Raw genomic sequence first — 124,076 nt, forward strand, 5'->3', positions numbered from 1 at the left:
AAATTCTAATATGAAGCAGCAATCCACCAATATCACCATAACATGTTCTTCCTCAGTAAGCTTGATGTTATCTGAGTAACAACCACGAACCGTTGGTTCGAGCTCTTGCACGCAACTAACAAAACTTTCCAAGTTGTTTGTCGTAGATCTTTCAATGAATTGTCTACAAAATATTCTTTTTGGCTCCTCCATGTTTAGCAAATATTGATCCCCATGGTGAAAAGGACCAATTGAAACAACCTTTGGAATGTATGCATCTTCATTTGATTTGCGAATCTCATGGGACACCCTGTAGATGCAGCATTTCTCTGTGAATCGAGGTTGTGCTGCCTCCAACATTGCTTTAATCTTGATTGCAACATGAGGATTCCGATTTGCCATCTTGCTGTATAAATAGTATACAAAGGAAACATGTTGATTATAATTAGGTGAAAACTCAGGTAAAGTCGACTTTAAGTAAAGTTGATATCAGTCAAATCATCTCACGGCTCTCCGGTATCAACTTACGTAAAGTCGACTGCAGCTGAGTTTCCACGTCATTATAATCAAGATGTTTCCTTATGATTATTTATTTAGTTACCTTTATAACTATTACTATATTATTAATTAATGCTAGTAAAAAAGACAAAAAGATATATTTTGGAAGATAATATAATATAGTACGACAAACTCACATTATATTGCAGCCTTTTAATATATACGAGTGTTGACTGGCTTTGACTCAGTGCCCTACAACAACACATCAACGGTTGAACTTTTTGTCAGAAATCATTATTTTATGCGGTTTGAATGAAAAACACTTCCAATCAAAACAAGACATTGCATGGCATGGGACTGTGGGAGGAATAGGAAAGACAACCTTACCAAAACAGAAGCAGTGTTATTATGTGATGACAACAATTCCAAATAAATGGCATGAGCATATTCAAGATGAGATAGATATAGTGATGAGGCTGGGAAAGAAGCTGATCTTTGCTGCATAACAAAGGCAAGTATATATCACTTTTTTTTTTCCTTTTGGATGCTGCTATATATTTATGTTTTCATGCTCAAAGGCAAGTATATATCACCCGAGATTATGAAGAAACACATGTATACAAGATTGACATTTTAATACCCAAAAAAATGAGTTTGCGTATTATTATTTACTAGTATTTTTTTCCATAATAAATTTTTTAAAATAAATTGTATTTTATTATTTAATTTTTATTATAAAATTTTAAAAATTAATAATATCTAATCTTTTATAATAAATATTAAAAATTTAATTAAATGAGAGAAAACGAAGAATAAGAGATTTTTATTTTGCTTTACTGTCTTTTATACAGTAAATATTTTATGGGTTAGTATTTTTTTTGGTTAGAAATACTTTTCGAATAGACACCTTCCAGTCAAGATATCAAAAAAATTTATATTTGTTATTTATTTATTTTTAAAACTTTGCCTATGTTACACTTGCGGTACATAGCCGGTTTCAAGCCTGGATAAAGGAGGAGGATTGTGTTAGGTATTCGGCAACCAACATAAAAATATAGCCGAACTCCCATGACATGAATCAAAGACATTATTACGCTAAAGCTAGGTCGTTGCCCGGAAGCAACGCGCCGTATGGCTTGAGTACGGTGTCAAAGCAAGAGTCGCTGCATCAGTGCCCGGATGTAGTGTTAAATGAGCAAGGGTTCTTGCATTTTCGTGAACAGACGAGGGTAAATAAGCTAGTTCACAAAGTAAAAGGTAAAGGTCGACGCGACAGAAAGTTGAGATTTGGGACATGGAACATAGGCACTCTAACAGGAAAGTCCATGGAGATGGTGGACACCATGACAAGGAGGAAGATTAACATTATGTGCCTACAAGAAACGAAATGGGTTGGTGCAAAGGCTAGGGAGTTGGATACTTCTGGTTTCAAACTTTGGTATACAGAAAAGGTGAAGAATAGGAATGAGGTTGGAATAATTGTGGATAAGCAGTGGAAGAATGACGTAGTGAATGTCAAGAGAGTGGGAGATCAGATCATCTCTATCAAACTTGTGGTGGAGGGAGGTGCTTTCCATGTGATTAGCGCCTATGCACCGCAAGTGAGTTCGGACGAACAACACAAGATAAGGTTTTGTGAGAATTTAGAGAGTTTGGTTCAAGGCATACCTTTGGGAGATAAGATTTTCTTAGAAGGATATTTAAATGGCCATGTTGGGAGAGAAGTGACTGGATATGGGAGTATTCACGGAGGCCATAGTTTCGGGGTGATCAATGCCGAGGGTAAAACTATTTTGGACTTTTCCTCAACCTTTGATCTTCTAATCGCAAATACATGTTTTAAAAAGAGAGACGAACATCTTATAACCTATAAGAGTGGCATGACAAGCTCTCAAATCGACTTCTTCTTGTTGAGGAGAGTCGACCAAAAATTTTGCATTAACTGTAAAATTATCCCGGAAGAGAGTTGACAACACAACATAGGGTGCTCGTCATGGATTTTTCGTTGAGCAAAAGTTGAGAAAAAGACATCATACGAAGAACTCAAGGACGATGTGGTAGCGGATGAAAGGTGAGGAACAAAGAAGCTTCATAAGACAGGTAGGAGAAGAGGCAAAGTGGGATGGAAATGGAAGCGCGGAAGAGATGTGGAGGGAGATGACAGAAGTTATTAGAAGAACAGCAAAAGAAAGTTTTGGTGAATCTAAAGGAATAGAACCAAGAGACAAGGAGTCCTGGTGGTGGAATGCGAGTATACAAGAAAAGATAAAGATAAAAAGGGAATGGTTTAAAGAGTGGTCTTTATGTCGCAATACAGATAACTGAAAAAAATATAAGGTGGCTAAGAAAGAGACAAAGTGGCTGTAAGTGAAGTAAGAATAAGAGCATATGAGGGTCTCTACCAGTCTTTGGGCACAAAAGAAGGAGAAAAAGGTATATATAGAATCGCAAAGAGTCGGGAAAGAAGAACGAGAGATTTGGATCAGGTTAAGTGCATAAAGGATAAGGATGGAGAGGTGTTGGCTTAAGAGGAGAAGATTAATGAAAGGTGGAAGAGCTACTTCTACGAGTTATTTAATGAGGGACAGAAGACTCTTCCGAGCCTTGGTCGATTATGCACAAGGGAAGAAGATCAAAACTTTGACTACTATCGAAGGATTCGAGACTTCGAGTTAAAAGAGGCTATAAAGCAGATGAAAAATGGCAGGGCAGTAGGACCTGATAATATCTCGATTGAGGTTTGGAAGGGTTTTGGAGAAAAAGGCATTAATTGGTTAACCAAGCTTTTTAATGAGATTTTAAGGTCAAAGAAGATGCCTGATGAGTAGAGAAAGAGCACCTTGGTACCTATATACAAGAATAAGGGGATATACAAAGTTGCGAAAATTATAGAGGGATTAAGCTTATGAGTCATACTATGAAGTTATGGGAAAGGGTGATAGAACGGAGGTTGAGAAAAGAGACACAAGTAACAGAGAACCAATTTGAATTTATGACAGGTAGATCTACCACTGAAGCGATATACCTATTAAGAAGGATGATGGAGAGGTATCGTAGTAATAAAAGGGATCTACATATGGTGTTTATTGATTTGGAAAAAGCGTATGATAGGGTACTAAGGGAGGTCTTATGGAAGGTTTTAAAAAAGAGGAGAGTAAGGATCACATATATTCGGGCAATTAAAGACATGTATGATGGGCCACAACTAGTGTGAAGACTCAAGGTGGTGTGACAGAAGAATTCCCTATTGGTATAGGATTGCACCAGGGATCATCCTTAAGTCCATACCTTTTCACATCAGTCTTGGAAGTACTCACAGAGCACATCCAAGAGCCTGTGTAATGGTGCATGCTTTTTGCCGATGATATCGTCCTTATGGGAGAGTCAAGGAAAGACCTAAATAAGAAGTTGGAGTTATGGAGAGAAGCTTTAGAAGTGTATGGTCTGCGCATAAGCCGTAGCAAGACGGAATATATGGAATGTAAATTCAGTCTGAGAAGGAAAAACCCCAATATAGAGGTGAAGATTGGAGAAAACATCCTACAAAAAGTTAAAAGTTTTAAGTATCTTGGGTGTATCATACAGGATAATGGAGAGGTTGAACAGGATGTAAATCATAGGATCCAAGCAGGTTGGTCAAAATGGCGGAGTGCATCTGGTTTTATATGCGACAAAAAAGTGCCTCTAAAACTTAAAGGTAAATTTTATCGCACCACTATAAGACCGGCTATGCTGTATGGTACAGAGTGTTGGGCGGCTAAAGGGGAGCATGAACATAAGCTGAGTGTGGCAGAGATGAAGATGTTGAGATGGATGAGTGGTCATACGCGATTGGATAAAATAAGGAATGAAGATATAAGGGAGAGAGTTGGAGTAGCACCCATTGTGGAAAAGATGGTTGAATCGCGTCTCAGGTGGTTTGGACATGTGAGAAGAAGACCGATAGAATATCCAGTCAGGAGGGTGGATGAGATGGAAGATGGATAAAGGGCGAAAGGCAGAGGAAGACCTAAGAAGACCATCCATGAGGTGGTCAAACGAGATCTACATGTAAGCAGTCTCTCTGTAGACATGATACATGACAGAGCACAATGACGTCGTTTGATTCATGTAGCCGACCCCACTTAGTGGGACAAGGCTTTGTTGTTGTATTTATTTATTTTTAAGTGTTTCAACATTTCAACTTGTATCTTTGTACCATATTCTTTATTCCTCAAACACACCATATTTTTAACTCCTCATTGGAGGAAAATTTTATTCAAGTAAAATTCTTACACTCAAGAAATTCAGCAACATAGTTGATAGTAAATAAAACAAATATAATTATCTTCTCTTAAAATTATTGGTATCTCTTCCAGATATGCTAATCTATTACTCTGTTTCAACTTTTATGTCATGTTGGTTAGTATTTCTTTTTAATCACTTTTGCTAGTTTGTATCATTTCTAGCTTTTGATTAGTACACTGAGGGGCATTTTGTGTCTTTGTCTGATGATGATGATCTTTATTGATTAGCCAACAATGTTAGTCTAGAAATGCATGTTGATCTTTATCTTAAAGTTGAAATTGAAAAGCCCTCGCTCTTTTTAAGATAGAACATGATCTTTGAATACTAATTTCAGAACAAAGATGTGTAAATAATGTATAGAAACCAGAAAGCAACAATAAAAAAATATCACATTCAAACTTGATACACAATTACAGAGAAGGGAGTTGCCTTATGCAGTGGTCTTCAATAATTACATAATAAAGTGGCCACATGTTCGTAATAAACACTTCAATTCTTCCATTTACAAAGAAATCAAACATTAATCTAGTACTAGTGTACTCCTTGAAGAATAGAAAATACTGTCTGAACAACAGTGAGAACAAGCAGAAAAATTCCAGCAATAGAGCTACCGTCTTCCATGGAGTGTTGCAATAATCACGCCTCAAAGTCGCAAGGCGTGCACAAAAAGCATTCAACCTTTGAAAAAGAAGGGAATATTGCACATTAAAATCTGGATACATAATGTTCGCTCCAAGACCATTGAACATTTTGGCCACTGCATTACTATCACCTAACCAATTCTCAATTATTCCATTCTTAATCAGCAAATCTACATCTTTTTCTGTGTTAATAAGAAAATCTAACACAGCAATATAGTCAGGGAGATAGGATTCATTGATACAGTGACATTGCTCGAAAGCTAACAAATTTCTCAAAACAACTTCAGTAGTGTCCTCCACTCTAAAGAATGGGATTCTCAAAGTATGACCAGAAAGTTGCAAGTCTAGTAAGCACTGACTATCTTTCTTGACCTCAAACTTCACTCCTGCTTCCTTCAACTCAGTTGCACTATAAATTTGCACTATCTGTGCTTCTCTTGAACATGTAGAGATTGATAAGTTACAGGACAATAATAGAAGCTTTCTAGAAAGATCTGGGAAATGAGCTATTCCACCAATATTGGATACTGATAACTCACCCTTAAAATCACCAGGAAAGATTATTCTACCAGGAACTATATGATAAAGAGCGAGATTTAACAACGAAGGATGCCTGTCGTGGCTCCGACCAATGAAGGTAGAAGGAAAAACTAGATTGTAAAGCTTGTCAAGAACAAAGAATGGGACTTGATTCTCAAGCAACAACAAATCATATCGTATATAGACCCTTAACTGTGTTGGCAAATAGAATAGCATCGTCGCCACGTGTAAGCATGAAATGGTACCTGAGTAGAAACTCTAATATGAAGCAGCAGTCCACTAAGATCAACATAACATGTTCTTCCTTACTAAGCTTGATGTCATCTGAGTAACAAGCACGAATCTTTGGCTCAAGCTCTTGCATGCAATTCACAAAACTTTCTAACTTGTTTGTCTCGGATCTTTCAATAAATTGTTTGCAATATAGTCTTTTATGGTCCTCCATCTTTAGCAATTTTTCATCTCCATGGTGAAAAGGACCAATTGAAGCAATCTCTGGAGTGTATGCATCTTCTTTAAGCTTGCGGATGTTGTGGGGAACCGTGTAGATGCAACATTCCTTTGTAAAGCGAGCTTGTCCCTTCTCCAACATTGCTTCAATCTTCTTTACAAAGTCATTAGGATTCGGAGTTGCCATCTATATGAATAGATTAATACTTTTCCTTTTTAGTTAGAATTTTATATACTTATTTGTTACAACACTATGGAAGAAATTATGAAATTGATTATTTGATTACATAGATGCTATTTACATAGATAGATTTTATATCAGTTAATAATAGCAGAAAGTTAAAAAAAACATTGGAGGATAATGCGATATAATAAGGCACACTCACCTTTCAGCCTTTGTGTATTTGAAAAGTGAAACGATATGAGAGTGTGGCCTTTGACTCAGTACAAGTTGAACCTTGTGTCAGTAATCATTGTTTTACAATCAAAAAGTTTGGAAGCATCACAAAAGATTGTATAGCATGGGTGGAAACAAGTTGAGTTCTGAGATTGGGAAAAAAATAAAGACAACTATAATGATCTTAGCTTGCAAAGTGAAAGTATATCACTTTTCTTTTCTTGGATGCTATAAGGCAAGTATCACTGAGATTATAAAATAAGAAACATATTTATACAAGGCTCAGCTTCAAGATATACTATGATGTAGAGTGATCGACCCATTAGTTAATACAACTTTATTACACAATAGAAAGATATTAGAAGAGGATGTATATTCACGTGTAATAACCAATTAGAGTTAGTTATATTCCAGCCAGCAAGTTAGTTAGAATAAAACTAGATTTGGTAGTTTTTGTTAGACCATTCAGCTAAGACCAACTATATAAAGCTGATAACCAAGACTATTAGTTTAAGCTTTACATTCCCCTGTTCATTACTTGTAACACAAGAATAGATTGTGAACCCTTTCTCTGATTGGTTTCGTCATTGAAGGTGGTTACTTGTATGAGAAGCTTCCAAATGATAGTCACGAAATGCATATTAATCTTTAACTTACAATTGAAAAAACTCTCTTTTTAAGATAAAACATAATGTTTGAATACTAATTTCAGAATAAAGATGTGTAAATAATGTATAGAAATTAGAAAGGAACAATAAAAAAAAGATCACACTCAAACTTGATACAGAATTACAGAGAAGGAATATGCCATATGCAGTGGTCTTCAATAATTACATAACAACGTGGCCACATGTTCATAATAAACACTTCAATTCTTACAAAATACAAAGATATTAAAACTACCACACCATATCGGGAATTAAACGTATAATCATCCAATCCACACTACACAACACAAACATTAATCTAGTACTAGTGTTTTCAATGGAGGATAGAAAATACTGTTTGAATAACAGTGAGAATAAGCAGAAAAATTCCAGCAATAGAAGCTACGGTCTTCCATGGAGTGTTGCAGTAATCGCGCCTCAAAGTCGCAACATTTTTGTTCCAAGGGCGTGCACAGAAAGCATTCAACTCATCAAAAATATGGGAATATTGCACATTAAAATCTGGATACAAAAGGTTCACTCCAAGACCATTGAACATTTTGGCCACTGCATTGCTATCACCTAACCAATTCACAATTATTTTTTTCTTAATAAGGAAATCTACATCTTTGTCTGCATTGATAAGAAAATCAAAGAAGATGATATAGTCTGTGAGGTAGGATTCATAGATACAGTGACATTGTTCGAAAGCTAACAAATTTCTCAAAATAACTTCAGTCCAGTCATCCACACTAATAAATGGGATTCTCAAAGTACAGCCTGAAATTTCCAAGTCTAGTAAGCATTTATCATTTTTGTTTACCTCAAACTTCACTCCAGCTTCATTCAACTTAGTTGCACTATAAATTTGGGTTATCTTTTTTCCTCTTGCGCTTCCAGAGGCTGATGGTTGGAAAAACTGAGAGGATCTTAATAGAAGCTTTCTTATTAGATCTGTGAAATGAGCTATTCTACCAACACTAGATAAAGTTAGCTCCTTTTTATAAGCTGGAGGAATAGTATCATTAGGAACCACAAGAAGAGTGAGACCTAATAATGAAGGATGGTTACTATTCAAGGTAGAAGGAAAAGCTAGATTGTAAAGCTTGTCAAGAACAAAGAAAGGGACTTGATTCTCAATCAATAACAAATCTATTTTTAGAAAGTTCCATAACCGTGGTGACAGAAAAATGATATCCTGCAACTGCATGAAATGGATCCTCAGTAAAAACTCTAATATGAAGCAGCAATCCACCAAGATCACCATAACATGCTTTTCCTTACTAAGCTTGATGTCATCTGAGTAACAACCACGAACCTCTGCCTCCACCTCTTGCACGCAACTCACAAAACTTTCCAAGTTCTTCGTCTCGGATCTTTCAATGAATTGTCTGCAATATAATCTTTTATGATACTCCATCTTTAGCAGCTTTTCATTTCCATGGTGAAAAGGACCAATTGAAACAACCTCTGGAGTGTATGCATCTTTATTAAACTTGCGGATGTTATGGGGCACCCTGTAGATGCAGCATTTCTCTGTAAAGTGAGGTTGTCCCTCCTCCAACATTGTTTTAATCTCCATTACAGCTTCATTAGGATTCTTACTTGCCATCTATATAAAATTATAAATAGTTGACTTTTTAGTTGACTCGTGGTCAAATTTCTTATAACTATGCACCAATTATTTTCGGAACACATTAAAATTCGCCACTAAATTAAATACGTATAAAATATATATTAAAATATTTGTTTATTACATATTTGATTATTTTACTTTTTGACATATTTGATTATTCTAATATTATTTTATTAGAAAAATATTAAATCAATATGTATAAATATATATAATAATAATTAATGTAGTAACCAATTTTTAATATACATATTTTTGTATTTAGATCTGCAATTTTGACTTTCATAAAATACTCTAATTTTATCCTTGATCTAAAATAAATTAATAACACAAAATTCAAGAAATATGACTGGATGTATATAGTTTTTAGTATTTAAGAATTAACTAGTACTTTTTATGTCTAAAATCAAGTAAATAACTAAATTATGTATTTATTTTTATGTTCATATGTGGAAATAACTTAATTTATGTCTTTATGATTATTTATTTCTTTTTTATAAAAATAATTCTATATTAGTTAATGTTAGCAGAAAGGTCAAAGAAACTTTTGAAGGATATTGCAATATGGAAAAGTATAGGTAGACAATGAAAATACTAAACAATATGAACAATAGATATATCAGATGTTTAATTCACTAGGTGTGCAGATGGTTATTCTAATATTAAGATTTAGGTAAATAATTTAGGAGTGTAGTGTGTTTTTACTTTATTAGACCAATTTTAAAGTCTATTGTTCATATTGTTCACAAAAGTCATTCTCTACCTAGCAAATCGCTTGCAATATAATAAGACACACTTACCTTGACGCCTTTGTGAATTTGAAAAGTGTTGCCTTTGACTTGGTACCCTACACAACACAACACAACAACAGTTGAACCTTTTTGTCAGAAATCATTATATAACAATCAAAAGTTTTGGAAGAATCAAAGAGTTTGAATAGCATGGGTGGAATAGGAAACATGCACAACCTTATAAAAAATACAAGTTGTGTTATGCGACGATAAAGATATAATATTATATATATAGCTGAGATTGGGAACAGATAGAGACAAGTATAATGATCTTAACTTGCAAAGTGAATACAAGTATATCACTTTTTTTTTTTTTTTCTTGGATGCTATAAGGCAAGTATCACTGAGATTATAAAATAAGAAACATATTTATACAAGGCTCAGCTTCAAGATATACTATGATGCAGAGTGATCGACCCATTAGTTAATACAAATTATTACTTCTAGCCTTTTTTTTTAGTATTCAAATACACAATAGGTATTCACGTGCAATAACCAATTAGAGTTAGTTATATTCCAGCCAGCAAGTTAGTTAGAATAAAACCAGATTTGGTAGTTTTTGTTACCATTCAACTAAAACCAAATATACAAAGCTTATAACCATAGTTAGAATAAAAACTAATTTTTTCTCTTTTCCTTTCGTACTCATCATTCATTCTTATATTTATTATATAAATCAACATTCAATTCATAATTTTTTTATCTTCTTTTACATAATCTCATACATCTTTCTTTTTCTTCTTCTTCCTCTTAATTCTTGCTAATTTTTTGCACAACTAGAATTTAGTTGATAACTATAATTTTTATTTTTATTTTTTTTAATTTGGTAAACGTATGTATTATTAGGTGATCGTGTGATTGTATTCATTAACTTTTTTATTCTTTTGTGTAATTGTATTCATAAGTTATATAGTATGTTTGTTGTCTATATATCACTTCTTTTTTCTTTCAACAATTTACAATTTTTTAATATCTTTTAGTTGTAACAATATTGTTAAAAGTGAGTAAATGGTCAAATTAATCCTTAAAAGATTACTCGTTCTTCAAATTGGTTATCGAAAGATTTTTTTAATCAAATTTGTCCTTCAAAAATTTTAAATTATTCATGTTAGTCCTTTCGTCACTTTCTTTGTTGATGGTATCAAAATTTGCTAATGTAACATGTTAAGTGACACTCCAACATACACCTAGAAGTCTTAATTGACTATAACATGATTAATTTATGAAATTAGATCAAATCAATCCTAAATTAAGGGATTCTAATGCCTCAAGTTCAATTCTCAATTAGGTTTTGATTTGATCTAATTTCATAAACTAATCACGTTAATAGTCAATTAAGATTCCTAGATGTATGTTGGGATGTTACTTAATGTGTTAGATTAGTAAATTTTAATACCATCAACAAACAAAGTGACCAAAGAACTAACGTGACTAATAGTTTTATCACTGTATCATAGTACTAGTGTTAAACCCGTGCGATGCACGGGCTTATATTTAAATTTGATAAGTTAAATTAAAAATAATATTTTATAATCATATTTTTTAAATTTAGTATAACACTATCATCATCGTTATATAATAAACGTGTTAAATATGTTGTTTTATCTTTATTCAAAGTAAAATATGAATAGAAGAGTTCGAAGTTTATAATATTCTTGGACCATAAGGAGGGAGATAAAAAAATTAGAACATATATAACTGTAATAATAGCATGTTAATTTTACCCTAAATTTTATATAAAAAAGCTAATAAAAATTTATCGACAACCTAGTATCTTACTAACTTCATTAGAAAATCATTGGATGTTGTGCTCATTGTTACACATTTCATTTCAAATTTGAAAAAAAGAGTTACAGATAAATTAGTTATATCTATAGTAAAGATTTGTACAAAAGTGTAAATCATAACATGCTATTAAAATGAAAATAATATTATTCTTACCTAAATATTATTAATTAAAAACCTCTTTGAACACGATATTTGTTGTTGATGACTTTGGATTGCCGTCTTCATTTAGAATTAAAACCCTGAGGCCACTGTGACTCTTAACTCTTGACAAAGCAACATAAAGTTGTTCATGGGTGAACACTGATTTTGGCAAATAAAGCCGTACATGTGATAATGATTGACCCTAACTCATGTTAATGGTCATTGCAAAGCATACTGTTAATGAAAATTGTCTCCGTTGAAACTTAAATGGCAATCCTGAATCTGAAGGGATCAAGTTCATTCTTGGAATGTACACTTTATCTCCAATATTTCTACCGGTCACTACCGTCGCTCCAATTATGTTGTTGCCAAGTTTGTTAACTATTAATCTTGTCTCGTTGCATAAACCTGAAGTCTGGTCTATGTTTCGCAGTAGCATTACAGCGACTCCTGGCTTTAAAGTCAACTTGTGATTGAGTAGTCCCGAACATTTGATGTCATTTAGAAACTCTGGTGTGAACCACTCTTATTTTACATCTTCATTCTCATCAGCTTGACATGTTGTGTCAGAGCTCAAATACTCCTTTTCCATCCCTGGAAAGATTGTCAAGACAAAATCGTTTACCTTCTCGACACTCTTAAGTGTGGGTGCAAGAATTGCTCTACTCTGAAAATACCTGTAATCTGACATGTTTTGCAACAAATTTGGATATGCAAAGTCTACCAAATGAGAGAGAGGATCACAGTAGTTGTAATCAATAGATCATCTGGAATTTCAACTTCTAATTCATCACCAACAACAGAGCCAATATTTCCATTTCCAACATCAAGTATCTAATTAGCAAATATCTTCATTTCACCTTCATTTTGATCCGAAGAAGACATTAGAAGCCTCATATTCGTATGCAGTTTCAGAACCTTACAAAATGACCACAGATGGGATGAGTTAATAGCGGATGCTAATATATCGTGTCTACTTCCTTTCGGAATCACCGGAAGTATCTGTCTGAAATCACCTCCTAGAACAACAATCTTACCACCAAATGGTTGATGTGTCTTATGTTGATCGGTGACATAAGATTCCTGAACGTCCGATTAAGTGCTTCAAAACGGCAGTTGTACCTTCCCTCGCATACAACATATTGAGAACTCAAAATTGGATCCTGTTTTGGACTTCTCTGATCTCTCCTCATACCACATCATGGCGTCGCAATGCCGACAAAAAATTCTGGGTCACCAATATCTATCACATCTAATAATCACCAACATAATAAATTGTTTTAGTTATATCTGCAACAAATCTTTTATATAAAAATATACCTTTCTTTCACCATGTTAAGTATAAAAATAATATTTATAAAAGATTATCGAAAAATGCAATTTATGGATTAAAAAGATGAGATCATATAATACAATTTCATTGTGCCAACCTCAAGATTTAAGTTTTACAATAAATCAATGTTCAAATACAAAAATTATAATATATAACCATATCTTAGTTTGAATTTTAAAACTTCAACACTAAACGATATTTTTTTGTTTATAAAAAGCATAACAATAGTAAATAATAAAGTGCTGATATTGCTACTTCTTAAATTACCTGTATTCTCAGCAACATCGAATATGGCTGGGTATTAAATTTGCACAGAATCATCTAAAATAGTCGTATTTTCAGTAATATCCTCAACTTCTTGAAAATTTTTTGAAAGATTTGTAGTCAATTCCTTCAAAAATGTTTCTCTTTGTATCAGGTGTCTTTTTTTTTCAGCTATGCACACTTCTTCTAATTCTTTAGTATCTAAATTTGAATTAAATGTACTTACTCCTGTAATCATTAGAGATAATACATCAAGTACTTTATATTATAAAAAAAGAAAAATAAATATATGTTAAATGTTTGAATCAGCTGAATTATGAATATATATTATAAAGGTAGTATTAAAGATAAAAGAAGTAAAATTTTAGCTTTGTGATAATTACAATCTATCATGTTTATCTTACCATGTCTCTTTTGAAATAGCATAGTCTTCCTATTCAGTCTTACATCCCTTTGCAATCTAATTCGATTTGTGTACTCCAATGAATCTATAATAATTATTTAGCATATACCAATGATTGTTTTTAATAGACCAATTAGAAAGTTAAATGTTTGGTCTTTAAGTAATAAAAACATATTAACATAGTAACTGGTAGATATTATTTTATGTTTGTTGAAGATGTTGTTGACTTGTCTGATGACATGGACTATCATATGCTTCATGTGTGATACTCGAATTACTAATATCACTAATATTGGAACATCATTTTTTTTCATCTACAGAGTGTAGATTAGTAGTTGGAGACCTTGATCAATATGGTGTTGGGTTATTACCTAATAAGATAACTCGAGATATTAGTTTTGAACATATTTTCTGTTAAAGTTTATAATTGAATAAATAATAGGAAAATCAAATAACATAAAGTGCATGTACATTCCCATAAGCAAGTTCCAAAAAAAATCATCCAAAAATAAATCTGTATTAATGCTATTTGTAATGTTTGACAACACCGATTGAAAATGCACACTATTGGAACTATCACTTGAATTTTCTGTAATTTTTTCATAAACAAATTTAGTAACATATTACGAAGACAAGGTAAATTAATAATTTATTACTTGTCAATAGTTAAATAATATATAGAAAATATTGTATTTTATGGACTTTCATTCGGCCAAAATACTCATGACATGTTAGTTATTTTGTATACCCAATAAAAACTAAATATATAGAACTGACATACTTAAAAATACCAAATAAAAAAATATATTATTCTAACCTAAAAACAAAAATGATAAAATAATTAATTTATTTTTTTATATAAAATCTACTTTAAATTGTGCTTTGCTTTGTATTTTCTTTGTCTTTTAATATCAATTTTCTCTTCAATATAATCTCACTTCTCTTTGGACTTCTTGCATCTTTCAATATATACCTAAAAATATCAAATAAAGAAATTTTTTAACCAATTAAAAATATATATACATTATACATAATACATTTTTATTATCAAATTTTTTATATTATTAAAAAAAAAGTAGTACACATATGACAGCATCTGTTTTAGGTATACATGTCCATCAAAATATAGACATAGGAGTATACAGGAGTACATGTATGGTGTTTGTTTACTGAGACAAAAATGATAAAAGACATAGTCGTACACAAACACCCATTAAAAACATGTATTTTGTGTCTCTCTAAAATGCTGAAACACTAATTTTTAACTTGAAACACTAATTTTTTTATAATTTTTTCTCATGTCTAACTTACCAAATAGAATATGAAATTAGTGTCTTCTAATGTCTATGTAAAATTGCACATATTTTATTTTCAATGGCTGCTTTAATTTTTTTATTCTCATTTATTTAGTTACATAAACATATTTTGCAGAAAATAATATATATTTTTTTACAAAAGTATCTTTTTTCAAATAAATATAAGTTTAATCTCACGATCAATAAATTCAACTTATAGTTAAAGAGATTGAAAGTGAACAACTTATAAATAAAAAGAGAGAAAAAGATAAAAGTACCTCTATTGTTATAATCTAAAAAATAACAATGTACACGAAGTAAATAGAAAAAAAATTATAAATGTGACAAATAAAAAAATTTAAATTTAAAAATTAAAACGGTTAAGAAGTCAGTAATTAGGAATTAATATTAGAGTTTTAAATTTTAAATTTTTAAATAGAATTTTCTAGTTAGCTAGTGCAAATTTAAAATTTTTATATAAGCTTTTTTAATTAAACATTTGTTATTTATTAAGAATATAGGAATTTGTTAATTTAAAAATAATTTTTATTAGTTTCGTCGTAAATAGTATCAATCCTATTATTTATCGATAAAAATAAATAAAATTAAATACAATCTAAAAATTAATAACCTTATAAATTACATAAATTTAGAAAAAATACTTAAAAAGAGATAAAAAGATAAAAGTATTTCTACTGTGGAGAGACAATCTAAAAGATAATAATAAAAATTTATAAATGTGGCAAGTAAAAAAATTTAAATTTAAAAATTGAAATGGTTAAAAACTTACTTAATTAGAAATTAGTATTAGAAATTCAAATTTAAAATTTTTAAAATATAATTTTCTAATTAGCTAGTATAAATTTTAAATTTTTAAATAAAATTTTCTAATCAAACGTCCGTTGTCCATTAGTAATATATAAATTTGTTAATTTAAAAATAATTTTTTTAGTTTCATCATAAAGAGTATTAATTTTATTATACTTTTTTTAAAATTTAAACAGTATTACATTTTTTTAAATAATATAAATAATTTCACATCTTAATAAGACTGATAATTCTATTTATTTTATTATAATCCTTTGTAATTAGTATAGTAACTTATAAATTATATAAATTTTTAAAAAATATTCTCAAACCCAATTGCTTACATAAAAATTAAAAAAAAAGTATATTTGAATTTAAATTTAAAATTATAAACATAATACTTTAACTAAAAATTATAATTAGATTTTTTTAAATAAGTACACATTAAAAATTAATAAATAACTTAATTGTATCAACAATAATTCAAAGAAAAAATTTATAACCTTATGACATTAAATATTAAATTAAAAATTATCAAAATATCAACAGTGAGAATCAAATTAAAAATAAAACCACAAGTAATAACCAAATAACTTTAATTTATATTTAAAAAAAATTCTAAATTTCAAACATAAAAATCGAAAAGAACCAAAAGAAAAATAACAACTCAAGAAAAGACAATGTTTTCACCAAAACAAACATATGCTTGGCATTATTCTATTAGATAGACTCTAAAAGAGATTCCAAAACATGTACATCCAAATTCTCAAGTTTCTTTCTCAATCTTGATCTTCTTGCAAGTTGAGGTATCTCCTTCCACCTTCGAATCTTCCGACTCCGAGGATAGTCACTTAGTTGGTGTAATAGCACTTTCCAACAATTCAGATTCATCATTGGCCGCAACTTCATTGGAGAATTCAAGCAACAAATTCTGTACAAAAAATCACGTTAAATTAAAGACTTCTTTCTAACCTTTGATTTTATCTCACTAATATTTTTTGAATAAAATTAAGATCTAATTTTGAGAGAACAAACAAAAAAAATATTTTTTGAACAAATACCTTAGTACCTTCTACTTTCTCCCCTTCAATGATTGTGGATGTTTTTGAAATTGGAAACAAACTACCGATATAGTCAACATCCTAAAATTATAATTAATTATTATTTATAAATTAGATACTACTAATGACCAAGAAAGCAAAAAATAAATTAATTTTTAATAGAAGTACACTTATATGTACTCACAATTTGAATAGGGTGAGCCTCTTTGAATTTATTTATGAGATCCACATTATTAGTCATCTTCTTAACTTTATAAGAAGGTGAAAAATATGAAATATCACATATTTGAACTTCAACGATGAAGAGAAAGATCTTATCAATTAGGTTGAGTAAAAGTGTAGGTGTATCTGATAGATCTCCTTTCTGTAGGATATTACATAATATATTAATAATAAATAATATAAAAAGTACCAATAAAAATATCTTCACTAATGCTTTTAGAAATAAATATTGGTTAGATATTACAAATAGGAGTGGATCAAGTATCTCTACACAACTCTCTTCCAAAACTTGTTTTGTCTCCTTGTCAAAGACTACATAACATGCACAGTCAGAATCATCAATGACACCAAGCTTTATACCTGCTTAAAAAAGAAAATAACATAAGAAAAAGTTAAATATAGACTTATTTAATATCTAATCCAACGTACATAGACTTTAATTTAAATAAATAAATAAATAACCTTGGAGTCATGGATAAAAGGATATTAGTAGAAAACTCGCGTCTTCATCGAGTCAAACCATCTCAATTGAGTATGGCAATGGAGAATTTCCGTAACTTGATAGTGTCCATAACCATATCACTCGTATACGTACACACAAATTGTCGATTGTAAGATTGATGTTAGCAATTTTGTGAATATCAGCCATTGGAATAAGTAGGGAGATTTTGGATATATGTAAAGAAAGGGATTGATGTACTTTAAATTGTGGTGCTTTACATCTCTCATAACTTATCCTTTTATATAGTTGCATCATAACTAAACTTTTTAAAATTTGGTTGACTTTAATTTAAAATTTAGAAATAACAAACTAAGTAAAACAACCCAAATTTAAAATTTAAAAATAACAACTTAAATAAATAATAATTTAAAAATTCTAAACTAACGTAAATATTTGTTTATTGTAATATTAGTATGTAACAACCGAAGAATAATTAACGTAAATTTTTTTAAAACTCTAAATTTCTTTAAAAGAATTTATGTAGCTGCAATTTAAAAAAAATCAACAAAATTTTAAAAAATTATGCTAAAAAGAATTAACAGATTTTTAAAAAATAGTGTTAAAATATAAAAAAGAACAATCTAAATAAAATCTAAATAAAATTTAAAAAATAACAACTTAAATAAAATAATTTGAAATTTAAAAAATAACAACTCGAGTAAAATAACCCAAACAAATAAAATAATTTAAAATTTAAAAAATAACAACTTAAGTAAAACAACCCAAACTTAAAATTTGAAAATAACAACCTGAGCAAATAATAATTTATAATTTATAAATATAAATCTAAAAATTTTTAGTGACGACACGTAAGCAAATAAACTCCCAGACTCAACATATGAGCGCCACGTCAGCAAATGAGCTTCCCATTTGTATTACTATAAAGATAAAGATAAAGATAAAGATAAAGATAAAGATTTAAATATAACCCTAAAAAGATAAACAAAAAACAAAAAGAACTATTTTAAAAAAATAATGATATAAAATCAGATGAATAAACTTTAATGGAATGTTTTTATTATTTATAGTCTAATTTATGTATAATTTTTTTATAATTATTAAATTTTGAATTAAATTTTTTATTTTAAATTATCATTTATTATCAACCATTATAAAATTTAAATTAATAGTTATATGCTATTAGACAAAATTTTAAATTTTTTAATTAATTAAATTTAATTCATATTATTATTCAATTAAATTACAAAGTAACAATTAAGCACATTTATTATCTATATGAAAATTGTATATTTTTTCTTTGTACATCTTTTTAGTTGAATAATAATATTATTAAATTATATATAAATTGTCAAATTAAATAAATATATTTTAGAATATTTTTTACAAATTAACTTCTAAATTTAATCAAAACACAATTAAAAATAGAAAGTCAAAACACAAATAGTTACTTTATTGATAATTAAAAATAGTCAAAACACAATTTAATCAAATAGAAAGTCAACTACACGTGAGTAGTTACTTTTAAGTAACATTATACTTAATATTACTTCGTATATTCTGTAACATATGATATTAAGTTATTAACAAATATCACAAAGTATCTCATAAAATAAGAAGTATTGACGTAAGTAATAACGCATAAACTAAAGAGAATGAAGTTAATATAATTTACTCAAATAATATAAATTAGAACATGGATGTTGGAGCTAACAAGTAGGAGAGGACCCATTGCAGCCCAATCTCTAGAGCTTCCAGTTCCACAGTCTGCTCCTGCCAAGATAATGGTGTCTTGCCCTGCAGCCTTGTATCTCTAAACAACAACATACTCAATATTCAACTTCATAAAGTGATTTATGAATTGATATTAGCAGTCTAAGAAAAAATTTATGAATTGATATTATAAAGAGATTTTATATATATTCAATATTAATAAAAATTTGGGTTTGGAGTCTATGTGGAACCATGTTCTGCTCCCGATTAAGTCCCTTAGTAGTCCCATACGATGGCAAATCGTGCATCTTTGGGGGTCACTATGGAATTGCAAAGTGGGTTGAGATCTATAGCCTAAAATCAGGTCTATCACTACCAGAAATACGGTAGTTTACCACGGAAAAATACTCACGAACAAGAAGTAGTGATAAATTTCTATGATTGTGGTAACCACTTGTATTGTATTCTTTTCATGATAATCATCAGTTGCTCTAGCCAAAGAAAGAAGTGTGTAGTTTAGTATAGGGGTGTGGTGGATATTAGGAATTAGAATTTGAGCATCAATGACAAGTAGCCAAAGAAAGAAGTGATGGATAGCTGTAGCCACCTTGAATCCAACTTTGTTGCCAAGACATGCATGCCAATCTGCCTTTCTACAAGTATACAAATATTTTGTAAGCTATGTATTTACCTCTTTGTCCCTGAAACACAGGACTCAACATCTCCCAAGTCTAAGTGCAATTCAGATGTATATACTCTTTTATCATGATCCAGGAAAGAAAGCAATGATTTTGCTAGATTTATTAACTAGACTTCATATCTTATTTAATATAAAATAACATAATAATTATGTTCAAATAAAATTATTTATCTATTTTTATTATATAAAAAAAGTTAATATTAAATTATTGTGAGATAAATTTATGTCATATAATTATTTTTTATAAAAAATATTAAGATATCATCAGAATTTATTATTTTTAATTATTAGATAGTCATCAATATTTAAAAATATGGGATAAAGTATATTATTAAATTACAAAACTAAAAAAATTAAATTAAAAGAATTGAGTTAATAGGGCAAAAATAATAAATTCTGATAATTTTTAGTATTTCTTTTTTTTCTATTGTGTTATGTCAACTATTTTAAATAGGTGGCAATTACTAAAAAAAGTTTTTTTACCATTGAATCATGTCACTCATTTTAAATAGGTAGCATTCATTAAAAAAATCTCTTGTATTATAGTTTTATTTTTTATGAAAAAATTTTGGTTTAATTATTCTATTGGTTCTTATAGTTTCGTAAAATTTTTAATTGGGTCCCTATACTTTTTTTCTTTTTAATTGGGTCTCTGCACCAAATTTTTTTTAATTAGATCTCTTTTAGCAGTAATTAGCTTAATTTTATAGGGACCCAACTAAAAAAAATAATGCAGGGACCCAAATAAAAGGAAAAAAAAGTGTAGGAACTCTATTAAAAAATATTTAATGCGAGGACTTAATTAAAAGGAAAAAAAGTACAAGGACCTAATTAAAAATTTCGCGAAACTATAGAGACCAATAAAGTAACTAAACCAAAAATATTTTATTAATCAATAACCTTAATTAATTGAATTTACTAGAAATCATTAAACATTTTAAATATGAAATAATGGTTGAATGTAATTAACATCTATATTAAAATAAGGGCAATTCACTTAAATAAAATGTTTAGAGATCAATTTTATCAGAATATAACTTTCTAAACAGTAAGACGCAAATGCAACTTTTCACAAATATATAGAAATCACTACTGGCAGTAGCATATTAGAGAAGTATGTAAATCGCTACAGGTAGCCGCAGTTTACGTAGAACATTGTGCAAGCAAAAACCGATATAGGCAACGGCGATTTCTAAATGATTGGGCTTGGTCATAAATAGCTACAAGCAGTAGCGGTTTATGTGTGCTGTATGCATATGATGCTTGTCTATATATACCCCTCCAAGACAAAGAGGTGGTAGTGGAGTGCCATTTTTCACAAATGGATGGTGAGGAGAGTTTTCTAGCTCTAGTGCATTACTCTGGTAAAATTTAGAAAAACAAAAGGTACGGTGTTAAATTTACGGATAGGAAACCGCTTAGTCTTTTTATCCGGTCATCGAGTACATTGGCCGATATAAAAAGTAGCATATTACTGAAGTTGGGGTGTGTGGGACAAAGTGGGTAAAAAAGTTGTTCTACAAAATTTCTATTGCGTGCTATTGTGTCAAGCGGTGTGAAGTATGAGACATTTGTGATAGAATCTGATGAAGATATGCAAGTCTTGTTTCATTGTCAATGAAGTTTTCCTAAAGTTAGAATACCCAAGTTGTTTGCCAAGTTAAAAGATGGCGTCGACAGCTCTGAGACATCAGCGCCTAATCCTCAGTCGATGACGATGGAGGGTGTGTCAACGTCGATGCCTGTGGTAGCACCTACTTGTCTGATCCCTGATCCTCCATGTGGGTAGTTGGTACTACTAGTGTGCCTCGAAGTATTCCTAATTTTGCAGTTGAGACTGGATCGGATCGAGTTGAAAATGAAATGCGAGACGATGAGTCGGTTGACATTGTTGGGGACAGTGATGATGATAATCCGAGCAATTCACATATACCCCATAGGTCATCGAGTTCAGGCACACAGCAACATCCTTCACACTTGTCAACCTTTAACTTGGAAGTCATAGGCCAACAGTAGAACATCAATGCAAATTTTGGGGGTCAGGGACTTTATGATGCAATCGCTTTAACGGAATTTCAGATTGACCAATCTTTCCAAAATAAGGAGGAAGCTATGCTAAGTGTGAAGGATTATAGCATCCGGCGTGGAGTTGAGTACAGGGTGATGGAATCAGACCATCTGAAATGCCATGGGAGATGCAAGGAGATTAGCAAAGGGTGCATGTGGATGATTCGCATCACGCTCCGGCAAAGAAAAAGCATTTGGGAAGTTAGGAGGTATAACGGTCTGCACACGTGCTTGGCCACATCAAAATCAAGCGATCACAGGCAGCTTGATTATCATGTCATATGTGCGAAGATCTTTCCGTTGGTTAGAGTCAATGCATCGGTAAAGGTGTTGCAGCAAGCTACTAAAGCAACCTATGGATTCAAGCATAGCTACAGAAAGGTTTGGATGGCGAAGTAGAAGGCAATAGCACAGATCTACAGCAGCTGGGAGGAGTCTTATGGCGAGTTACCCCATTGGATCCTTGGGGTGACCTTCACCATGAAGGGTACGATTGCTCTGTTGAAGACCTCTCCGATTAGAGTGGGTGATTAGGTTGATGAATCAACTATATATTTTCATCGTCTTTTCTAGACATTTCCTCCTTGTATTGATACTTTTCGACAATGCAACCTGTTAGTCCTCATCGACAGTACTCACTTGTACAGCAAGTATGGAGAAACTTTGTTGCTGGTTATTGCTCAAGACAATACTCTTGTCCCCAAATAACTGAGTGGATATATAACAACATCATAATATAGGAACGTGCGTATATGTGAACAGTATCCTCGGTCGTATCTGCTGGTAATACCCTAAACCTCTAATGGAATCATGTGAAGTAGATTGTCATCTGCTTGACCTTATTCGGCGGTGGCAGCTCACCGAATAACTCATGAAACCATTCCCAAGCTGGTCGGTCACTCTCTATAAATTTTTCAAACTCAGCCAGACACCCACTAATGGCTTTTCCATCGACAGACAACCCAAGCTAAAACGCCACATCTTGCAGCGTGACGGTGCACTCTCCAAAAGGTATATGAAAAGTGTACGTCTTGGGACGCCACCTCTCAATGAACGCACTGACCATAGGCTCATCCAACCAGAACCAGCGACTGTTTAACCTGGTCAAATAGTACAAAGCAGCCCTCTCCAAATAAGGTATGATTTGTTCATGCATAGGCATATTCTGTTGTCGCTGAATGCAGTAGATACACCAACTCAACTGCACCATGTAGTAAAGATAACCACAATGCATTTAAATTCCACTTGATACACTAAAAAATCCTAACTAATTACACCAAATAATTAAATAATTACCTAAATAAATAATCAAATAATTAAATAAAATTAATTTATTAAATAATTAAAAGGAACCCTAAACGTATTAACACTAAATAATTAAAAATTATTCTACTTCATACATGCATAAATAGTTAAACACGGAATAACATCAGCAGCCTCTCTAATTACAACATCATAACAAAGTCTAATATTCTATCTGTATTCAGTCTAACACCCTAAATTATAAATCTTAAGATATGCTATTATTCATGTCCTATACGCTACAACATACTACACTCTATATTCTAAAGTCTAATACTAAATTATAAATATTAATTTATGGATCATGCAATATATCCATGTAATTTTGTATCTAATTCTATTTAAGTTGGCCCAACACAAAAAAAATCTAATACCATTAAATGAAACGTGAAATACACGCGCCTAACACACACGAAACGACCGCTCTTTCCCAACGCTTCTTCTTCTCACACTCGTTTATGCACGGAGCGTCTTCTTCTTCTTTGCCTTCTTCTTTGCGTTCCTCCTTCTCCTCATTCTTCTCCTTCTTTTTCATGTTCCTTCTTCTTCACGTGTTTTCTCCTTATCATCATTCTTTTGTTGTTGTTGCTGCTGTATTTTTTTGTCTTTTCCTTCTTCTCTCTCTGGTGAAGAAGCAGTGAGGAGGAAGAGTTTTGAATTGTGCAGAACAGAAATAAACTGAACACGTCATTATGGTGAAACAATTATATAGTACTGAGTGAACAAAATATAATACATTATATAAAATCAAATCCAAACAGTTTTCTGCATAATGAATCGAACCACGTACTCATGGTAAAATAATTGTATAATATTGAGTGGACGAAACATAATACATTATATAAAATCAAATCCAGACAGCTTTCTGCATAATGAATCGAACACAGTACTCATGATGAAACAATTGTATAGTACTGAGTGAACGAAACATAATCCATTATATAAATTCAAATTCAAACAGCTTTCTGCATAATGAACCAAAAATGTCATTATGGTGAAGCATAAATTCATTATATAAATTCGAATTTGACATCAGGTCGCTCTGCCGCAGTGATTCCGCGAAATCACCGGTCTCGGCATTTGACTGCTTTAGTTGGCAGTATTTTTTTTCACTATTTCTTTAGTTGGCCAAAATTTCTATTATTCTGTTTCTCTTAATTAGCGATGAGATTTGCAAATTTTTAAGATTGTTTAGTTATCTGTGCATTTTTTCTCTACATTTCATTCATTTAGAATTTTATAAAGAAAATATTGAAAATAAAAGTTTCCAAAATTAAAAATATTTATGAATATCAAATAAAATAAACTCTAGGTTATATTTGACATTATATATAATTTTAGATAAAGTATATTTTTTTATTCTTTAAGTTTGTTAAAAATTTTAGAGTCCTTTTTAAGGAATTCGATTTCACTCTCTAAAATTATTTAGTTACTCTAAAAAAAATAAGTTAATTTATACCATTAATCATTTTTGGATTAAGATAATCAAACTCACAACTAATAAATATTATAAATTCAAAAGTGAATAAGGCATTACTTACTACTTTACTAAACTAGTCACTTTAAAAGATTTTTTTTTTCAAATTCTTACCCTAAAATTGACTTTGCCACCTTTTTTTTTTTTTCAGGATTAAAGTTTCCCGTAATGCACGGGTCATTAAACTAGTTCTTAGTCTGAAAATGACTTTGGCAGGGTCTTTACTCTTTAATAACCAGATTATCAAAGACGCGTTTCACTTTCACCTATCATAGTGGTGATTTCATTTTTCAAGTACTTGTAACTTTGTTCTTTATCAATCAATCAGTATTGCCATATTCTGTTTCTGGTGATCAACCACAAGAAGAGATCAACACAAGAGTCCTTGAAGACTTCTGAGTAACTTGGGAAAGCAAATTGAGGTATGGTTTCATGAATTCATATATACCTTGCAAAACTTTTTCTTAAGACCAGTAGCATATATATATGTAGGTGTAGTCAGCTATCTGAATCAAATGATTTGTTGTTATATATGATAAGAAACAATTGTTTAAACCTACAGAAAGGGAGAAAATTTGGAGTAATACAACATCACCTTGCACTTGCTGCCATATCTGTGCTTGTGAGCTTTATAATGGGTCATCAGGGACATGTTCTGACGACGAAACCAGAACATCTTAGGAGGAAACTGGAGACAAAAGTTGAGCAAGTACAAGAACAGGTAAAGAACACAGTTCAAGTTGATAGAATTGAAGGCGGGTTGTTTTATGCAGTTTGACTTTGAATCAAGAGAAAGCACTTTCAATGGAATCTTCGAAGCCTTACAAGATGATAGCATCTCCAGTGTGGCAGTGTACGGCATGGGTGGAGTAGGAAAGACAACCTTAGCAAGGCATGTAGGTAAAAGAGTAAAGGAGATGAACATGTTTGACCTTGTTCTACCTGTTCATGTGACAACAGCTGAAAATGTCAAGAGGATTCAAGGTGACATAGCTGCCGGGTTAGGACTTCGATTGGGAGAGGAATCCGATCTAGCTGAAAGACAGAGACAACTATCACTTAGATTAAGAAATGAAGAACATGTACTCATAATTTTGGATGACTTATGGGATAAGCTTGATCTGCAAAAGATTGGGATTTTAAACAATCACTGTAAAGTCCTCTTAACTACGAGAAGTCAACAAGTTGCATATTTGATGGGATGTCAACGCAGCTTTCATCTATTTCTTTTAACTTTGGAAGAAAATTGGGATTTGTTCAAGAGGTGCGCAGGCATCCATGATGATCGGTTCGAGCCGGACTTACTTGCTATAGCAAGGGAAGTTTCAGCACACTGTGAAGGATTACCACTTACCATTTCAATATTGGGGTCAGCTCTAAGAGCAAGAACTGTTGACCTGTGGAAACAAGTCTTAAAAGATTTAATGAGTTCAAGAAGGAAGAGTTTGAATTGGGAAGATGATAGTACTAATTTTATAATCCAGATAATAGTGGTGATCTATAATATTATACTTGCAAGCAAAGAAGCTAAAATCATATTCTTAATATGTGGTATGTATCCAGAAGATCATGAAATTCTCATTGAAGATCTGTTCCAACAAGTAATTAGACTAAGGTTGTGCAGCAAAACTGATGTGATTGCAACCATCACTAGCCTCAAGGACTCTAGCTTGTTGATGCCTTCCATTACAAGTAAAGACCATGTGCTAATGCATGATTTGGTCCGTTATGCTGCTAGGAAGATAATCTTTAAAGAGAAACCTACCAACAGGGACAATATCAGTGAGTATATGAATGCGCTTTATAATGAGGAACATTTTCAATGGCAAGAGGCATTACATCGACTTCTTTGTCGGTTGTTTGGTGCAACTGAGTATCCAGAATCTTCTTCTTCAACAAGTTCGGAGCTCCAAGTTGCACAGTCCTACTCCTCTACAATTCCTAGGCCATCAGGGAAGATGGTGGATTTTTATGGATTGTGTCAGGTTGACAAATCATTTCTGCCACTGCTCAAAGAAGCATGCACCAAGAATCCAAATCTGATAGAAAGCCAGAGAAAACACTCTGAAATGTTAAGGCAGAGTGCTTTTGATAGCTTAGGAAGGTTGTTGTTTCTGTTGCATAATGTTAGGATTAGAGATTGGATAAACCATAAACAAGAACTGCAGATGTATTGGGAGCAGGCAAAGCTCATGAAGTTCGATTTGGAATGGTCGAGTCCTGCTATGGAACGAGTCCTATCTTCGGCCGATCTTGCAAGGATCGAAGCATTGCGTGAGGAAGAGAAGTATTGGAACGAAGAAGCTTCTAAGCTAAGAGAGAAACTCAAGATTGTGGAGGATAAAGCTGCAGTCATTAGAACTGAGATTGTCCTCACAGAGTCTAAGTTGGATGGTTTTGCAATTGGTTATGGTTCAGAGGCTGGGGTTGTTTCCAAAGTCAGTCCTTGGAGGAAAATTTTTCTATTTAGATAATAAAATTCTTGAGATCTTAATGAATATAGCTAGTGTATTACTTATTATGCAAGTTATGGCATGTTGATTTGTACTTCTTGTTATTCACTTTTACTAGTTCTTCTTGATATTGTCACTGATATATAGAAAATTAGTTTAGAATCATTGTTCTGCCAGAGATCGATTTTATAGTTCAGTTAAATTTTTTTCTTAGCTTATAGAAAACATGAGATAGATATATAGCTGAGATTGGGAAAAGAAGCTCATCTTAGCTGCAAAACAAAGACAAGTATATGATCCCTTTAATTTTTCTTGGATGCTCAAAGGCAAGTATCACTGTGATTATGAAGTAAGAAACATATCTATACAAGGCTTAGCCTTAAAGTATACTACAGTATGACTAGTCATTGACACATTAGTAATTACAAATTTACTACTGCTAGCTTTTCTTTTTGGCATTACAAGAGTGTGGCTACTTTTCTCTGCCAAAGATGTTTACGGAAAGCATTCAAGTCTTATACAGATACAAAGATACTCAGCATTAGAAGTTTCATGGATAATGTTCTTTTCAAGACCATTGAACAATTTAGCCACTGCTTTCCTATCACCTTACCAATTGATTTTGGAGCATTATTGTTCCAAAGCTTCAAATGTTTCCGGAGCAGGTAAAGATCATGATGTTTCATGCTGAATGGTTGAGTCCTGTATAATTGTCTTCTCTTAAAATTATTGGTATGATGGCATCTCTTGCAGATATGCTAATCTTTTACTCTGTTTCATGTCATGCTGGTTAGTATTTCTTTTTAATCACTTTTGCTATTTTGTATCATTTCTAGCTTTTAATTGGTACATTGAGGAAAATCATGACTATATGGCATTTTGTCTTTGTTGGATGATTAATCTTTATCTTACAATTGAAATTAAAAAGCTCTCGCTCTTTTTAAGATAGAATATAATGTTTGAATACTAATTTCAGAATAAACATGTGAAAATTAACGTATAGAAACTAAAAAGCAACACATTCAAACTTGATACACAATTACAGAGAAGGGATATGCCATATGCAGTGGTCTTCAATAATTACATAATAAAGTCAATAATTACATAATAAAGTGGCCACATGTTTATGATAAACGCTTCAATTCTTCCAAAATACAAAGATATCAAAACTACTACACCATATTTGGAATTGAACATATAATCATCCAATCCAAGCTACACAACATAAACATTAATCTAGTACTAGTGTACTCCTTGGAGAATAGAAAACACTGTCTGAACAACAGTGAGAACAAGCAGAAAAATTCCAGCAATGGAAGCTACCGTCTTCCATGGAGTGTTGCAATAATCGCGCCTCAAAGTCGCAACTTTTTTGTTCCAAGGGCGTGCACAAAAAGCATTCAACCTTTGAAAAATATGGGAATATTTCTCATTAAAATCTGGAGTCAAAATGTTCACTGCAAGGCCATTGAACATTTTAGCCACTGCATTGCTATCACCTAACCATTCTCAATTATTCCTTTCTTAATCAGCAAATCCACATCTTTGTCTGTGTTGATAAGAAAATCCAAGACAACGATATAGTCAGCGAGATAGGATTCATTGATACAATGGCATTGCTCGAAAGCTAACAAATTTCTCAAAACAACTTCAGTAGTGTCCTCCACTCTAAAGAATGGAATTCTCAAAGTATGACCAAAAAGTTGCAAGTCTAGTAAGCATTGACTAGCTTTCTTTACCTCAAACTTCACTCCTGCTTCCTTCAACTCAGTTGCACTATAAATTTGCACTATCTGTGCTTCTCTTGAACATCTAGAGATTGATAAGTTACAGGACAGTAATAGAAGCTTTCTAGAAAGATCTGTGAAATGAGCTATTCCACCAACATTGGATACTGATAAGTCACCCTTAAAATCACCAGGAAAGATTATTCTACCAGGAACTATATGATAAAGAGCGAGACTTAACAACGAAGGATGCCTGTCGTGGCTCTGGCTCTCGCTTCCACCAATGAAGGTAGAAGGAAAAACCAGATTGTAAAGCTTGTCAAGAACAAAGAATGGGACTTGATTCTCAAGCAACAACAAATCATATTGTATATAAAGCCTTAGCCGTGGTGGCAAAAGAATAGCATTGTCGCCATGTGTAAGCATGAAATGATACCTGAGTAGAAACTCTAATATGAAGCAGCAGTCCACCAAGATCACCATAACATGTTCTTCCTTACTAAGCTTGATGTCATCTGAGTAACAACCACGAATCTTTGGCTCAAGCTCTTGCACGCAATTCACAAAACTTTCTAACTTGTTTGTCTCGGATCTTTCAATGAATTGTTTGCAATATAATCTTTTATGGTCCTCCATCTTTAGCAATTTTTCATTTCCATGGTGAAAAGGACCAATGGAAACAATCTCTGGAGTGTATGCATCTTCTTTAAGCTTGCGGATGTTATGGGGAACCCTGTAGATGCAACATTCCTTTGTAAAGCGACCTTGTCCCTTCTCCAACATTGCTTCAATCTTCATTACACCGTCATTAGGATTCGGAGTTGCCATCTATATGAATAGATTAATACTTTTCCTTTTTAGTTAGAATTTTATATACTTATTGGTTACAACACTATGGAAGAAATTATGGTATTGATTATTTGATTACATAGATGCTATTTACTGTGATATTTTACATGTAGTTATATAGATAGACTTTTTTTTCTATGTTGCTACAAACAAAGCTTAGTGTTAATATGGCAAATCCAGAGAAAATTTAAAATCTTAGGTGTTATTAGTTTGTTAAATATTATTTTGGTCTCTTTTTATATATTATAATAGATAGATTCTATATTAGTTAATAATAGCAGAAAGTTAAAAAAAACATTGGAGGATAATGCGATATAATAAGGCACACTCACCTTTCAGCCTTTGTGTATTTGAAAAGTGAAACGATATGAGAGTGTGGCCTTTGACTCAGTACCCTACACAACACAACAAAACACAAGTTGAACCTTGTGTCAGTAATCATTGTTTCACAATCAAACAAGAGATTGTATAGCATGGGTGGAATAGGACACACAACCTTATAAAAAAACTTGTGTTATGCAACCACAATTTCAAATTTCATGAGGATAGATATATATAGCTGAGATTGGGAAAAAAATAAAGACAAGTATAATGATCTTAGCTTGCAAAGATAAGACAAGTATATCATTTTTTTCTTGGATTCTCTAAGGCAAGTATATATCACTGTGATTATGAAATAAGAAACATGTTTATTCAAGACTCAGCCTCAAGATATACCATGACGAGTGATTGACACATTAGTTACAAACACCTTTTCTTTTTGGCATTACAAGAGTAGTGTGGGTTGCGATTTAATAACTAGGCTAGCCATTACTTAATTTACTGAAGCATAGCTTCTCTTGTTTTCTTTAAGATAGAACATGATGTTTAATTTGAATACTAATTTCAGAATAAACGTGTAAATAATGTAAAGAAAGTAACAATAAGAAAAATATCACATTCAAATGTTGATACAACTGCAGAGTAGCCCTATATATATAATATATGGGCTATACATGTGTTCATAACAAACATGATACCAAATCTACCGAACTATATTGAGCATTGAATATATAATCATCATCCAAGCTACACAGCACATGCATTAAGCTAGTACTACTTGGAGGATAGAGAATACTGTCTGAATAATAGTGAGAATAATAAGGAGAAAAATTCCAGCAATTGAAGCTACTGTCTTCCATGGAGTGTTGCAGTAATCAAGCTTCAAAGTGGCAACCTTTTTGTTCCAAGGATGATTACAGAAATCATTCAACTTCTCAAACATGCAGAAATATTGAACAATAAAATTCATATGAAGGGGAAGCTGCTAGCTAGGTGTCCTAAACTTGTGCATTGAAAGTGATTTCTCTGGATTCAAATCGCATAAAAAATACAGAATAACATGGCATGTTCCATCAACTTGAACTGTGTAGTTGACTTGTTCATGAACTTGGTCAACTCTTGTTTCCAGTTTCTTAGTCAGAATATGTCCTTGATGACCCATTGTAACTGTATGTGTGTTTGCAGCGCTTACAAACACAGATGGCTGCAAAAGTTGTCCTGATTTTATTACTTTTATATTGCATCATGCAAAAGTTGTATTTAATCCTCACAAATAAATAGATTGGTTTTTAAGAAATCTGTAACCTGTAATGATTCTTTTTCATATAATTTGTTATTGTGAATTAATTATTGATTCTTTGAGGCTTTTTCCCCATGTGATTAATCACAGTTTTTAAACATTTCTTTCTCCCTTTCATATGACCATTTCTTGTGTTGGAAGAAAGCAAAATTCAGTGATTCAGTAGTTCACCTGGCCTCCAAGTTTGGCTTACACTATTTTTTTGTATGAATTATTGTCTCAACTATCAATCATCTATAATAAATTCACATTTTTCTCACATCCAAGAAATTAAATTCTCATTGAACATGCTTGAGTAACAAAAATTTCAATTAATATAGTAACTAATGTACTCCTTGGAGGATAGAAAACACTGTTTGAATAACAGTGAGAATAACTAGAAAAATTCCAGCAATTGAAGCTACCGTCTTCCATGGAGTGTTGCAGTAGTCGCGCCTCAAAGTTGCTACTCTTCTGTTCCAAGGTTTCTTACAGAAAGCATTCAAGCCTTTAAAAATACAGGAATATTTCACATTAAAACCTACATTCACAAGATTCACTGCAAGACCATTGAACATTGTAGCCACTGCATTGCTATCACCTAACCAATTCTCAATTATTCCTTTCTTAATCAGCAAATCTACATCTTTTTCTGTGTTGATAAGAAAATCCAAGAAAAAGATATAGTCAGCGAGATAGGATTCCCTGATACAATGGCATTGCTCAAAAGCTAACAAATTTCTCAAAACAACTTCAGTCCAGTCATGCACTCTAGTAAAAGGAATTCTGAGAGTATGACCTGAAATTTCCAAGTCCAGTAAGCATTTACTATTTTTGTTTACCTCAAACTTCACTCCTGCTTCCTTCAACTCAGTTGCACTATAGAGCTGTGTTAGCTGTGCTTCTCTTGAAGATCCAGAGGCTGATGGTTGGAATAAGTGAGAGGATGTTAATAGAAACTTTCTTGATAAATCTGTGAAATGAGCTATTTCACCAACACTGGATAAGGTTAGCTCATCAATATCACCAGGAATGGTACTGTGAGGAACCATATAAAGAAAAGCAAGCCATAATAATAAAGAAGGTTGGCTTGGGTTGCCACTATTCAAAGTAGAAGGAAAAGCTAGATTGAAAAGCTTCTCAAGAACAAAGAAAGGGACTTGATTCTCGAGCAACACCAAATCTAATTGTACATAGGTCTGTAACCGTGGTGACAGAAAAATGGCATCATGACTTGTCCCCTGGTTAAAATGGTAATTGAGTAAAAGCTCTAATATGAAGCAGCAGTCCACCAATATGACCCTAACATGTTCTTCTTCACTGAGCTTGATGTTATCTGAGTAACAAGAACGAACCTTTGGCTCCAGCTCTTGCACGCAACTCACAAAACTTTCCAAGTTATTTGTCTCCGATCTTTCAATGAATTGTCTGCAGTATAATTTTTTCTGATCCTCCATCTGTAGCAATTTTTCATTTCCATGGTGCAAAGGACCAATGGAAACAACCTTTGGAGTGTATGCATCTTCATTAAACTTGCAGATCTCATGGGGCACCCTATAGATGCAGCATTCCTCTTTAAAGCGAGGTTGTCCCTCCTCCAACATGGTTTTAATCTTCATTACTTCATTAGTATTATTCCAACTTGCCATCTATATGAATAGTTTGCCCTTTTAGTTAGCCACTTGATCAAATTAGTGTGTATATAATAAAGATTAAAATAGTTGAACCTTTTGTCAGAAATAAAAAGTTCTGGAAGAATCACAAGAGTTTGAATAGCATGGGTGGAATAGGAAACATGCACAACCTTATAAAACATACAAGTTGTGTTATGTTCCAAATTTCAAGAGCAACATTATTCAACATGAGATAGATATATAGCTGAGATTGGGAAATGATCTTAGCTTGCAAAGTGAAGACAAGTATATCACTTTTTTTTTCTTGGATGCTCTAAGGCAAGTATCACTGAGATTATAAAATAAGAAACATATTTATACAAGGAGTGTGGTGGTTAGTTAGTAATAATTATTTTTATCAGTATAGAAAAATTAATGTACCATATAAGAGTGTGGTGGTTAGTTAGTTTGCTTAATATTTAAAGAGAGAAAAAGAAGCATTAAGATAGAAGTTGAAAAGTATGAATAGAAAAAGGAGCAAGGATAGTGGAATTAGAAGAGGACGGTTGTATCTACCCAAAAAAAGGATTTACAATCACATACCATTGAGTTTGTATCGGACCGTGGGCGGAGCTCCAAACCACCGTGACCAAGAATCATTGGTTCAAAGCCCTTGTCGCATGGCTTGATCCAAGAGAGAGCCACAACTCAGCTAGAGTAAGAGTAGCAGAGGCTTTTAGAAGATCGGCAGAATGAAAGGCTTGCTAATGCATATGGAAGGCCTAGAACTGCGTTTCCGGATTTCTGATAAGGAAAAAAAAATTGAAGGATTTAAAGTAGAGAACAGAACAATAGGAATGCTGGCACAATATACTGCCAATCATTTAGGTTGTTTCAATATCTCACATAAAAAGTATACACAATAAAAAAAAATATCATAAGCTAGTATAAAAGATATGCATCAATAATCACGACTCATGACAAATTTTTGCCTATATACAAACACAGACAAGCATTTCCTTACTTGACTTTTCTTTTCTCCCCAATTCTACTGGCTTAGAATATTTTGCTCCATACAAAACTTACAGAGAATACACAAACCAAAAGTGTGTCAAATAATATGATCACATTACCTTGTGAATTTCAGCAAGTAAAAGAAGAACTGAAGCATTCTCAACTTGCAGATTGTACTTGTAGCACATGCAGAAGATGAAACGCAACCCTTTAAACAGTGTGTTCTCTTTTAACACTCACTAACACTAGCAGCAACCAGTACCTTTTTCTCCTTCCTGGGATAAGAAGCTAAGGTCTAATTCAGCCAAATTAAAATTCTTTGCTTAGTTATTATTAGGAAATAGGAGCTGTAAAATAGCTGGGTTTCTTAAGTAAAGTGTACATATTATAATTGAATAATTGTCATGAAAATTGATACACAAGGTAAAGTCAACCTTTTGAGGAATGGTTTGACAGATAAGTTACAACAACCGAGAAAAGTGACACTTGGCAACATAGTCAACAAGGCCTCGTTTGTACCCTAGATAGAATGGACACCAGGCACAATGATTATGCCTTTTTACCTCTATCACTTGCTTTAAAATAACTAGTCACCAAATGAGGAATTAACAATTCATTGTCCAATTTCAATATCACTAGAGATACTAGAAAAGAACTAACAGTTCAAATACCTGTAATCTAAGTAGCAATGAAGATTCTCCAAAGCAGCAATGTAATCATCGTACTAGAAAAGAACTAACAGTTCAAATACTACAAGATGCATACTTTTCAATTATATCAGCTTGATCTTGTAAGTACCTTGCAACTGCCAGTTTGTGCGCAGGAATACTGCACCACTAGGATCATCATCTCTTAGCATGTTACTTGAAGGATCTCCATAAGGACTAGCTACTCTAACATTCTCACTCAGTTAACATCAATATCTGTGTTTGTAAATTTTGACCAAGCATAGTTAGATCACTATGTCAAGAAACAGGCCAAAAAAAGCATAAATTATAAAAAGTCCTGGTTTTATATTAAGACGCCTTCATGAACCAGGATGATTTAATATTCTGATTTTATTTTTTATTTTCTATCTTTAATTAAAGGATGAACTATACAAAATAGCAAACAGAGAACAGCCCAATCACAACCATACCATCAACTAAACTCAGAAGCTTCAATTTCTTCTGAAACATTTTCATATACAAAATTCTCTAGGTCCATGTTCTTATATTCTGAATACGTCTCCAGATTAATACTAGAATCATCTAAACTAAGTGCTTCGTAAGGAGGACAATTTGAGAATTCTTCTTTACAAAATTCTCTAGGTCCATGTTCCATTGATGTGCACTTTCTTAACATCAGGTATGATGTGCACTTTTTGGCCTGTCATCATCTAGGCTTAGTATCAAACATAATCTACTGTCATCAACTACTAACATTTTCTGCAGTATTTGTTTGATCTGTTTCATGGTTTTCTTGATTCTTATGCATATTTACTCTGTTATAATTAAATGGAAAAAAAGTGAGGAAAAAGAGTAGACCCAGATAAATCTCCTCAAATGCGGCCAAGATGGAACTTGTAGTTAAATACTACTTTTTTTAATACATTATTGTATATATTTAGATACATCGATTAACAAACTTTCCAAGAAACTGAAGACAGCTATAGACGTATGCAATCGCTTGAAGAACAAATAACAGCAGAAGAGAGCTTGAGAAAACAAAACAGATGCAACAACTCTATACTAATTTGAATATACCTCTATTATTATTGTATATGAAAGAAAGGTGTACACAAAAGTGATTCTTTTCATTTAAGTTAATCCAAAAGATCTTTTCGAATAATTTAAAAAGCTATAATTTATATCTTTTTTTAGAAGATTTTTTTTCTTATAAGAAAGATAATTTTTATATAATAAATAAAAAAATTTATTTTTATATTATTATACCTGAATATAATTAATAAACAAAAAAAAATATTTTTATATAATATATTCAAATATAAAATTATTTTTACTTTTTATAAATTTAAAAAAAAAAGATAACTCTTTCAAAAAAAGATAACTCAAACAAACCATATTAAAAAAGAAGTACCACAATATGTTATTTTGCCTTGTTTTGTAAGTAAACCAGTAATGGTAAAGCAAACCCTTTTAATCCTATATTATACCACATTGTAGTACTGATTCTACCCACACGAACTTGTTTCTTTCTTCTTTCCTTAATTAATCCTACCAAAGATCGAGTCTTGAAACCCTTGTTCACTCGAAACATTAACAACCAAGCTTTTCAATGGCAGAGGCAGAGGTTGCCCCAAGAAAGAGACTCATAATTAAGCTTCGTTTGCCGCGTTCAAGAACAGTGTCATCTGAAGAATGCACACTAAAGCATGATGCTGATACTGAAAAGCGTGGACCAGAATTTATGGCTTCTGATTCATGCGGCGAGAAGAGGAAGAAAGATCAGCATTGCACCACTACTGAATACTCGTGTAATGTAGTGGGAAAGAGCCATGCAGAAGGTTCTAGAACCTTGTCAATTGATGCACAGTGCAAACAGAAGAAGGACGATGATGGTGCTGATTCTCTCGGAGGCAGAAAGAGAAGAAAGTTGGCAACTTCTGAAATTTTTGTTTCCACAAAATCTTCTGTGCAAGAACACCACAATGCATGTTCAAGAGTCCCAAGAACCGGTTCTAAGGTGCTTGACTCGAAGAACACGAAGAAGGAAGAGGAAGAACATCACAATGCATGTTCAAGAATCCCAAGAACCGGTTCGAAGAAGGAAGAGGAGATGAAGGTTGTTCTGAATGAGCAGAGAATGGATCGTTACCAAAAGATGCAGTGTTGGGTGATCTTGAAGCGCTTCATGGTTGGAAGAGATGGCTGGGCTTTCAATAAGACTGTGGATCCCAAGAAGTCAGGGATTGTTGGTAACAAATGTGAGAGTGTGTTGTTGAAGCCAATAGGGTTTGAGGATATAGAGTCAAAGCTGCACAAATTCGTGTATTCAGGGCCTCATGAATTTGCAAAGGATATGAGGCTTTTGTTTTCTTATGGATTCATGTACCCTCAAAGGGATCAGATTCATAGAATTGCAAGGAGATTCAGTGAGAGCTTTGAAATTACTTGGAAGGCTTTGACGGAAAAGTGGTCCACTGAAGAGAGGAGAAGGAACAAGATCTTCAAAAGGGGAAGAATGAATAATAAAGCGGTGCACCAAAAGTTTTAGTACAAAGCTCTGAAACTGTTATCAAAGGAAGAAGCAGAAAGTGGAAGAAGGCCACGTAGGCATCATCGTGTTGGATTCAATTCTTTTGCCAAGTACTATATTATTCTTAGTTTCTTACGACAATTTTTTTTTACCAGTGTTTCTCAAACAAACTTGAGCCAACTACTTTTTTTTTAATTCATCTTAAGTGTGATAAAACTGTAAAATCCGTACGCTTGATTTTTAGGGTTAATTTTTTTGGATATTGGATAAAAATGAGCGTAATCCTTTAATACTGGAAATTATGGTGTTTTACAAAATTATGGGGCTATAGAATTCGCAGAGTGCGAATTGTCAGATTAATGCTTTTTTAATTTATAAAGACAATACACAGACTGCGTATTATATTATTTTAATATTAAATTACAATACACAGTCTGCGTATTGTAAATACACAATCTACGTATTGTCAGTACAATACGTGTTCTGCGTATTGTGCTTACACAGAGCAGCGCCCCCATAACACTGTAAAACTCTATTTTTTACAACATTAATGTAAAACTCTCTCCACTCTTCCATATTAAAATAAAAAATCCGATTTTTAGCTTCAGTCAAATTTTGACTTATTCATATTTGTCACACTGATGTATATTTTAATTTCTTCTGTTAATAATATTTTAATTGTTCTTATTTTTATGTTAATTTCTATTCAATAATCACTTTTTAGGTTTATTTGTCTTTATGTCATTAACTCCTCCCATGACAAAAGCATATTGTTCTCCTTAGTGTTCTCCTAATTTTCTGCAAGCGCTTAAAAATTGTCTCGATTCGTATAATACTATTTATTTACTTAATTTGCCGAAGCATATCATATGTTTTCCAAATTAAAGTTACTTTGATGTTTAACTAGGCTCGCCATTATTTATTTACTTAATAGCTTCTCTTGTTCTTTTTAAGATAGAACATGATGTTTAATTTGAATACTAATTTCAGAATAAACGTGTAAATAATGTAAAGAAAGTAACAATAAAAAAAATATTACATTCAAATGTTGATACAACTGCAGAGTAGCCCTATATATATAATATATGGGCTATACATGTGTTCAAAACAAACATGATATATTGAGCATTGAATATATAATCATCATCCAAGGTACACAGCACATGCATTAAGCTAGTACTACTTGGAGGATAGAAAATACTGTCTGAATAATAGTGAGAATAAAGAGAAAAATTCCAGCAATTAAAGCTACTGTCTTCCATGGAGTGTTGCAGTAATCAAGTTTCAAAGTGGCAACTTTTTTGTTCCAAGGATGATTACAGAAATCATTCAACTTCTCAAACATGCAGAAATATTGAACATTAAAATTCATATGAAGGAGAAGCTGCTAGCTAGGTGTCCTAAACTTGTGCATTGAAAGTGATTTCTCTGGATTCGAATTGCATAAAAAATACAGAATAACATCGCATGTTCCATCAGCTTGAACTGTGTAGTAGTTGACTTGTTCATGAACTTGGTCAACTCTTGTTTCTAGTTTCTTAGTCAGAATATGTCCTTGATGATCCATTGTAATTGTATGTGTGTTTGTAGCGCTTACAAACACAGATGGCTGCAAAAGTTATCCTGATTTTATTACTTTTATATTGCATCATGCAAAAGTTGTATTTAATCCTCACTAATAAATAGATTGTTTTTTAAGAAATCTGTAACTTGGCTTTTCCCCCATGTGATTAATCACAGTTTTTAAAACATTTCTTTCTCCCTTTTATATGACCATTTCTTGTGTTGGAAGAAAGCAAAATTCAGTGATTCAGTAGTTCACCTGGCCTCCAAGTTTGGCTTACACTATTTTTGGCTTACACTATTTCTTTGTATGAATTATTGTCTCAACTATCAATCATCTATAATAAATTCATATTTTTCTCACATCCAAGAAATTAAATTCTCATTGAACATGCTTGAATAACAAACATTTCAATTAATATAGTAACTAATGTACTCCTTGGAGGATAGAAAACACTGTTTGAATAACAGCGAGAATAAGTAGAAAAATTCCAGCAATTGAAGCTACCGTCTTACAGGAATAAAAGGGCAAACTATTCATATAAAAGGGCAAACTATTCCGTAGTTGCTTCAATAAACCCTCCATTGATTCAATCTTTTGACTGAGTTTTTAGCAATGGTAAGTTGCTGCCCAGAGGACTCTGAAATACCAAAATCACTGATTAAGGCATTGATCTTTTCCTGTGAATCTGCAACTGCTTCCTCCAACGAAGTTAATGTCGGTTCCATCGTCGATTTGTGCAAGCTTTTGTTTACCAGCTTCGGTGATGGACAAAATCCCCTATTGTGGACACTATCATCTCTGCTGTGCTTAGGAGAGAAAATCTTGTCAATGCCTTCACTTCCTGCATGCCCATGAAATCAACTTCAGATTTGCACAGAAAAGGAAGGTGTTGAGCCTCATTACTGGTTAAAACCACCTCTATCTGCATAGTAAAATCTTAATCACACACAATGATCATAAAGAGAGAGACAATGACATCATGATTAAATATGGAATTCCCATTACCGGTTGCTTAACAGTGAAGGTTCGATTTTCCACTCCCCAATTAGCCATTTCAACTTCAACGTTATCCTCCCTTGATACCAAACCCAGCTGAAGACAAATTCCCGTAGCAGTACCGTTAACTTTTTTAGCACCATTTGCAATTGATTTTGACAAATGAATCTCTTTCGGTCTCTGCGGCTTCATGATCTGCATCCCTTGGATTCCAACCTGTAAGAGGTACGACAGAACACACCATAATAACAGGAAAGACAATGACAAATTGCACAGAGATATCATCAATTAGTATCTGAGTTTCAGTTTATTTTTAAGACTTCCAGTGCAAGTAAACAATTGTTGACAACCCTATCAACACAGCCACCACCAAACCTTATCTCAGTGTGTAAGGTCGATTGCATGGACTAAGCTAGTGTCTTCTTATGGACCATGTCTTATCGTAAAAATCTAAATTCATCTAAATGCTTTTTCATGTAGGTGTGCTTGGTCTCCCCCTATCTTTGACTATTAAGCTACCCTCAACCTAATCTAATCTACTTACTAGAACTTCCACTAACCAAACTTTTTCTCACATGTCTAGCTGTGCCATAAATTTTTTCTCTTTAAACTTGAGTGGTAGATTTTTATCACAAATAACACTCATAGCATCACTCAGCTTCTTCCATTTCACTTTAATTTCCCATGTCGTGCTTTATTGCAAACCTCTACACTGCTAGTTCCAGGACAGAAGAGTTAGGAAATCAATAACTAGTGTAAAAAAGTTATTGAATCTTATTGACATGGATAGATGATTTAAGTCATAGTAAAAGAAATAATTCTAAATTGATTTTTGAAAAGAGTATGTCACACAGAACAAACAAAAATTGCAGCCACTGACTCGACATCCAAGCAACCATAGATTGAATTTAGTACTCCGTTATATCATAATTTTAGTATACCAATGGCACAAATTCAATTTAGAAATAAACTAGCCAGATTTCTCAATGTGATTTAAGCAAGACTAATTAAATCATTAACTGCAGATCTATCTGGATATGCTGTCAGATAAAATTAATTGAAAAAAAAAATACTATATTCTTGAAAGCATCAAGAAATCCTTAATTCCAAAAGAAGGTTTATCAAATATTTACAAAGACCAAAAAAGAAACTTCCAATATATGTAAGGACTAAATATTGCAGAGTTTAGACTTACAATGATCAAAGTTTAGAACTAACACTCGTAGCATCAAATATGTAAGGACTAAATATTGGAAAAGCCTGCTAACAAACGCCAAGAAATTTTTTTTGAGGGACTAAAACCAAAACACCCTATATTAATTTAAATACTTATAGATTAGTTTGTATATAGTTTCCACTCAACTTAAAGTCCTATTAACACCGATAAACAATATGAAAGACCCATGAGCAAAACAAGATTAGTTAATTACTTAATCCTTTCAATAGTAGTTATTCGGGCAGAGCATATAACACAAACCTTAAACATAGACCTGCAATGGTAATCCTGGTCAAACTACTGTCATTTTCTCCCTCCGAAAGACTTGTCTGCAAGGAAAATATATAAACAATTAATTGTTCCCCAGCGGATGCCAGAAATATTATGGCACATCAAAGGACCAATAGACACAGCAACTTGCCAATGCAGAGAGAACTAGATAAACATTTTTCATTAATGTATTTAAAATCAGCAAATGCTGAATAAGATCATCCAAGATAAACATGTAGAGGGAGTTTCTCATCTTTGGGATTTGAATACTGAGATAATAACTAAAGATTTTCAGCCTCATCAAGCCAAATTCAAATGCATTTTCCAAATTTACTGTGTAATACTTCCAGTATAAATTGCATGAACATGCAAGACAAATATGCCCTTAGCTCTATAGTCAGCTTGCTTTTCAAATATGAAGGCAAGGGTTTATGTTTATGTACCTCTAGATCAACAAAAATATTGTAATCATAACTCAAAATGATTCAACGGTGGATACACCCTTCCATTCTCCTTTTAGAGGAACTTTTTCTAGTTGATTATATTGTACCTACTAGATATAAGAGTAATGTAGACTCGATCATGAAGAATAATGTCAGAATATCTCAGAAAAAATTCAATATATCCTGCATATTTAATGTATCTCACGATAATCTTCAGAATATAATATGGAATGTCATTAAGGAAGGATTTTGTTACTTGTCATTTGCCAATTGTACTATGTGTATTACTTTAATTAGGGTTAGAAATTTTATTTTGCATACAGATTTTAGCTCGTACTCATAAGACTACACCAGCACCTGATTTTTGTTTTAACTTTTAAACACTTACATCATTCTATGCATGTTATAAATCCTCCTTTCCCTATACATATTCTATGGCATCAACAGGTGACGCAAACTGTACCAGGAAGGGAAGAATGATTCACAAATAAAGACAGAAAAAAGAATATAATCAAGGAAATCACCCAAGAGAGAAAAAGGGACTGCATTAATAGTTCAAGCTGGAACTCTGCAAATTAATGGCAATTGTATGATCATTTTTGTATGCCATGGAACGAAAGAGCATAGAATTTGGACCGAGACAGTGGCAGCAACTTCCACGGCTACATCGCAGATGTAATCGTAACATCAACAGCTCCAACAGTTCCATGACAGCACCAATACCAATACTGGAGATAATTTCCAGCAGAAACCCAACAAAAGTTGAGCGATAGTACTAAAACGGAGACATATATTATTGCAATTAAAACAAGAGCATGTAAGAAAAGAACAAAATGCAGCAGAGTAAAGGTGGAAGCATTACAGTTTCACAAATGGAGTCAGAATAGGGGAAAATGGTACTGATTCAGAGACAAGAATGAAGGGGGTGTGGGGCTGAACAAGACCAAAACAGGGACTGAGATGGTTCATTAGTAGTGACGTCGGTGATGACAACAGCAGACGCGACGATGGTGAACGGCTCCTCCATCGCGACCCTCTCTTCCTCCCTTCTCTGGCCAGCTCAAACTCTCCTTCATTCAGCAATGACGGCGGCCCCCAACAGAGACAGCGGCGGCCTCAACGGCAATGGCTTGTCCGTGACGGAGGCGGCCCTCCCTTCTTCCCTCGTCGCGGTTCTTCCTCCTCCGTGAACCCCATTCTCTCTCTAAGAAGCTCCCTCATTCACTCTCTCAAGCTTAGCAACAGCTCCCTTCGACGATGACCCAGGCAACCACAGCGACGATGGATGCTTCAGCGACGGCAACAAGGCACGGCGCGCCTCCTTCTCTTTCTCTCTCTGGCGTCTTGGTTCTCCTCTCTGTTTCTTTTTCATTCTTTCATTCTCAGGGTTTGGGAAAAAGAGGAGTAAGGGTATTGTAGGAATTTTACAATTATCTTCTCTTAAACTTATTGGTATCTCTTCCTTTTTCGTGTTCTTCGAGTCAAGCAACTTAAACTGGTTCTTGAAATTCTTCAACATACATTGTGGTGTTTTTGTACAGAAGATTTTTTGGAAAGAGAAACTTCAGAAGTTGCCAACTTTCTTCTCTTTGTGCCTCCGCGAGAATCAGCACCATCATCGTCCTTCTTCTGTTCGCACTGTGCATCAGTTGACAAGGTTCTACAACCTTCTGCGTCAGTTGAATACTCGTGTAATGTAGTGGAAAAGAGCCATGCAAAGGTTGTAGAACCTTGTCAACTGATGCACAACTGATGCACAGTGCAAACAGAAGAAGGACGATGACGGTGCTGATTCTCGCGGGAGGCAGAAAGAGAAGAAAGTTGGCAACTTCTGAAGTTTCTGTTTCCACAAAATCTTCTGCGCAAGAACACCACAATGCATGTTCAAGAATCCCAAGAACCGGTTCTAAGGTGCTTGACTCGAAGAACACGAAGAAGGAAGAGGAAGAACATCACAATGCATGTTCAAGAATCCCAAGAACCGGTTCGAAGAAGGAAGAGGAGATGAAGGTTGTTCTGAATGAGCAGAGAATGGATCGTTACCAAAAGATGCAGTGTTGGGTGATCTTGAAGCGCTTCGTGGTTGGAAGAGATGGCTGGGCTTTCAATAAGACTGTGGATCCCAAGAAGTTAGGGATTGTTGGTAACAAATGTGAGAGTGTGTTGTTGAAGCCAATAGGGTTTGAGGATATAGAGTCAAAGCTGCACAAATTCGTGTATTCAGGGCCTCATGAATTTGCAAACGATATGAGGCTTTTGTTTTCTTATGGATTCATGTACCCTCAAAGGGATCAGATTCAGTGAGAGCTTTGAAATTACTTGGAAGGTTGACGGAAAAGTGGTCAACTGAAGAGAGGAAAAGGAACAAGATCTTCAAAAGGGGAAGAAGCAGAAAGTGGAAGAAGGCCACGTAGGCATCAACGTGTTGGATTCAACTCTTTTGCTAAGTACTATATTATTTTTTCGACAATTTTCTTTACCAATGTTTCTCAAACAAATTCGAGCCAACTACTTTCTTTTTTAATTCATCTTAGTGTGATGAAACTGTGAAATCCGTCCGCTTGGTTTTTAGCTTCAGTCAAATTTTGGCTTACTCATATTTGTTACACTTGATGTATGTTTTAATTTCTTCTGTTAATAATATTCTAATTGTTACACTTTTTATGGTAATTCCTTCAATGAACTCCAAGATAAAAGTGATTCTGGAATTCTCTGCTTGCAAGGGTTGCATACATGGCTATAAATCCATTCAAATAAAGAATGATATAGAAAACAATGAAGTAATTCAGATACATAATAATAACAATGACATTCAAATAAGTGATGTTTCAGATATGAAATGAAATCAAGGCTGAATAGGGTGACTCACTTAACAACTGCATAAGAAGGATTAACAGTCTTTAACTCAATTATGACAAAAATAAGCAGAAAGGCACCAATTTAATGAATAAGAGTGGCATGGAAGGAGGGAGTAACAAAGTCAGAACCATGATGATGGTGTTACTATGATAGCACTTAGCACCAGAATTCGTGTTTAGGTAAGAGTGGTTGAAATCATAGCAAACATAAACATAAGGGATGAGTTGTGCAGAAAATGGAAAAATATGTTTGTATTGTGAATCAGAATTATTATGTGTCTCAAGTACAACATATATAAGCTATGCTAAATGAAAGGTGAGTCAGCTTGCTAACTCCAAGACTAGTCACAACAGAATAACTGATAACTAACTAGATAACTTGCTGATCAACTACTAACATTTTCTGCAGTATTTGTTTGATCTGTTTCATGGTTTTCTTGATTCTTATGCATATTTACTCTGTTATAATTAAATGGAGAAAAAGTGAGGAAAAAGAGGAGACCCAGATAAATCTCCTCAAATGCGGCCAAGATGGAACTTGTAGTTAAATACTACTGTTTTTTTAATACATTAGTGTATATATTTAGATACATCGATTGGCAAACTTTCCAAGAAACTGAAAACAGCTATAGACGTATGCAATCGCTTGAAGAACAAATAACAGCAGAAGAGAGCTTGAGAAAACAAAACAGATGCAACAACTCTATACTAATTTGAATATACCTCTATTATTATTGTATATGAAAGAAAGGTGTACACAAAAGTGATTCTTTTCATTTAAGCTAATCCAAAAGACTACAAGCTATTTATACATATGCTGCTGCACTATTATGCAGACCAATTGTGCCCATCAAACATAGGTTTGTGCGATAAAAATATCGAAACTCCAAATTTTTGTTGACTTCTTAATAAAATTCTCAAATTACTCCCACTCTTTATCTTCAATCTCAATATCATCACCATCTCTTTTTTTCCAAATCTCAAATTTTCATATTCGATTTTGTAAAAATTTGAGATTTGAAGAAGAGACAATGATAAAGTTGTGGTTGAAAATAAAGAATGTGGATGATTTGAGAATTTTATTAAAAAGTTAACAAAAATTTAAAGTTTGAGTACTTTTATCATACTACGAAACCGTGAGAATATAACATTAGTTTTTTTTCTTCGACGAATATTTTATTAGTGTTCGTAAAATTAATAGGTACAAATGATTTTTTTTTATTTTAATAGTTGATTTTATAATGGTCGATTTTAGCATATAATTAGCCCTGACTGATTTTTAAATTAGACAAAAAGGCATCAATAGGCAAGTGGAATAATTAAGGGGGCAAGGCTACGCACAATTTGTCTTTGACGGTGTAAAGGCAAGGAATAAAAAAAAAGCATTAGATTTGCTCTCACCTCCTTTTTCTTCATTCCCTCCTTCATGACCCTTCTTTCCTTCTCTTTTTTGTTTTTTAATTTTTTCAACCTTAGCTTCTAAGTCTGCTCTCCTCCTTCTCCAATCTCTCCCTCAAATATTCTCTCTCCTTTCTTTGCATTCTTTCCCTTCCCTTCTTCAATGGCAAGTGCAAATGCAATCCACATCAAACACCAAAAACTAGCACCAGAAAAAAACCAAGATGACCCCAACAACAAGTTCTATTACCATTTTCTCTACAAAGCAGCCTTAGTTGCAATCTTCTTCGTTATCCTTCCTATGTTTCCTTCACAAGCTCCTGACTTCATCAACCAATCTCTGGTAATCATCTTTGTTGCACTAAATATTCATGTTTTTCATATATGCCATACTGTTATCTATCTTATCCTTCCTGGTTTGTTTTAGATATAATTAATAAAATCTTCGTGTTCATATGTCTTATTTGGCACTCAGAATTGGTATTTTTGTACGTGCAACGTAGGTAACAAGAAACTGGGAACTCCTTCACATACTGTTTGTTGGTATTGCAATCTCTTATGGCCTCTTCAGCCGTAAGAATGATGAGAAGGTGGAAAAAGAGAACCATGGAACCAAGTTCGATAACGCGCAGACGCTTGTTTCGAGGTTCCTTCAGGTGTCTTCGTTCTTCGAGGACGAAGCTGAAATAATCCCTTCTTCTTCTTCTGATGAAAGCGCCACCACCACCACCACCACTACCAGCAGCAACAAAGTGCAAACTTGGAACAATCAACACTACAGGAAGGAGCCTGTGGTGGTTGTGGCAAATCAGCAACAACCAGCACAACATCGCTCTAATTTCGAAAGCAAGGGTGGTGGTGGTGGCAGTGGCAGCTTCGCAAGTGGTGAAGGCTCGAGAATTATTGGTGAGAAGCTATGATAAAGAAAGAATTCATTTTTGAAACTCAAAAGAGGCGAAAACAAAGACACAAACTTGTTTCCGGGTTTTTTCGTCCTAGAAACAGATTAAACACAGCTTTTACCTTCTTAAATTTGTGATTATTCTTTGGCTTCGTTAGTACAGTAGAATTATTGTATTTGAAGAAAATCTCATACTCTAAACTATTCAAACTGTGATGTTGATGGTGTGATTATTATTTGACTTCGTTCTTACAGTAGCATTATTATATTTAATAATGATATTAACTTTGTAGGTGAGAAGCCTCTGCTTTTGCCGGTTCGAAGCTTGAAGTCTCGTTTATGTGATGATCCACATGTTGACGATGCTGATGAAATTGCTAAACCTGTTAATGGAACAACAACAAGCTCTGTGTGTCTTAATAGATCAAATTCTAATAACAAGAAAATAGGGTCCAAAAGATTCTCACCAAGTAATTCAATGAAGACTAGAAATGGTGAACTTGAAGGTCCCGGTAGTCCAAGAATTGTGGAAAACATGAAGGACAGTAATGTTGTGCTTCCATCTCCAATTCCATGGAGATCAAGGTCAGGGAAAGAAATTGAAACCCCAACAGCTCAGAATCCTTCTTCAATGGAGGAATCTGAGTTCAACAAGGTGGAATCAAGATCAGTGATGAGGTCCCAAACTTATTCACGTTCATCAAGAACAAGTCCCGTTTCATCTGCAGAGTCAGTTGCAAAGAACTCTGAGAAGGTGATGAGGAAGGTGGTGTTCTGCAAGTCTTGTCCTCCTCCGCCGCCTCCACCGCCGCCCATGTTCCAAAAATCAGTCTCTATGAAACCATTCAGGTACGGTTCTTCATTCAATCGAAGCGGTAGTTCCTTTGATAAGGAATTGAAGAGGAGCTTCACAAGTGAAGGGAGAAGAACTTTTATTGCTGATAATAATAATAATAATAATAATAATAAGAATATGGGTTCTTTCTCAAAGAGCAAAGAGGTCAAAGAACAATTTGACGATCAAGAACCAAGAAGAAAGAATAACAAAACAGGTATGGGATATGAAAATAAGATGTCTTTTAGAACTGACAAATTCATGCCAGAGGCAAAAGCTCCAACAATGGAATTAGCAGAGGAAGAAGAAGAGGAGAAAGAAGAAAGCTTCCTAGAGAAGGGGATGATGGAAAATGATCATTATGATGACGAGGACGAAGACGATGATAAGTCCTCAGAATATGAAGATGAAGATGTTGCTAGAGAAGCAAGGATGATGCAGAAAGAGAAAGTGGAAAATCTACCACCACATGTTGAAGAAGCTTCAAAGACTGAAGAAGAAGAAAGTGCAGCACCTTCTTGTGACGTAGATAAGAAAGCTGATGAGTTCATAGCCAAGTTTAGGGAGCAAATAAGGCTTCAGAGAATCGAGTCCATCAAGAGGAGTACAAGAACTACTAGGAAATCTTCAAGGTAAAGTTAAAAAAATATCTTGAAGATCCTTATTATATAATATGAGTTATGAGATGTTATTAAAAAGAGTGGATGTTTTGTTTCCACAGTTTTATTAAGCTTGTAATTTAATTTGGATTTGGATTCTTCTCCTATTTACCAACTCCCAACAAATTTTCAACTCAAAATCACGACATCTAAATGAGTAGAAAAAAATTATGTCATTTGAAACATAACTTATTAGCTCATTTATGTTTATTAATAATTAGAAATAATAACGAAATAATTTTTTTATTAATGGTGACCTCATAAATATTTTATTAATATGAATCAACAAATTTTTTGTTCTCTTTTTGTAAAAGTTAGAAAAATCGTGTCTTAATTTAATTAATTTATTTGATGCTAATCGATTACTAAAAAATGAGTGGTGTCAAAAATCGATTGTGAATATAACACAATCGATTGAATAAGAAAATTCAATCGATTAAAAGCACAATAAATTAAATTTTGCAGAATTTTTTTTATTCAATCCATTAAAAGTGTAACACATCGTACAATCAATTAAAAATATAACACAATAGAAAAATATGAGTATACTTCTTTAGTTATTTTTTTATGACTTTTTAAATAGATATTTTTTATTTTTTGGCTCTAAAATTTTTCTCAGTTTTATGCATAGTTATAAAAATCGAACCGCACTAACCAGTTCGAATAAAAAATCGATGAACTGGATTCTAATTTGGTTTGGTTTATTCTTTAGACTATTTAAAAAAGAAAATCGATATGAACCGATAAGAACCGATCAAAATCGACAAGAATCGGTGCAAATCGGTCTAACCAAATCGGTCTAACCAAATCGGTCTGCTTCCACTTGCCACTTGTCAAATATTAATTATATACCATTAAGAATCTATGAGCAAAAGCAGTTTTCACTTGCCACTCAGCCTTTGCGCTTCCTATTATTATATGTGACAAATATTAATTATATAGTATACATAAATATCTAATTTAATTTAATTTTTATTTTCCTATTTTTCAAATTAATTATATTTTAATTATATACCATTATTAATATGAATATAAATTTCACTAAAATTTTATTAATTCACTTGATCTATACTATGATTAAGGTTATTTGTTTTAATATTATTAGTGTTAAAATTTACTGATATTATAGTTAGATGATAGGTTTTGTGAATTAATTTTTTTTTATTGTGTCAAATTTAAGATACTATTGTAGTATTACTGATAAATTTTATAGTTTTTTTTATATTAATTATTTTTAGAAGTTGAGACTTGATTCTTCATAAAATGTTAATAAAGATGTGTATTTCAAATTTTAATTTGATGTTTTTAACTATTTTATATTTAATATTTACGTGAGACCGGTTTTATCGGTTCAACCAGTGATTTATCAGTTGAACTAATAAACTAATAAACCAATAACTTGACCGATTCGATCACCGGTTCAGTTATAACCACTATGGTTTTATGTATTATATAAGTACCTTGGTTTAAAAAAAATCATATTTTTATTATGAAGTAATATCATTTTCATTTATTATTTCAACAACTATGTCATATAAATATTATGTCTTGTTAATTACATTTTATTTAAAATAATTAAATTATTTAAAAAAATTATTTCTAATTTTTTTATTTGTTTGCATTCTATTTATATATTTGCATTCCTTTCTCCACAAATTCTCTTGGTGTTTTTAATTTAGTATTAAAGTTATATTTTAAGATAAATATTAAATATTTAAATAATTTATTTTTATATATTTTAAATTAAATATTAATTTTTATTTTTTGTTAACAAATTAAGAATTAGTTTAGATTGATTTTAAAAAAATACTTATTTTTTCATTTTTTTTAAAGATTTTCTTTAATAGATAAAGCTTATTTTATATTTAAATAGCTTTTTTAAAAAGACTTTTTAAATATTAATAATACTTTTTTAATAAAAATATTTTTTTAAAGATATATCCAAATAGATTTAAAAATGAATAAAAATACTTAAATTTTATTTTAAAAAATTTGTACCCAAAAAAATAATTCAAACCGGCACTAAGTACCAAACTTTAGAATGAAAGTAATGTGATTAAGTATAATTTAATTATATGTGATTAAAAAATAATTGAATATTATGTACAGTAAAAAATTGATATTATTAAAAGATAAAATTAAAATTTATTTCTATGTATCGTTTTTGTCCCCAACGTTTTCGTCTCTCAATTTTGTCCCGCCGTCAATTCTGTTAATGGATTCCTAACGGCAGGACAACATTGAGTCAATTTTGAAATGTTAGGGACTTATATAGGACAATTGAAATGTTAGGGACAACTTTAAAACTTACCCCAAACGTTGAGAACAAAAACGATACTTTACTCTTCTTCTTAATAGGTATAAAATTTAATTAAAATCTAATTCTTTCTCCTCTCTTTTCATACTCAATACTCATTCTTATACTTATTATATAAATCAGCATCTACTTCATACATTTTTGTTATCTTCTCTCACATAACTTCATACCTCTTTTCCTTTCTCTCTCTCCATTCTTGCTAAGTTTTTGCACAACTAAAATTTAGTTGATGGTTTCAGTGGCTAAGAGAAGGGGGGAGTTGAATCTTAGCCCCACTTTTTGCTTCTGAACACTTGCTAGTCTTAGTAATACTTTCTGGAGACTTTTTGATTTTTGTCTCGTCCCTAGCCACGAGACTTTTATTTTTGTCTCGTCACTTGGCACGAGACATTTTTCCAGTTTTAGCTCCTGTGTAGTAGAAACAGAAATGGAATAGAAGAGAGAGAAAATTACACCCAGATATATCCTGGTTCAGCTGCTAAGTGCAGTGCAGCCTACATCCAGTCTCCATCACAATAATGATAGAATTTCCACTATAATCTTCTTGATTAGAGACTGTAAAGTGCTAACCCAACTTACAAGGGGATTCTCACAGAATCATGAAACACAACATAGATGAACAAAAGAACTCTAAGGACATTTATGGCTTTTTCTTTTAACTTTGCACTCTCTGCCTTTTTCTGCTCTATGGCTTTTTCATACAAACCTCACTGTTTGCCTTTTTCCATGAGACTCAAGACATGACAAAGTTAAACAGAAAAATTATAAAACAGAATACATTGAAGAAGAAAAAAACTGTTAGCTCAGGTAGCTTTGAGAACCCTGTGCCTTGCACTCTCACACTGTCTCCTTGAATCAAACCGTGACTGTTCACCCCTTTTATAGAGAGGAGAAGCCTTCACAGTTGAAACAAAAACCAAGCTTAACTTTTTTTCCTTCACACATAACCGGTTCAGCCAGAGAGAGAGAAGAGGTAACTCATGCAAAATCCAACATGCAAATACCTCTAGTTCCTCTTTGGTCATCAGACTTCATCAATCCGAGCGCTCCATCCTTGGCTTGCTCTCCAAGATGGATTTCTGGCCCTTGATGCTTCATGATGATGATGGCTTCATCTGCTCCAATCTCTGCATCTTCCATCACGTAGCCACCCTAGCTACCTTCTGTGGTGGTTGAGTAGAATCAGAGACAAGCCATGCCTCCAAGAATCTTTACCTTGCTGGCCGAATCTCCTTAGCTTCTACCTTTTTTGGTATGAAGAAGCCAAGATCTTATCACCATATCTTATCATTCATGGTTGAAGATCTCAGCCACAGCATACTTTATATTTTTTATGTTTTCTTTCCATCATCATGATGGTCTTTAGACGCGTTTTTCTTTCCTTTTGGTAGCTTAAAGTAGCTTCCATGGCTTCCTGGATATTGACCGAAGGAAAGAAAAAAATGAGAGAGAAAAGATAGAGAAAGAAGAAAAGCAATTAAGTGAATCAAATTAATTGAAATGGGATTGCTTTTACTTCCCTTGTAGATTAGCGTGCAGCATTGATGTTTTTCAATCAAATCAATGACACTTTCTCTCTCATAGTTTCCATGCATGTATTCATTTTACTTTAATGATATTTGAGTTCCATCACATGCTTGAAATGGGTTCCGTTGGAAAGCATAAGGCAAATGATAACATTTGCTTTCCTGATGAATTGTATTCGGATCATGCATGAGTAACATTCATCAAAATTAAAATTTGGGCTTGGTAGCAACAACATTTGATCTAGCCCAATTAAATATCACAGTAATTCAGCCACTTAATATATGAAATATCAAGCAAGGGCTGATATGCATATTTTGATTTGGGCCTGCAACATTTGTTTTATTTTTCGGCCCAATACAAAACCTGTATCACAAAATTATTAATTAAGCAAATATGAACTAAGATCAAATTAATAATTTTGTAAATAATGTTTGTTCATCATCAAATTCAATTAGAGTTTTCCAAACTCATCAATCTCCCCCTTGATGACAAACATTATTAAAAATTGAAATGGAAAGAAATTTAAAGATTAGAGTATAGGATACTCCCTTTGAATATTTGAATTTCTCCCCCTTTCTGAATGTCACATGGCTCCCCCTTAATGTATGCTATTTTACCAAGGGAAGCACTAACCTGTAACATTTTAATCAAGCTTCAAGTAGCAATGTTATTTAGCATATCCATTACATGATGCTAAATACTTGATTTATGAATAGAATTGAATGATATACAAAACTCATTTGTTATCAATAATTTGATTTTCTGCTCAATCTATGATCAACCAAAAAATCTTTCAAAAAATAAATTGCTGTTTAAAATATTTTCCATTTAAATCAGAGCATGTTTAAAATATTTTCCATTCAAATCAGAGCAACATACTTATGGTAAGAAAATATTTTTAATCACAACATGATCACAGCAATTTTCAACATTTATTTTCATACCCAATGCTTAAAGGAACTGCCAAAAATAAAGTATTCAGCAAGCATGTTTACCAAGATGAATCAGAAATTTCCTATTCCACTAGTAGCAAGCATGTTTATCAAGATAAAATCATCACAAGAATACATGTTAATAACTAATTAACAACCAGGCAGCCACATGATCAAATGCATCACAATTATAATCAATCAAGCATTATGCATTATCAAGCATCAGGTGTATCCTTTTTAACAAGGGTGATCATGAATTCTCAAAAGAGAATTTCATCCCCTGTTTTCCAGTTTCAATTTGGTGTATCCTTTTTAACAAGGGTGATCATGAATTCTCAAAAGAGAATTTCATCCCCTGTTTTCCATTTTCAATTTTGAGCACTTTCTCCCCCTTTTGTCATCAGAGGGGCACCTGCAAAAAGAGTGTGACGTAGAAAACATAATATGCAAATTATAACTAAGCAAAATAGAGTATCACAGAGTATCACAAAGTATCAAACCCAACAAAACATAATATCAGATTGAGCCTACTTAAGCCAATATCCTAAACTAAACAGAGAACTAATCATCAGATAGATGAAGGTCAGATTCCTCAGCCCCGTCCTCACTTGCATCTCCCAATTCTTTCTCCAAATTTTCTAACATCAAACTGACCCTGTCCTTGCATCTCATCCAAGCTCTTTCACTTTCATACGCCAGTTTGCGTGTCGCCTTGTGAGATTGGAACATGAATTCTGCCATGGTTGAAAATTCGGTAAAAAAATTTTTGATGGACTCGGTTGCTTTGGATGACTCAGGTCAGCTCTCATAGTCACTCTTCAAAGCCATGGATTTTTTGCTCTTGGTTCCTTTAGTAGCTCCACCACCTTTGACCATTGACACTTTGTTTTCTACTGCCTCATTCAAAAGATCAACTTTAAAAAATTCAAAGATACTTGTTAAGAATATACCATAAGGCAGATTTGCCTTTTTGGTGCTTCTTACCGAGTCCCACATATGACGGATCATAAGATAACCGAAAGAAATAGGAGTAGAGGTAACAAGTGCAAATAAGATGAGGGAGTCAGAATATGTTACTCTATTGTGAGAGCCACTTTGAGGAGTCAAGATGTGGGTGATGATCCTGTGAAGCAATGAATTAGTGGTACCAAGGGCCTTGTGGGTAGGAGCATTTCCATCTAAACCTGAGAAATGCTCACATATGTGTTAAAGAACAACCCTATAGGTGACGCCGACTTGTGAGTCCCACCTTTCGGCCATGTATGCTCTCGGCCCTTTTTCTTTATATCCCAAGGTCGTCCCAATAGTGGCAGTGTCAAGAGTGATGTGAACTTTCTTCACATATGAGTGGATGGTGCCATCAATGAGTCTCATGTTGACATAAAATTGTCAGACTAAGCCAGGGTAAACTGGTTTTTGAATGTGAAGTAATGGAGTCCATTGAAGCAATTCAAACAGAGGAGATACATTTATTCCTTTGTTGGAGAGATTGTCAAGGTTGACAAGGTAGGTTGGACAGAGATGTCGCCTTTCCAGAACTTCTTTGTGAAATTCATATGAGGCGCAGGAGTTGAATCTGGCAAGGTTATAGTGGGAATGTGTTTTATTGAACTTGTTCTTGAATTCCATGGATTCCAAGTTGGTAGGTTCGGAGGTGTCGTTCAGCACAAAATCGTCTGTCTTCTGAGTACTCTTTCCAGGAGTGGCCTTCTTGGGTGATGAATGCGGTGGTGATGAAATGGAGGATGTTTGTGATTCCTCTTCTTCTTCCACAGGTTCCTTTCCCTTTTTCCTTCTTGAAGAAGTTTTCTTGGCTATGACTTTTCTTCTCATGGTGTCTGTGTGTTTGGAGGGAGGTGAGGGTGATGATGAGGTTGTGGAATGAATGTGTATATGTGTATGAGATTGGGGTGTGGACGGTTTTTGAGAGAGAAGAATCCGTTCACTTTTCCTAGGGGCGGTTTTCTTTTTCATGGTAGTGAAAATGGAGGAGTGAAATATGAGAAGGTTGGGTAGGAACCGAATGGAGTGAGGGAGGTGGGAAGATAGGGAAGCGTTAAATGTGGATTGGAGAGAGAAGGTGGAGGAAGTTAATAACCATTAAGAGCACGGTTAATAACCATGGGTTTCCAAGAATTTGAAAAAGTGGTTTCCTTAAATCAAGAGATTAGTTGAAAGGAAAGATTTGATATGTATGCTTCTTTCAACTAGATTTGATAAGACCACAAAAGGATTTTGATTTTCAAAAAAATGATGAACTAACAAAACGGTCAAGGTGGGGTCAAAGAGATTTAGTGTGGCCCATGAAAATTAATTTTTGCGTAGCCTCCCCCTAGATCAGATCCCTTCCTTCATTCTTATTTTTATCTCGTCCATTCCTACGAGACAAAACAGAGCAGAATCAGAATTTCACAAATTATCAACAGAAACAAGATCAATCATTTCCAAGCTTTTTCTTAATAAATAGAAATTGTCTTCACAGAGGGGTTTTGTAAAAATGTCAGCAAGTTGATCTTCAGATTTTACAAATTGAATATCAATAGTATCCTTTTGCACATGTTCTCTAATAAAATGATTTTTGATCTCAATGTGCTTTGTTCTTGAGTGCAAAACAAGATTTTTTGAAATATTTATAGCACTCATGTTATCACAAAACAATGGTATACTATTGATCTTTAATTTGTAATCTTCCAACTGCGTTTTTAACCAAATTAATTGTGAGCAACATGCAGAAGCGGATATGTATTCAGCTTCAGCTATGGATAGAGCTATTGCGGCTTGTTTTTTGCTTGACCACATGTTGAATGAGCTTCCAAGGAAGCAACACATGTCAGAGGTGCTCCTTCTATCCACTCTATCTCCCGCATAATCTGTATCACAAAATCCTACTGCACAAAATTTATCAGATTTAGGATACCACAAGCCATAATCACATGTTCCCTTAATGTATCTAATGATGCGTTTAACGGCTGAAAGATGGGATTCCTTTGGGTGAGATTGAAACTTTGAATATACACTCACACTTTGAATAATATCCGGTCTAGAGGAGGTAAGATACATTAGTGAACCGATCATTCCTCTATACCGTGTTTCATCCACATCTTCCCCATCATCATCCTTTTCAAGTTTAGTGTTTGGATGCATTGGTGTTCCCATAGGTTTAAAGTTTTCTAAGCCAAACTTTTTGATAAGTTCTTTTGCATACTTTCCTTGGTGAATAAATGTACCACTAGGAGTTTGTTTAATTTGGAGGCCAAGAAAGAAAGTAAGCTCTCCCATTAAACTCATATCAAACTCACTAGTCATGAGTTTTCCAAGCTCTTCACACAAGGATTCATTGGCCAATCCAAACACAATGTCATCTACATAAACTTGAACTAGGAGAATATCATCATTAGATGCTTTAATAAATAAAGTTGTGTCCGTGGTACCCCTTTGAAATTGATTTTCTAATAGGAAGGCACTAAGCATTTCATACCAAGCTCTTGGAGCTTGCCTAAGGCCATAAAGAGCCTTTGAAAGTTTGAAAACATGATTTGGAAAATCTTTATGTTCAAAACCGGGGGGTTGAGCCACATACACTTCTCTATCAATAAATCCATTAAGAAAAGCACATTTAACATCTATTTGAAATATTTTGAAACCCTTATGGGCAGCATAGGTAAGAAGCAACCTAATTGCTTCCATTCTAGCTACCAGAGCAAAAGACTCATCAAAATCTATACCATCTTCTTGATCATAACCTTGGGCCACTAATCTAGCCTTGTTACGAACAACTTGTCCATCCTCATCAAGTTTATTTTTAAAAACCCACTTAGTACCCGTAACTTTCTTACCATCCGGATGAGGTACTAGTGTCCAAACCTCATTCTTGTCAAATTGAGCAAGCTCCTCTTGCATGGATTTCACCCATGATGGATCTTCAAGAGCTTGTTTGACATTGTTGGGCTCCATTTGTGACAAGAGTGCAAGATTGCTTGGTTCGGATTGCCTTTTGGTTGAGGATCTTGTTGTCACACCTTGAGAGGGATCACCAATGATGAAGTCATGAGGATAACCCATCATGGACTTCCATTCTCTAGGCTTCCTTGGTGTTGAGCTTTGATGAGTTTCTGTTGGTCTCACTGTTTCAGTTTCTCGTGCTGGCTCAGGAGACAAAATGGAAATGTCTCCTCCAATCTGACGAGACAAAATTGGACTGGCAGATTCTTCATTTTGGGCAAACTTGGGGTTTTCTTTACTTGTTCCAGCTTCTTCACCATCTGAATCATTATCTATCACAGTACTGGGAATTAAATTAGAATCATAAAAAGTAACATGTATGGATTCCTCTATGGTTCTATGTTCTTTGAGCTAAATCCTATAGGCCTTGCTAGTGGTGGAGTATCCAACAAACATTCCTTCATAAGATTTTGGATCAAACTTGCCAAGATTTTCTTTGTTGTTAAGCACAAAATATTTACATCCAAAAACATGAAAATACTTAAGATTTAGAGGGGTTCCTTTCTATAATTCATAAGGAGTTCTTTTCAACCCTTTTCTGATTATTGTCCTGTTCAAAATATAGTATGTTGTATTTACAGTTTCAGCCCATAGAAATTTAGGAACTTCATTCTCACATAACATAGCCCTAGTCATTTCTTGAAGGCTTCTATTCCTTCTTTCAACAACCCCATTTTGTTGAGGTGTTCTAGGGCATGAAAAATTATGAGTAATTCCAAAGTCATCACAGAATTTTTCAAAGTTTTGGTTTTCAAATTCTTTTTCGTGGTCACTTCTCAAATGAGTCACTTTTAAATCTTTTTCATTTTGAATTTTCTTGCAAAGGGTTGAGAAAGCATAAAAAGCATCATTTTTATGAGCAAGAACAAGTACCCAACCAAATCTAGAGTAATCATCCACCACCACTAAACCATAGTGTTTACCTCCTAAACTTTGAGTTATTGTTGGACCAAAAAGATCAATGTGTAACATCTCTAATGGCCTTTTGGTTGAAATTTTATCTTTTGGTTTAAAAGAGGATTTAACTTGTTTGCCTAATTGACAAGCATCACAAGTAAGATCCTTATCAAATTTGATTTTAGGAATTCCTCTAACCAGATTTTTCTTTACTAGCTTAGAAATTTGGTACATGCTAGCATGACCCAACTTTCTATGCCATTGCCATTTTTCAGATTCAAGAGATGTAAAACATGTTACATTTTGTTCTTTCAAGTCCTCAAGAGTTAATCCATACACATTGTTGCATCTTTTAGCTTCAAAAAGAATATCCCCAGTTTTTTCACAAACAACCAAATACACAAACTTTCTAAAAATAACTTCAAATCCTAAATCACACAATTGGCTTACACTAAGTAAATTATGTTTCAAACCATTTACAAGAAGAACATCATTTATACAAGATGAAAAGCTTTTACCAACTTTTTCAACGGCCACTATCATTCCTTTACCATCATCACCGAAAGTGACAAGTCCTCCATCATATTCATCAAGCTTTATGAAGAATGTTGTTTTTTCGATCATATGCCTAGAGCATCCGCTGTCCATGTACCGCACATTTTCCTTCCTCTTGGATGCTAGGCATACCTACAAAATGAGCTCAAGTGACCTTAGGTATCCAAATCTTCTTGGATCCTTTCACGTTAAACCATCTCCTATGTTCCAAATCATTGTAATAAAAAATAACTTTGTAAACTTTATCACCTATCATTCTTTCACCAAAAAAACACTGAACAGGAAAATGACCGTTTCGGTTGCATAGCCTACAAAACCTTGGAGTTACTGTTTTGTTAAACTAGGTGGGATCTTGAAACCTTGTGTCATTAGAGGAAGAAGCTCTATTTTTAAAAGAAGGTTTCTTATCAGATTTATAAAACCCCAAACCAGCTTTATCAAAGAGTGATTTTTGACTAGCCAAAATTTGATTTAAATTTTCAGAACTTTGAGTAAACTTGGCTAAGTCATTTTCAAGACTTTTAACCCTTTTTAACAACTCTTCATTTTCCTTGAAACAGTTTGCATATGCAACTACCGAATGACCACTTTCGCAACTTCTAAGTTGAGCTTTCAACAGCTTATTTTCTTCCATAAGATCACAAGTAGTTTCGGCCTCCCTTAGTTTTTCTTTGAGAAAATTATTTTCGGCTTTAAGAATGATAATTTGTTGTTCAAGATCTTGACTATCAACCAGAAAATATCTTATTTTTTCAGAAAGGTGATCTATCATGAGATGAAGGTCTTTAGTGTCAGGGTTTTGAAAGAATACCTGATCTATATGATTTGCCATGAGATAAGGTTGTGACTTAGTCTCAGATTCTTCATCACTTTCTGAGTCATTTTCCAAGTCTTCCCATGATGCCATCAGACCCTTCTTCTTCCCCCCCTTTTTTCTTCTCCTCCTTCTTTAACTTGGGACAATCAGATTTAAAATGCCCCATTTTGCTTGCAGTTGTAACAAGTTACTTTGCTAAGGTCTTTCTTCATTTTCCTTGAGCTGCCGCCTTTGCCTTTGAACTTCACCATTTTCCTGAATTTTTTGGCAAACAACACAAATTCATTTACAGAGGAGTTATCACTGGATTCATCATCCAGTGGGTTAGTTACAGAAGAAAAAGCAATTCCTTTCTTTTTTGACTCTTTTTTCAAATAAGTGTTTTCAAAAGCAAGAAGATTTCCTCTCAAATCATCAAATTTCATGGAATCAAGACTAATGCTCTCAAAAATAATTAAAACTTTTGTTTCTCACTCTTTAGTGAGACATCTCAACAATCTTCTCACAAGCACAGAATCTGAATGAGTGATTCCCATAGCATCCAAGCCACCAATGATGGTGTTGAACCGTTCAAACAATTCATCGATGGATTCTCCTTCCTTCATTGCAAACATTTTTACTCTCTGTTTAACATGTCTATCCGAGTCTTCTTTACAATGGTGGTTCCTTCATGAGTGATTTGCAATTTGTCCTAGATTTCCTTTGCCGTTGTGCATCGTGATACCCGTCGGTATTCCTCGAAGCTGATAGCACAGTTGAGTAGATTTACAGCCTTGGCATTTAGCTCCACTTTCTTCCTATCTTCCTCGGTCCAGCTTGCTTCTGGTTTAAGAGTGACTACTCCTTCAGCACTTGTGTTAGTAGGAAACTGTGGTCCTTCTAGGATGATCTTCCAAAGCCTGTAGTCTACTGCTTGCACAAAGATCTTCATTCTCTCCTTCCAATAGGTATAGTTTTTTCCATTGAAGAGAGGTGGTCTGTTGCTTGACTGACCTTCTGTAAGATTGTAAGACACCAGATTTGAGCCACTGCTTTCTGCCATATGGATCTTTTCTCCAAGCTGCAAAGCTTGATCTCTTTGAGACCAAGCTCTGATACCAATTGATGGTTTCAGTGGCTAAGAGAAGGGGGGTTGAATCTTAGCCCCCTTTTTTGCTTCTGAACACTTGCTGGTCTTAGTAATACTTTCTGGAGACTTTTTTATTTTTGTCTCGTCCCTAGCCACGAGACTTTTATTTTTGTCTCGTCACTTGGCACAAGACATTTTTCCAGTTTTAGCTCCTGTGCAGTAGAAACAGAAATGGAGTAGAAGAGAGAGAAAATTACACCCAGATATATCCTGGTTCAGCTGCTAAGTGCAGTGCAGCCTACATCCAGTCACCATCACAATAATGATGGAATTTTCACTATAATCTTCTTGATTACAGACTGTAAAGTGCTAACCCAACTTACAAGGGGATTCCCACAGAATCATGAAACACAACATAGATGAACAAAGGAACTCTAAGGACATATATGGCTTTTTCTTTTAACTTTGCACTCTCGGCCTTTTTCCGCTCTATGGCTTTTTCATACAAACCTCACTATTTGCCTTTTTCCATGAGACTCAAGACATGACAAAGTTAAACAGAAAAATTATAAATCAGAGACAAGTCATGCCTCCAAGAATCTTTACCTTGCTGGCCGAATCTCCTTCTACCTTTTTTGGTATGAAGAAGCCAAGATCTTATTACCATATCTTATCATTCATGGTTGAAGATCTTAGCCACAGCATACTTTATATTTTTTATGTTTTCTTTCCATCATCATGATGGTCTTTAGACGCGCTTTTCTTTCCTTTTGGTAGCTTAAAGTAGCTTCCATGGCTTCCTGGATATTGACCGAAGGAAAGAAAAAAATGAGAGAGAGAAGATAGAGGAAGAAGAAAAGCAATTAAGTGAATCAAATTAATTGAAATGGGATTGTTTTTACTTCCCTTGTAGATTAGCGTGCAGCATTGATGTTTTTCAATCAAATCAATGACGCTTTCTCTCTCATAGTCCCATACATGTATTCATTTTACTTTAATGATAATTGAGTTCCATCACATGCTTGAAATGGGTTCCGTTGGAAAGCATAAGGCAAATGATAACATTTGCTTTCCTGATGAATTGTATTCGGATCATGCATGAGTAACATTCATCAAAATTAAAATTTGGGCTTGGTAGCAACAACATTTGATCTGGCCCAATTAAATATCACAGCAATTCAGTCACTTAATATATTAAATATCAAGCAAGGGCTGATATGCATATTTTGATTTGGGCCTGGAACATTTGTTTTATTTTTCGGCCCAATACAAAACCTGTATCACAAAATTATTAATTAAGCAAATATGAACTAAGATTAAATTAATAATTTTGTAAATAATATTTGTTCATCATCAAATTAAATTAGAGTTTTTCAAACTCATCAAAAATAACAATTTAAAAAATAATAAAACATAATGATATAAACTCAGGTGAATAAATTTCAATTGAATGTTTTTATTACTTATAGTCTAATTTATGTATAATTTTTTATAATTATTAAATTTTGAATTAATTTTTTATTTTAAATTATCATTTATTATCAACCATTATAAAATTTAAATAAATAGTTATATGTTATTAGACAAAATTTTAAACTTCTTAATCAATTAAATTTAATTCATATTGTTATTCAATTAAATTATAAAGTGACGGCTAAGTATAATTATTATCTATAGAAAAACGGTATATTTTTTTATATTTTTTTTGTTGAATAATAATATTATTAAATCATATATAAATTGTCAAATTAAATGAATATATTGTAAAATATTTTTTACAAATTAACTTTTAAGTTTAATATTAATTTATATATTATCTAATATATCCCTAAATAATATTAGTATTTTAAATTTATATTATATAATATAATTAATTTAACTTTCTGCACATCACGTAAATATTAATATAGTGATAATTAAAAACCGTTAAAACACAAATTATCTCTTATATTAAAACATGACAATTCTTGGATTTGTAAGATGATACACTAATTTCTCTTGACATTTAAGTTATATATAAAAAAAAAAACTCAAATATAATTTTTTATTAAAAAATAAGAATTAAAAATCGTCAAAATACAATTTTGTCAAATATAAAGTCAACTACACATAAATAGTTGTCTTAAGTAATACTATACTTAATACTATTAATAACACATAAATTAAAAAGAATGAAGTTAATATAATTTACTCGAATAATATAAATTAGAACATGGCCAATGAGTAATAGCTCAAATGACATAATCTCTTCATACTCAATTAAGAGGTTGCGGGTTCGAGTCTCCTATCTTTAGTAAAATATATATATATATATATATATATATATATATATATATATTAGAACATGGATGTTCGAGCATACAAGTAGGAGAGGACCCCTTTGCAACCCAATCTCTAGAGCTTCCAGTTCCATATAGTCTGCTCCTGCCAAGATAATGGTGTCTTGCCCTCCAACCTTGTACCTCTAAACAACAACATACTCAATATTCAATTTCATAAATAGATTTATGAATTGATATTGTAAAGAGATAACATGAAAACAGTTTAAGAAAAAACTTATGAATTGATATTATAAAGAGATTTTATATATATCCAATATTAAAAAAAATAATTATTTTCACAATTATTAAATGAATAATTACTTAAAAACAAATATAATTAAATAAACATATAAAATAATTTATATTATCGGTAATGTAAAATTAAATATTAAAAAAACAAAGAAAAGGGGAAAGCATTTAGTAACAAACCAGCATGAAAAGGGTGTAGTTTGTTAAGAAACTTTGTATAATGTCATGCATTGCATGGCGAAGATAGTGTTTGGTGACCTAAAACCTAAAACAGAAAGCAACATGCCAATCATGTCGGCGCCCGCACTCTTCTCAACCGTTGGCGCCGCCACGGCCATTGCCACAACCTTGTTCTTAACCTGCAAGTCTCGTCTCATGCACGAAAAGAACCTCACAACACACCATCGCCAACAACCCAAAAGCAATCACGAACAACCCAAACGCGATCCACGTGGCAAGATCCTATTCGTTTCCCAAATCGGAACTTCAAAAGCCCTAGCGACGAGCCTCTGCGATTTGTTAGAGTCGAAAGGCGTCGTTTTGGACCTCGTAGATGCCCGGAATTACGAGCCCGAAGCCCTACCCAAGGAGAACCTCGTCCTCCTCGTTGCTTCAACTTCCGAAGTTTGGAACCTACCTCCCGCACGGAATTTCTTCCCCAGTCACGACCTACCTTGGGGAGCAAGGTTCTTCGTCGATTGGATCGAGGAAAAAGCGAACGCCTTTAAGGTTGGAGCGTTTGTTGTGAATGCTTGCAGTTTCAGTGCCTTTGTCGTGGGCAGAGAGGTTAATGAAGGTGGCAAGAATTTGATGGCCAAGGCCGCCAATGAGATTAGGGGTTTGGGGCACACTGCTGAATCGAATGCGGATTTTGATAGCTGGTGGGGAAGTGTTGTTGCGGTTTTGCAAGGTGCTGTTTTGGGAATATGCGGGGAATCTGAACCTGAGGTCTGTTTCTGCATCCTCTTATCCTTATATAACTATGCCGTTTCTATTTATTATCATCACACTGCAGAGCTCTCTATTTAATAGTTAATTGTTTCCCTAATTCCAGGATGTTGGTTCTTCTGATCTAAAGCTATCCATGACACAGCGTTTATATATGTTGGTAGAAAATGAGGATTTTGTAATAAAGCAAACCGAGCCTTATGTGAGATTCTCTAGTACCACCAGGTACAGGATGTTAACTATCACTGACGACAACTTTATGAAGAATGACACTGTTGAACTTGAACAAGTATGTCATTTACCTTTCCAATGGCCTCTTAGAGATGATCTATTGATCGACAACGGTGTGTTACCAGATTTTCGAGGATTTTGTTCTGTTGGTGGCTGCTTTTACTTTGCTGGTAATGCGCGTAGTCTTATAACACATCCGAACGTGGGTTATTACGATCGTCGCTACTCAAAGCTGTGGTGCCTTAAGTATGAGGATCCTACTTGGGTTTGGAGTCTATGTGGAAGCATGTTCTGCTCCCGATTAAGTCCCTTAGTAGTCCCATACGATGGCAAATTGTGCATGTTTGGGGGTGCGTATGGATTTGCAAATTGGGTTGAGATCTATAGCCTAAAATCAGGTCTATGGGAAAAAAGGGAAGTGCCCTGTAGTGATCTCTTCTCAGATCATCCGTTGGCTAGCTCGTACTTTCTGTGGGAGGACAGCACCAAGAGTAGCAAGAAGACCCTCATTGTGTTGTATTCTTTTCATGATAATCATCAGTTGCTCATGTCATATGACGTCAAGGCTAACAGATGGGAAGAAGTTGAGTGCAATTTTCCGCCAGTTCCTAGATTTTGTCCTAGAAAATTAGTTCGTTTGGGATGTAGCCATTATCTTCTGATTGTAGACTCCGTTCCAACGTGGTATATTTATGACTTGTCTGAGAAGAAGCTTGTGGCGATAGTGCACGTGGATGGTTTGGAGGAGGACGATGAGCGGGTATCAAATATTTTTTGTTGCCACCACAGTAGCAAAGAAAGTTTGATCTATATATTCACGGAACACAAGTTCGTGAAAGAGGAGGAGCTAGAGGAAGGGTCAGATCTTCGTCACCTTGTTCCTTATGCCAGAGTTAGGCTCCAACTCCAAACTTTTTCTGCCAAGATTGAATCCAAGGGTTATCTTAGACTTGGTCCTCATATACAATACGATATGTGAGTATGCGCTTCTCTTTAAATTTGTTTCACTCGATCCATTGATTGAGCTTTGATATTTACTTCTTTAAGTCTGTACAGGTTTGCTGTTGGAGATGAAGGCAATAAAGCGAAGAGTGTAGTTTAGTATAGCGATGTGGTGGATATTAGGAATTAGAATTTGAGCATGAATGACAAGTAGCCAAAGAAAGAAGTGATGGATAGCAAAGTCATATGAAAGCTCTACCCACCTTGATCCAACTTATTTGCCAAGACATGCATGCCAATCTGCCTTTCTACAAGTATACAAATATTTTGTAAACTAGGTATTTACCTCTTTGGCCCTGAAACACAGGACTCAACATCTCCCAAGTCTAAATGCAATTCAGATGTATATACTCTTTTATCACCATCCTGGAAAGCAAGCAATGATTTTGCTAGATTTATTAATTAGAGTTTATATCTTATTTAATATAAAATACCATAATAATTATGTTCAAATAAAATTATTTATCTATTTTTATTATATAAAAAAAGTTAATACTAAATTATTGTGAGATAAATTTATGCCATATAATTATTTTTTATGAAAAATATTAGGATGTCATCAGAATTTATTATTTTAAGTTATTAGTTAGTCATCAATATTTAAAAGTATGGGATAAAATATATTGTTAAATTACTAGCATTTTTTTATTGTGCCATGTCAACTATTTTTTTTATGGGAAAGCAAATTGAGGTATGGTTTCATGAATTCATATATACCTTGCAAAACTTTTTCTTAAGACCAGTAGCATATATATGTGGGTGTAGTCAGCTATCTGAATCAAATGATTTGTTGTTGTTATATATGCTAAGAAACAATTGTTTATACCTACAGAAAGGGGGAAAATTTGGAGTAATACATCATCACCTTTCACTTGCTGCCATATCTGTGTTTGTGAGCTTTATAATGGATCATCAGGGTCATGTTCTGACAACGAAACCAGAACATCTTAGGAGGAAACTGGAGACAAAAGTTGAGCAAGTACAAGAACAAGTAAAGAACACAGTTCATGTTGATGGAACTGAAGGCGGTTCTTTTATGCAGTTTGACTTTGAATCAAGACAAAGCACTTTCAATGGAATCTTGGAAGCCTTACAAGCTGATAGCATCTCCTGTGTGGCATTGTACGGCATGGGTGGAGTAGGAAAGACAACCTTAGCAATGAATGTAGGTAAAAGAGTAAAGGACATGAACATGTTTGACCTTGTTCTATTTGTTTATGTGACAACAGCTGAAAATGTCAAGAGGATTCAAGGTGACATAGCTGCCGGTTTAGGACTTCGATTGGGAGAGGAATCCGATCTAGCTGAAAGACAGACAACTATCACTTAGATTAAGAAATGAAGAACATGTACTCATAATTTTGGATGATTTATGGGATAAGCTTGATCTGCAAAAGATTGGGATTTTAAACAATCACTGTAAAGTCCTCTTAACTACGAGAAGTCAACAAGTTGCATATTTGATGGGATGTCAACGCAGCTTTCATCTATTTCTTTTAACTTTAGAAGAAAATTGGGATTTGTTCAAGAAGCGGGCAGGCATCCATGATGATCGGTTCGAGCCGGACTTACTTGCTATAGCAAAAGAAGTTTCAGCACATTGTGAAGGATTACCACTTGCCATTTCAATATTGGGGTCAGCTCTAAGAGCAAGAACTGTTGACCTGTGGAAACAAGTCCTAAAAGATTTAATGAGTTCAAGAAGGAAGGGTTTGAATTGGGAAGATGATAGTACTAATTTTATAATCCAGATAATAGTGGTGATCTATAATATTATACTTCCAAGCAAAGAAGCTAAAATCACATTCTTAATATGTGGTATGTATCCAGAAGATCATGAAATTCTCATTGAAGATCTGTTCCAACATGCAATTAGACTAAGGTTGTGCAGAAAAACTGATGTGACTGCAGCCATCACTAGCCTCAAGGACTCTAGCTTGTTGATGCCTTCCATTACAAGTAAAGACCATGTGTTAATGCATGATTTGGTCCGTTATGCTGCTAGGAAGACAATCTTTAAAGAGAAACCTACCAACAGGGACAATATCAGTGAGTATATGAATGCACTTTATAATGAGGAACATTTTCAATGGCAAGAGGAGTTACATCGGCTTCTTTTCCGGTTGTATGGTGCAGCTGAGTATCCAGAATCTTCTTCTTCAACAAGTTCGGAGCTCCAAGTCGCACAGTCCTACTCCTCTACAATTCCTAGGCCATCAGGGAAGATGGTGGATTTGTACGGATTGTGTCAGGTTGACAAATCATTCCTTCCACTGCTCAAAGAAGCATGCACCAAGAATCCAAATCTGATAGAAAGCCAGAGAAAACACTCTGAAATGTTAAGGCAGAGTGCTTTTGATAGCTTAGGAAGGTTGTTGTTTCTGTTGCATAATGTTAGGATTAGAGATTGGATAGACCATAAACAAGAACTGCAGATGTTTTGGGAGCAGGCAAAGCTCATGAAGTTCGATTTGGAATGGTTGAGTCCTACTATGGAACGAGTCCTATCTTCGGCCGATCTTGCAAGGATCGAAGCATTGCGTGAGGAAGAGAAGTATTGGAACGAAGAAGCTTCTAAGCTAAGAGAGAAACTCAAGATTGTGGAGGACAAAGCTGCAGTCATTAGAACTGAGATTGTCCTCACAGAGTCTAAGTTGGATGGTTTTGCAATTGGTTATGGTTCAGAGGCTGGGGTTGTTTCCAAAGTCAGTCCTTGGAGGAAAATTTTTCTATTTAGATAATAAAATACTTGAGATCTTAATGAATATAGCTAGTGTATTACTTATTAGCTAAGTTATGGCATGTTGATTTGTACTTCTTGTTATTCACTTTTACCAGTTCTTCTTATCATACATCTAAATGTAATTAATCATTTATTATTAAGAATTTTATATGCTTTTAACTCATGTTAACTGTTATGTCATATAAATATTTAATCATGTTGATAGAACATGTTTATTTGAATAACAATAACAACAACAATGAGAATACAAAGTACAATGTGCAGCCATATCATATGAAACGAAATTAAAATACAAAAAGATGTTATAGCAAATATTACTTGGAGAAACCTTGAACTACTTGGATGATAGAACATACTGTCTGAATGACAGTTAATATAAGGAGAGCAATTCCAGCAACAGAAGCCACCGTCTTCCATGGAGTGTTGCAGTAATCGCGCCTCAAAGTTGCTACTTTTCTGTGACAAGGATGTTCACAGAAATCATTCAAGTCTTTACAGATATGAAGATACTCGGCATTAAAAGTTTCATGGATAATGTTCTTCCCAAGACCGTTGAACAATTTAGCCACAGCATTGCTATCACCTAACCAATTGATGATTATCCCCTTGTTAACCAAGAAATCAACATCTTTCTCTGTGTTAATAAGGTAATCAAGGACTGCAGTGTAATCAGTGATGTAGGACTCATCAGGATAGTAGCATTGTTCCAAAGCCACCATATTCCTCAACCAAATTTCAGTTTTATCCTCTAATTCAATCTGTGGAATTTCAAGAGTGCGGCCTGAAAATTTCAAGTCAAGTAAGCATAGACTCCTTTTGTTTATTACCTTAAACTTCACTCCTGCTTCATGTAACTGGATTGCACTTTTAAGGAATGGCAGAGTTTCCTTCTTCCTTGAAAGTGGACTTATAGATTGTTTCAAGTGAAAGGTTCTTAACAGATCTGTAAAATGTTCTATACTGCCACTATCCCAATCAGTATCATCAGAAGGACCAAAAAAATAACCAAGAATGAGCTTTAGTAATGAAGGGTGGCCATTGCCACCATTTAAAGTAGCGAAAGCGAGATTATATAGATTGTTAAAAACAAAGAAAGGAATTTGATTCTCAAGTAACAACAAATCCCATCTTAAGTATTCATCTAACCATGGGAATAATGAAATTGAATCATCTTCCTTACTCTCCTCAGAAAAGAACCTGAGTAAAAGCTCCAATATGAAGCAACAATCTACCAGTATCACCATAACATGTTCTTCTTTACTTATCTTGATGTCATCTGAGTAACAAGCACGAACCTGTGGCTCGAGCTCTTGCACGCAACTCACAAAACTTTCCAAGCTCTTCGTCCCGGATCTTTCAATGAATTGTCTGCAATATATTCTTTTCTGGTCCTCCATCTTTAGCAACTTTTGATCTCCATGGTGAAAAGGACCAATGGAAACAGCTCTAGGAGTGTATGCATCTGCATTTGAGCTGCGGATCTCATGGGGCACCCTGTAGATGCAGCATTCATCTCTAAAGAGAGGCTGTGCCTTCTCCAACATTTCATTAATCTCCATTGCAACATCATTAGGATTATGACTCTCATGATCTTCCATCTATTATGATTATGGTTACTACATGGAATAAAATTTGAGACAAAGTTTAAAAGCATGGAGAAGGACTTAAAAGAAGCTAGTGTGGAGTGGTCTTCTTAGAATAACAATATAAAAGAATGTTTTATTATGTCTTGAATCTGTCTTTTAAAAAGAAAAAACAAAAGTGACACAAATGGAAAACTGAACAATTAATTGGTGGCTTATATATACAATTGTTAAAGCTTTCACTCAACAAATCATTCTTCTTAGACCAATTTAAAATGCTTATTAAAGGTGAATCAAGGTATCATGAATGCTCTTTAAAACTTTGCCAAAATAGCAAGTTATCCTGATTTTATTAGTTTTATATTACATCATGCAAAGTTGTATTTTAATCCTCACTAATAAATAGATTTTTTTTTTTAAATCTGTAAACTGTAATGATTCTTTCTCATGTTTTTAGTTTATTGTGAATTAATTATTGAAGGCTTTCTCCCCATGTGATTAATCACAGTTTTTAAACATTTCTTTCTCCTGTTCATATGACCGTCTCGTTTTATTCTCTTGTGTTGGAAGTAATCAAAATTGAGTGATATCTCACAAATTGGTGGGCATATGTAGGAGACCAATACTTTAAAATTACTAGCACATTCAAGCAGTCATATGTTTGTGAAATTAAGACACCAGTTTGTTATTTTTCTTTTTCTTTTCTTCTTTTTTTGAGTGCAATTTGGAGGTCTAAGTTCTGACTACTACTATATACATGTTCATAACAAACATTTCAATTCTTGCAAATTACAAAGATATCAAATCTACCACACCATATTGAGCATTGAACATATAATCATCCAATCCAAGCTACACAACACAAATATTAATCTAGTACTAGTGTACTACTTGGAGGATGGAAAATACTGTCTGAATAACAGTGAGAATAAGCAGAAAAATTCCAGCAATGGAAGCCACTGTCTTCCATGGAGTGTTGCAGTAGTCGCGCTTCAAAGTTGCTACTTTTCTGTTCCAAGGGTGATTACAGAAAGTGTTCAACTCTTTCAGAAATGTGGAAATATTGCTCATTAAAATCTGGATACAGAATATTCACTGCAAGACCATTGAACATTTCAGCCACTGCATTGCTATCACCCAACCAATTCTCAATTATTCCTTTCTTAATCAGCAAATCTACATCTTTGTCCGTGTTGATAAGGAAATCAAAGACAGCAATGTAGTCAGCGAGATAGGATTCGTCGATGCAGTGGCATTGCTCAAAAGCTAACAAATTTCTCAAAACAATTTCAGTCCAGTCCTCCACTCTAATAAATGGGATTCTAAAACTATGACCTGAAATTTCCAAGTCTAGTAAGCATTGAGTATTTTTGTTTATCTCAAACTTCACACCAGCTTTTCAACTTAGTTGCACTATAAATGTGTGTTAACTTTGCTCCTCTTGAGCGTGTAGAGGATGATGGTTGGAATAAGTGAGAGGATATTAATAGAAGCTTTCTTGATAGATCTGTGAAATGAGATATTCTACCAACATTGGATAAGAATATCCCAAGATCACTACCAGAAATGATACTATCAGAAGGAACTATATAAAGAAGAGTGAGACTTAGTAATGAAGGATGACTTGGGTTGCCACTATTCAATGTAGAAGGAAAAGCTAGATTGTAAAGCTTCTCAAGAATAAAGAAAGGGACTTGATTCTCCAGCAACAACAAATCATAGTGTATGTAACTCACTAACCTTCGTCGCAGAATCATGGCGTCATGACTTGGCCACCACTTGAAATGGTATCTAAGTAAGAGCTCTAATATGAAGCAGCAGTCCACCAATATCACCATAACATGTTCTTCCTCACTAAGCTTGATTTCATCTGAGTAACAACTTCGAACCTCTGGCTCTAGCTCTTGCACACAACTCACAAAACTTTCCAAGTTCTTTGTGTCAGATCTTTCTATGAAATGTCTGCAATATATTCTTTTCTGGTTCTCCATCTTCAGCAACTTTGGATCCTCATGGTGAAAAGGACCAATTGAAACAACCTTTGGAGTGTATGCATCTTCATTTATTTTGCGGATCTCATGGGGCACCCTGTAGATGCAGCATTTATCTGTAAAGAGAGGCTCTGCCTTCTCCAACATTGCTTTAATCTTCATTGCAAGGCCATTAGGATTCTCATCTCCCATCTATTATGATTATGGTAAGTGCATGGAATACAATTTGAGACAAAAATCAAAAGGATAAGAGAAAGGACTGCAAAAGAAAAACACACCAGAATGCAATGAAAGAGAATCTAGTATGGTGGTTGAACAATTATTGGTGGCTGATAATTTTCCAGAACCTTGAGACTTGAGTCAACGCCAATTATTGTCTCTTAAGATGTTAATCTAGCAAGGGTCTTGCTAACAATGTGTACTGAAATTTCTATTATTATATATTAAAATTGACTAAAAGCATATCATATAACTCATGTTTTTGAAAGTCAAGGTAATTCAATATGAATTTTAATTTCTCCAATTTAGAATTAACTCTATCACCAATATACATACTTAACAACTAAGTTATTAGGAAATCTCTGTTTATATAAAGACAAATCATCTATGCTATTTTTCCTAAGGGAATTTCAGAAATAAATATGGGCTTAGATGGAGAATCTTCACTTCTTTTCTATTATGCGAGTATAATAAAGGATAATAAAATATATATCAATTTTGCAGTGTTATTCTTCTTCTTAGTATTTTATTATAATACTGTTGAAATTACTTGAAAGAAAATTATATTGAGGTTATGTTATATTGTTGTTGAGTTGTTAATATGAGTAAACGATTCCGGGAAAATTAACTGAGTGTTAAAATTTTCATTTAAATTGAAGACAGATTCTCATGAAACCATACATCAATTGGCCTGTGTTTGATAGTATCAGAATTTTTCTATTGTGCTCTTCCAGTATTTCATGATCAAAAAGCTGTTGACTTCCCTAATGCATGCATCAGCTTAACAAAACTGAGACTTGAACCTCTTTTTTTTTTTAAGCAGTATCCACTAAATTGTAACATTATTAGTGATTCATTTCCAAAAAAGTGTTGTGATAAGAATGCTTTATCACATCTTATGTGGATACCCATTCTCAAAGATGATGCTTGTATTTAATATAGTTTGAAAAAGTAAAGCCTTGCACATGTATAAATAGGGGCATAGATTGAGACTTTTTACATAACAACAAGCAATAAAATACTCTCTCTCTTTTACGTTGCAATACTTCTTTCTCTCTTTTTATATTTTTTAATTCTTGTTACCTCTTTTTTATTTATTTATTTAGTTATTTTATAACACGTTATAAGCACAAGACTCTGATCAATTTTAAGAAGACTCAGGTAACAAATTTTTATTATGTCGAAACTCTTTCATCTTGAATGTAATGCTTTTGATATATCTGGAAACAATTATTTATCATGGGTACTATATGCTAAAATCCATCTTGATTCAATGGATCTTGGAAATACCATTAAAGCTGAAAATAATACATCCCAGAAGGATAAAGCCAAAGCTATGATTTTCCTTCATCGTCATCTTGACGTATGATTGAAAAATGAATATCCCACATTAAAAGATCTTGCAGATCTGTGGAAAGACCTTGAAGAAAGGTACAATCATCAAAAGACGGTGACACCTCCTCAAACCCGATATGTTAGAGAAAACTTTCTCGACCTTCCATTCTTTGAATGTGCTGCAGTAGCTATCGAGAAAAAGGATTTAAAAAATATTATGAGCTATTTTCTTGTTTTCTTGTTGATGAACGCAACAATGAGTTGTCTTAAAAAATCATGAAGCGCGTCCAGATGGCGCCGCCCCATTTCCTGAAGCAAATGCGGCAAATTATATCCTCAAAAGAGATAAATGGCAAGATTTTGATAACAAGAAAAATTATGAAAGGAAAAGAAATTATGTTCGCAAGAAAATATCTCACCAGAAGTGGGATAAAGAAAGAAACAATGGACAAAGTAAATCAATTGAGGATAAATGCTTCTGTTGTGATGAAAAGGGCCATTGGTCACGTACCTGTCGTACCCCAAGGCACTTATAGTTGATCTTTATCAAGCATCCTTGAAAAATGATGACAAAGAAAAGGAAACAAATTTTATTTCAAATGATGAAAATTCTACCACTCATTATGATGTATCTAATTTCTTTAAGGATTCTGAAGAAAATATTGGTTATTTGATCAATGATGGAATAATTTAATATATGTATGTGTTTGTTAAGTATTCATGTGAATAATTGTACTGTGCATGTACTTCTACTCATTTTATTATTATTATCATTTATTTTTGAAGAAAAATGGCAATGACATATTCTGAAGATATTTGCCTTGCGGATAGTGCAAGTTCGCACACTATTCTTAAAAGTGATATATATTTTACCCATCTTGTGCCAAAAGAAGAATATGTTAATACTATTATTGGCTCAGATAATGTGATAGAAGGCTCTGGAGGAGCTATAATTTTGTTTCTTGGAAGAGCAAAATTTATAATAAATAATGCATTATTATCTACCAAGTCTCTGAGGAACTTGTTGAGTTTCAAAGATATTTGCCGAAATGGATATCATATTAAAACAATGAATGAGGAAAATCATGAGTATTTACGTATCACAACTCATGATTTAAATAAAAAGGTTATATTAGAAAAGTTATCCTCACTTTCATCTGGATTGTATTATACCAAGATTAGTGCAATTGAATCACATGTCATTGTAAACCAGAAGTTTACTAGCCCAAATAAATTCATAACTTGGCATGATAGATTGGGTCATCCGCGAACAACCATGATGAGGAGAATTATTGAAAACTCTCATGAACATTCACTAAAGAACCAGAAGATTCTTAAATCTAGTGAATTTTGTTGTGCTGCATATTCTCAAGGGAAGTTAATTTTAAGGCCATCACCAGTAAATATTAGATTTGAGTCCCCTGAATTCCTAAAAAGGATTCAAGGTGAGATATGTGGACTTATTCATCCACCATGTGGATCTTTTAGATATTTTATGGTCCTGATAGACGCATTTTCGAGATGGTCACATGTGTGCTTATTATCTTTTCGCAACCTGGCATTTGCGAGATTACTGGCTCAAATTATTCGATTAAAAGCACAATTTCCAAAAAATTCAATCAAAGCAATTCGTCTTGATAATGCTGGTGAATTTACTTCCCAAACTTTTGATGCTTATTGTATGCTAATGGAATAAGTGTTGAACATCCGGTAGCTTATGTTCACACACAAAATGGGTTAGCAGAATCACTTATTAAACGCCTCCAATTAATTGCTAGACCCTTACTTATGAGAACAAATCTCCCAACCTCGGTTTGGGGGCATGCTATTTTACATGCCGCAGCACTTATTCGTTTGAGGCCAACGGGTTACCATCAGTTCTCTCCTATGCAATTAACTTTTGGCCAGCAGTCAAATATTTTCCGTTTAAAAATATTCGAATGTGCGATATATGTTCCCATTGTACTACCTAATCGCACCAAAATGGGATCCCAAAAAAAATTGGGGATATATGTTGGATATGATTCTTTTTCTATAGTGAGGTATCTTGAGATACAAACTGGAGATGTATTTAAAGCCCAGTTTGCATATTGTCATTTTGATGAATCAAAATTTCCAACATTAAGGGGAGAGAATAAGCTTCCTGAAAAGGAACTTAATTAGAATGCATCATCGTTGATGCATTTAGATCCTCGATCAGGGCAATATGAACTAGAAGTTCAAAAGATTATACATTTGCAAAGAATAGCAAATGAATTGCCTGATGCATTTTCCGATACAAAGAGGATAACTAAATCTTATATACCAGCGAAAAATGCCCCAATTCAAATTTATGTCCCAGTAGGACAAATAGCCACTGAAGCAAATTCACGCCAGAAGCGTGGCAGGCTTATCGGTTCCAAAGACAAAAATTCTCAAAAAAGAAAAGAGGTAAATACGATTCCTGTTGAAAAAGACATAGTAAAAACACCTGCAGTTATCTAAAATTATGATACAGTTTTAACGCCAGAAGACATTCAGGTACCTGAAAATTGTGAAAATGACGAGATCTCGATAAATTATGTCTTTATAGGAGAGAAATGTGACCGAAATAAGACAATTGTCAATGAAATATTTGCATATAATGTGGCATTAAATATCATGCATGAAAGTAAGGATCTTGAGCCAAGATCAGTCGAAGAATGTCGACAAAGAAATGATTGGCTAAAATGGGAAGAAGCCATGAAGGCTGAATTAAACTCACTTGCAAAACGTGAAGTCTTTGGACCTGTAGTCCATACACCTGAAAATGTAAAACCTGTTGGATACCGATGGGTATTTGTGAGAAAACGAAATGCGAAAAATGAAGTTGTGCGCTACAAAGCCCGACTTGTGGCACAAGATTTTTCACAAAGGCCCAGTATAGATTATGAAGAAACGTATTCCCCTGTAGTGGATGCAATAACATTGCGTTATTTGGTCAGTTTATTTGCATAACATAAACTGCATATGCATTTAATGGATGAGATAACAACCTATTTGTACGGCTCATTAGATCGTGATATCTATATGAAAGTCCCTGAAGGATTAAAGATATCTAAACCATCTAATGAATATTCGCAAGGGTTATACTCAGTCAAATTGCAAAGATCTTTATATGGTCTAAAGCAATCTGGACGAATGTGGTATAATCATCTTACTGAATATCTGGCTAGAAACGGATTCAAGAATGATGATATCTGCCCATGCGTTTTCATAAAGAAATCTAGATCTGGGTTCATTATAATTGCTGTGTACGTTGATGATTTAAATATTATTGGGACTCCTGAGGAGATTCCAACAATAATAAAAACTCTAAAAGAAGAGTTTGAGATGAAAGATCTTGGAAAGACTAAATTTTGTCTCAACCTGCAGATCGAGCATATAAAAATGAGATCTTTATTCATCAAACAACATACACAGAAAAGGTCTTGAAAAAAATTTATATGGATAAGTCACATCCCTTGAGTACCCCAATGATCGTAAGATCAATTCCGTCCTAAAGAAGAGAATGAAGATATCCTTGGTCCTTAAGTACCATATCTTAGTACCATTAGAGCGCTAGTGTATCTTGCTAATAATACGCGACCTGACATATCATTCGCGGTGAATTTACTAGCAAGATATAGTTCCTCTCCAACCAGAAGACATTGGAGTGGAATCAAATAAATCTTTTGATATCTTCATGGAACGGTTGATATGGGATTGTTTTATCCCTATGAATCCAAGTCACAATTAGTTGGCTATGCAGATGTTGGATATTTGTCTGATCCACATAAAGGGAGATCTCAAACAGGATACCTGTTTACATATGGTGGTACAGCTTTATCATGGAGGTCCATGAAACAGACAATTGCAGTAACATCCTCTAATCATGCTGAAATACTAGCGATACATAAAGCTAGTCGCGAGTGTTTTTGGCTGAGGAGTGTGATCCAATATATTCTGTCATCATGTGGACTAGTTGATCAGAAGATAGCTCCAACTGTCCTGTTTGAAGATAATACAGCATGCATTGCTCAACTTAAAGGCGGATATATCAAAGGCGATAGAACAAAGCATATTTCTCCCAAATTCTTCTTCACTCGTGATCTTCAAAATCAAGGAACAATTGATGTCCAACAGATCTGCTCAAGTGACAATCTGGCAGATTTATTTACAAAGTCACTCCCAAAATCCTCTTTTGAAAGATTGGTACATGAGATTGAGATGCGTCGATTTCGAGACATTAAATGATGTCGATAAAAGGGGGAGACTGTACTCTTTTTTCTTTGATCAGGTTTTTTTCCTATTGGGTTTTTTCTTGACAAGGTTTTTAATGAGGCAGTCCACGTCACAAAGGATATTGTACTCTTTTTCCTTCACTAAAGTTTTTTTCCCATTGGATTTTCTTTAGTAAGGTTTTAATGAGACAATAATCCTAAATGGTCATCCAAGGGGGAGTGTTGTGATAAGAATGCTTTATCACATCTTATGTGGGAATTTTTTATTTTTAATATTGTAGTGGTAGTGGTGTTTTTTTTAAATGTGGATTGTTGGGGTGTTATACTCAAATGTGGAATCGTTTAACAAGAAAAGCAGAAATCGGACCGTCCGATTTATTAGAAGTACAGAAATCGGACTGTCCGATTTCTAGAGGTACACAAATCGGACTGTCCGATTTGTAGAGGTACAGAAATCGGACCGTCTGATTTGTGGTAAAAAAAAATTAAAAAATTTGAGGTACGGAAATCGGACCGTCCGATTTGTAGAGGTACAGAAATCGGACCGTCCGATTTGTGGTAAAAAAAAATAAAAATTTTGAGGTACAGAAATCGGACCCTCCGATTTGTGTACTTCCATAGTTTTGAAAAATACCAAAAATTACAATGTTAAGGTATATCACCACTTCTACTTCCATAACAAAAAAAATTAGCCCTTATGTGGATGCCATTCTCAAAGATGATTGTATTTAATATAGTTTGAAAAAGTAAAGCCTTGCACATGTATAAATAGGAGCATAGGTTGAGACTTTTTATATAACAACAAGCAATAAAATACTCTCTCTTTTACGTTGTAATACTTCTTTCTCTCTCTTTATATTTCTTAATTCTTGTTACCTCTTCTTTATTTATTTATTTATTTAGTTATTTTGTAACAGAAAGAAATTTTTTTTATTTTCTCACTTCTTATTAATCATTTTTTGTTTTTTAAGAAGTGTATAAAAAATATATACACATATAACATTTTTCAAAAGTTCATGGTCTTTTTTATTTATTTATTTATATATTTTTTCATTTTCTATCATGCTATGTAAATAGCACAACCTGATCCCAAAAAACAGGAGAAAACAAAAAGAGGAAATCACATCAGTAACACCAACAACTAATCTAATTTTCTTTTTGAATTTTCATTTTGCACCCACTATTTATGCTATTGATTACAAATTGATATCTATATAATGAACTGTGAAAATTTGGTGGGAAAATTAATTCTATTACACCGGCCATAATGATAAAGTTACATAAGTCAAATCAAACATAAGTTGGATCCACAGTTCCACACTGACTCCAAAATGAGACACATCAAGTGTGTCCAAAAATAATGTCACCTACTTACGTTATATGACTTTTTTATTTTTCCAAGATCATATTTTTCACCCCTTTTTCACAAACACATTTGCCTCCAATTCCATTCTAAAACAAAAGCTTCTTACTTTTGTTTTGGGTTCTCTTCCAAATCTGCAATTTCAAAACTTTCGGAGCCGTGTGACCTTCTGGGTACGATTACCAACTCTGTATTCAACTTTGTTGATCATTTATGCGTTTTTCTTTTCCATCTTAAGATCTAAAAAAGTATTTTTTGTTTTTGTTTTTTTGGGAATCAAAGTACCAATCTATTACGAGTAATGTGAAGCATTTTTATTGAATTGAAAGTATTTTTCCCCTCTGTTTATTATAATTTGTTTATTCTAGTTCAAGTTTGGTTTTTTTGTCTTTAGTGAAAAGCTCTTTGAAGCTGGATTCAGTTTTAACCCTTCTATGGATTCTGCTTTTATGGATAGTTTTTGGAGATTTGATTCATCTCCATCCTTTCTGTTTTCTGGGTGAACTCTTTTTCCATTTGATTCTTTTTCTTTTTTTTCCCCCTTCAAAATCACGGACACTGATTGTGGTTGAGTTGGCATTCTTATCCTTAGGTTATGATGTGTGGTTCATGAGTATTGTGTGTGTATGTGTGTGTGTATCTACATCTTTTATGTTGTAGTCCTGTTTTTGTAGAGATCATGATCCACAGTCTACAATGGTTGAAATTAGATATCTGCACTTTTCACTAATTTAACAATATGAACTTTTTTATATATTTTTTTATAAAAAGCTTTCTGGTTTATCTTTTCATAAAAAAAGGATTTCTTGTTTTTTAGCATAAAACATATTGAAGCTAAGTCCATCAGTTCACATTATTTATTTTGATTAGAATTTTGCTGTTCTCTTGTTATTGATTTGATGCTGAACTAATTTCATGTATTTCTATCACTTTTTCCCCCAATCTTGACATGGTAGATGGAAGATGAAAACTACATGTTAGTATAGGAGAATTTTAATCACATTATGACTTGAATTTTAACATACCATTTACATCTGAATTCATTGGTGACATCAAATGTGCAACAGATTATTGAATAAATCTTCCAGGAGTATCCATTTTCAAAGACTAGAACAATTTTGGATCGTTTATTGGTGCTAAGAAGAAGAAAATGCCTCGGAATCTAGAAGGTATTAAGGGTGGAGGAGGATCCATCAAGCTAGGAACCACCGGAACAATCGGTTCCTTAATGACAAGGGAATTGAATCAAATCTCTTCAACACCACACAAACAAGTACCTTCAAGAACTAAGCACAGAACACTTCCTGTTTCGGTTGCCTGCACTAGTGCAACGCCAAAAAGACTACAACCAAGAAAACCATCAGATGAAGCAAGTAGCAGTGGAGGCAGTAAAAGCACAAATACAAACCATAGATTCCCCAGTAAGGCAGTGCAGAAAACAAAATCTAGTGGCAGAAGTACACACAGAATTCCAATACTTGGTTATGATAACTTCCCAGTCGACCGAAGTCCTGCCAGGGAGAAGAATGATAAGAAGATACCTAACATTGTTGAAGTTGTGGACATAAGATGTGGGAATGCAGATAAGGCTTGGGCTACTCCTTTAGCAAGTCGTCTTAAGAAGCTTGGTTTCTCAAAGCTCTCAGAGAGCATAATTTAAACCTTGGTTAATCTAAACCTGAAAATTTTGTACCTCTGACTTCAGATTCCTGTAACTGAAAGCAGAGGTGGTACCATTTGGCCTATTGTTGTTTGATACATCCACCATAGAACACATGCTAGATAGGAGCTTGCTGCTACTTGGCCGCTTTTTCTTCGTACTTTCAACTGGGGACACAATTGTGGTTGCTCTAGAGTTTGTGCTAACTGAGGAACCAACTTCTGTAATTTGAGATTTGCTCCTATATGATCTGTCTTGGGAATTTGATTGGATCCGGCTGAAGTACTCGATTTCTTGCATTATAAGAGATGCTACTGTACCTCTGGTGCCTATTTGCACCGGTGCGAATTCTGCAGTTACTTTCATGTCATTTGTGGCAATGGTAGTGGATTTGTGCATGATTTGTTTGGTTGAGAGAAGGGTTGTTTGTGGTTTTGTCCTAGTTGGGAGACTGCAGAGACTCTGAGGCATTTTTCTTTAGATTTCAAGAAGATGTGGTTTCACAAGAATCCTTCACCTTTTGCTCTCTCTATATAAAGTGCATGGCATATATGTAAATGACATGATCACTGCTTTCATGTGCTTTCAGTTAAGAAAAAAAGAAATGGAAATGTCTAACTAACTATACCACCCTTTTAACTACTTTAAGTTTCATCAACATGCTCCTAGGAACATGACAGGTCCATTATATTGGATTCTTTTTCAGTGTTGAGTGGATGAGATAGGATTCATGTGAAAGGTAAAAGTGTAGCTTTATCTTTCCACTACTTTTTAAGTAGGTGGTTGTTGCATTTTGGTGTCTTCAATAGCAAGGAAGAGATAGTAGGCTAACTATATAGTTTTCAGTGCTTTTTCATGTTTTGGTATGATGTTGTTTTGGTTAGCTTTATCTATTTTGTGATTTGTTTCTATATTGGGTGCTACTTGAGGAGTTTGAGGACTTATTTTGCTTTGTTTACCAAATCTGTGTTTATCATTGAGTTATACTTTTACTTTGAAGTAATTCATAAACACTTGTTAGTAAAATAAACCAAAATGCAGCAGAATGCCAGAATTCGTCTCTTACTCCATGCATTCTAAGTTTGTTGTCAATCATGTTGTTCATGTATTTTGATTTAGTCTAAAGTGCCAATATCCAATGTAATACATTTTAATTTTACAGTATTTTATGCTAATACATATTCCAAGCTCAATAAACACTAGTTATAAAAGTATTTACATATTACTTATCAAAGGAAGTTTCTTATAAGAATAAAATGGACTCAAAAGTCAAAATGGTGGTTCTATAGGATCATTTTCAGGATTTTATCACATGTAACCGTCGTAGTAGTTAGAATCTCGATTTAACTTTTAAAATCTTTTGATATTACAATTTTGAATGCGTTAATCAATTTTAAAAATTTTGAATAATTCGGATGATTTTACAATTTAAATATCACTACGATTTTAATATTCTACCTTGCTTGTAACAACTCTTGTTGCAATTTCACTTTACATCCTTGCTTCCCTTTATTCTAGTATGGACACAGCCGGAAAAGGAGACAGAAAACTCTGAAGAACTTGTGCCTTTACTCTCCAGAAACCACCACCGTTGGTCCCTTGGTGGACCCTCTTTCAGGGAGTTTGGTGGTGTCAATCACGTGTAGTTTGTTTATACTTGTACCCTTTTTAGGAACTAGATTCCATTTCACAAGATGACTAAGAACATAAAGTGTAACAAACCAAAAACTAAGAAGTGTCATTGGTCTAGTTCCTTGCTATTTTATCCATTTCGTGGATTCTAAGGATACATAGGAGTAGATGGGGACAACTTGGAACTAGTAAGTGAAAGTGTTTTATCATGTAATTAGATATTGTGTTTGTAAAAAGCCAATTAAGATAACAAATTAATATATTAAATATTTTTGTTAATACAATAATATATGATATGAAAAACTTTTGTTTGTAGTTTGTACGATCAGTGTATAAAAATTAAATTCATTTGACATTTGATTCACATGGCCTACCGCAGTTGATCAAAGAAAACTTTATTTTTGTTTATCATGGCTATGTAAGTAGTTACAAAAACAATTCTGATACTTGAAATCATTTATCATCTAAATTAATATTAAAAATATAATCAACCTTTCATTCCATATTTCCATTCATATTAATCAACAAAAGAGGAACAATGAAGATAGCTGAAAGCATATACCAGTTATGTCACCAAATATGGGTAGCTTATACTTCATAGCTTCCATCAAGGATTGGTATTTGTTACATACAAGACTGCATACTATTAATAGTAAATATAATACAAAAGAACAAAACATGATGCAACTCAATTGGATTATAGGTATAAGCTACTACTTAAAATAAAGCTCAAGAAGCTTCTTGAAAGTGTCAAATACACTTGTGAAGGGATTAAGTGCAATAGGGGCCTTAAGTTCAAGATCAGGAAACTGGTTTATTAGTGCCTGCTGCATTCCAGGCATGGACATCATAGCTGCCAGCTGACTGTTCGACATTACTTCGCAATCTTGAGGCGTGTCTTTGATCTTGCTTGAATCATATCCAAAGTTTTCCAAGTAAGCTTTGTACTTCTCTATGAATTCAGGTCCAGGGTTAGGTGTTCTTGAGTATATCTGTAGTATTCAAAACCGGAAAATGAATCCCAATCATAAAAGATTGACATAACATATAGGGTAAATTACACCGAACTCTACTAAGATTAGGCGATATTAAACATGAATACATGATACGATTCTATTTGGACGAGTGAACGCTAACCTTTCTGAGATTTAAATTATATGATATTGAGTACTTTTGTTATAAGAGTAGTATAATTTAATATGCATTGCTGAGACTTAAGCAATTTCTAAAGCATTATTGCTATTTAAGAAATCTGCATTCCTGAGACTTGAGCAATTTCTAAGCATTATTGTTATTTCAGAAAACGCTATTCTACTCAACTAAATAATGATGAAACCAACTTGGTTTGATTGAGTGAGTCCGCTTAAACAAGCATCGAGACTTCAAATCTCGTCTTAATGTATGTAGCAATCAGTTAGACAATGACAAACCCTTAAATGGAGTTCAGATCCGTGGTAGATTAGTATTTAGCCTCAGAATTCGGATATGTCATGGGAAAACAAATGACGAAAAGTACTTGAAAGGGGCTATATTTATGCAGTTGAGTAATACCTGTACAAAACTAGTGTCCTTTGCTCCTGAAACAAGAGCAAAATTGTCATAATCAGTAGCAATGACATCATAAGGTTCCTTAGGGATGAATGGCAATGTAGGAAAGCGGAGATAGCATTTTTCTTTAATCATTTCCTGCTTCTCTAGGTCAGTTGCATTTTTCTGCAAATCATCTTCTGATAGACATTGAACTCTCCCCCTAATTCCGGTTATATATCCATTAGGGCCTCCATGAACACAAAATGTATCAACTTGAATAGCCTTAGCTTCCCTATCAAATGTATATACACCCTGAAATGTCATTAGTACATAATATCAAGAACTTTATGGATGCCAAAGAAACATAACAACCCAAGTAAATGAGAGAGTTCATGTCTAAGATGCACTAGAGTGTTCTCATGATTCATGAATGACATAATTGAACTCATTTCCAATAAACAATAAAATTGAGAACCTTACGTTCTGTCTATGCCTTAGAATTCAATGATTGTTAATAAGTTAATAATATAATCTTCCTAAATTCCACACCTGAGTACAATGGCAGTCTTCTTGACCTTGACCGGCGAATCCACGTTTAAGCGAAGCGACTTCAAACCATCTTCCTGAATACCTTACAGGATCAAAATTCTTGGCTGTCATACCTCTCATCATCATTAGGTTCGCACCTTTTCCATCAGAATCATTCTCAAAGGGTAGGGCAACTGAATTTTCACTAGCATTGGCAAGCTGACATATATTTTGTTGATGAACAAAATCTGTAGCAGCAGACTGTTCATGAAATAAGAAGGTAAATCCACCCTTTTATATGAACTTCAATAAGGCAAAAAATGAAAATGTTGAATATAAAAAATTAAAACATCCAACAGTGAAGTAGCTCCACAAAAAGATTTTAGCAGCTCTAAAACTAAAATCTGAATGCAATCTCATAACTATAAACCTGAGATGGTGGAGGAGAGAGAAGTATGAAGGAAGCAGCAAGGCCAGATAACAAAACTTTCTTGGTCAGAACCACCTTACTACTCCTCCTCAGCTCCAATGAACACTTCAAATATGCTCCTCTTCCTGTTCCTGAAACCTTCCTGCATCATATGCAACCATAATTTCACCATATTTGGACACACTTCAAATGCACAACGCTGAATAGTTATATCTTCCATTATAGACAGATGATGGCAATTACACAAACAGGTAAGGTGCAACCTTAAAAATTCATAGAGCATATAAGAATTAACAAGTAAAATTCACTCCACAATAATGGGAAACAAAATCAGTAGAATAAATGTTGTTACCAAGATGTAGGAGGATAAGATGAACAGTGAAGTAGATGTGATGATGCTAGAAGAACCTCTACCATGTCTTTGCCTTTCTCACTTCACTCTCTTGTCCCATTTCTCATGATCTTTCTCTTTCTATTCTTCTACTGCTTTTTAGTTTTTAGCAATGTCAAACATCGTTTTCCGATGTTTCATTTTCAAACTGGGCCTCCATGTTTTAAAATTGGGCTTTTAAGGCCCAATAAACGCTTTATTTTTTTAACAACTTAAGCCCTACACCGAAAAAAAAACAGCTTAAACGGTTACGCTAAACTCTTACAACAAGAAAAAACATTAAAACACTTAACCTAACCCAAAGAAAAACCGTCTTTCTTTAATAATGTTATGAAACTTGGATTAATGGTCAAAAACTCAAAATGGTCAATAAAAGATACAACTGTGAATTATATTGATCATGCTATCAGTTAAATGATAATGTAACATATTTAAAAAATATATAAATATAATATATTACAAAATGATAACGGGACAAGTCAAAACACTAAGAACAAGATATAAAACACAGATATATAAAATTTAGTGTTCTTGTATTCTCTTTAATGATAAAGTAGAATAAATTATGAAAATCTAATTTATTTTCATTTTTTTCATTCGAAAAATTTGAGAAGAAAAATATAATATTAAAAGGTACAATTATGAAAAATTAACAAGAATAATAAAAGAAAACATAAAAAATAAGTTGTGTCCCTTATTAGTGTTTCTATGTCGTTCCTGTCACAAAATACACTAATTCAGTGTCTTTGAATATAATGTCTCTGTTCATATCTCATTTGACAAATACGATTTTGTGTTTCTGTGTCTTTATTTCAATACCCATCCCTATAAACAAACGCAACCTTAAAACTAAATTTATGTATACATTATTCTTCAAAAATTATTTTGATTATTAACCCTATAAAATTATTGTGAGTTGTTGACAATTGGGAAGATTATGACTTGCACCATTTAAAAAAAAAAAAACTAATGTCAATCATGTATATACATTCGTTTATTTATGAATGAGAACATTCATATGGGTGTTTACTAAACAAGATCTAAAGGTAAAAATATGATTTCAAATATTGAATTATGGAACATATTAGGACAATGCATGGTGATGAAGTATGAGTTTATATAAAGTATATAATACTTGACTTTGGAGAAAAATTAGTATAAAAGTGAAAAAACATAACACAAATCACAATATATGTTTATAACATGTGATCATATTTGTGCACAAGCTTTGAAGGACATTAGATTAATGATTGAATTCTAATATAAGAAAAATGGACTCTGTTCAAATTTTAGTTCCCAATTGCATTGTTCATGTTGGGTTAAATCGGGGACACGTATTAGGCAGAAACTTTAATTTGTTGGAGAAATTAAATAATGTCCAAACTAACCCTATTTGGCGAAAAGCTTTTAACACAATCGAAAGTTTGTCAAGAACTCAAGATATTAATTAATTAATTAATTAATTAGTTGGATTTGATTTGGTAAATTTAACTAAGTACAGACACTCATGAAAATCTAACTGTTATATTATATCTTTTGATATTCTTTCTAGAAACAATTAAGAATGTTAAAAATTGGTAATTACAAATTTTAATTAGTTAGATAGGGTAATATATGATACTCACCGAAAGTATTTCACGTACCACACACGCATTTTAGAATTATATAACTTTATGCCAAACTTCCACGAATATATATCAAATGAAATAATGGCCCCATTAATTAATTAATTAATTACTCACTCAAATTAAAACCCATTTACAAAGTCTTCATTCAAGTTACTATCATTTTAATAATTCTCGTGTGCTTTTCTCTTTGTTAACACGTGTGTTAAGGTTCTACTTTGTTATCAAATAAAACTACTTTTGTGAAAAACCAATTGTAGTTAATTAAATGATCATGAGTTATGAGTATCTTAATCTACGTCATTATCCATAATACCAAACTACTTTTATATGTGGAACTCTAGTCTTATAGTGGAATATAATTATTCTGATGAGTTATTTATTTATATTTACTATAGCGTTTGGTGGGAAAACTTTTCATCATTTCATTATCCAAACTCCACAATCTATGTAACTAACAAGATAAAATTAAATAAGTAAACAAATAGTATAAAAGTTAGCTAGCTAGGTTGGTGGTTTTAGTTGATCTTTATAGTTATTGATACTTATTGAACTAAACCTTTAATCTATATACAAATCTAAAGGCTTAGTACCAAATGAATACAATAATATGATCATAAAAAGAACCAACAAAGGGCATGTAATATTGTTTTTGCTTATAAGAATTTCTTCAAACATGATATTTGGATCTTAAAATACCATTAATAAAAAGGAAAAGTCTAGGGGCCAGCAATTTTTGTGATTGTTAGCCATCAACTAGCCATCAATGATGATTTGATGGTGTAAAATTTCATCCAATGGCTCACCTTCCTCTACTGGTTACATGCTGGCCAAAATTCAATAAAACTGCTGCCCCCTAGTATTGCTCTAATAAAAAAAATAAATGAAACAGACATGCTAAGCGTCCAAGCATATTTCAAACCAAGTTTTTAACTAAATTCTTGCGCGTTTCGAACACAAATGAGCATACTTCATTATATTGATGTTGTTATTGTGTAATTTATTTTTTTTTTCTTTTTTTTTCATCCTCTTTTATTATTATTATCATCGTCTTCGTCCTTTTCATTTTCTTCTTCTCCTAACCAATAAAATACGCATAGCACCTAACTAACAAAATATATTCATAGTAAAAATTTGTGTATTATGTACAAAAATTTATGTGTTATGTATAAAATTTTTGTTGTTTTTAACAAAAAATTGTGTGCTAGAAAAAAAACATTAAAAAAGAAGAATAATAACATATGCATGTTTTTTTTCACTAAGTTTTATACTAACTTAATTGAACTTAATTACAAAATTATTTATACATATAGTATTATTCTAAATGAAAATCTCAATTTGATGTATTGTATTTTAATTTGGACATAATCAATTTGGGTTGATCGAGTGTCACTCATCGGTTTAAGTAAGTGTGAGGGTTCGAATATCGCTTTGTGCATGCAGCAACTCATTGGCCAGTGATAAATCTTTAAATAAAGCTCAGATTCGTAATAGATTAGTTCTTAACTTATCGGGAAAACGTGAAAAACCAAAAAAAAAAACTTGGGCATTGTTTGGAGTAAGATTCCTTAATAATAATAAATTAAAACTACTTAGATTTGAGATATGTGATGTACAGACAATCAGACATGTGGTGGTGCTTTTCTCTTACAGAAAGTGAGAAAGATTGGAAAAAGTGAAATTGGTTTCCACGAACTCGTCTCGTGCTAAGGTTGCTTGTTTCGTGAATCACAATTAATTCATCTTTTCAAGTATAAGCCACCATGGAATAGAAGCTAAGCCTACCAACTTATTCAACAATATATATAATTAATTTGGGTATTCGATTCTAAGTTTTATCTATGTATATAGCAAGTTAACAATTTATTATTTATTATCTAATAAAATTTTTTTAAATAAAATTCTAATTCACAATAAATTAATTTTTAATTTATTAAATTAAAAGATATAATTCTTAAGTCAAATTATAATTTTTTTTATCAGAGTTACATTGACGATTCTCTTTATTTATAGAATTTAATTTTTATATATTATTAATATATAAAAATTTTATGTAGACAATTAATTAATTGCGCATTGTTGTATCAATAAAAGTAATTAATATTTAAATTTATGTTTAAAAATCATCTAAACACATAAATTTAATTAGATAAATATATATAACTCTTTACACATCATTATATTAAAATTAACCTCTTATATTTATCTTTACCTTTTATTTAATTTTTTATTCACTTATTTTGTTAGTTTGCTAAATATTATAACACCCTAAGAAGACTGTGTAAACTTGTTAGCAAGAACAATATAGTAGAAAATGGGCAAAGCAAATAATAGCATGGAGATTGGTTGGTGCATCAAATGATGGAATCTTAAAAAATATTCATACAAGTGAAAATAGGCTCATTTTTTTATATTGATTAAATATATGTATAATACATTGTTATTGGAAGATCAGGTATTTTTTTTATATGGTGTTTTATTTAAATCGGACCGTCCGATTTATTTGAAAAAAAAATAAACTACAAATCGGAGGGTCCGATCTGTTTGAAAAAAAAATAAACTACAAATTGGAGGGTCCGATTTGTATTTGATATTTTTTTATTTTTTAAAATAAAGATCGGACGGTCCGATTTTAGCATTAATTTTTTTTTATTTTTGAAATCACAAATCGGACCATCCTATTTATGATTGTTTGTTTAAAAAATAAAACAAATCGAAAGTACCGATTTATAGCTCCTACAGCAATGTCAAACACTCTTCTTCTCAAATCATCTTGAGATACACTCTTCTCTCTTTCACAAAAAAAAAACGGTAAAAATATTATATTTTAAGAGGGAGATTCAAGACAACTAATCAAAATTTGACATATTTATAATTAATTTTATGTGTAATGTGTTTTTTAATCATAAAGTTTCTGCAAGGTTTGCAGGCTCATGGCAGCTTTTACCTTTTCTTACCCAATAGAATAGAAGATTATGTTAATTAACTTGGATTTAGATCCACCAATCAGATAATTAAGCATTTATATTTTTCCATAATTTGTCATTAATCATATATACCAAGATATTGATGTTCTACTAAACTCACATAAACAATATGGAGTCTTCTATGTATTAGCAAACTCAAATGTGAAATTAGTAATTAAATACTATAATCTAATTGACCCTTTATAATATGTTATGTTGTTGTTATTATTATTATGATTATACCTAATTATTGGTTTATTTGTCACTGTAGTTGTAGGAAAAGGGCTATACTCAAATGTAAACATCCATCTTTATTTGATGCTATAAGCTTGGTTATTGACTTAATTAATGAATTATATTAGAAGTGTTTAACATGCTAAATTTTTATTTTTGTTTTAATGTTTATGAGCAAGTGTCTTACTAATAAAATTATTATAGGATACATTTCAAGTACTTGACAGTGTAACCGATTATAATTCAAATGACATAATCTCTTTATATTTATCTAAGAGATTGTGAATTCAACATGACCTTAATTAAATTTAAAATCTTTATATGATTTACTCAAATTAATGATATTATAATGCATATATAAATATTTATGCAGCATTTGAGTATGAAGTGGATAATTGGATTATTGAAGGTCTCAATAGTTAATGGACCCTCCACTAAAATCATCAAGCACGATACAGAGTTTTACTATATTTTTTTCTTTTCCCCTTTGGGAAAAACATTTATAGTTGCCATCTTTCACTCATATCTATAACTCAATCATAATTAAACTTGATCTTGAAGGTTTTTTTTTTCTCCCATGAGTCTCTAATATAAAATTGGTGTTCTCAAAGTGCTACCGATAGGACTATATACTCCAAATTATGGGAAAAATTATCCATTTATCTTGAAAAGACAAATGATAAATGTGAAAAAACAATAAAAATGAAAGAATAATCAAAATTAATTAAGATATTGTTTGTTTTGATACTGAAAAATTGAGATTTAGTATTATATTTATTAATCTAAAAATTAATACCTCTAAAAAGTGAGAACAGAAGAGATTACAAATTTTAAAAAAAGAGATTGAAATTTTAATAATATTTTATTTCGGTCCAACACCACAAGGACCGAGGGTCCACCATACAAACTGCCGATTCGATGGGTCATTGACCCACATGCGAAGGTGACCCACGTGTTGCCTCATATATTGATGGAGACATAAATAGTTGGTAGAAGCTTTTAGACAGACGGATCCGAAACAAAAGACCTACTCGAAGTACAAGATATAAACTGAGAGGGACCTACTCCTCTTTAAGTACGTCACTCTTACCCTAATTAGCAAGCTTTATTGTATAGATGCTCACTTTAGTATCGGAGCATCATTGCAGGTAAACTCACCCACCGATCCACCGACACTCAGAACAACACTCTTCCGTAAAGCTCGCGCTCAAGTCTAGAAAACATCATCGATCAACTATTCAACTCGTTGCTCTTGACCTACCAACCATTTGATCCACAATTCTAGCGAACAACCTAACACATTTTATACTTAAAATACCTTAATTTCAATTAATTCTAATTTTATTTTTTGTGTAAATTAAATTAGAATTTCATTCTTATTTCAGTCTCTATCTCTCACTTTATATCAAATATAATATTCAGACTTATTTCGATTTATATCTTTTAATCTCTTTCTTTTAATTTCAATTTTTTTTCTAAATACTACCTAAATATATAAATTGATTTTTTTCGATAACAAAATAAGAATAATACACGGCTACAAATTTAGTTTAACAAAAATTTGAATAATAAAGTGTGAGGGACCAGACTGTAATCAAGTTCCATGAGGAGCTGAGGACTGAGGACGCCAGGTGGCTTTACCATGGATCCTCACCACACCAGATATTTACCCCCACAACAACATCGCTTTCCATTGTTTATCTTAGAAGCACCTCATCACAGATAAACATTACAAAGTGCTTCCAGGATCTACACAAACATAATATATTAGAGAATAACACTTTCTATTAATATTAATTAACATTTTGAGTTTGTATCTTATTTTTATATTATTAAAATTTAGTATTTAAAATTGATTAAATATTTAATAAAATTAATAAATTTTATTAATTATTTATTTTTTTGTGAATTTTTTAAAAATCAATCGTTAACTTAAAACATTATAAGTTATAAATTATTTTAAAAAATTTTAAAAAAAATTTCATTAACCAGCAGTTTTAATCAAATTTAGTCATTATTTAACCAACAAATATCATTCTTTCTCAAATGTCTCACACGCACCTTATGAAGTTTTACTTCTGTGCTCATTCCTTCTCAAATACTGGTTGTTTACTGGCTCAAAATCTAAAAAAGTACTAGTTCTTTAGCACGGTTAAAAATTTATATCAATCCAAAATTATTGATTACATTTTTTATATACTTGAAAGTTAGTGTAATAAATTTATTCAAAATATACATAAAAAATAAGTCTTCAATTGTATATTTATTAATGTCTAATTTTAATGAAATTTGAGTAAAATCATCTATATATAATTCAATAGTTGGATTGAAAAAATATATATCCTATAAAAATTGAATAATATAAATTTCATTAAATTGACACGGTATTATTTAAATCACATTCATTTATTTCTTCTTTACATAAATAAATTTAGTGGAGTTTAGTGTATAAATAATAATTTTTTATATATTTCTAATTTTTAAGTTAATTGAATTTAAAATTATTTATTAGAAAAATAAAATACTTACTATATTGATTTGTATCATATATATTGTCATACACAAACTTAATAAATTAAAAAATTATATCATAATTTTTTTCTATAAGCATTTTATTTAAAAACTCTTAATAATAGTATTTTCCTTCTCTTAACATACGGTAAAAACTCAGGTACAGTCGACTTCATGTGAAGTTGATATTTAAGAACCGTTAGATGATTTGACCGACTAAATTTTTTTCTAACGACTCTCATATATCAACTTCACCTGAAGTTGAATTTTACCGGAATTTTCAACTAAACATATACCTCGTTAGGTGTTTTCCTCCTGTGCTATCCCACCAACGGCAATGTTAATTTCCCAAACTACCCTTGTCCACATAGCAACAAAGTAGCCGGCAATAAGGGAGTGTTTGGGAAACCAAATAAGAAAAATACCGGTCAACTGTCCCTTAAATCAAACAGTGACACACAAAGTCCCATACACATAAACACTCCCCCTTATGGTCCTTGCGTTAGTTAGTGGGACCTAAAAAGAGAAAAAAAACCAAACACACCACACCACACCATAACAACACCATAAACAACAATATAGCTTCTATTGTTTTCTTCTTCTTTTTTTCTTTTTCCATGTCTATCAAGAATTACTTGTTATTATGAATAATACTATTGGTGTTCTCTTCTTCCATGGCGAACAAGATTAGAAGGAAGATGTCACAATTATGCAAGAGAATTGTGGAGGTTGATATAAGGTGGGGTGTGTTGCAAAGGGTATCTTTTGTTGGACAATTTTTTCACTTCATTTGGGATAGGCTTCTTGTTTGTTCTGTTGGAAAGAAGAGTAAGTCGTCTCGGTATACGAGACTTCCCCTTGGGGATTCTTCTTTGGCCGTAGCCGTGGCCGTGTCAGACGACCACGACCACGACCAGGGATTCCACCACACATTGGTTAGCGAAAGTGGGTATGAAACGGATTCCGATTTGGTTAACTTGAAGATCAGTTTATTGGGTGATTGCCATATTGGAAAAACTACTTTTGTGGTAAGCAACTAAGCATGAATTACAATAATAATAATAATAATGTTATTATTAGTTCAATTAGTTTCTCTTTGCCTAACTTTACCAAACTCTTCTTTATTAATTGTGTTTAGTTTATAGGCTTCAAAACTATGGTTTGGACTTTAGACTCAAATTTATATTTATTTTCATTGAAAATGTGATATGGACATTTCAACTCTTGGTTTTTGTGATCAGATAAAATATGTAGGGAATGAACAAGAGAAGAAGGGGTTGCAGATGGAAGGGCTAAATTTAATGGACAAAACATTGTTTGTTCAAGGAGCTCGTATTTCTTTTAGTATATGGGATGTTTCAGGTACATATATATGTTTTGCTTATTCTTTAATTCAACTTCTTCAATTCCATTTCTCTGTTTCTCTCTGCATGTGTTCTGCTACACTTTGCATTTTTTATTTCTGTTTCAATTTTCTTTTCTTGGTTTGTTCTTTGTTGTGATGAGTTCATTAAGAAATATGTTAGGTTAATTTTGTCACAAGATTTATGAAGAACTTTGTATTATCTAATATTTCTAATAATAATGAAGGAAGAATACATGACTATGTGTTAACTTATTAGTATTCTAAAAAGTAGAATGAATACATAATTGTTGTTGATGATAAGTTAATTATTACATGTTATTGTTGATAGGTGATAAAAAATCCTTGGATCAAATTCCCATGGCTTGCAAAGATGCAGATGCAGTTTTGATAATGTTTGATCTCACTAGTCGTTGTACACTCAATAGGTAGGTTAAGAAACATTATTATATATATATATATATATATATAATTTAATTAATTTGTTAGTCATTATAGCTTTATTAAATTTATAATTAGGGCTTTATACTTTTTTTAATTAAATCCTTTATAATTAGGTTTTTATTAATGTAAAAAATATTAGAATTAACAGAATATTTTTTCGCAAATTAAAAGTACCTATAATTAAATATCTCATTAAATTTTTGACTATATATTTTTTAAAAAGAATCTGATAATTTTAACGTTTTTGATAAAAAAATTTAATTATTAAATTAAAAGTAGTAACAAAATCCAATTAATATATATATATATATATATATATATATAAGTCTAATTATTAATTTGATCAAATTATAGATACCACTAAAATAATTAAACCATAAAATAACTCAAAATATTGAAGCTTTTTAATTTAGTAACGTGAGGGAACAAGTAATGAGTTTCTTTTTCCTAACATAAATGGTGTGTGTGTTTTTTAATTTGCAGTGTTTTTGGATGGTATAGTGAAGCAAGAAAGTGGAATCAGGTACCATAATACAATACCCAACACCAGCCACTAGAAATTTTCATTACTATAATTTTACGTGGTCTATACTTTTCGAATTGCTTCTCTTCAGTGAATTATTCAATTCACTTTTGTAAAGTTAACACCATCATTAATTAAAGTGTATAGTCTCATATGCTTTTCACATGTGCATCAAAAGCTTTTTCAAAGGAACAAGTACAATACACATTATTATCGATGTATGAGGCTTTATTAAATAACTAAATAATAATTATTTTTTAGTAACTAAATAAACAATAATTGTTTAATATGTATTGTGATGAATAAGAATAAAAGAAATTTACATAAATAACTCAATAGATGTTATTATAGCAATAAAAAAATTAATTTTTATATTTGTTACTTAAAAAGTCATTTATAAACGCATTAATTTAAACACATATAAATTTTTTATATTATTAATATATTAAAATTAAACTCTATTATTTTGATTTTTTTTGTGATTATACTGTCTTGAAAATATGATCATTATTGTTATTCATGCAGACTGCAATTCCCATTTTAATTGGAACAAAATTTGATGATTTTGTTAGGCTCCCCCCAGATTTACAATGGACAATTGTCACACAGGTAATTTATGTAAGAATAATGCTGCAATTTATGTTAAAATTTGGTAACAAAAAAAAGAACTATAGGATATTGATATATAATCTTATTACTTTTGACATGCATCTTCAACTTCATCCTATATGATATTTTTGCATAAATATAAAAACATTTAATTGACTTGTGAAGATGATGAAGAATTCTTTTGGTAATGGACAAGGGTCTTTTTTAGAAACTCAGCATCTTAGTTGACATTTACTAAATCAAATTCTCTGAGTTTCCGCGTTTGGCACAAAAATTTGGTCCTACATGTTTATTATTTTAAGTAGATTGTCACTTTCTATCATCATATATACCATACATATATATTATATTACAGGAAGAATTTTAAGTGTATCAAATACATTAATATTCTAATAATTTTAAACGTTGATCTTAATTATAAAATATATATATATATATATATATAATATTAATTAAAATCAACTGTTAAGATTATTGGAATATTAATATTTTAAATATATTTAAAAAAATTTTATATTATATTATAAAATTTTTTTCAAATGTTCATAGAATATCGGTATTTTAGTAATTTTAACCGTTGATTTTAATTAATATATATTATATATATTTTTTATAATTAAAATTATCGTTTAAAATTATTAGACTACCGGAATTTCAGAAAAAATTAAAATTATTTTTATATTATATACCTTGTTTTTTTTCTCTCTAAATCTAAGTAGAGTGCAACTGATACAGGCCAGGGCTTATGCAAGGGCTATGAAGGCAACCCTATTCTTTTCAAGTGCAACACACAATATAAATGTCAACAAAATCTTCAAATTCATCATGGCTAAGCTGTTTAATTTGCCATGGACGGTAGAAAGAAATGTGACTGTGGGAGAGCCCATTATTGATTTCTATTGATTCATTTCGTGTGTGTACATATACCTACATATATATTGGGGATGAAGATGAAAAAGAAAAAAATAGATCAATCTTTTTCAAATTTAGGCCATTTTGATTACATCTTTATTTAGAGGGTAGGTTAGATAGATGGTATGACTAAATTTTATGTGGCTAGTAACTACACTAAGTTCTCCCTAAGCCAAAACACCTACTCATATTGGTGGGTTCTAGTATAATTATACTACAGTGATTATATAAGTATTGTTAAAATTAAAGTTACATTTTTTTATATTTTCGTAATACTTGTTTTAAATAAAATTTTTATGTGATCATGTATTATCCTTACAGTAAAATCTTTATACATAGATTTCCATTTATCACTTTGTGTGCAATTTTTTTGAATTTTTTTTTGATTCATTTCTCTAAACTGGATGTTTTGTCGATCTTTTTTTCATATGTATAAACCACCTGAAATTCTACTATTTTTTTAACAATAAATTCTACTCTAAATTTTCTTCATACGTTTTGTTAAATGTTTATAGCATCATCCCAAAAGCAAACAAAAAACAGAGAGAAAGATGGAGATCAAGATGGCAGTAATGATCTTTGCTTCATTTATATCCAGTTTTATGTTGTTATTATTTTTTTTTATGTGTGTTTTATTATCCTCTATATATATAACCGTGGCGCGAATTCATGTTTGCCACAGTTTTTTCAAGTACGGCAACTGTGGCTAAAGTGTGTGCTTTTACTTTTTCAAACCTCGTTTTGATATAGAAAAAATATAGGTATCAACATATTATTTCTCAACTTATTGGCAACCATAATTAATTATTATATTTTAAACATATCTATAAGGAGACATATTCAGAAAATATATCTATAAAGACACTTTTATTAAACACAACCATAAAGACACTTTCATTAAACACTGTTATAAATAAGAATTGACAAATATTTGTAGAAATGCTGTTGATAACTTAACGGAATTGTTTGATATATTATACGTACACAACCAACTACGTTAAAAATGACTAAAGTACGTATGTGTACGTAGCGCTCTACGAATACTTTGGAATTTGGATCACAAACTCTGTTATTGATATCATTAATCATCTCAAAGAAATATAAATTTGTCGTCACAACTTTGATAATTAAGTACCTTATCTTCTACCTTACCCATCATCTTGTCTTGTGATAATAATGTTACAAAGCGGCAAATTTTTGGGTTCTATCTTCTTGTCCTCATGATTCCTTTGTTCTTACATATGAAATAATAATCTATTACTTGAAATATACTAATTATTTTTGTAGATTTTATATTATTTTGTATGGATACAAATTATCCTATATATAGTAACTACTAACTTGATATGAACTAAGCCAAATCTCTATAGTACTCGTCAATTGGTTGTTAATACCGGATTAGTCTCCTCTAACACAAGAGATTCATAATATAAAGTAAAAAGATGAGTGTCTAGTCACCATTAAATTAAGATAACGAGATTAGTCTTTTTGCATGCAGTAACTCATTAGCAGCGGCAGATCCCTTAAATAAAATTTAGATTTACGGCGGATTATTTTTTTTACAACAAAAAATTAAGATAACAAAACTCACACTTTGATGTACTTTGATGTAAGTTACAAAAATAATATAACAAATTAAAGGTCAAAACTCAGATGAAGTCGACTTCACGTGAAGTTGATATTTGAGAACCGTTAGATGATTTGACTGATTTGACTAAATTTTCATCCAACAGCTTTCATGTATCAACTTCACGTGAAGTCGACTTCACCTGAGTTTCCACCCAAATTAAATAAACCTTGATAATTATTAGGTTAAATATGTTTTCAAAGTTTCTTCTATGCCTTGATAAGTGCAAAACAATTACTAATTTGTTTCACAGGTGTAAGTTTAGAGAATAATAGACTAACAAACAAAGATCATAAATTGAACTGACCATTCAAAAAAAAAGTTTAAAAACCAATTAAAGATTTACTCTATTTTATCACAATATACAATTTCAACACTTATCTGATTTTCTCTAATTACTTATTATTATTATGTTGCACTAATTGGATTTGTCATAATCATTTTGGAGCATTGATCCAGTACATCCTAAAACCTTATCCACAAAAATTTATCTTGGGGCTTCAATGGCCTCAAAAACATCATCCAGACATCCACAAACTACTACAAACTTTAGCATATGAAACTCTGAAACAATATTAGCTCAAGCTCAATGGCTTTATTTTAGGACCTTCAATCTTCCATTGATGCTTCCAGCATTGAACTGGTTTGTCTCTCTTCTTTCCTTCCCCAACTTATGTTAAAGGCATGCTTCTTATACTTACTTTGAATTTTATTGGAATTATTTTTGTTTAATATGCACCTTCATATATAGTTCATATATACTAGCACTTTGATGCCATTGTAAGTAATTTACATATAATTCTTACTAGTAATTTAAAAGATGATAGTCTGTTAAATATCTAAGGAAAGTGAAAAATCACACCTTAAAAGCTAGTGTTAGGGACTTGGGTATTATGGGGTGCTCAAAGTTCCACATCTAGTAGTATGGGATGCTTGATGTTGTATATAAGGAGAGTGGTTCTTTTCCCTTAACAGCTAACATACTACTTGATGTGGGACTTTGAGCACCCCATAATACCCAAGTCCCTAACATAGTCTTTTAAGGTAATAATTTGGTTTTCTAGTGAACTGTATTAGTGGCTAATTCCATGACTTAAACCCGTTGTGAATTAATGTTATGCAAATCATATCAATAGCATCATACTAAGATTATTAAAAATTCCATATTATAAAGCAGTGTGTTTGAGAAAATATTCTCAAACTACATGAAATATAAACTTGGATTCCTCCAACTTATGATGATGATGCAGAAACTGAAAAAACCACCCTTCTTCCCCCCAAAATAAAATTGAAAAAAAAAAAGACTAACCAACTTTAAATTGACATTGTTCCTCAGCATATCATTATTAATATCTATATACACAAATAGAGAAATAGCCGGATCATCCAGTCTTACCAAAATCAAGCCATTCAAAACCAACATTCTCATAATTGGCTGAGTTTGATAGAGGTGAAAAAAAAGAGTCCTTGGAGTATTCTTAACTTCTTTGCAGTTTGCACCCTACTGCTTTGCCTGCAAAATGCGAGTACAAATGAAAATCAGAGCAAGTATAAAATACCAATAGTGAAGTCGGCTATATAGATCAAACAACAGTTCGTGTCATATCATAAACCATTTATATTTAAACCTCGTTTAATATTTTCCATCTATAAAATGTGCTACTATATTGACAAGCAATTTTCTATTTTTCATTTTTCCAAGGTGGTTGCAACTTGCAGCTCCATTTGAAGATGTCGAAACAGATGAGGGACCATCAGAAGCCTCAAATTTAAAAGAGGAACCAATTCATATTCTCCATTCATATGTTCTTGAGAAGTTAACCATTGAAGCTCAAGAAGAGATGGTAATAGGCAAGTAATAAACAATGGTGGGTTCAAACCAATAGCAAGTAGGTGATAATTCGAACTACGGAAACTAATCAGGTCACCTTGGATGGCAATATTACTGACTAAAAAGAAGTTTGTTTGTTGGGTTTACCTGTGAATACAAGAAGGTTCCAAGGATAGCGATGGCAGCTCCGAGTGCATTGACGGGTTGAACTGGTGTATGGAAGATAATGATTGAAGAAACTATAACAGATATACGCTTCATGGTGTTTCCAATGCTAAATGTCAAAGGAGAGATCTCATCTAGAGACATGTAGGACACCTGATTGTACAGATGATAAAATACGCTCTGAGCCGCCAACCACCTGTTGAACACAGTTATCAGCCATACATTTAGTTTTCAGAACCAAAAGAGTAGATAACTCCAAATCAAAAGTTCATACATATTAAACAGATCTTGTCAACTTCATAGTTAGCTGCAGAATAGGTTTATTACTTAATTCTAATTGCATAGCAGCATAAGTGAGGTACTTCATCACATGTCTTTTGCTCCTAAACAAAAATTAGTTATACTCTCACACATGGAGAAAAGCAAATAGCTAACTGTTTGAGAAATATCAAATAATTTGGAATTTCCCTAAAAGGACAAAAAAGAGAAATGGAGAAGGCAATAGTTGTTTGTATCTAATCAAAGATCATGAAAACTTCAAGATATCATCTTATGTTCAGTTGAAAATATAGAGACAAAGATTAAGAAGATTGAAGCTGGCATAGCAAACATAATAATAGGGATAACATCAGATTGAGCAGTCATCTTTTATTTACCATATAAACTGAGGTCCGATCTGCGAGAGGGCGGTTTGCCATCCAGCTGCCCACATCTGTGGCCCCTCCACAGCAATTGCAAATGGTGTGAGAATTACCAATGACAACATAGATAAACAAGCGTAGTAATTCATTCCGCTGACAGAATTTCCCTTCATTCCCTTCTTTGAAAAGATGTTACGGAAAACAAATGCCAAATTTGATATCATAGCCCCCATAAAACCTGTAATAAAAAGGTCAAGAAATCGAAGTTAGAAGGGCGAAAAATTACTACTAGTTGGTAACTTATGAGAAATACCTTCATGACAACATCCTCTAGAGGCATATGCACTCAAATATATAATAGCACATGTAAATTATGTTAATTTCCCTAGAGGTTAAGTGATATTGTACATGTTACTCTATAAAATTGTCATGCATACACTGGTATGCCAATAGGAAAACAAGAATGTTGACTCAATAACTTAAAAACTTACTTTCATTTCTCTGAGTTGAAGTAAAATTCATGTTAGTTTATCATCCTATCTCCAAACTCTTGCTATGACAAAATAACAAAATGCAAAAGAACATGATGGAATTAGCAAAAGTTCTTCAGAAGAAACGTTGCATATTTACCAATCATGTTGAAATTGAGCTCAGTCACAGCGGCAAGCGCACATCCACCGATGATCGGAATCAAAGACAAATAAACCGGCACCGGAAAGGTTTCACCCAAGATAAATCTGGAAACCAGTACACTGAAAGCAGGTTCCCCACTCTTGATGATATGAGTGAATGATACTGCAACCTTTGACATACTAACTGTTGCTGCTACATGTCCTATTGTATGTGCAACAGCAACCTGAAGCCAAAAAATAATAAAGTAAAAATTTAAACACTAAGGTCCTTGTTCATCAATGAATATATACACATAAAAATTACAGGGAAAAGCTGAAACTATTTATGAAAATAAATTTCTCAGACAAAATTCCATCCTATTGATCTACATAGTTTATAATGAATTAGAATCAGCAACCTTGTCTGAAGTCAAACCACATAGAAATCCAGAGATGGGACCAAAATTGTTAAATAGAAAACAGAACAAAACAAAACTCCATGCATGAACAAACAAAAACATTGCTTTCACTTCTTGCCATCAAAATTTAATTTTATTCTCAGGAAACAAACAAAGAAACAAAAGTCCAGCCATCACTTACAGGGAACAAGGTCTTCCAAAACTCAAGATCAGTCTTAGGAGCCTCAGCAATCCTTGTGGCCCATGAAATCAACATCATGAGAGAACCACATGCAAGTGAGAGTGTTGAAGTGAGCCAAGGGTAAGGGTAAGCATTCAACACCTTCTTGTTATATATATTGAACACCACATTCAAAGCCCACCATGTTGCAAAGTATATCCCAATCTTCACCTTCTTAGCTGCCTCTGATGGAACCTTAGGAGAAGAAGCTCCTGCTCCTTCAACCTCTGATCTATCAGCCTCATATGCACCACAAGTCACAAACTCACTCCTCTCACGCCTCACTGAAAGGTTCCCAACACCACCAATAACAGCAGAAAGGTGCAGTGGCTTTTGCACCGAAACAAGAGATCTCTGTGATCTCTTCTCTCTTGTGATCATGGAAGGCAAAACAAGACGCCGTGACTGAACCCGGGTTGAACCCTTTTCACGGAAAACAAGCCCGGAGCCTCTGATCCCTGTTATTCCGGGTTGTTTCACCGTGCAGATCATTGTGTGATCGATGATGGGGTGGGGAAAAATGATAAAAATCTAAACTTTCCGATCAAAAGCTTAATGGGTTGTTGTTGTTGTAAATAATGATTGAAGGCAAAACAGTAAAAAAGCAACAAGGGATCTGTTTTTATGTGCGTGTCAGTGTCAGAACCGTGAACTGAACTCTCACACACACGGACCCTGTCCCTTAAACACTGTTGTCACTTGTGATTTGTGAATGCGATGATGATGGTATTTAAGAATCTCTTAAACTCTATTATGATCTAGGTTTTGACCTTGATGCAGTTCTGAACGGTGTATGCAAAAACCAGAGTTAGTGTACTGCAATAATGCACACACATAAATTAGATCATTATTACGTATAATGTATATTATTATTGAATGATTGATAATTAATTTAGGAAAATATCAGGCATCTAATTAATTAATTATTATAGGGAAAATTTGTAAGTTTATTTAAAGAATGGTACATTGGAATCTGAATGAACAAAAGTAAACAATAATAGGGGGTTGGTCAAACAGGGTTGGAGATAGCTTACATTTTCTATTTGGTACTATCATTATAATAAATAATTGTCAAGCTTGGATGCATGAACGAACCAAATTATATTACTATATTGTGATGTGATTTGTGATTTGTGATTTGTGAGGTTTGGTGGTGGAGGCGTTTAGGGGATTTGGTGGTTCTGTTGCATTCTACAAGAAATATTTATACAAGATAAAAATAAAATTGGATTGATTTAGTTCAAATTTGAGGAAAAAAACAAATTTGAATTGAATTAATTTAAGTTTCAAAACATTTTAAATTTTAAATAGAACACTAAATTTGAATCAATATTTAGTTTAATTTTTTAGGTTTAATTACATGTTCCCACCAAAATTTGTATAGATTTTATGATAAAAAATATTCTATTAAAATTAATTATTATATTTTTTTTATTTTTTACAGTATCTCTCAATCCAATATTATGTATTTATGTATATTTATATATATTATCTTTATAAGTCTACTTTTTTTTCTTTTGGGTGAATTAATATAAGTCTACTTTCATATATTCTCTTTCGTTCAATTTTGGAATCATAAAGTAGGTCGTGGACTTTCCTCTTTTTTTATTTTGTAGATATTTTGTTTGGTCTTAATATTTTGTATAATAAAATAATTGGGCCATGAGTACTGTGAATTTGGGCCCATTATGCAATAGGCCCAATATAATTTTTGAAATTCTCAATTATTCTTAAACCCTAGTATAGTACTATTACTAGTTTACTACACTGAGAAGCTGCTTTTACCTTCTCTCTCTCTCATGCTTCTTCGACTTTCAATGCTCTGAAACCCTAACAACTTCAGATTCAGAGCAAAACCTTACTGAAAACCGCAACAATGTCGATGTCAAAGAGCTCCAAGATGCTTCAATACATTAACTACCGAATGAGGGTCACTATCCAAGACGGCCGCCAGCTCGTCGGAAAATTTATGGCCTTCGACCGCCACATGAACCTTGTCCTCGGAGACTGCGAAGAGTTCCGGAAGCTTCCACCGGCCAAGGGGAAAAAAACCGCGCCAGGAGAAGACCGCGAGGACCGCCGCACACTTGGCCTGGTTCTCTTACGCGGCGAGGAGGTTATCTCCATGACCGTCGAGGGTCCTCCGCCGCCTGAAGAGTCACGCGCTAAGGCCGTCAACGCCGCCGCAATGGGCGGTCCTGGCATCGGCCGTGCCGCAGGCCGAGGTATCCCCGCAGCTCCAGTTGTCCAGGCCCAGCCCGGGCTGGCTGGGCCCGTCCGTGGTGTTGGTGGACCAGCTCCCGGCATGATGCAGCCGCAGATCTCGCGCCCGCCGCAGCTTTCGGCGCCACCAGTTTCTTATCCCGGCGGTGCACCGGTTATGCGGCCGCCTGGCCAGATGCCGGGGTATCCTGGTCAGGGTCCACCGCCAATGGCACGAGGCCCGCCACCTCCGATGCCGCCTGGGCAATTTGCACCACCCAGGCCCGGTGGTGGGCCTCCACAGCCTTTCCCTGTTCCGCCGCAGTTTGGGCAGCGGCCTATGGGTCCTCCACCACCTGGTCAGATGGTGAGAGGGCCTCCTGCTCCGCCAAGGCCAGGGATGCCCGCCCCGCCTCCGCCTCGTCCTGGGATGCCTCCTCCACCTGGCAGCGGCGTTCCGGTGTTTGGACCTCCTCGCCCAGGCATGCCACCTCCACCGAACCCACAAAACCAGCAACAGCAGTAGTGGTAATGAACTAGGTAATTTCTTATTTTTTTCTTCTTCTATGTTGATTTGTTTGTGATAACTAATATAGCTTGTGTTTTATGGTTATCTAGCATAATTTGCGTAGGATTATATTTTTCTTTTTGTTTTTGTCTAAGATTGTGATGTCTTGATGGACGAAGAGTGGTCATGGAAGTTCATGAAATTAAGATACGATGGGAATTTGCTGTTTTGAAATAAAAATGAAATTGTTCATCGTGTATTTTGGTAGTATGATTTGTAGATATGTTAGAATGCTACCACTAGAAGCAATTAGCTGTAGACAAAGAAGACAGTATTTGGCATATCATAGTCATACTCATAAACAGTTTATGAGTTTACTTTTGGATATAGGGTATAGTCCTAATAAATCATTTTGTTAGTTTATGATCGAGTAACAGAAGGAAATCAGTTAGTTGGTATGAAGTTTATTAGTATAATGGTAGCAGCAACTTACATGAGTTTTGTGATAAACCTTTTGTCTTTCACTTGTACCTTTGTATATGTGGGTTTATTTATAGGGAATTTCTATGGATTTTCTTCCTTTGTGTTTGTGATTTGACTGTGAATCCTGCTAATTGAATTAGGTAGCCTTCATTGTCAAACAATTTTGGTTTATTTAAATAATAATGTAGCTAATTTGAACTATCTATGGATGACTTTACTATGAATAAACTATCTATAGATGCTTTTGTTCTCCCCCAAAATGAAATACACTGTCTCTCACTTTTCATAGTTGAGCTGAACCCGTGACCATGTATCTTAGATTTCAGTTTTCATTTTATTCTCTTATTCACTTTTCCATAGCCATTGAAGTTGTTACTAATTCCAAGGTCAAACTCGATACCTCCTGCTGAAGATTCTCCTTTATCCTCAAGTTTGGATTCATTCTGTGGTTTTCATGCAGGATTGTAGTCAGCACAACTGTTTAGCTTTATTTTGGGCATTTCAATGCTAGTCAATGGTATTTTGCTAATAAATAACGGAATAAAATTTACTTGGTTAATATTTTTGTCTCTCTGTGGATGACAAATAACAGAATCAAAAGAGGAGAGGGAGAGGGAGGGGGAGAGGGAAGATAATTAGAATAACTTAGTTTACTTCTGTCACATATGTTCCCATTTCCTGTCGAATATGTTTCATTGCCCTGCATAAAACAGATTTTCAGAACAAGCATGTTCTGTAGGATGGGATTAAATTTGTCACATCTATTTGGTGTAAAGCTAATGATCTTTTTAGAGGACTTTCCAACTTAAACATGTTGAGATTTGTAAGCTACACTTCATAGAAAGCACTTTAAACTCTCTCTCTCTCTCTCTCTCTCTCTCTCTCTCTCTCTCTCTCTCTCTCCTTTTTTCTTCCATGATCTTCCATAGAGGATCTCTTATCATCGATTTCCTTTTATTATCTTCTCTCGTTCTTAATCATCTTTTTTATAGAAAAATGCATTTCATTAATCAAATAATAGAAATTATTGAAGCTGAATTAACTGATTGACCCCTTAGAATACATATTTGGAATATAAATTAAAGAGTGATACTAGGTAACCAACTTTTTTGGGCCAACATCAGCCAACTTTTTTAAAATTATTTTGTTTATCTTAAAATCTAGACCCTAAATCATAAATCTTTAACCTTAAATCTTAAATTAAAAACCTAAACACTAATGTTGGCTAACTAAAAGTTGGTTCTCTATACTTTCGTTAAATTAAAACATGATACAGATTGTATGTATCATATGTTGTGTTTATCTCATTTTGGTTGGGTACTTTTACATGAGCTGAATAATTTGGTATTAATATTATTATCCGAGTACATTCTATTCAATCTATAAAGTATTAACCACTAGTTAGAAGTGGGGATGTCACCTGGTGTTCTCTGTGACCAATCTGTTCTTTAATTGTACGGTCATATCCATTGAATTATGTGCCTCTGCTTTTTTCTATCTGCATTTTCAGGAACCTTTATTTTTTGCTGACATGTTAACATTACTTTCAGCCAGTTCACTGGTTATGGTAAAATCTTTGTGGGCTAAATTTTTATGAAGAAATCCATTTTTTTGTATGGTCACTAGTTACAACTAATTTATTAAAATCTTTAACTTGGATTTGTATTAGCATCTTGTAGTTCATTTTTGTCTTATCTGCTCTGACCTATGGTTAACTAGCATCCCTCATTTTTTGTCTCTACTAAACAGAGATGTTTAAATTACTGTGCAGCTAAATTTGACTTGTTATTGTTGGTGCTCTGAAGAATTGAAGATTTGGACCTTGGACATGTGCATGTTGCAAACCATCTTGTAGTTAAGCGGTGATTGTTGCTTGTACAACCTAGATCATTCTCTTGTTAGGGAATTTTTTAAAATGTGTTGATGAGAAGTTCTATGTTAGAAAATCATGTTTTCGGGGAGCTTATGCTATTGCAGCCTGAGCATTAGACTTATAAATCAATTGTGTAGATTGTCAAGAAAGGAACAAAAATATGATGCCGGATTGCAAAGACAGTGTACTGATTTGTGAGTGTAGGACCGATCTGTGACCCCCATATATTTCTGATTACATAATATACTTATGACTTGGGTAATGTTGAGCAATCTTTTTAGCTATCCACAATTATTTTTGGCTATTGTTTTTATAAATTATACTGCATATTCTATGGTACATGAATCAATAAATCTCTTTGTTTCTGGATATAAAACTCGTTACATTTATCTTTCCAAATCATAAGTAGAGAAATGGAGCATGGAAGGTTAGTCAAAATCTCAGGATGTATATTTGTTAACGTTCGTTAGTGCAGAATTAATTGTATTCTTCATTATCTATTTCTTGTTTTTAATCATTACTTTACATCATAGGTGTCTTGCCGTCAATTAATATTTGCATAAGTTGGATTTTTATAATGATCTTTTTGGTATAATTTGCACCCTTGTACAAAACTCTTAATTTACCAATATTTTCCATCCTCTCAACAAATAAGTAAAAAATGTAATCAATAGTTGACTACTAAAAATAATACAACTCATAGCGGGAAAACATTGATATGAAATTGAGATGATTAGTGTAGTCACATAATCGCATCACTTAAGATGAATCTTCTTGTCCTCCCCGTTATACGATAGCAGAAAAGAATTCAAACCATAATTGTCGAACCTTTCTTAATCATACTTTTGAGTTTAAGAGGTTTGTAAAATTGGTTGTTTCATGCCAAATTGCCAATGCGTTTAAACTTAAGATGCAATTTGATTAGAATGTTACCACGGTACCACCTTTTATGTTGTCAATTAGTATTAAGAAAATTAGAATTTAGAATTTTATGTATATTATTAGATAGAAACCAGGTACAGTGAAGTTGATAATTGAGAATCGTTAGATAAAAATTTAGTCAAATTATTTAACCGTTTTCAGCTATCAACTTTAGGTAAAGTAGACTGCATTTGAATTTTCACCATATTATTATCTAAAATATTTCATACAGTTAATTAATTCAACTAATTTTTTATGTATAGAAAATACTCATTTTTATATATGATGATTCAAGTGTGCATGAAAAATAAATAAATAATAAATAATAAAATTAAAATTAAAATTAAAATTAAAATTACATATGATTGTTGTTTTAATTCTGTTAGGTAAATAATAAAAAATCTGAACAACATGAATAATAAACTAATTTTTTAGCCTACTGAGGATTAAAAAAAAATTCATCCCAACTCAAGTAAAAAAAAAAAAAAAAAACTTTTAATCTTATCATTGAAAATTTTAACCACCCTCTTCTTTTTAGCCTTCATTACATTCCCTTCTAATCCAAACCTCCTCTTCAGTGTCGCCATCTCTTGTCGTCACCAATCAAGAACAAACATTCCATTTGTATAAAGAATAAATCTTCTATTTGTATTAAGAATAAATATCTCATTTGTATGAAAAAAATATTTATATGCGTATACAAAACTTTTCATTGCATATTTTCTCACAACATCGATTTGCGGGTCTAAGCATGTTGCTGTAGACCTAGTCTTTTGGATCCATGCTGTGTAGCTTTATGAGGTTTAGGACAAAGGTGACGGAGGAAAGAGGGAAGGAAGAAGCCAGAATCGCTATGAAATTTCAAAAAAAAAAAATCAATTACCTGTCACAATATGATAAGATAAATCTTTAAGATGAGAACAAAAAAATAAAATAAAATTCAAAACAACACCAAGCGGTACTATACTACTATTTATGTTTCAAACTCCTCCTTCATCACTGAGCGAGTCAGAGATAGACACTGACTCAGTGAGGAGTTTCTGTTTTCTATCTTAAAAGGCGCCGAGTCAAACAAGTCACAGTCAGCGAGCTGAGTTGAACCAGGTGCTTGCTTCTTCATTCTTTCTCCATTGTGTTGTTTTTTGCATTATGGGTGTTCCTGTGTGGAGAGTCGACTCCGAGGTATAGCACGTCCTGGTAATACGCAGATTGGCTTCCCTTGGAGTGATAAGGATGGAACGTCGTCTTCCTCTGGAGGGGCGGCGTTGGACACTGACGTTGGGATTTTTGCCAATAAAGAATTTCATAAAAACAGTCGCGTTGTAGATATAGTCTCTAAACCGACAGAAATCCCTTCGTACAAACGTTTTGGTTGTCACAAGTAACAAACCCCTAAATAAATTGATAGCCGAAGTATTTAAACCTCGGGTCGTCTTCTCAAGGAATTGCAGGGAGGTATGTTCTTATTATTTGGTTATGAAAAAGTGTGTTTGGGGTTTTTGGATTAAGGTAAAAGGTTAGTTGGGCAATGGGCACATGTATATTTTTAAAGTAATAAAAGTAAATGAATGACTGTAAAATAAACTCTTGGCAAGGTGTAAGAACTGGAAGTCCTATCCTAGTTATCCTTATCAATTGTGATGAGAATTGGATTTTTCTCCCATTTTGTTAACCTCTAACTATGAAGGTAAGTTAAGTGGATGAATTAATTCTAATTCTCAACTAACAATGAGTTTGATAACTCAAGAGTCACCAATTATTTAACCAAGGCCAAAAGGGAAAAACTAAATCTACTAGAATAACAATATCTTTAGATTGGGGATAATAAAAAGAAACAATCATAAACTGAAATATCTCAAATAACATTAATTAAGAAAATCTTAACATGAAAGTCATAAGCCAAATTCAAAAGATAAATTTCAATTAGAGTACCAAGGTGAATAAAAATAGAAACGAAATTAAATAGAAAGGAACATTAAACCTGGGATTGAGAGTTACTCCTAAAACTAAGAGAAGTCCTAAATCCTAATCCTAAGAGAGAGGAGAGAACCTCTCTCTTTAAAAACTACATCTAAAATTGTAAAAGTGAATTATGAAAGCCTCCTTTGAATGGATGCAATCCCTCTACTTTATAGCCTCTAATCTGAGTTTTCTGGGCCGAAAACTGGGTCGAAAACAGCCCAGAAATCGCTGGAGAAGAAATCTGCCACGCTGGTTTTTCGTCACTACGACACGGCCTCATGGAGCACGCGGTCGCATCACCTAGCGTCAGGGCCACAATGGCATATTATATATCAAATCGAAGTCCCGGACGTTAGCTTTCCAACGCAACTAGAACCACGTCATTTGGATCTCTGTAGCTCAAGTTATGGTCGTTTTAGTGCGAGAGGGTCAGGCTGACAGCTTTGCAGTTTCTCCAACTTCTTGTATTCCTTCTACTTTTGCATGCTTCCTTTCCATCCTCCAAACCATTCCTGCCCTATAATATCTGAAAACACTTAACACACATATCAAGACATCTAATGGTCATAAGAGAGGATTAATAATAAGCAAATATAAGATCAAAGAAGCATGTTTTCAATCATAGCACAAAATCAGGAAGGAAAATGTAAAACATGCGAATTGTATGAATAAGTGAGTAAAGAGTTGATAAAAACTACTCAATTGAGCATAAGATAAACCATAAAATAGTGGTTTATCAGACACCTGAAAAGGGACTCCAACGCTCAAGTAAGTGCAAGTGTGAGAGAGTTCAGGAGAAAAACTAGAGTGAATTACGTACCTACAACTTGAGTAAGTAATTCGTATATATTGGTGTTTGTTGAGGGTGGTTATGCGGATTTATTGGACTGGATGAGGCTTTCATCCGTTATGCGCTTCATTTTCGGAATTGAGGAGAGATTTGGGGAAAGTTCATGCGTTAGTTCAGTTCCAAGTTTGTTGTTGTTTGTTTTGCCTTACCCTAACGGATCATAGCCCCCAAGGTTGACCTGTTTCTTGATCCATGAACAGGTTAAGCTTCTACTCGTGGGTTATAACTCGGAACTAAATTACGCGAAAATTTTGGTTTCTTGTGCCGAACTATAACTCCGAGCCCCCAAGCTTAACTTGTTCATTTGTTTTGATTTGAATTTTCGCGCGGAATGCTTAGTAGGAGAGAGAGTTTTGGAAAAAATGAAACTGCATTTAATGCACTTTGGGTTGTGGAAAGGGTGTTGAAATCGGGCCGTTGATTGATTTTGATGTTTTGCACGTTGGATGGCTAGGGTTTGTTCTGGGAGATGTAACGCTTGTGGTAGGGGTGGTGGGCTAGCTGTTTGGTTTTTTGTTCTATCCATTTGCATGCGGTTTTTCTTTTTCCCTTCTCTCTTGTTCGTAGAAGATGAGTAAAGGTTAGTTGTGTTCTTCCCCCTTTTTTGGTTTGTTTCGTCTTGTTGTTCTGCTTTGTCTTCTCTTCTGTACTGTTGTTTGAGAATGGAGAAGGGGAAGAAGGTAGAAGTAGGATCAGTTGTGAAGACAGAGGTGAGACTTGTTGAAGACGTGTGGGTTTGGGACCCAGTTAATCCCTTTGCATGGGTTGCTGAATCGGTGAAGGGTTATGCTTCTGTGTTTGATGATGAACTTAGTGTTGCGCAATTAGGTTTTGTTTCTTCGTGGGTTAGAGGGGGTAGCGATGTGAAACTTAAGTTTCTCCCGTGTATCGCTGATGATCGTGTTTTCCATCGTGGAGAGGGGTTTGAGTTCTTTTTCGTTTATAGCTGCATTTTTGTGGACCTGGGCGTTAGATTTCCTTTTTCTGAGTTTGAGTGTGGTGTGTTGATGCAGTTGAAGTGTGCCCCATCACAGTTACATCCCAATTCGTGGGCGTTTGTTAGGGCTTTCGAGATTTTGATGAGTTGTTTGGAGGTTGAACCGTCGTTGGAAGTCTTCTTTGCGTTGTTTCAGTGTAAGGGGGTTAGGCGGGGATGTTGGTTGAATCTGGCTAGTGTTCCTGGTCGTGCCATTTTTAGTTTGTATAGGTCTTCATATAAAGGCTTCAAGTCAATGTTTTTGAAGGTAGGTGTTGTAGAAGGTGAGTATCCGTGGTTTGTTGATGAGTGTCTTTTGGAGAAGTTTCCTCTGTTCTGGGTACCGAGGCATAGGCAGATACTTGGTATGGACAATATGGAGTATAGGAATGAAATGCTCATGGAATTTTTGGTGAATCATATCTCGTCGTCAAGCTTGCTGTCTGTTGTTGAGCTTCTTGACTTAGAGGGTGATAGTGATGCCCTTGATGGATATATAGGTAATTGTTTTTGAATGTTTTGTGTGTTGTTTCTTGTTTATGAATGGTGATATGTCTTCCTTGTGTTTTGTAGTTGAGAAAGCGCCGAAAGTGACTTCGTCCAGTTTACGAGCTTACTTCTGAACGAAGAACGTCGAAAAGCAAGGTTCGACCGGTCAGGTTATGGCCGAGAAGGGTGGTGAGGTCAATCAGCCCTCCCCCAAGAAGGTTAACTTTAAAAGGAAGAGAGGGGGGATAAAGAAAGGTACAAATGTGGGTGAGGAGGAATTAGTGAGTGAGGTTAATCTGGATCAAGTGAAGAAGTTTACAGAGAACCAGAAGGTGTTGCATAGCTATAGGGGTGATGATGATTTGACATCCTTATGGAGCGAGCATTTTCCTTTCACTGTGATGGCGGACGATCATGTGCAGAATCCTTCTGACGTTAAGCTCATTCACGAAGTGGGTGAGGTTGGGGTTGCCCAGTATTTGCAGGTATATTGAATGGGCTTGTGTTTTGTGTTGTATTTGTTTTGCTGTTTTTATCTTTGTGTTTTTCTTCAGGTTATTGGAGCTTGCTTGATGTGTGTTGGTCGGACCGAGGAGTTAAAGCGCTCCAGGGCTATCTTTGATAAAGCTGCGATGGATCAACTTATGTATGAGAATGTGGAAAAGAGTGGTAAGCTTCGTGATGCATTAGATTTGGTGAATTGATTGGGGGAGAAGCTTAAGGATGCTGAGACGTCATTGAAGAAGTCTGGTGAGAAAAAGGCTGTTCTTGAAGCTAGGATCGTTGAGCTCGGGGTTGAAAAGAAACAAGCTGAGGATGATAAAGAAAATCATGGCCTTGAAATGTTCGCGGCTGGGTTTGATAGGGCCGTTGAGCAGGCGAAGTTCCTGATGCCGGGTGGCAATCTGTCGAGGATGGACCCTTGTAAGGTCGTTGTTGGGGATGAGCTGGTTGAAGATGATGACGATGTTGAGGGTCAGGGGGAGAATCCGACTTCCTAGAAAAAAAGACTTTGATTTTTATATGTTAGTTTTATGTATTAGGTCTGTGTTGCCTTTTGGAGGCCGATGTTGTCACTGTTTTTTTTTTTTGTGAATGTTTGATTGAAACTTGTTCCTCTTATTGAGGTTTGTTTTTTGTTATTTTGGTATATTTTGAGTAAGTGTGTGCCTACTATTTTGTATTGGTAGAGTTGTATAGAGTTTAGATGGATTGTGTTTGCTGATTTGATGGGTTGAGTTATGGATTTGTTGAGTAGTTATACTCACTTTTATCTTTTGTTATTTGATAAGTTTTGCTTGGACATCAAAGAGGTGTCGTTTGTCTTGTTGGAAATTTGATAAAGTAATGCAATAGAGATAGAGTCACAGTTCATAATATTATTTTGTTTGGAAAGTGCGGGATGGTGTGCCTCAATAAAACCTCCCCAGCAAAACCCTCCTTAGGGAAAAATCTGGTAGTAGGGAAAAGAGTGCATCACCGTGTCCGACTTATACATTAACTGAAATATAACTTTAAGGATGATATGTTCCATGTGTTTGGTAGGATAGTTCCATCGAGCTTTTGTATCTTGTAAGCCCCCTTGCCGACGACTTTGTATACTTTGAATGGTCCTTCCCAATTTGCACTTAATTTGCCATGTCCGTGCGGCTTTCGTATGTCTTCGACCTTTCTGAGTACGAGGTCGCCTTCTGAGAATGTCCTTGGTTTGATTTTCTTATTGTATTTTCGTGCTATAGCTCATTTTGTTGCTAGCTGTTGAAGTGTTGATTTGTTGTGGTCTTCTTCCATTAGGTCGAGCTCGGTCTTTCTTCTTTCTATGTTGTCATTTTCATTTGTACTTGTGGTTCTGTTGCTTTGTAGGGAGACTTCAATTGGTATCATAGCATCGCTCCCGTACACCAGTCTGAACGGTGTTTCTTTTGTTGATGATTGTTCAGTGGTGTTGTAGCTCCAAATTACTTCAGAGATGAGCTCGGTCCATTCTCCTTTTGAGTCTTCCAGTTTTTTCTTAAGGCCCTGCAAAATTACCTTATTGGCGGCCTCTGCTAGACCGTTAGTTTGTGGATGTTCAACTGAGGAAAATTGTTGAATTATTTTGAAGTTTTGTAAAAATTTTGTGAATCATTGATCTATAAATTGTCTGCCATTATCAGTGATGATGAATTGAGGTATACCAAAGCAGCACAGTATGTTTTTCCATACAAAAGAAATCATTTTTTCAGAAGTAATTTTTGCTAATGGTATAGCCTCTATCCATTTGGTAAAATAATCTATAGCAACAATTAGGAGTTTGACCTGGCCCGGGGCTGGAGGAAATGGTCTGAGGATGTCCAATCACATTTGTTGAATGGCCAGCATACCTCGGAAGTGTGTAATTGTTCGGCTGGGTTGTGGATGATTGGTGCACGGCGTTGGCATTGATCGCAGTGGTTTACTTTGTGCATGCAATCTTGCTTTATCGTCGGCCAATAGTAACCAGCTCTGAGGATTTTGGCGGCTAAGCTTCGGCCACCTATGTGGGTGCCACAGACTCCGTCGTGGACCTCATCCATGGCCAATTTTGCGTCGGTTATACTTAAGCATCGAATGAGGGGTCTTGTGAATCCCCTCTTGTATAGTTCGATCCCTAGTATGGTATAGAAGCTCGCCTGTCTTTTAAATTTTTTTGTGTCTTGAATGTTGTGAGGTATGAGTCCTATTTTCAGGTAATTTATTATTGGTGATCCCCAGTCGTTTTCCTGCAAAACACTTGCAACTGTTGTTAGCGTAACACTGGGCTCATCCAGTGTTAGTTGTGATAGTATGGGGTTGTTGTGTTGACTTCTTGTTGTTGCCAATTTGGAGAGGAGATCTGCTCTATTGTTTTGTTCCCTTGGTATATGGAGGATACTGAATCTATCGAAATTTCTTATAAGGTTGTTAACCATTGCATTGTATTTTTCAAGGAGGGGATCTTTTACCTGAAAGTTGCCTGTTACCTATTGTACCACCAAGAGGGAGTCGCATCTGACGTTTATTTGTGTTATTCCCATGGTTTGTGCTAGGCGTAGTCCTGCTATTAAAGCTTCATATTCTGCCTGGTTGTTACTTGCGTGGAAGGTAAATTGTAGTGACTGTTTAAGTTGTATTCCTTGATCGCTTTTGAGGAGTATCCCTGCTCCGGAGCCTTTGCTGTTTGAGGCCCCGTCAACGTATAGCGTCCATGGGTTTTCTTTAGGAGCTTGGACTTCTTGTGTCAATTCGGCGACAAAATCGGCTAATGTTTGTGATTTGATGGTGCCTCTGGATTGGTACTGGATGGCGTATTCCGATAGTTCGATGGACCACTTGATTAGCCGTCCTGCCAGTTCGGGCTTTGTCAGTATCTGCCTTAAGGGTTGACTATGATAGTATGGCTTTGGAAGTAGTGCCGTAGCCATCTGGCCGTCATGACAAGAGCTAGGGCTAATTTCTCTAGCTTTGGATAACGGGACTCGACGCCTTGAAGTGATTTACTGACGAAGTACACCGGGTGTTGTTGTTTGTCTGTCTCTGTTATTAATACGGAACTGATAGCATGGTTAGTGATTGATAAATACAAATATAATGGTTTACCTGTTTCTGGTGTTCGGAGGATTGGAGGGGTTGAAAGTAGGGTTTTGAGTTCTGTGAAGGCTATTTCACACTCTTCAAACCAGTGGAACTTTTCTTGTTTTTTCAACTTTCTGAAAAAGTGATGCGACCGTTGCGCTATACAGGGTAGGAACCTCGCCAGTGCTGCAAGTCGGCCGGTTAGTTGTTGTACTTCCTTGATTGTCCTCGGACTTCGCATATTGAGGATGGCTTGACATTTTTCAGGGTTTGCCTCGATTCCTCGGCATGTGAGCATGAAGCCGAGGAATTTCCCGCTTTGTACCCCAAAAGCGCATTTTTTCGGGTTGAGTTTCATATTATATCTTCGGAGTAGCTGGAATATCTCTGTTAAGTCCTCGGAATGGTTTGATATTTGTGTTGATTTTGCCACCATATAGTCAACATAGACTTCTATGTTTCGTCCGATTTGTTTTGAGAAGATCTTATCCATGAGGCGTTGATAGGTGGCGCCTGCATTTTTGAGTCCGAATGGCATAACTTTGTAGCAAAAGTTGCCGTTGTCAGTGATAAAAGCAGTCTTATCTTGGTCTCTTTTGTGCATTACGATTTGGTTGTAACCAGAGTAGGCGTCCATGAAGCTTAAGCACTGGAAACCAGAGGAGTTGTCAACGAGTTTGTCGATGCACGGGAGGGGGTATGCGTCCTTTGGGCAGGCTTTGCTGAGGTCCATATAGTCGACGCACATCCTCCATTTGCCATTATTTTTCTTTACCATCACCACGTTGGCCAACCATGTGGAGTACTGGAGTTCATTGATAAATCCAGCGGTTAGTAACTTCTGGGTTTCCTCCAAGGAGGCTGTCCTTTAATCAGTTCCTAAGTGTCTCTTCTTCTGGGCTATAGGCCGGATTGACGGGTTGATCGCCAGTTTGTGGCAGATAACATTTGGGTCTATGCCAGGCATATCTGCTGGAGTCCAGGCGAATAGGTCGACATTTCGTCTTAAGAGCTCCACCAGTTAGGCTCGTTCCGCTTCCTTTAGTGTGTTTCCGAGGTATGTGTATCTATCCTCGTTGTTTGTCAATTGTACTTTGGTGAGGTCGTCAAGCGGCATTGGTCGTTCTTGGTTGTTGGTTCTTGGGTCCAGGTCTGTCAAAGGAGGTAGCTGATCTGAGTTGTATACTGCTTGGACGTATTGCTGGTGAAGATGTTTCGGTTGTTCGTTTTTTAGACTGGCGTTATAGCACTGTCTGGCCTCCTTTTGGTCTCCATGGATTGTCACCACTTTGTTGTCCTGCAAAAGAAACTTGACACACAAATGTACAGTGGAAACAACAGCGTTGAATGCTTCAACGATGGTCTGCCCAGAATGATGTTATAGGGACTTTTGCAATCAACCACCAAATATTGTATTTCTAAAGTTCTGCTGTTGGGGTAATCCCCAAAAGTAGTTTGTAACCAAATGTAACCTCGGATAGAGACTTGCTCACCTGAGAAATCTACCAATTCTCTGGATGACGGTTGTAGGAGTTTGTCGCTCAGGTTCATTTTTTGGAACGTTGAGTGGAACAATACGTCGGTGCTGCTCCCTGGGTCCATGAGGATCTTTTTCACCAGGGGCTCTCCGGCTTGTGCGGTGATGACTACGGGGTCGTCTAGATTTCGGTCAGCGGCCTTATAGTCCTCGGGGCTGAATGATATTCCTGGTTTGTCCGTATTGGTCGGCCGAGGTATTGTTGATTCTGTCATAGTCATCATAGCTCGGTATGACCTCTTTCTTGCCGAGTTCGTGCATCCTCCACCTGCAAAGCCACCAGAAATACAGTTTATTATTCGGCGAGGTAGATTGTTGTTATTGACTACCTTTCTTTCCTTGTCTCGGGGGTTGTCGATTGTTTTTTGTTGGTGGCCGAGGTCTTCAGTGTTTTTTCTCCGACTTCGTGTGTCGATGTACTTGTCCAGCAGTCCCTGGCGTGCTAGTTTTTTTAGGACATCCTTCGCTATCACGCAGTCGTCTGTTGTGTGGCCGTACTTTTGATGGAAAGCACAATACTTGGATTTGTCCACGTGCCTTTGGTCCTGGTAGGTACCGGCTCTGCTTGGGGGTTCGATGAGTTTGGAGTGCAGTATATCTTTTACTATGTCCTATCTTTTTGTGTTAAAGGGAGTGTATGTGTCGAATTTAGGTGTTAGCCTAAACGTCCTTTGGTCTGTCCTGCTGGCTGGATGCTTGCTTTGTCTGTCTTCCTCTTTGTTCGGGGTGGATTTTTCTGCCCTCCGAAGTGCTCGGAGCTCCTCTACCTCGATTTGAGTTGTTGCTTTTTCTCGGAATTCGGCCAGGGTTTTGGGTTTCGCTATGACAATGGGCTCTTAAAATTTTTCGGGTCGGAGGCCAGTTTTCAGTGTGTGGAGATGAACTTCGGGGTTCAGGTTGGGTATCTCGTTGGTCGCTTATGCAAATCTGGTCATGTAATCTTTTAGGCTTTCATTTGGTCCCTTTTTGATTGTACTCAGATAATCTGAGTTGTGGACATAGATTTTTGAGGCAGCGAAGTGGTTGACGAATTGGTCAGCTAACTCGTCGAAATTTGAAATAGAACCTTCGGGTAAGTTGGAGAACCAGATGAGCGCGGCCCCGTCTAAGAAGGTTGGAAAGGTTCGGCATAGGATGGAGTCGGACTCTTTATTCATGAACATCATGGTGTAAAATTTAGTGACATGGACATTTGGGTCTCCTATTCCTTGGTAGGGTTTCAAGGTTGAAGGTAAGGTGAGGTTTTCGAGCATTTTGATGTTCATAACTTGTTTTGTGAAGGGGTTGGTCCTCTTGACTACTGTCTTTGTTGTTTTGGGGGTGGTTTGCTTGGTTTCTGAGGAATGCTCATCATTGTCCTCTTTTTGTTTGGCGCTTTTGTGTTCGCCCTTTGTGCGATCGCACTCCATCTGTCGCAGGAGTTCGGCCATCCTTTGGTTCTCGGCTCTGAGGGCCTCATTGATTGCTAATATCTCTGGTTGGTTGATGTCGGAGGGAGCATGGCTTTGCTCGTCCGCCATTATTTATGTCCTGCAAAAAAGAGGAGATAAAAAATATACAGAGCAAAAGAAAAATGGGGTTAAGTAAACTGGGCCCCACGGTGGGCGCCAAATGTTCCTGTGTGGAGAGTCGATTCCGAGGTATAGCACGTCCTGGTAATACGCATATTGGCTTCCCTTGGAGTGATGAGGATGGAACGTCGTCTTCCTCTGGAGGGGCGGCATTGGACACCTGAAAAGGGACTCCAACACTCAAGTAAGTGCGAGTGTGAGAGAGTTCAGGAGAAAAACTAGAGTGAATTACGTACCTACAACTTGAGTGAGTAATTCGTATATATTGGTGTTTGTTGAGGGTGGTTATGCGGATTTATTAGACTGGATGAGGCTTTCATCCGTTATGCGCTTCATTTTCGGAATTGAGGAGAGATTTGGGGAAAGTTCATGCGTTAGTTCAGTTCCGAGTTTGTTGTTGTTTGTTTTGCCTTACCCTAACGGATCAATGGGCATTCCAAAGTTCGAGTCTTTTCTTCTTCGTCGTCGTTTCAATGTCTATTTCTTACAGTTTCATCATCTGGGGTAGCATCAAATAATCGAATTGTTGATAAAAGAATCGTGGTATTTCGAGCTTTTTCAGTTTTTTCTTTTGTTTCTTTTGATCATCTTGATATGTTAGCTTTTGTTTTAGCTCGAGAATTTGAATTCGGCTTGGAAATTGGCACTGTTATGTTTTGTTCTGCTTGTCTCTCTCTTTCTCTTTTTTGCGGTGATTTTTTGTTTGTATTGAATTTGTGAATTGCATTTATCATCTTCATGCAAAATTTTTAGACGTTCGGTGTTTTTTCATTCATATCTTAGATACACTCTTATGGCTGCACCTCTTTATTTTATTTTTCATTCTATTATTCACATTTATAATTAAAGTTAATAATCAAATTAGTCCTGAAAAAGTCACAAAAAAAATCCTGAAATACGGAATATTTTTTAAATTTGTTTTTTAAAAAAATTTCAATTAAATTAATCTTTTAAAAATTACGAATTAGTTATATTTATTTTTCAGTAATTTTATTAACAATTTTTGTCAATAATTAATGATATAAAACGTTAATTGATAATATACATAATGCTTGACATGTCTAACTAAATATATTCATAAAATTTATTAATTTAGTCTATTTTTCTTAATTACATAAACTATATTATAACATAACAACTAAATTAATAAATTTTTATAATTATATTTGATCAGCATCTAATTAGACATATTAAATATTATATATACTATTAGTTAATATTTTACATTATCAATCATTATTTCAAAATTATTAATAGATTCAATTAATTCATAATTTTAAAAAAAATAATTTAATTAAAAAAATCTTTTAACAATGAATTTAAAAGATAATCTATTTTTCAAGAATTAACTTCACTATTAACTCTTTATAATTATCATCTTTTTCCTATAGTTTTCCTTGTTGTTTATATCAAACAGGCCCAGTGGCCCAGACCCACAACATCAACGACGAAAAGCAACGATCCAGAGACCGCGTAGCCAATCTAGCTTCCAGCCTCCGCCCTTCCCGTCGCGAGCTCCGCCACCAATCGCCACCACAACCAAATCCTCGGCCCCCCTAGCCACCTCCATCAAAGTCATCTCGAAGCCCCCTTTTCAGGTTCATCCTTAGAATCTCTCTCTCTCTCTCTCTCTCTCTCTCTCTCTCTCTCAATCTTATATATCTCTGATTCCCTTTGATTCCTATGGATTAGAGATTTCATATTTCTTTATATGCAACCGTTATAATGTGACTCTAATTCCTGAATTATTCAATTTCTCTGTTATGTTTGTAATCTGAAGACAACCACTGAATTAGGGTTTCTTTTGTTTGTTTTTAGTTTTTTTTTTTTTTTTGTCTGAAACATTTGAAGCGGATAATCCATGGGGAAAAACGAATTTCTTACACCGAAGGCGATCGCGAATCGAATCAAGGCAAAAGGGCTGCAGAAGCTTAGGTGGTACTGCCAGATGTGCCAGAAGCAATGCCGAGACGAGAATGGGTTCAAATGCCACTGCATGAGTGAAAGCCACCAGCGCCAGATGCAGATTTTTGGCCAAAACCCCCATCGGATTATCGAGGGTTATTCCGAGGAGTTTGAGACATCTTTTCTTGAGCACATGAAGCGCAGCCATCGGTTCAGCCGCATTGCTGCCACCGTGGTTTATAATGAGTACATCAATGACAGGCATCATGTTCATATGAACTCCACTCAGTGGGCAACTCTTACAGAGTTTGTCAAGTACTTGGGTCGAACGGGGAAGTGTAAGGTCGAGGAAACACCTAAGGGTTGGTTCATTACGTATATAGATAGAGATTCTGAGACCCTTTTCAAGGAGAGGTTGAAGAATAAGAGGATCAAGGCAGATATGGTGGAGGAAGAGAAGCAAGAGAAGGAGATTATGAAACAGATCGAAAAAGCTGAGCAATTGATGCAACGGTCAGATACCACTGAGGCTGATCAGGCTTCAAGGGTCGAGGCTCCAAAGGAACTAAATGTGGAAGATGGAGTTAAGATAGGATTTTCTCTTGGCGCATCGGCTAAGCCTGTGATCAAAGAGAAACACGAGTCATCGAAGAAGGTTGTGTTTGATGAGGATGAGGAAGATAAATACAAGGAAAGGAATCCAGGAAATAGTTTGAAGAGAAAAGAGAGTGGAGGTGGAGGAAAGTCAACCTTGGAAGAATTGATTAGGGAAGAGGAGAAGAAAAAGGAGAAAATCAACAGGAAGGACTATTGGTTGCATGAGGGAATCATTGTTAAGGTTATGAGCAAGGCCTTGGCAGAGAAGGGGTACTACAAGCAAAAGGGTGTGGTGAGAAAGGTGATTGACAAATATGTTGGGGAAATTGAAATGCTTGAAAGCAAGCATGTGCTGAGAGTCGATCAGGAAGAGCTTGAAACTGTGATTCCACAAGTTGGGGGCCGTGTAAAAATTGTCAATGGTGCATATCGTGGATCAACTGCGAAACTTTTGGGGGTGGATACGGATCATTTTTGCGCAAAGGTGCAGATAGAGAAAGGTGCCTATGATGGCAGGGTACTCAAAGCGGTGGAATATGAGGACATTTGTAAAATAGCACAATGAGTTTGATGAGAATAATAACCAAGTGATTCTGTGTTAAGTTGGTTGAATAACATTGTTTGTTCTTATGTATCCGTTTGTAGTTTATCAGTTTTATTCGTATGAGATCAATCATGACGATAATCTTCCCTGTTATAAGATTGAATGCGTGCTTGATTGGCAATGGAGAATCTTTTTACTTTCCGGTAGTAAGAAAATTGCGGGGAGATGGTGATTGTAAGCTCCAAACTACAATGTTATACGCGCAATTAATGAACTTCTTAACTTTAGAACGTAATGGTTCAATGTTCATAAGGTTGAGGTGTTGTTCTTCTGCTTACATGTATATACATTCGATTATTCTTATATATCAGTTGCACATATGAAGAAAAAGGTTATGATTATGAATTTCTTCTGCTTCATTTTATTAAGATATAAACTGTAGAATCTGAGAATTTCTTACTCAAAATTAAAAGGTTTATTTTGGTGTCCAAACTACACTTTTTCATGCATAGTTTATTGAATTTCATGAGCTGATTAAGATAAATCTTCACGCCAATTTGTATATACCATGTAGTATGGAACAGGACGACTTAGAGAAGCGATGACGCCACTCAGTTATTTTCAGAATCTATACTTCCCCTTTTACAAGATTGAACATGACTCAATTAGATGAATCATCAGGTAAGAATAAACAAAATCAGAGTTATATTTATTACATAAGAACAAAAAATAGTAACATGTAACTCGATACATTAAAACAAAAATAAACCTTTGATCTACTACACCCTGCTGCCTTAATCTACAAAATATATCTTGACAACTCAAGTCAAGAATACCAAAATTTGTTCTACCGATGAAACACTAACAGAATACAAGATATTCAATTACAAAATTTTAAAATGGAAGTGATGAATGATTGGGCTTAAATGTTGATCATTGCCGGGCGATTTGTTTCCTCCGGTCTGACAAACTTGGAAAGCACCTTCACATCACAAATCCAATGGAAGCATCAAGAGGTAACTGCTGAAAACATGACATGAAGTCGGTCAGCAGGCGAGTCGTAGGAGCTACACAAATATAGCAATTGAGAGCTCTTATATGCACTACTTAGTAGTTAGTACACACTTCTCTTATATACCTATTAGAAGTGATTGATAAAAAGTGAGAGAAGATAAAAAATTTGTCTTTTATATCATAAACGAAAGGTGTACAAGAAAGGTGCACAATAAAAGTGGTACAATTCTCCATTGACAAAGTATTAATGAGTGCCATATAGCAGTAGTAGTTGATAACATCAACATTCAAGCCCTGAGATGGCCAAGACAAGCACTAATGATCTTATGATTAAAAACGGAAAGTCAATTTATATATATCTGTAGATAAATAAGTTATTATAGCTTCATGCATCACTTAACAACAGTCCAACTGAGGGACTTACTTTGAAGATGTTGCTATGAAGTTTCAGATATCCTGCTCATCCATCTCCTCAAGAATAACATATTTGCCAGCAGAATCTGTTGTGTGAAGTACTGCCACCTCGCCCTCACTAAAATGGCCCTTCTGAAGCTTCAGATATCTAAAATAGAAAAATAGATCGAAAAAACATATAAATAAGCATAATAAAATTAAAGGAAAAAGAGTTTTGGAAGACAAGTTTGTTGATGACTTACTTGTACCAGTTGAATAAACTGACACCAAACAGAATAGTGCAGAGACCGAGTCCTTTCACCCATGTAAATTTATCATGAAAGTACAATACCGCAACCTATACATAAACAGCATATAATCAGAAAGTGCAAGTAAATCTACAATCAGCAACTGCAACACTAAGAAACCGCTATCCTATTCGAACATAACATGCAACAGTTATAAAAAAATATAGTACTAAATTAATTCATATACTGAAGCAATGTAATCTTGACAGAATGATACCGAACGGATCTGGTAATAAACATACAAGATTAAGAGAGACCACTGGATATTCATATCAAAAGATAAGAACAATATCGAAACGTAGTTCATACCAATATGGTGACGGCCTCCTTGACTACCCCTGCTATTGTGACTGTGACTGCACTGGTTACTGAGACCAAAAAATATTCGGTTAACACCTGGAACAAGAAAAAATATCATATAGTTGCCTGTTGAGACTGTAAGTTTTAAGCAGAAGAGAAAGAAAAGAGAAGAAGAAGGATTATTAAACAATATGGACGTATTATTCTGATAGAACATGATGTGTTTACGAGAGAGGAATACTATCTCTGTTTATAACGAAGTGAAATCCTAATCCTAGTTAAGTAAGGATTAAGGAAATGATCATGAAATAAGTAGATATCTCAGGTAATCCTAGGAGATATGATTTGATATGCTGAAATATG

General features: G+C 33.8%; 17 protein-coding genes and 2 long non-coding RNA genes across 27 annotated transcripts in view; 8 read left to right on the forward strand and 11 right to left on the reverse strand.

Moving 5' to 3' along the window:
- The window catches only part of LOC112701993 (UPF0481 protein At3g47200), a 1,980-nt gene extending 1,069 nt beyond the window's left edge, over window positions 1-911 (reverse strand). Inside the window, exons 1-3 of the mRNA XM_029288190.2 lie at window positions 865-911; window positions 675-729; window positions 1-385 (exon numbers count right to left, since the gene is read on the reverse strand). The exon at window positions 1-385 is cut by the window's left edge and continues 1,069 nt beyond it. Of these exons, the coding sequence (XP_029144023.1) occupies window positions 1-381 (381 nt within the window). The 5' untranslated portion in view covers window positions 382-385; window positions 675-729; window positions 865-911. The remainder of the gene's footprint in view (window positions 386-674; window positions 730-864) is intronic.
- A 4,263-nt stretch (window positions 912-5,174) lies between these two features.
- On the reverse strand, window positions 5,175-6,553 carry LOC112703954 (UPF0481 protein At3g47200-like). Its single transcript, XM_072199837.1, has one exon. It carries the CDS (start codon window positions 6,159-6,161, stop codon window positions 5,175-5,177), a length of 987 nt encoding a protein of 328 aa, XP_072055938.1. The 5' UTR covers window positions 6,162-6,553.
- Window positions 6,554-7,590: 1,037 nt separating this feature from the next.
- On the reverse strand, window positions 7,591-9,913 carry LOC114924013 (UPF0481 protein At3g47200-like). The gene is made up of 2 exons (XM_029288228.2): window positions 9,873-9,913; window positions 7,591-9,051 (listed from the first exon to the last, which is right to left on the reverse strand). Exon 2 carries the CDS (start codon window positions 9,049-9,051, stop codon window positions 7,774-7,776), a length of 1,278 nt encoding a protein of 425 aa, XP_029144061.1. The 5' UTR covers window positions 9,873-9,913; the 3' UTR covers window positions 7,591-7,773.
- A 15,194-nt stretch (window positions 9,914-25,107) lies between these two features.
- On the forward strand, window positions 25,108-27,514 carry LOC112701994 (probable disease resistance protein At1g61300). Its single transcript, XM_025752826.3, has 2 exons — window positions 25,108-25,318; window positions 25,459-27,514. Exon 2 carries the CDS (start codon window positions 25,664-25,666, stop codon window positions 27,368-27,370), a length of 1,707 nt encoding a protein of 568 aa, XP_025608611.1. The 5' UTR covers window positions 25,108-25,318; window positions 25,459-25,663; the 3' UTR covers window positions 27,371-27,514.
- Window positions 27,515-28,388: 874 nt separating this feature from the next.
- On the reverse strand, window positions 28,389-30,451 carry LOC112701995 (UPF0481 protein At3g47200-like). Of its 2 annotated transcripts, XM_072198602.1 has the most exons (4): window positions 30,422-30,451; window positions 30,258-30,320; window positions 29,089-29,904; window positions 28,389-28,898 (listed from the first exon to the last, which is right to left on the reverse strand). In XM_072198602.1, the coding sequence occupies exons 3-4, from the start codon at window positions 29,902-29,904 to the stop codon at window positions 28,878-28,880; spliced, it is 837 nt and encodes a 278-aa protein (XP_072054703.1). In that variant the 5' UTR covers window positions 30,258-30,320; window positions 30,422-30,451; the 3' UTR covers window positions 28,389-28,877. The 2 variants fall into 2 exon arrangements, with proteins under 2 accessions (XP_072054703.1, XP_025608612.1); XM_025752827.3 differs by having other exon boundaries at window positions 28,389-29,904.
- Window positions 30,452-31,807: 1,356 nt separating this feature from the next.
- On the reverse strand, window positions 31,808-36,192 carry LOC112701996 (UPF0481 protein At3g47200). The gene is made up of 3 exons (XM_072198972.1): window positions 34,272-36,192; window positions 33,742-33,942; window positions 31,808-33,174 (listed from the first exon to the last, which is right to left on the reverse strand). Exons 2-3 carry the CDS (start codon window positions 33,796-33,798, stop codon window positions 31,870-31,872), a joined length of 1,362 nt encoding a protein of 453 aa, XP_072055073.1. The 5' UTR covers window positions 33,799-33,942; window positions 34,272-36,192; the 3' UTR covers window positions 31,808-31,869.
- A 3,075-nt stretch (window positions 36,193-39,267) lies between these two features.
- LOC112701997 (uncharacterized) lies at window positions 39,268-43,400 on the reverse strand. 6 transcript variants are annotated; one of them, XM_072198973.1, is made up of 5 exons: window positions 42,705-43,228; window positions 42,367-42,617; window positions 41,391-41,458; window positions 39,923-40,129; window positions 39,268-39,839 (listed from the first exon to the last, which is right to left on the reverse strand). In XM_072198973.1, exons 3-5 carry the CDS (start codon window positions 41,397-41,399, stop codon window positions 39,666-39,668), a joined length of 390 nt encoding a protein of 129 aa, XP_072055074.1. In that variant the 5' UTR covers window positions 41,400-41,458; window positions 42,367-42,617; window positions 42,705-43,228; the 3' UTR covers window positions 39,268-39,665. The 6 variants fall into 6 exon arrangements, with proteins under 6 accessions (XP_072055074.1, XP_072055075.1, XP_025608617.1 ...); XM_072198974.1 differs by lacking the exon at window positions 42,367-42,617 and having other exon boundaries at window positions 39,268-39,758; window positions 42,705-43,400; XM_025752832.3 differs by lacking the exon at window positions 42,367-42,617 and having other exon boundaries at window positions 42,705-43,316.
- Window positions 43,401-46,122: 2,722 nt separating this feature from the next.
- LOC112701998 (uncharacterized) lies at window positions 46,123-48,633 on the forward strand. The gene is made up of 3 exons (XM_025752838.3): window positions 46,123-46,441; window positions 46,602-47,004; window positions 47,293-48,633. The coding sequence occupies exons 1-3, from the start codon at window positions 46,262-46,264 to the stop codon at window positions 48,468-48,470; spliced, it is 1,761 nt and encodes a 586-aa protein (XP_025608623.1). The 5' UTR covers window positions 46,123-46,261; the 3' UTR covers window positions 48,471-48,633.
- A 14,741-nt stretch (window positions 48,634-63,374) lies between these two features.
- On the forward strand, window positions 63,375-68,266 carry LOC112702000 (uncharacterized). The gene is made up of 4 exons (XM_072198976.1): window positions 63,375-64,127; window positions 64,234-65,333; window positions 65,415-65,638; window positions 66,193-68,266. Exons 1-3 carry the CDS (start codon window positions 63,405-63,407, stop codon window positions 65,458-65,460), a joined length of 1,869 nt encoding a protein of 622 aa, XP_072055077.1. The 5' UTR covers window positions 63,375-63,404; the 3' UTR covers window positions 65,461-65,638; window positions 66,193-68,266.
- A 151-nt stretch (window positions 68,267-68,417) lies between these two features.
- LOC112702001 (UPF0481 protein At3g47200-like) lies at window positions 68,418-69,701 on the reverse strand. The gene has a single exon (XM_025752840.2). It carries the CDS (start codon window positions 69,699-69,701, stop codon window positions 68,418-68,420), a length of 1,284 nt encoding a protein of 427 aa, XP_025608625.1.
- A 641-nt stretch (window positions 69,702-70,342) lies between these two features.
- Window positions 70,343-72,199, reverse strand: LOC112702002 (uncharacterized). The gene is made up of 2 exons (XR_011863589.1): window positions 71,956-72,199; window positions 70,343-71,869 (listed from the first exon to the last, which is right to left on the reverse strand). It is a non-coding gene; the product is annotated as an uncharacterized lncRNA (long non-coding RNA).
- Window positions 72,200-78,863: 6,664 nt separating this feature from the next.
- On the forward strand, window positions 78,864-81,458 carry LOC112702003 (uncharacterized). The gene is made up of 2 exons (XM_025752841.3): window positions 78,864-79,008; window positions 79,903-81,458. Exon 2 carries the CDS (start codon window positions 79,986-79,988, stop codon window positions 80,493-80,495), a length of 510 nt encoding a protein of 169 aa, XP_025608626.1. The 5' UTR covers window positions 78,864-79,008; window positions 79,903-79,985; the 3' UTR covers window positions 80,496-81,458.
- Window positions 81,459-82,695: 1,237 nt separating this feature from the next.
- On the reverse strand, window positions 82,696-85,117 carry LOC112702004 (chloroplastic lipocalin). Its single transcript, XM_025752842.3, has 5 exons — window positions 84,968-85,117; window positions 84,616-84,757; window positions 84,207-84,446; window positions 83,679-83,969; window positions 82,696-83,119 (listed from the first exon to the last, which is right to left on the reverse strand). The coding sequence occupies exons 1-5, from the start codon at window positions 85,030-85,032 to the stop codon at window positions 82,841-82,843; spliced, it is 1,017 nt and encodes a 338-aa protein (XP_025608627.1). The 5' UTR covers window positions 85,033-85,117; the 3' UTR covers window positions 82,696-82,840.
- A 7,693-nt stretch (window positions 85,118-92,810) lies between these two features.
- LOC112702005 (septum-promoting GTP-binding protein 1) lies at window positions 92,811-96,498 on the forward strand. Of its 2 annotated transcripts, none has more exons than XM_025752843.3 (6): window positions 92,811-93,370; window positions 93,584-93,704; window positions 94,037-94,133; window positions 94,633-94,672; window positions 95,198-95,281; window positions 96,017-96,498. In XM_025752843.3, the coding sequence occupies exons 1-6, from the start codon at window positions 93,017-93,019 to the stop codon at window positions 96,182-96,184; spliced, it is 864 nt and encodes a 287-aa protein (XP_025608628.1). In that variant the 5' UTR covers window positions 92,811-93,016; the 3' UTR covers window positions 96,185-96,498. The 2 variants fall into 2 exon arrangements, with proteins under 2 accessions (XP_025608628.1, XP_025608629.1); XM_025752844.3 differs by having other exon boundaries at window positions 95,245-95,281.
- Window positions 96,499-98,177: 1,679 nt separating this feature from the next.
- LOC112702007 (uncharacterized) lies at window positions 98,178-100,187 on the forward strand. The gene is made up of 2 exons (XR_003153899.3): window positions 98,178-98,463; window positions 99,523-100,187. It is a non-coding gene; the product is annotated as an uncharacterized lncRNA (long non-coding RNA).
- Window positions 98,970-102,786, reverse strand: LOC112702006 (glucose-6-phosphate/phosphate translocator 1, chloroplastic). The gene is made up of 5 exons (XM_025752845.3): window positions 101,669-102,786; window positions 101,088-101,313; window positions 100,473-100,695; window positions 99,799-100,012; window positions 98,970-99,333 (listed from the first exon to the last, which is right to left on the reverse strand). The coding sequence occupies exons 1-5, from the start codon at window positions 102,197-102,199 to the stop codon at window positions 99,322-99,324; spliced, it is 1,206 nt and encodes a 401-aa protein (XP_025608630.1). The 5' UTR covers window positions 102,200-102,786; the 3' UTR covers window positions 98,970-99,321.
- Window positions 102,787-103,446: 660 nt separating this feature from the next.
- LOC112702008 (uncharacterized) lies at window positions 103,447-107,035 on the forward strand. The gene is made up of 2 exons (XM_025752846.3): window positions 103,447-104,449; window positions 106,672-107,035. The coding sequence occupies exon 1, from the start codon at window positions 103,584-103,586 to the stop codon at window positions 104,433-104,435; it is 852 nt and encodes a 283-aa protein (XP_025608631.1). The 5' UTR covers window positions 103,447-103,583; the 3' UTR covers window positions 104,436-104,449; window positions 106,672-107,035.
- A 13,013-nt stretch (window positions 107,036-120,048) lies between these two features.
- Window positions 120,049-122,010, forward strand: LOC112702009 (KIN17-like protein). Its single transcript, XM_025752847.3, has 2 exons — window positions 120,049-120,250; window positions 120,471-122,010. Exon 2 carries the CDS (start codon window positions 120,514-120,516, stop codon window positions 121,717-121,719), a length of 1,206 nt encoding a protein of 401 aa, XP_025608632.1. The 5' UTR covers window positions 120,049-120,250; window positions 120,471-120,513; the 3' UTR covers window positions 121,720-122,010.
- A 370-nt stretch (window positions 122,011-122,380) lies between these two features.
- The window catches only part of LOC112702010 (probable sugar phosphate/phosphate translocator At1g06470), a 6,344-nt gene continuing 4,648 nt past the window's right edge, over window positions 122,381-124,076 (reverse strand). The window contains exons 10-13 of one of the 2 annotated variants that reach the window (XM_025752850.3): window positions 123,723-123,809; window positions 123,369-123,463; window positions 123,137-123,274; window positions 122,381-122,718 (exon numbers count right to left, since the gene is read on the reverse strand). In XM_025752850.3, coding sequence (XP_025608635.1) covers window positions 123,160-123,274; window positions 123,369-123,463; window positions 123,723-123,809 — 297 coding nt within the window. In that variant the 3' untranslated portion in view covers window positions 122,381-122,718; window positions 123,137-123,159. Of the gene's footprint in view, window positions 122,722-123,136; window positions 123,275-123,368; window positions 123,464-123,722; window positions 123,810-124,076 lie in introns of both variants that reach the window. The other variant, XM_072198978.1, reaches the window with a different exon arrangement.

The sequence above is a fragment of the Arachis hypogaea genome, chromosome 7 (assembly GCF_003086295.3).
Source record: "Arachis hypogaea cultivar Tifrunner chromosome 7, arahy.Tifrunner.gnm2.J5K5, whole genome shotgun sequence".
Classification (NCBI taxonomy): Eukaryota; Viridiplantae; Streptophyta; class Magnoliopsida; order Fabales; family Fabaceae; genus Arachis; species Arachis hypogaea.

Excerpts from the sequence above, each read along its gene's own strand:
- LOC112702004 (XM_025752842.3), bottom strand. The coding sequence starts at position 85,032 with ATGGTAGAGGTTCTTCTAGCATCATCACATCTACTTCACTGTTCATCT. Across the intron at positions 84,447-84,615 it reads TCTCTCCTCCACCATCTCAG|TCTGCTGCTACAGATTTTGT; the intron begins GTTTATAGTTAT and ends TTTCATGAACAG. Across the intron at positions 83,970-84,206 it reads AAGACTGCCATTGTACTCAG|GGTGTATATACATTTGATAG; the intron begins GTGTGGAATTTA and ends ATGACATTTCAG.
- LOC112702005 (XM_025752843.3), top strand. The coding sequence starts at position 93,017 with ATGGCGAACAAGATTAGAAGGAAGATGTCACAATTATGCAAGAGAATT. Across the intron at positions 93,371-93,583 it reads TTGGAAAAACTACTTTTGTG|ATAAAATATGTAGGGAATGA; the intron begins GTAAGCAACTAA and ends TTTTGTGATCAG. Across the intron at positions 95,282-96,016 it reads AATGGACAATTGTCACACAG|GCCAGGGCTTATGCAAGGGC; the intron begins GTAATTTATGTA and ends CAACTGATACAG.
- LOC112701996 (XM_072198972.1), bottom strand. The coding sequence starts at position 33,798 with ATGATTCTTGGTCACGGTGGTTTGGAGCTCCGCCCACGGTCCGATACA. Across the intron at positions 33,175-33,741 it reads GGTCCGATACAAACTCAATG|ATGGCAAGTTGGAATAATAC; the intron begins GTATGTGATTGT and ends CTATTCATATAG.
- LOC112701995 (XM_025752827.3), bottom strand. The coding sequence starts at position 29,904 with ATGGCAACTCCGAATCCTAATGACGGTGTAATGAAGATTGAAGCAATG.
- LOC112703954 (XM_072199837.1), bottom strand. The coding sequence starts at position 6,161 with ATGCTATTCTATTTGCCAACACAGTTAAGGGTCTATATACGATATGAT.
- LOC112702000 (XM_072198976.1), top strand. The coding sequence starts at position 63,405 with ATGCATTGCATGGCGAAGATAGTGTTTGGTGACCTAAAACCTAAAACA. Across the intron at positions 64,128-64,233 it reads GCGGGGAATCTGAACCTGAG|GATGTTGGTTCTTCTGATCT; the intron begins GTCTGTTTCTGC and ends CCCTAATTCCAG. Across the intron at positions 65,334-65,414 it reads CCTCATATACAATACGATAT|GTTTGCTGTTGGAGATGAAG; the intron begins GTGAGTATGCGC and ends AAGTCTGTACAG.
- LOC112701998 (XM_025752838.3), top strand. The coding sequence starts at position 46,262 with ATGGCAAGTGCAAATGCAATCCACATCAAACACCAAAAACTAGCACCA. Across the intron at positions 46,442-46,601 it reads ACTTCATCAACCAATCTCTG|GTAACAAGAAACTGGGAACT; the intron begins GTAATCATCTTT and ends CGTGCAACGTAG. Across the intron at positions 47,005-47,292 it reads TGAAGGCTCGAGAATTATTG|GTGAGAAGCCTCTGCTTTTG; the intron begins GTGAGAAGCTAT and ends TTAACTTTGTAG.
- LOC114924013 (XM_029288228.2), bottom strand. The coding sequence starts at position 9,051 with ATGGCAAGTAAGAATCCTAATGAAGCTGTAATGGAGATTAAAACAATG.
- LOC112702009 (XM_025752847.3), top strand. The coding sequence starts at position 120,514 with ATGGGGAAAAACGAATTTCTTACACCGAAGGCGATCGCGAATCGAATC.
- LOC112701994 (XM_025752826.3), top strand. The coding sequence starts at position 25,664 with ATGCAGTTTGACTTTGAATCAAGAGAAAGCACTTTCAATGGAATCTTC.
- LOC112701997 (XM_025752832.3), bottom strand. Across the intron at positions 39,840-39,922 it reads CCTTCACTGTTAAGCAACCG|ATAGAGGTGGTTTTAACCAG; the intron begins GTAATGGGAATT and ends TTTACTATGCAG.
- LOC112702006 (XM_025752845.3), bottom strand. The coding sequence starts at position 102,199 with ATGATCTGCACGGTGAAACAACCCGGAATAACAGGGATCAGAGGCTCC. Across the intron at positions 101,314-101,668 it reads TTTGGAAGACCTTGTTCCCT|GTTGCTGTTGCACATACAAT; the intron begins GTAAGTGATGGC and ends TTTTGGCTTCAG. Across the intron at positions 100,696-101,087 it reads GCTCAATTTCAACATGATTG|GTTTTATGGGGGCTATGATA; the intron begins GTAAATATGCAA and ends TTTTTATTACAG.
- LOC112702008 (XM_025752846.3), top strand. The coding sequence starts at position 103,584 with ATGTCGATGTCAAAGAGCTCCAAGATGCTTCAATACATTAACTACCGA.
- LOC112702003 (XM_025752841.3), top strand. The coding sequence starts at position 79,986 with ATGCCTCGGAATCTAGAAGGTATTAAGGGTGGAGGAGGATCCATCAAG.
- LOC112702001 (XM_025752840.2), bottom strand. The coding sequence starts at position 69,701 with ATGGAAGATCATGAGAGTCATAATCCTAATGATGTTGCAATGGAGATT.